Consider the following 144,179-nt stretch of genomic DNA (forward strand, 5'->3'; position numbering starts at 1 on the left):
ATGGCACTTGACTACTAAGGACACTAATTGGTACTTATAACCCGAGACAGGAGGGACCCCCAGAGCTTTTGGGCTGGATCGGTGGAGGATTGCAGAGGTGAGTACCATATTTCTTTTAATAACATTTGCTCCTGTTTTAATTTTTTTTATTTTAAAACGGAAAAAAAACGCTTTAAAGCCTAGATAAAATCCCGCATAGTGTGAAAACATTTATTTTCCATGCACCAGTTCTATAGTTCTTTTTTACACTCTAGTCACATGCAAAGCTGCATTCCCAATGATATTTATCGCTACACAGACCGCATCAGCCTTCTATGACTGAGTAGCGAAAACACAAACAGCATGCAGCGCATAGACACTGAACCAGCAGGACCAGGAGAAGATGTGAAATCCTGCAGATGTAAGAGAATTTTGAATGCAGCTTTGGATGTGATTGCAGTTTAAGCTATGATATAGCTCAGGGTGCATGCAACATAAGTATATAAAAGGATATGCACCGTTGCTCAGTATAGTATGTAGATGTAGCCTGTATGACGGGCAGCCATGGGTTCTTCTGGCCTGTGCCACCCTGAATCAGTCTTGATCTTTGCAGATATTGTGGAGATAGTCACCTCCCCCTAATCTCCATGTGCCCTTTCACTAATCTCACATGATGCAGAGGGGGTGTCACGTATGATCTCTGCCCACAAGAGCTGATCACCCAGGAAAGGCAATTTCCCCTGTTGCAGGTAGTGATTCCTTCCATGGCAGCTAATGACAGGTGACATCTAGCTTCTTACATTACTCTGCATCTGCAACCTTACAAGCTCAGATGATACCTGTAGGAAAAGATGTCGTTTTAGATTGTGACAGCCTGCAATCTGATGCTCTGCTGGGCACTGCCACTCTGCCACTGTGCAATGCTCTGCAGAGTTCCCATACAATCCGATGTATTTTTACAGTGGAGTTTGTTGATCGTGCATGTCACCTGTCACCTCCTCCCATAACCTGTCCCTCACTGCCACTGCTGGAACTTGTGGTTCGCCGATACCAGGGGTGCCACAGGTTGCCTAATCCCGCCTTACAGCGGGACAATGGATGCACAGGTGATGTTCTGCCTGAGGTGCTGGTAGGGTGTCTATTGCCATTCTCTGCAGGATGGATGGGGAGTGACAGTCACTGGGCAAGGGGAGGGGACAGAGTCAAAGCCTGGAGCGAGGACACTGGGAACCCACACTGATAAAACTGGGGGAAGGTGAAGGGAGTCGTGATCCTCGCTCTCCTAGGTTAAAAAAATAGGATTAATGGCAGCGAACTACAGGGATCAGTGAAGACACAGCGCAGAGGGCACTGTCCAGCAGGTAATGCATATACAGACGCCACAGTGCAATGCTCTGCAGAGCCATGTAGCATTTATGGGGTAGTGGCAGTTTTATTCAGTATTGGGGCAGTTGTAGTGGTGGAGGGGGAAGGGGTTAAATAGTGGCCCATGCCCTCCCCAAACTGGCACCAGACTATATCTGTTTAAAATCTGCATGGAATGGTGAACGTTCTCACCAATACTCCCCAGCAAACCCCGATTATTCTGGCCATAGGGGGTCTCTGAGCAGGGGGCATCACACCACAGGCTTTTCTCTGCCGCAGAGTGTACAGTGCAGTGTTCTGCAGAACCTTTCGTGTGCGCATTGATCGGCGCAATGTTCTGCAGACCTTTCGTGTGCCCCATTGATCAATACCTATATACCTACCTGCTGTTTTGTAATAGGTGGAGTTTCATTTGATGTATGGAGCAATGTTCTGCAGAGGTAGTGAGTTTGAGCACTGCGGACCCCTCATTTCCTAATATGCCAGGCTGACAATGAATTGCATTGAATGTAACATGCATTAGTCTGCAGAGGAAATGCCACAAAACTGGCTGCCATGCCAGATCTCTGCTTGTTGTCACTGAACTGGAACGTTAGGCTGAGGATGAGTTTCAGGTGTATCCAGTCTAGACAGGGCAGCACAGATCTCCCTCCTGTCCTGATACTTGGTTACAGGTACAATGTATCAGCCTCCAGGCCGGGCTGTGCGACTCAGAGGATTATCTAGGCTGGATACAATTGCAACAAACCCTCAGCTGTGAGAACAGGTTGAGTGTTCCAGTTCACTGGCAGCAAGCAGTTATCTTGGAAATGGGGAAGAAGTGAAATACAAAGTCTATTCGTTTCAGAAAGTTTTATTCTATGATGTTGGATTTGCGCAGGATTGTCACCGAGCGCCGCGCTGACACGTTCCTTGACCTTCTGTTGTTCTCCTTGTTCCACAGCCATGACTGACAGCGGTTGACGGCAGGTGACACCGGGTGACACAGCTGTGATCCTGTCTGCGGTGACTCTGAGCAGTACACTGATAAGAGGGATCAGGTCCCACGGGAGCTTGCAATCTAACACCGGCACTGAGGATGTAAAATATTGATCACTAGCAGTCTGCGGCATGTCGTGCAATTCGGGGGAGTGCAGGGGGCTCCCCCTCTACAGCCGCTACACAGCCCCCCCTGCTCCGGACCCCATGCATTACTCATCTGTGGCCCTCAGCTCAGACCCCCCATTAAACAATGGCTCTAGGACCCCCTGCTCTGCTCAAGACCCCACGTTTCAGGTGAGCAACCAGACTGGGGGTGCCAAGGAAATCCATGCAGAATACTCCCGCAAGTGTTTCTACCGACACTACCTGACCCGCACCAGCATGCAGGGCGATATCTATAACTTCCTGGAAAGACCCAGCGGTTGGCGCTGCTTCATCTATCATTTCAGTGTGTGAGTACATTTACCTTCCTATACATTTGGCGCTGCATGGACTGGGCACTCACCTTGGCGGCACTGGAGTGTCTCCGAGAGGAGTCCCTTACCCCCAATTTATTGACCATCCATTATTTATACACTGACAATACACAGTACAGATGAATTGCAGTATTTCGCTTATTAGATGTAGCAGTGCCGAGTTTCTCTGAAGTAGCAGCACTGAGCACTGACAAACATAGCTAGCCTAGTTAAGTAGCAAAGCTGAATTTATCAGTAGGAGAGCATAGTCTTTCACAGATACTAGTCAGATGTAGCAGAGCTGAATTTATCATTTGGTTATCATTGGGCACAACGCTTCTGGATTCTTGTAGGTTATCTTTATACTCAACGAGGTATCATCATGCAAGATCACAGAGACTTAAATGACCAACTCAGCTCTGCTACATCTTAGAATGATCCTTTACCCCACAGAGCTCACAGTTAAATCTCAGTCAAGCACACACACACAAGCACGTGTTCACTAGTGCAAGCATCCCCAGGTGAATAGTGAATAAGTGAGTAAGCACAGGAGAGACTACCACCACCTCCATGCGGATGTGGCCCCTCTATACCAAGACAAGGTGGTATCTACCTCTTCAGCTTCAAAATTTCAGGAACACCTAACACACGTTCTTCTTCATTTCCCGACGCAGTTTTGAAACAGGTCGGAAAATGATATTGTCCCCAAACCCCACCTGACTAATAACCTTAAAAAAATAAAACTGATGGGGTAAGGGGGGGGGGGGGCATGGTGTTTGCTGGAATTCTTCTGCACCTTTAATACCTGTGGACCCTCTTCCCCCCACTGATAACATCCTTTAGATTCATCTCTAGTTCTTTTAGAAGTATCATTGCTCTTTTGCTAGATTTTCCAGTTCTCTGGATATGGGCTGCAGTGTAAAGCATGGAGGTTTTCATATTGGTTCTTATAGTTATGGCTAGAGCCATGTGTCTCTAAGGCCTCCTGCACACAATTGTTTTTTTCCCGTTTATGGGCAGTTTTTTGCGTTCCGTATAGGGAACCTATTCCGTTTCCATATTTCCGTTTTTCCGTTCCGTTGAAAGATGGAACATGTCCTATTATTGCCCGCAAATCACGTTCCGTGGCTCCATTCAAGTCAATGGGTCGCAAAAAAAAACGGAACACATACGGAATGTACTCCGTATGTCTTCCATATCCGTTCCATTTTTGCGGAACCATCTATTGAAAATGTTATGCCCAGCCCAATTTTTTCTATGTAATTACTGTATACTGTATATGCCATATGGAAAAATGGAACGGAAAAACGGAACAGAAACGGAAACACTACTGAAACAAAAAATGGAACAAAGGATCCGTGAAAAACGGACCGCAAAACACTGAAAAAGCCATACGGTCGTGTGCAGGAGGCCTAAGGTTGTTAATTATGCTTTCTTTATGTATGAAAAAAAACATGGCTGCTTATAAGAAGAGGGCTTCATGGCACATTGTGGACACCTGACTGCTGCAGTGCCTCAGTGGGGGAAATGATGTATGACAGCCAAAAAGGTAATGCCACTGGAACGCTTGCAACTGCCCAAAGTAGGCCATGAACTCCCCTCAGGGCACATGATGGGCAGGGTCATCTACGACTGGCCGAATATAATATTATGTAACTGGCTATTATATATAGTATAGACTAGAGGAGATATAGTGAGTATATATATCCTTTTACATGAGCCAATGATTTTACAGCAAACAAATGAGAAAATGCTCATAGGGTCTTTAATGTAAAGTGTATGGGGATGAACAATCGTAGTAACTATCATTCATCCCCCAGACAGTTTAAATTGGTTAGTGTAAGGGCTCTTTAAACAAGCATCGATCGTTCTGTTGTACTGTCAGTCCATGCTTATTATGTCTCTGTATCTGGCACAATGTAGCCAGAATTAAGACCTCTGTTCTTTACACTGCAGGCTGTACCCAGAGCACTGGAAAACAATGCAAGCTAGAAATATTTCCCGGCAGAGACCAAATAGGGCATAAGGACAGTATTTTTTATTTTTTATTTTTTGATATGACAATCCCTTTAACATCTATGGATTATTATTATTATTATTATTATTTTAACCTCTTCCTCACCCACGTCGTGCATTTTCAATGTGACAATATGGTTGGTATTACTAGGGTACCAGTAAGAACAGCGTCAGGAATGTGGCTGTAGTACACAGCCCTGCTTCCACCATGACTGCTGGAATCGGAGAAAACCCAGAACGCTGCGATCATCCATCTTGTAGTGGTGATTGGTGGTAGATCATGGAAGCAGCCCAGGACCTGATAAGATTCCCCAGGGCTGTGTCTTGTACAAGCCTTCTTGTAAGTCAAGGTAGGCATCTGTCAGTTGAGCCTGCAGTTTCTTGAGAACCGTCTGACAGTCTAAGAGGCCTCATGCAGACAACCATATGTATTTTGCGGCCTGCAAAACGCGAATTTGCAAAATATGGATGGTGTCTGTGTTGCATCAATTTTTTTGCATACCCATTGACTTCAGTGGGTCCATGGTCAGCATTATAGGATCATCTGTGTGCTTTCCGCATCCATATGTCCGTTCCACAAAAGGTAGAACATGTCTTGATTTTGGTGGTCCACGGACCCATTGAAGTCAACGGGAGAACAGATACAACACAGACATCACACAGACATCAACTGTGTTTTGCGGACTGCAAAAAATACATATGGTTGTGTGCATGAGGCCTAATGTGTACGCAGAGCTCCTCCGACAGATGAAGTCAGAAAAGAGAAGTATCGGGCAGTTTGACTTTTAATGCCCAATCCTTTTTCTCTGCCTGAATGTAAGCGGTGTCTGGCTGTGGTTTTCTCTCCAGTGAAAATACATACATGCTCAGCAAAAACGAGTGCCTAAGTCAGGGATCAGCAACCTTTTGCACGCCAGCTGTTCTGAAACTACAAATCCCAGAATCCTCCTTTCACTTCTATGGGAGTTACAAGAACAGTGTGCAAGCTGGGAGTTGTAGTTTCACAGCAGCTGGAGTGCAGAATGTTGACGACCCCTGGTCTATGTGTATGGAGGGTTGGGAAAAATAGCTGTCGGTGGAACAAGGTTTATGGGCATCTTAATTCCTAATAGGCTCCTATATAGGAATGAAAATGTAAAAACAGTTAAAGTTTTATTAATATGAAGAAAAGTGGGGGAAAAATGACCGGGTACAGAGGGTGCAATTGCATCAGGGGGCCAATGGTGGGGTGGGGGAGGTGCAACTCTCAGACAGGAGAAATTCATTATAATCTCATGAAGCTCCATATACAGTAGGTGATTGCCCTGGCAATATGGTGGCATCTGGGTCCACTGAGCACTTAAGCTTGCAGACCCCAATATAATCTCAGTCCCTGGGTCCCAACTCCTGTGTGCTCTGTGTAGCACTATGTGGTAGAGGGGCCCTTGGCACCCGATAAGAATGGTTCCCCTGCCCCCTTATAGCTCCACCAGGCGCAGTCTGTTCTTCTAAGTAGTGATGTGTTCCATCCAGGATTCTGTGATAGTTTCTTGCCAAATTTTGGGATCTGCCTCTCTTTCGAGGACAGAGGGCTCGTACAGTAATCCCTGCGTGTGGATAAGCTGTGTCAGCTGTGCAGATGTCGCAGTGAGTGGCCGGGATAATCTGTGGCTTCATTTTCATGATGTGCGATGTGAGGGTGAGGATATTACCAGCTTCTGCGAGGCCTCCACATGGCATCTGTCTCACTGACCACTGCACCCGCTGATCTCTGTATGCTCTGTGGGCTTATCAGCTGCCTCTGCTCTTAAAGGGGATCTCCAGTTTGGATGGGAGAATTCTTGTTTACATCCATAGGCTGAAAAACAGTGCAGACCTAATATTTCTCACAAGCGGGAGGCTTTATTACAACTGTATCCAGTCTAGGCAAACCCATCAGCCACTCAGATATCTCTGATAGTTTGTTACAGTGTATCAGTGCAGGCAATATGGAGTCCAGACTGTCTACCTCATAAATTGTTGAGGATGGATATAACTGTTCAAATTAATATTAAATAAGTAACTAAGTATTTTAGAACAGTGCCCTTTGCAAAATTTAAAGGGCATCTGTCAGCAGATTTGTAGCTTGGCTGACCTGTCCTGTCAATCAAAATGCAGAGGATGCGGCAGTTGCAGTGAGAGCTGAGCCTCTAGGTGTAATGGCAACGCCCCCGTTGCTCCTAGAGGCTAATTTCCATATATTAAAACATCATTTTTTTTCTCAGCAATGCCGTCACATATGAACATGGGACCAACACGGATGTCTTCAGCTGCCAAGCGCACATGTAACAGGTCAGCAAGTTTCATAGGTACAAGTCTGCTGACAGATGCACTTTCATGTGCACCACTGGGCATTAAAAGCTGAGGGAAATGAATATTCACAATTCTGTTAGCAGGTCAGTAAGTCTGAGCTGTCATTTTATGATATGCTTGTATAGAGCAGATCTGGTTTTCTGAGGTAGGCTAGGGCTTCATGGTAGTCAGGGCCGCCATACGTTGCACAACCGTGGATGGCACTTTCATTGCAGCATAGTGAAAATGAACGGAAGCGCGTTGCGACTCGCTGAATTTTTTGCAACTGTATTGTCACAGTTACAGCAACATGACTCCATTCACTTTAACTATGCTTCAATGTAGCATAGTGAAAGTGCAATCTTCCATCACGCATCCGGTGTCGTGGCCAAAAACGCTATTTAGAGCTACTTAAATGAATTATATAATTCCAGCTGCCTGCAGCCGCCACTAGGGGGAGCTAATTACAAATGTATATACAGCTAGCATTGAACTCAGTGAGAATAGAAATCTCTATGCAATGATCTCTAACTAGTGACAGCTATGACAGTTGCTATGCAAGTCTTATGACAGGGAGGGCAAGCATTTCACTGCTGAGCCCTCTTCGACCATGGGCCACACAGAGGCAGACTTGACCACCACACAAACCAAGCAATGCTTAGGACCCCAGAGATCAGGAGGCCCCCTTCCGGCCACAACTAAAGGAGTGGACATAGCGTCTGTGCAGAAGGTTGAGTACAGGGAGAAGAGGGGCCCTTGGCAGAGGTAGAGCTGTAGCAGAAGTGCCCAAACTGCACTGCTAAGCTGAGAGTGGGGCTTAGCGAGCTGACTGAAGTAGAACTTAAAGGAAATTATTTTAAATGGCCGCCAGCAATCTGTCCTACAATATAAGCAGAACTAGTTGCCACCACTTGCAGAGCTGCCTAGGAGGGCGAGGGGGCATGCCCTCACTCCATGCTATGCTCTGCCACTTACATATGCTACGTATTGATGAGTTTGCCTGTCAGGCTGCTCAGCCATGATGGCATATCATAGACAGGACCACGTCATTCCCATCTATTGTGGAGCTGTGTAGTCGGGCTTCGCCCCCCACACTTAGGCATCTCTGCAAGTGGTTGCAACCAGTCCCGCTCACATTCTAGAAGAGGTTGCTGGGGACCATTTTAATTTATTCCCGGAGAACCCCTTTAAAGGCATAATATTGATGACCTATCCATCGGCAGGGGGCTGATTCCTGGAACCCCTGCCGATCTGATATTGATGACCTATCGCCGATGTCGTCTTATTTGTAGCAGCGTTGAAGTATCATTCCAATGAATGTATTGTAATTACATTGTACCGGCCCTACAAGGGACACAGTGTAAGTACTACGACCCCTTCAAACACCTGATCGCCTGGATTTCTGATATTGATTATCTATCCTAAGGATAGATCATCAACATTATGCCATCATACAACCCCTTTAATACCTTACCTTAAAAAATGTAAATATGTTGGGGGTCATTTACTGTGCCCAATTATGCCAGAAACTAGCTTTGAAACAAAATGATGCTCAAGTGGAGTTTCTACACCGCCTTCCCCACTTTCTGAAAAAGGAGCGGGCCAGGGGTATTGTGTGGGTGGGGTCATCAACCCCAACACATTTACTATCATTTGCAGCAATTTTCTGGCGTAAATGATTGTTGAAATCTACTCCAGTTATGAGTTGGAGTAGATTTCGATCTAGGTGCATGGATTGCTGGAGGATACGCTTAATTTATGAGGACTTTCTAAATTAGGAGCACCCTCCAGCGACGCAGGGATATCGAAGACCAGTGTTGAAATGACGGCCTTTGATAAATGACCTCCATTGAAGGGGATTTATCATACCCTGCACTTCCAAAAAGTTGCAAAATGTGAATCTTTTTGGGGTTCCTTGCAACAACAAAAAAAGTTGTGACTTTTTAGCATTTTTACACCAATCACTCCTGTTCGGGAAAGTAGCATGCTTAGCTATGTTAATTCGTTTCACGCCAGAATTATCACCATGAACAAAAATTCAAGTAGAAAAACTGGCGGAACATATCTACTGTAGACAAAAGTATTAGGTTTAAAGATGTGCCAGATTTAACAAACAACATGCAATGCAGACTCCAGCAAAACTGACTTCAAATATTAATTCACAGATAATGGGTCGCACTACTGTATGGAAAAACCCGGATGGGTGCTCACAGCCCGCAGATTCACCCAATCTAACAAGCAAAAAATTATACAAAAGAAAAGGGCTGGGCACTCACTATATCTAGTAGCCGTGGTGCTTTATTAATTAGAATCAATTATTATAATATTAAAAACACATATTCTAACACACATTCATACACATCAATAATAGTATCTAAAATATAAATATAATCACTGTAACACAATGGTAAAAGGACCTATTTGATATATATAAAAGTCAGATATGATCAGTAATTCGCATATGACCAATAATCCGCATATATGGAGGACGAAAACAGTCCAAAACTATCCGAATGTTCAGTCCAATATCAGAAGTGTGCCATATACAAAAAGGACGGATGAAATAGTTGATCCGATATCCTGAGATCTTTTACAGAGACGAATAGTCCTGAATTCAAATATTCGCACAGTTCAAAGTAACAGCGTTAATTTCCAAATGGATAATGTGTCAGTTGTATTATAGTCTACTCACATAATAAATGTACTTAGGCGGCTCAGATCAGCAATCCGCGGCGTCCCGCGTAATAGTCAGGGTATGATCTTCGCTTGTACGTGTGAGCCACAACTTCACAATGGAATAGTCTTTGATAACTCCTAGTAGGTTTCACAGAGAGTTTTCAACAAGCTGTTTTTCAATTGAACAATCAAAGTTCCTCACTTACTGGCGCCAGTAGTATCTTTGTAGTCCACAGCTCTGCAGATATGCGTTCCACCTTCAATTTATTTTCTCCAAGAAGGGGCGAAGCTGCAAAGGTTGGTGGTCCTTAGGTCCAGTCGGGGGGTCCAGTACCAGACGCGTTTCGGGGCTCTTAGTGGCCCCTTCCTCAGTGGTTGACCTCCCCTCCCTAATGTCTCTCCTTTTATAGAGGACTTCAGTAATTAATCCATCTTGGAAATGAGCCAAGAATTCCTCAAATTCTGAAATGGATTGGGTTCTCCTCAAAATCTGTGGTGGATCTCAATATTGGGATCTCTTCGAATGAATCAATATTAGATACACCAAAATATCCTCCATACTCCTTTCCATAGTTTTCATTAGATATGTATAGATCTGGATTGTATATATCAAAGATACACCAAATATAAAGTAACCGCTTATGCGGTATTGATGCGTCTTTGTTGCATTTTTTGTTGCATTTATATTCAAAACGATCCAGATTTCATAACTGTGTAGATCCCTCATATACATATCTATAAAAATATATAAATATCAAATAGGTCACCATCGTGTCAGGCTATGTTATATAGCCTTATTACAATAAGCTGGAGATTTTGAAAATATTACCCTCATCATACATTCCCCCCATTAACCCCTTAGTGACCACCCATACGCCTTTTTACGGTTTTCCAGAGGTGTGACCCCCACAGTAGCGTAACTACATATGACTGGACCCCACAGCAAATTTTTGAATGGGCCCCCCTCTCAGCAACTTTTTGGCCACCCCCTCCACTCGTGCAACCCTCAATCCAATATAGTCAAGATCGCTCTTTCCGAGGAGGCCTGGCAGCCGCTCTGTCTGTTTCCTACAAGTCACTGTATGTAATGTCATTGTATACCGTAATACTGTTGAGGGGCCCAGACAATGAAATCTTTTAGTCCTCCTCCTGGATGGGTCCCTTCTGAGTTCAGGCCCCAAAACATATGCTTCCACTGCTTCCCTATAGCCACGCCCCTGGACCCGCACCTATTTCCAGGATGGGCCCTCAAAGTGAAGGAGAGTGGACCATGCATGCGCGGTCCCCAAAGAACGCCAGAATTATTTTCAGAAGTCCCATTACAGTGAATGGAGAGCGCCCATGTAAGTGTGGCCAACTCTCTATTCACCGCTATGGGTCTGCCGGAAATAGCCAAGCCAGCGTTCGCCGATTTTTGACCTTTGTGGCATATCCTAGCAATATTCCACAAATGATAAATGATGAGGTGATAAAAAAACCTTTAAGAGTTGATGTTCTCAAAAGTGTGATTGATGTTAGTAAAGCTACTGAGAGCCCCAGTGATACGCTGTAATCTGTGAGGCACTGGCAGCAAGTGCTCAATATCTCTGCAGCGCCCCCACAGGAGAAATTAAGAATGTCCGTGTATTGCAGGAGAGGGACACCCCTCCCATCTGCACACACCTCCTTCCCTAAAAGGTTGACCTCCGGCTTAATTGAATGGTTGATTGGGGTCTGATATCTCATCATAGGCTCAAGGTGCAATCCTCCCATTCTTTACACTGCAGCTTTGTTCATTGAGATTGGCTGCTGTTTATAAGCACAAGACCAGCAGTAACCAGGACAGATGTCATTGGGGCATCTACAGTTCCTACACACAAAGAGAAAGTTAGACTCTTTATAGCCGCTCTCCACTATGGCCAGTAGAGGTGGGTCACAGTCTTCCCAAAATGGCTAGTGCATTACATGATCACATCAGGAAATGACAGACTGGCATAAACTGGACTTGGCACCTGTAGAAGGACACATGTCAGAACCTCATAGATTATGATGGGAGGATGGTGCAGTGATTAAGAGCTTATATTATTTGGCTCCATTTTTTTGTAGATCATGTGACATTGCCAAGACATCATTAATCATTCAATTGTCATTTATTTCATTGGCATTTATTTATAATGGGTTGTATTTATGGCCCATAACTGTGTATTGGAAGTTCCAATTTGGAACGTTCTACAGTTTTCTAACATTCTTTGTATTTTAGTTCTTCACCACTTAGAAACACAGCTGATTAGGTTGTCAGTTGAAAAGGTTTAATGTTCTATAGCTAGAGTGTAATACAATTGTGGTCATGTTGGGCCATGTTCAGGTCATGATGGGGGTTGTAGTGTTCTAAGTGTAGAGTATATGAGAACTTTATTATGGTCATCTCCAGGTTTAGGTCATGATGGGGATTGAAGTGTTCTAAGTGTAGAGTATAGGTGAACTGTATTATGGTCATGTACAGGTTCAGGCCATGTTGGGAGTTGTAGTGTTCTATGTGTAGAGTATATAAGAATTGTATTATGGTCTTGTCCATGTTCAGGTCATGATGAGGATTGCAGTGTTCTATGTGTTGAGTATATGAGAATTGTATCATGGTCATGTCCAAGTTTGGGTCATGTTGGGAGTTGTAGTGTATTGAGTATTTGAGAACAGTATTATGGTCAGGGCCAGTGCTCAGGTCATGTGGGGGGGGGGGGGGGGGGGGTTGTAGAATTGTAAGTGCAGAATATATGAATTGTATGATGGTCATGTACTGGTTCAGGTCATCTTGGAGGTTGTAGTGTTCTAGGTATTGAATATACAAGAACAGTATTATCGCCAGATCCGGTGTTCAGTATTATAGTCAGAATCAGTGTTCAGGTCATGTTGGGGGTTGTAGTGTTCTAGGTGTAGTGTATATGAGAATTGTATTATGTCATGTCCAAGTTCAGGTCATCTTGGAGGTTGTAGTGTTCTAGGTATTGAGTATATGAGAATGGTGTTATACTCAGTTCCAATATTCAGGTTATGTTGGGGGCAGTAGTGTTTTATGTGTAGAGTATATGAGAATTTTATTATGGTCATGTCCAGGGGCAGACACAGACAGCTGAGGGCCCCTGTGTAAGGTATGTACCTGGGCCCCCCCACCAAAACCACGCATACAAATATAAACATATACGTGCAAATAAAAAACATCTTGTTAATATGGGTCAATATGTTTACAATATGTATATATATATTTTTCATACTAGGTCACGCCTCTAACTCTGCCCAAAGCATACCCACCCAGTCCCCTTAATGCCCCCACATAGTAATTATTCCCCCTTTGTACTTGCACATAGTTGTAATCCCCACACTGTGCCCCCTTCACAGTAGCTATGCCCAGATGTGCCCCTTCACAGTAGTTATGCCCAGAGATGCCCACTTCACAGCAGTTATTCCAAGATATGTGCCGCTTTCACAGCACTTATGCCAAGATATGTGCCCCCTTCACAGCACTTATGCCCAGATAAGCGCCCCTTTACAGCAGTTAAGACCCAGATCTGTGCCCATTTCACAGTGGCTATGTCCAGAGATACCCCCTTCACAGCAGTTATGCCCAGATATGTGCCCCCTTCACAGTATCTATGCCCAGATATGTCCCCCCTGCACAGTAGTTATGCCCAGATATGTGCCTCCTTCACAGTAGCTATGCCCAGATATGTGCCCCCTTTACAGTAGTTATGCCCAGATATCTTCCCCCCCCATAGTAGCTATGCCAGATATGTGCCCCTTCACAGTAGCTATGCCCAGATATGTGCCCCCTTCACAGTAGTTATGCCCAAATATGTGCCCCCTTCACAGTAGATATGCCAGATATGTGCCCCCTCACAATTGTTATGTCCAGATATGTGATCCCTTCACAGTAGTTATGCCCACATATGTGCCTCTAACAGTAGTTATGTCCAGATATGTGCCCCCTTCACAATAGTTATGTCCAGATATGTGCCCCCTTCACAGTAGTTATGCCCAGAGATGCACACTTCACCGCAGTTATGCCAAGATATGTGCCCCCTTCACAGTAGCTATGCCCAGATATGTGCCCCCTGCACATTAGTTATGCCCAGATATGTGCCCCTTCACAGTAGCTATGCCCAGAAATGTGCCCCCTTCACAGTAGTTATGCCCAGATATGTGCCCCCTCACAGTAGCTATGCCAGATATATGCCTCCTTCACAGTACCTATGCCCAGATATGTGCCCCTTCACAATAGTTATGCACAAATATGTGCCCCTTCACAGTAGCTATGCCCAGATAAGTGCCCCTTCACAGTAGTTATGCCCAGTTATGTGCCCCCTCACAGTAGCTATGCCAGATATGTGCCCTCTTCACAGTAGCTATGCCCAGATATGTGCCCCCTTCACAGTAGTTATGCCCAAATATGTGCTTCCTTCACAGTAGCTATGCCAGATATGTGCCCCCTTCACAATAGTTATGTCCAGATATGTGCCCCCTTCAGAGTAGTTATGCCCAGATATGTGCCCACTTCACAGTAGTTATGTACATATATGTGTCCCCTTCACAGTAGTTATGTACAGATATGTGCCCCTCACAGTAGTTATGTCCAGATATGTGCCCCAATCACAGTAGTTATGTCCAGATATGTGCCCCCTTCACAGTATCTATGCCCAGATATGTGCCCACTTCACAGTAGTTATGTCCAGATATGTGCCCCCTCACAGTAGTTATGCCCAGATATGTGCCCCCTTCACAGTAGCTATGCCTAGATATTATCCCCCTTCACAATAGTTATGTCCAGATATGTGCCCCCTTCACATTAATTATGCCCAGATATGTGCCCACTTCACAGTAGTTATGTCCAGATATGTGCCCCCTTCACAGTAGTTATTGTGAGGTTTTGCTCTGGTAGACAGGCTAGCGGACGCTGTATAGAGGCAATCACAAAGTCTTTAACTTAAAGGGCTTCTGTCACCCCACTAAACTCATTTTTTTTTTTTGTGTGTACTTATAATCCCTATCCTGCCATATTGCCATACATTATGTTATTAATCATTTTCGTTCAGTAGATTTAGCAAAAAACGTACTTTTATGATATGCTAATTACCTTTCTACCAGCAAGTAGGGTGTCTACTTGCTGGTAGCAGCCGCAGAAAACCGCCCCCTCCTTCTGTTGATTGACAGGGCCAGCCGCGATCTCCTCCTCCGGCCAGCCCTGTCAGCATTTCAAAAATCGCGCGCCTGTGTTGATTCGGCGCAGGTGCTCTGAGATAAGGAGGCTCGCCTCCTCAGCACTCCCTCAGTGCGCTTGCGCCGATGACGTCACTGAAAGAGAAGACGTCATCGGCGCAGGCGCACTGAGGGAGTGCTGAGGAGGCGAGCCTCCTTATCTCAGAGCGCCTGCGCCGAATCAACACAGGCGCGCGATTTTTGAAATGCTGACAGGGCTGGCCGGAGGAGGAGATCGCGGCTGGCCCTGTCAATCAACAAGAGGAGGGGGCGGTTTTCTGCAGCTGCTACCAGCAAGTAGACGCCCTACTTGCTGGTAGAAAGGTAATTAGCATATCATAAAAGTAAGTTTTTTGCTAAATCTACTGAACGAAAATTATTAATAACATAATGTATGGCAATATGGCAGAATAGGGATTATAAGTACACAAAAAAAAAAAATGAGTTTAGTGGGGTGACAGAAGCCCTTTAACCACCTCAGCCCCCAGTGCTTAAACACCCTGAAAGACCAGGCCACTTTTTACACTTCTGACCTACACTACTTTCACCGTTTATTGCTCGGTCATGCAACTTACCACCCAAATGAATTTTACCTCCTTTTCTTCTCACTAATAGAGCTTTCATTTGGTGGTATTTCATTGCTGCTGACATTTTTACTTTTTTTGTTATTAATCGAAATTTAACGATTTTTTTGCAAAAAAATGACATTTTTCACTTTCAGTTGTAAAATTTTGCAAAAAAAACGACATCCATATAGAAATTTTGCTCTAAATTTATAGTTCTACATGTCTTTGATAAAAAAAAAATGTTTGGGTAAAAAAAAAATGGTTTGGGTAAAAGTTATAGCGTTTACAAACTATGGTACAAAAATGTGAATTTCCGCTTTTTGAAGCAGCTCTGACTTTCTGAGCACCTGTCATGTTTCCTGAGGTTCTACAATGCCCAGACAGTACAAACACCCCACAAATGACCCCATTTCTGAAAGTACACACCCTAAGGTATTCGCTGATGGGCATAGTGAGTTCATAGAACTTTTTATTTTTTGTCACAAGTTAGCGGAAAATGATGATTTTTTTTTTTTTTTTTTTCTTACAAAGTCTCATATTCCACTAACTTGTGACAAAAAATAAAAAGTTCTATGAACTCACTATGCCCATCAGCGAATACCTTGGGGTCTCTTCTTTCCAAAATGGGGTCACTTGTGGGGTAGTTATACTGCCCTGGCATTCTAGGGGCCCAAATGTGTGGTAAGGAGTTTGAAATCAAATTCTGTAAAAAATGACCTGTGAAATCCGAAAGGTGCTCTTTGGAATATGGGCCCCTTTGCCCACCTAGGCTGCAAAAAAGTGTCACACATCTGGTATCTCCGTACTCAGGAGAAGGTGGGGAATGTGTTTTGGGGTGTCATTTTATATATACCCATGCTGGGTGAGAGAAATATCTTGGCAAAAGACAACTTTTCCCATTTTTTTATACAAAGTTGTCATTTGACCAAGATATTTATCTCACCCAGCATGGGTATATGTAAAAAGACACCCCAAAACACATTCCTCAACTTCTCCTGAGTACGGGGATACCAGATGTGTGACACTTTTTTGCAGCCTAGGTGGGCAAAGGGGCCCATATTCCAAAGAGCACCTTTCGGATTTCACTCCTCATTTTTTCCTGAATTTGATTTCAAACTCCTTACCACACATTTGGGCCCCTAGAATACCAGGGCAGTATAACTACCCCACAAGTGACCCCATTTTGGAAAGAAGACACCCCAAGGTATTCCGTGAGGGGCATGGCGAGTTCCTAGAATTTTTTATTTTTTGTCACAAGTTAGTGGAAAATGATGATTTTTTTTTTTTTTTTTTTTTTTCATACAAAGTCTCATATTCCACAAACTTGTGACAAAAAATAAAAACTTCCATGAACTCACTATGCCCATCAGCGAATACCTTGGGGTCTCTTCTTTCCAAAATGGGGTCACTTGTGGGGTAGTTATACTGCCCTGGCATTCTAGGGGCCCAAATGTGTGGTAAGTAGGTAAATGACCTGTGAAATCCGAAAGGTGCTCTTTGGAATGTGGGCCCCTTTGCCCACCTAGGCTGCAAAAAAGTGTCACACATCTGGTATCTCTGTATTCAGGAGAAGTTGAGGAATGTGTTTTGGGGTGTCTTTTTACATATACCCATGCTGGGTGAGATAAATATCTTGGTCAAATGCCAACTTTGTATAAAAAAATGGGAAAAGTTGTCTTTTGCCAAGATATTTCTCTCACCCAGCATGGGTATATGTAAAATGACACCCCAAAACACATTCCCCAACTTCTCCCGATTACGGAGATACCAGATGTGTGACACTTTTTTGCAGCCGAGGTGGGCTGCAAAAAATGGATCCGATCCATCTATCAGTGGATCCGTAAAAATCATGCGGACGTCTGAATGGAGCTTTACAGGGGGTTGATCAATGACAGGGGGGTAATCAATGACAGGGGGGTGATCAGGGAGTCTATATGGGGTGATCAGGGGTGATCAGGGGTGATTAGGGGTGATCAGGGGCTAATAAGGGGTTAATAAGTGACGGGGGGGGGGGGGGTGTAGTGTAGTGTAGTGGTGCTTGGTGCTACTTTACTGAGCTACCTGTGTCCTCTGGTGGTCGATCCAAACAAAGGGGACCACCAGAGGACCAGGTAGCAGGTATATTAGACGCTGTTATCAAAACAGCGTCTAATATACCTGTTAGGGGTTAAAAAAAACACATCTCCAGCCTGCCAGCGAACGATCGCCGCTGGCAGGCTGGAGATCAACTCTCTTACCTTCCGTTCCTGTGAGCGCGCGCGCCTGTGTGCGCGCGTTCACAGGAAGTCTCGCGTCTCGCGAGATGACGCGTATATGCGTGACTGTGCGCAGCGCTGCCACCTCCGGAACGCGATCCTGCGTTAGGCGGTCCGGAGGTGGTTAAACAGTTCGGTGTTTATTCATACATAAGGAAAAACAAAAATGACCGTTCACAGTCTTAGTGTTTGTTCACAGCATGCAATGTCCATAGAACAAAATCTTCACCTGGTTAGCAGTTTTCCACCCGCAGTCCACAGCAAGATCCGGCCTGGAGCGTGGGGAGAAGCCACCCGCCCAGCACTTTGGCTACTCACAGTAAGAGCCGGCCCGGATTGGCTTTACAGCCATACTAACAGCTAGCTGCCGCTAACACTTAAAACTACCGGATCTTACCTCACCAAGGCTAGGAATCTTGGTGACACATACCTTCCATCAATGATGGCCCCTTGCGCCTTCCTACATTATATATAGATATGTGCCCCCTTCACAGTAGTTATGCCCAGATATAGTCCCCCCCTTCACAGTAGCAGTGTGATGTCTGACACTACATTGTGCTGCTGCTGTGGAACCAGGGCCATATTTAGATTTTATGCTGCCCTAGGCACTTCCTCCCCCCATTGAAGTCCATATTTTTTAGATAGCTGACGGTAAAATGTTCCCTAAGCCTTCAGCTATCCCTCAGGGCTCCCTCATACGCTTGCACAATTAAAGGGCTGACCTGTTCCACGTGCGCTTGGCATCTGTATTGGTCCCATGTTCATATCTGCCCGCATTGATGAGAAAAATGATGTTTCATTATATTCAAACGGGGGCGCTATGATTACTCCTAGGCTCTGCTCTCTCTGTAACTGACGCGCCCTCTTCACTTTAACATGGCCAGTTGTGATGACATTTTCAATGCCAGGCCCTGTCAAAGTAGACAGAGAGCAGCAGTTGCAAAGAAACCGGAGCCTCGAGGTGTAATGTCATCGCAGGTCCTTCAGCTATGGAGTATAGGCAGAACGGACAGCAGATTCACAGTATGTCCTAATCAGGCCCCCCCTCCACCCCAAGGTGACCAGGTTACCCTGGCAGAGGAAGGGAGGGAAAAAAAGAATAAAAAAAAAACAAAAAAAAACAAAAAAAAACAAAAAAAAACACCTCAGCTGGCACTAGGAAGGGCCCCCTCCCTCTCTGGGCCCCTGTGCAGCGATCTGTCCGCCCCTGGTCATGTCCATGTTCAGGTCACGATGGGGATTTTAGTGTTCTAGTCGTAAAGTATATGAGAATTGTTTTATGTTCATGTCCAAGTTCAGGTCAGATCTTGAAGGTTATAGTGTTCTAGGTATTCAATATATGAGAACAGTATTATAGTCAGGTCCAGTGTTGAAGTCATGTTGGGGGTTGTAGTGTTCTAGGTGTAGAGTATATGAGAATTGTATTATGTCATGTCCAAGTTCAGGTCATCTTGGAGGTTGTGGTGTTCTCTGTGTAGAGTATATGAGAATGGTATTATGGTCGGGTCCAGAGTTCAGTTTATGTTGGGGGTTGTAGTGCTCTAGGTGTAGAGTATATGAGAATTGTATTATAATCATGTCCATTGGTCAGGTCATGTTGGGGGTTATAGTTATCTATGTATAGAGCATCATATTGTTTTATGGTCAGGTTTTAATATATCGATGAATGATGCAAATATAGAATCTTTAGAAGGAAGTGCCCCATGTGTGGACGAGCACACATTTCCCATCTGCCCAGGGCCCTCCTGTGTTCTCCGTGTATGTCAGAGCTGTGTATTCCTTATCTGTCAGGGCTGTGTTTCATGTGTCTGTAGCATGTCAGACGTCTGTCAGATGTGCGTGTCATGGGCTGCATGTCATATGCCTCACCCTGACACACAGCGCTGCTCGGATTAGCTGTGTCCTGATCTCTTCATCTTTTATTTAGAGGTTACAGTTGTTCTAATCTAACATTACACACAGAGAGGTCCCGAATCCTGTACTTAACACAGTGTCACCATGCAAATCCGCTTAACTTGAGTAATCTGTACCCCGGATTCCTGCATGGGTACCACCAACTCCCCTACACCCCTGTCATGAAAATTCTACATGTATCCAACCTACAATCCTCAGCCCATCTAGCACCTAATCATTTCTAACCTTCATAACGGTAACCAAAAATGGGCTATATGCCTCTCAGATGTACATACGTGTGCCCCAATAAACTGCACCCAAAGTGTCCAACTCCTTAAACCTGCCCGTCTAGTACCATATGGGCCGCCATTTGTTCATAGTGCACTTTGTGACACAAAATGTATTTTTATAGACAAAATTCATTTTGTAGAATTCTATGTCACAAAATAACTCTCTGTGCAACAAATTGAATTCTGTAGTTCTATGTCTCAAAATAACATTCTGTGTGACAAAATGACATTTTGTGCGACGACTTGTATTCTGCGTGAAAAAATGCATTTTGTATGGACAAAATTCAATTTGTAGAATTCTGTCACAAATTCCATTAAATTGGCGACACAGAATGTCATGTTGTGACAATGTCATTTTGTTGCACAGAATGTCATGTTGTGACATAGAATTCTACTAAATGAATTTTGTCTATACAAAATGCATTCTGTGTCACAAAATGCACTGTGAACAAATGGTGCCCCATTTTACCATATCCTATACACCTGCATACTTGGAAACCTATGCCTCTTTGGTATCTGTTTTATAACCCTCCTTCATGTACCTTCAACCAATATAGCGGACTCCTAATAAGCCAACACACTCCATAGGCACAAACATACAATATACTCGCACAGCTAAATATACATCCTACAAGTCAGTATTGGAGCCAAGGAATCCCATAAAATCAGGAAAAAAAGTTTATTTTGAATTAAGATTGTCTTCTGGTGAATAGAGACTTCTGCAGCTTGTGGTATAATGGCTTTATTCTGTACCCAGAGGACATTGGTATATATTACATTGTACTGTACCCTTTGTTCTTCTTATTTGAATAACAATACTGTAGAAATTAAAAGATCCCAATATGAGACAGTCATTAGAGGACCCAGTAGAGGTCTCACCCACTTTGATGTGTCTTGATGCCTCCACATGCATTTCACCCTGCTTTGTCCTGTGACCTTCACCCATCTAACATGTATTTGTGCCACTGTAATGTGGTTTATACCCATCCAACCTATTTGTCTCTGTGTGGATAGCATACTCCAATAGCCCTCTTATTTATCTACCAGTGCCACTACAATACTACAAGGTTCTATCTAATCTACTTGTGCTCCGGTAACTTACCTGTTCCCTTCTAAATGACTGCTATCTACCTGTGGCCCTCTAACCTCCTATACCCGTATAACCTATCTACCTGTGCCCTTCTAACCTCCTATACCCGTATAACCTATCTACCTGTGCCCTTCTAAACTCCTATACCCGTATAACCTATCTACCTGTGCCCCTCTAAGATCCTATACCCATATAACCTATCTACCTGTGCCCCTCTAAGATCCTATACCCATATAACCTATCTACCTATGCCCCTCTAAGATCCTATATCCGTATAACCGATCTAGCTGTGCCCATGTTAATGTACTCCTATAGCCATAGAACTACCAGTGCCCGTCTAATGTAATCCTATACCCAACCTGTGTTTTTCTTATTCCTATACCTATATAAACTATGTAGCTGTGCCCTGCCAACGTACTCCTATAGTCATATAACCTACTTGTGGCCTTCTAACCTCTGTGCCCTCCAACATAATCCTATACCCATCTAACCTGTGCCCTTCTAATGTAATCCTGTACCCATCCTACAAACCTGTGCCCCCCTAGTGTACTCATATACCTGTATAACTTTCCTGTGGCTCTCTAATGCACTCCTATACCCATTTTACCAACCTTTGCTCCCCAGCATACTCCTATACCCATCAAAACTACCTGTGTCCCTCTAATGTACTCCTATACCCATCTTACCAACTTGTGCCCCCAGCTTACTCCTACACCCATATAATCTACCTGTGACCGTCTAATGTACTCCTATACCCATGTTACCAACCTGTGCCCCTCTAGTGTACTCCTAGACCCATATAACCTACCGGTGACCCTCTAATATACTCTTTTACCAATCTTAGCAACCTGTGCCCCCTAGTGTACTCCTACACCTGTATAATCGATCTGTGGCCAACAAATTTACTCCTATAACCATTTTACCAACCTGTGCACCCCTAGTGTACTCTTATACCCATATAACCTACCTATACCCCCTAATGTACTCCTATACCCATATAAACTACATGTGGCCCTCTAAAGTACTCCTTTACCCATCTAACTAACCTGTACCCCTTAAAAGGGTTGTGTCACTTCCGCAAGTGACATTTATGATGTAGAGAAAGTTAATACAAGGCATTTACTAATGTATTGTGATTATCTATATTGCCTCCTTTGCTGGCTGGATTCAGTTTTCCATTATATTATACACTGCTCTTTTCCATGGTTATGACCACCCTGCAATCCATCGGCGGTGGTCGTGCTTGCACACTATAGGAAAAAGTGGCGGCCTCTCTGGTCGCCGGGACTGCAGGAGCACACATAGGCTAGTGCTTTATCCTATAGTGTGTAAGTTTGAGGGCAATTACCCCTGCGTCTATGACTATGGGTTCCAAATTCAAATAGTGTAATGTGCACAGAGAAGGCTGATACACGCAATGGTTGTAATCAGTAATCTACTTTTTTTAACATTAGCAGATAATCTTATACAATAATTATTGGTAGACGCCCAACTGCCGAGCGTCACATAAACCACAAAAAGACAGAAAAAATGAAACCTTTATCAGAAAGAGGATCTTAAACTTAGAACAGCAGAAACTAGCATTTATACAAATAGAACAGGAGGGGGGGGGAGGTTGTCAGCTTTTCTCTACCCCCAAATACTATCCTGAAGAAAAATGAGTGCCCCCCCCCCCATAGTAATAGTACTACTCAAAGTCCCACCAATAGAATGCCCTCATTAGTAATACTGCCCCCTACAGTGCCCCCAACAGTGATAGTGCTCCCCAAGAGTGTCTCCATTAGTAGAAGAGCCCTCCAGTATTAATAATCTCCTTACAGAGCCCCCAGTAGAAATAAGGCCCCACTATTGTTCCCCCAGAGGTAATAAAGCTCTCTACAGACCCTTCAGTAGTAATAATTCCCCCATAATGCTCTTAATAGAAATAATGCGGATCTATAAGTCCCTCCTATAGAGAACGCTTAATGTCCCCTGGATTTATAATGCCCACACAGTGCCCCCAGTATTTACAGGGCCATCTTTAATATTGATTGCACCCTGGGCAAGAATTTAATTGGGCCCCCTGGATCCTGCGTTCCCACACCCTAGCATGCAATCTCGCCCTCCACCACAACACACACAAAAAAAAAAATCCACACACCTTGTATACAATGCACAGGAATGTGCAGTGTGTGAGTATATCATAGCCAACCCACTTCTTTCCCATAGAGAAGCATTGGGAGGCTATTGCGCATGCGCGGCTTCATAGAGATGCTTTAAATCAATGCATTTCTATGAGGAGTGTTTAGCGTGAATGCCAGTGTTGCACGTTGTGCAACACTGGACTAGGAAGTACCTCTAGTGGCCGTCTGATGAGTGGCCAGTAGAGGTGTTCCTTGGCAGTAATGTAAATCCGGCCTTTTTTTCTGAAAAGGCAGTGTTTACATTAAAAAGCTTGCAGAGACATGCTATAGACACCAGAACTACTACGTTTAGCTGTTGTGGTTCTGGTGACTATAGTGTCCCTTAATATAGAAAAAAAAAAGAATCAGCACAAAAGTATCAAATAAAATTATAGCCAAATGTAATGCTATACAGTATTCTGGGCACATGAGAGAATGAGATACACCTCACAGAGGAAATCATTACACATGATAGACTTAGATACTCCACTCAGAAGAAAGTGTCACACATCAAAGACTTAGATACACCTCACAGAAGAAATTATTACACATGATAGACTTAGATACTCCACTCAGAAAACTGGGCAGCTGGGCAGAAAGTATATAACACATGATAGGCTTAGATACGGCGGCCCAGAGACAGTATCACATATGAAGCTGCCCCTTTTGCCCCGCGTTAAAGACGGCCCTGAGTATTTATATTGCCCCCTACTGTTATAATAGTCGCCTTGAAGTGCCCCCAGTATTTTTAATGCCCCCCACAGTTCCCCCTGTAGTTATATTCCTCCATTTACTGTCCTCAGAAATTATAATTCCTCAGCCCCTCCACCATACAGTCCCATGTAAATAACATTATTTCCCTCCTCCGCCATAGAGTCCCATGTAAATACCATCTCTCCAGCCCCCTCCAATATACAGTCCCATGTAAATAACATCCCTCTCTATCTACAGACCCCTCCAAAATACAGTCCCACGTAAATAACATCACCCCCTCCCCAGCCACCTTCAACATACAGTTCTATGTAAATAACATCACTCCTCAATATTCAGTCCCATGTAAATAACATCACTCCACCCAACTGTCCCACGTAAATAACTTCAGCCCTAACATGCAGTCCCAGTTAAATAACTACAACTCCCAACATTGCTCTGCCTCTCACACTGAGTAATCTACCCCTTCACTTACCTCTCCTCATGTAGCAGACCTCTCCACAGCTTCTTCTCAGGACTTAAAGGGGTTCTACACTTTGTTTAAACTGATGATCTATTCTCTGGATAGATCATTATCTGATCGGCGGGGGTCCGACACCAGGGACCCCTGCCGATCAGCTGTTTAAGAAAGCAGGGGCACTCCAGCGCCGCGGCCTTCTCACTGTTTACCGCAGGCCCAGTGACGTCACAACTAGTATCACTGGCCTGGGCTCGGCTAAGCTCTGTTCACTTGAATGGAGCTCAGCCCGGCCCAGGCCAGTTGATACAAGTCGTGGCGTCACTCGGCCAGCGGTAAACAGTGAGAAGGCCGCGGCACTGCTGGAGCACCGCTGCTTTCTCAAACAGCTGATTGGCAGGGGTCCCGGGTGTCGGACCCCCCCGATCAAATGCTGATGATCTATCCAGAGGATACAGTTATATCTAAGGCTACTTTCACACTTGCATTGTTCTTTTCCGGCATAGAGTTCCGTCACAGGGGCTCTATACCGGAAAAGAACTGATCAGTTTTATCCCCATGCATTCTGAATGGAGAGTAATCTGTTAAGTTTGCATCAGGATGTCTTCAGTTCAGTCGTTTTGACTGATCAGGCAAAAGAGAAAACCGCAGCATGCTACGGTTTTCTCTCCGGCGACAAAAACTGAAGACTTGCCTGAACGCCGGATCCGGCATTTTTTCCCATAGGAATGAATTAGCACTGGATCCGGCATTCAGGATACCGGAATGCCGGATCCGTCGTTCCGGCATGCGCATGCGCAGATCGGTAAAAATGTGAAAAAATGTACAAGACGGATCCGTCGGTCCGCATGACAAGCGGAGAGATGGATCCGTCCTTGCAATGCATTTGTGAGACGGATCCGCACCCGGATCCGTCTCACAAATGCTTTCAGTCAGCGGCAGATCGGCGGATCCGGCGGGCAGTTCCGACGACGGAACTGCCTGCCGGATCACACTGCCGCAAGTGTGAAAGTAGCCTAACAGGCAGGCATTACATTTGGGGCCTGGGACAAAACATCAGGGGCACAGGCCCCGAATGTTTTAACCTAGCAATGCCCCTGGCTGATGGATTGCAAGGTGGTCGTAACCATGGAAACGATAATGTAATGGAAAAATGAATCCAGCCAGCAAAGGAGACAATATGGATAATAACAATGCATTAGTAAGTGCCTTGTATTAACTTTCTCTACATGATAAATGCTATTTGCTGAAGTGAGGCAACACACATAATTTAACTATGCACCTCTGACATACTTCCATGCACATCTAACCTACCTGTACCTCTCTAACCTATCTGTGCCTCTATAACCTACCTGTACCTCTGTAACCTACCTGTGCCTCTGTAACCTACCTGTGCCTCTGTAACCTACCTGTGCCTCTGTAACCTACCTGTGCCTCTCCTACATACTTTTGTTCCCATATACTGTAATCTAACATTCTCTTCCCCTTTAGGGTACTTTCACACTTGCGTTGTTTGATTCCGGCAGGCAGTTCCTGAACCCCCGTGAACAGCCATATGTCGTGCTTATGTCCAGATCCTGTGTACATATTGGGACGCCTTTCCAGTCTCTAATCCGGGAATACCTGCTTATTTATTAAGAAGATGTCTCCTAATCCCCAGACCCACATGATGGCTGCTCTGTATGCAGCACCCATGGGGGCTCATTATATTGTTCACAATGACAAGAAATGACAGGGACAAGATTCCTCCCAAACAAATGATGTTTCTTCTGCTTTGTGACATGGCACCACAAGTCCCATATAATAAATAAAGACACAAGACAACCATCTGGAATAAATATTGGCCGCAACGTTTATTCAGGGTCACCAGTAAATACAGTCAGGTCCATAAATATTGGGACATCGACACAATTCTAACATTTTTGGCTCTATACACCACCACAATGGATTTGAAATGAAACAAACAAGATGTGCTTTACCTGCAGACTGTCAGCTTTAATTTGAGGGTATTTACATCCAAATCAGGTGAACGGTGTAGGAATTACAACAGTTTGCATATCTGCCTCCCACTTGTTAAGGAACCAAAAGTAATGGGACAGAATAATAATCATAAATCAGACTTTCACTTTTTAATACTTGGTTGCAAATCCTTTGCAGTCAATTACAGCCTGAAGTCTGGAAGGCATAGACATCACCAGACGCTGGGTTTCATCCCTGGTGATGCTCTGCCAGGCCTCTACTGCAACTGTCTTCAGTTCCTGCTTGTTCTTGGGGCATTTTCCCTTCAGTTTTGTCTTCAGCAAGTGAAATGCATGCTCAATCGGATTCAGGTCATTCTTGGCAATTGCATAACATTCCACTTCTTTCTCTTAAAAAACTCTTTGGTTGCTTTTGCAGTATGCTTTGGGTCATTGTCCATCTGCACTGTGAAGCGCCGTCCAATGAGTTCTGAAGCATTTGGCTGAATATGAGCAGATAATATTGCCCGAAACACTTCAGAATTCATCCTGCTGCTTTTGTCAGCAGTCACATCATCAATAAACACAATAGAACCAGTTCCATTGGCAGCCATACATGCCCACGCCATGACACTACCACCACCATGCTTCACTGATGAGGTGGTATGGTTAGGGTCATGAGCAGTTCCTTTCCTTCTCCAGACTCTTCTCTTCCCATCACTCTGGTACAAGTTGATCTTGGTCTCATCTGTCCATAGGATGTTGTTCCAGAACTGTGAAGGCTTTTTTAGATGTTGTTTGGCAAACTCTAATCTGGCCTTCCCGTTTTTGAGGCTCACCAATGGTTTACATCTTGTGGTGAACCCTCTGTATTCACTCTGGTGAAGTCTTCTCTTGATTGTTGACTTTGACACACATACACCTACCTCCTGGAGAGTGTTCTTGATCTGGCCAACTGTTGTGAAGGGTGTTTTCTTCACCAGGGAAAGAATTCTTTGGTCATCCACCACAGTTGTTTTCCATGGTCTTCCGGGTCTTTTGGTGTTGCTGAGCTCACCGGTGTGTTCCTTCTTTTTAAGAATGTTCCAAACAGTTGTTTTGGCCACGCCTAATGTTTTTGGTATCTCTCTGATGGGTTTGTTGTGTTTTTTCAGCCTAATGATGGCTTGCTTCACTGATAGTGACAGCTCTTTGGATCTCATCTTGAGAGTTCACAGCAACAGATTCCAAATGCAAATAGCACACTTGAAATTATATTTGGGATAATGAGGGAATAACACACATCTGGCCATGGAACAGCTGAGAAGCCAATTGTCCCTTTACTTTTGGTTCCTTAACAAGTGGGAGGCACATAAGCAAACTGTTGTAATTCCTACACCGTTCACCTGATTTGGATGTAAATACCCTCAAATTAAAGTTGACAGTCTGCAGGTAAAGCACATCTTGTTTGTTTCATTTCAAATCCATTGTGGTGGTGTATAGAGCCAGAAATGTTAGAATTGTGTCGATGTCCCAATATTTATGGACCTGGCTGTAAATATAAAATATATTAATTTAATAAATATTCGACCATATTAAAACCAACAATATAAAATCAACAATAACCAATTCCACAAGGGTGACACTACCCCACAAATAAACATCACGACAACAGAAAAGATTAAAATTAGTTTGTGTGGGCGACGTCTGGTATTATAGCTCTTCTTCCTCAGACTGGCAGCCGATACCCCCGATCACTGGACATATAAAGGAACCATTTCCCCGGCGCAGGCCCAATCCTCCAATAGAAGTGCATAATTCTTCCTGCTGTTGCAATAAACACCAATCAGTTGCCCCCAGCCACAGCATGGCAACGGGAGGAAGATCTCAGAACCAGCTCATACTGGCATAGGGTGGGTTCACATCACATTTTTCCTGCCTGTTTAACTTATACAAAAAACATACTGTATATGTTAAACAGATGCCTCAAACTCATGCCATATAGTATACAAGAATGTAAACGTTTTTTTTATCATTGTAAAGAAAAAAAGGGGGGGGGGGCGGAGAAACCATACACATGCATACAATTTAACCCCTCAGGGACTCTGTTTCCATGTGTCTCCCAAGCAAAGGCCCTTTCATTCGCCATCTCGGGGGCTAATCTTTACGTCTATGGCCAATCTTAATGGTATACCCATAGCAATCAATCAGATTACAGCTCTTATTTTTCCAGTGCAGGTTAGAAAATAAAAGATGAGAACTGATTGGTTGCCATGGGTAGGTGCTGCACTGTGCCTGTGCGGTTCTCGGAGACAGTATCACACATGACAGGATTAGATACATCATGCAATGTTCAGCAGACAGTATCACACTTGATAGGCTAGGTTCATATCATATTTGTGGTGTACATTTAGCATGTATGTGAGGAAAACGTGTCTATAGGTTACGTTACGCCTGACGGATGCTAAGTAATGTCCTTTTGGCATTGGTTTGGCCTGTATATGTAGGTATACTGCAAAAAGAGGTTGAATAATGTTGGTAGGCTGCACTATTTCATACAATGGTATCCAGTAAAATACTTGTAAGATAATAGTATATTTTTACCATGGGACCTTATGGGTCATGGATGCCATTGTATGGTATCTGTCATAGATATCTATTCAATGTATACATCCCAACGTATACACTAAAAGGAGGGCCTAATGTGAATAGAGCCTTAAGTACATCTGCTCGGCAGATATTATCACACATGAGAGGCTTAGAAGTATTCACAGAAGATAGTATCACACATGATAGGGGTATTTCCATCTCATACTAGTATCCTAGATAAAAGAAAGACAGGAGGCAGCGCCTCATGTGTGGTGTTGTATAGTAAAATAATAAAAAAAATAGTAAGAGCTCTTACCAGAAGATGTTGTGAGAAGTCACAACACCTATACGAAGCTTGTGCTGATTTTTCCGATCAGCGTGCGGGGTGCCTGCGCTGCTGCCTAGGTTCCAGCCCCGTGCCTTGGAAGCATTCGTCGGGGAGAGATATCGATGCAGAAGAAGAAAGAAACTGAACCTTTAGGATGGCGCTGTCAGCAGGAGTCGGAAAACAGGTAAGTATTGGTAACACAATACTTTTTATTTACAGTCGACGCGTTTCAGAGGCGGAGAGCCCCCTTCATCAGGACAATATACAACATGAAGCAGCATTCACATATAGCGGTTACTTAAACTCAAAAATGGCGCGTGAGACCCAGGAAAGGTGGAGCAGAGGGAGGGAAAGGGGCGGGGGATGGGTGTGTATCACAGACAATGAAAAAACTTCATCAGGTGCTTACGGACCTATTTAGTAATAGAACTGGTTTCTTTTAGAAGATATTTATTGTAGAGTGTGCTGTGAAATATGGCAGTGCTAATGTAGTAGGATTGACCGCATTTTAGGTTGTTTGCGGGTGTGTAGATCTCATACTAGTGTTTTTGACAGGGACCGGGCAGCGGGTGGTTTAAAGTATGGTGGTTACATTAATTTATTTTATTCTATAATCTCAGTTAAAGAATCGTTTGTTTCAGAATAAAAAAATAAAAAAATGTATATATATATAGAGTATAAAGTAATGTGCGCTATCAGTATCAGAAGGTGTATTCGTTTCCTACTCACATATCTGGGAGATACACCAGAGTATAAAATCTAGTTGGAGTATAGTGGTTTTATTTAGTTGGGTGATTTTTCATATGAGTAAGCTGCATTCACACGTCCGTGTGTGTGGATCCGCAAAAAACGGACATCGGCGATGTGCATTCCGCATTTTGCGGTCCGCACATCGCCAGCACTTAATAGAAAATGCCTATTCTTGTCCGCAAATGCGGACAAGAATAGGACATGTTCTATATTTTTCGGGAACGGAAATGCGGACCCGGAAGTGCGGATCCGCAATTCCAGGTCCCATAGAAATGAATGGGTCCGCAATTCCGTTCCGCAAAAAGCGGAACGAAAATGCGGACGTGTGAATGGAGCCTAAATGTTGGAAAACTGATTTGTTTAAAAAAAGGGGGAGAAGAAAAAGCAAAGGAGATTATCCTCTCCAAGTCCAGAAGGTAGTATCAATATAATGTAGTAATGTGTTTTTATTATGAAACTGTATCGATTATTATCATAGACACAGTTTCATAAATGTAACTAACAAAGTTATTTGGGCAGTAATGTAGAACTGCAAGTGTGTGCTATATAAGAATAGTATTGGCAGTTAAAGACTGAAGAAAAATAGATGGGCCGGATTTTCAAAGAACAATCAGGGAAGGAAATAAATATGATATCATAAAATATTCTGGTGTGTAAGTCCATTACGTGAATATAAAAATTATTCTTGGTGGAATCCCATTTGGTGAAATATCACTAGATATTAGTTATTAGTGAAAAAATGTTTAATAAATTATTATTTTTTTTTTAAAAAGGGTTTAAAAAATAAATAAAAAAGGACGGGGAAAGGAAGAGAAATAGATTACCCTAGAAGATGGTCTCATTTATTTCATTTAACCCTTGTGGCGCAAGGGTATCTAATTGGTACATCCAGTAGACTTCTCGTGTTACTAATACTTACCTGTTTCCGACTCCTGCTGACAGCGCCATCCTAAGGCCCCTTTCACACGGGCGAGTATTCCGCGCGGATGCGATATGCGAGGTGAACGCATTGCACCCGCACTGAATACCGACCCATTCATTTCTATGGGGCTGTTCACATGAGCGGTGATTTTCACGCATCACTTGTGCGTTGCGTGAAAATCGCAGCATGCTCCTCTTTGTGCGTTTTTCACGTAACGCAGGCCCCATAGAAATGAATGGGGTTGCGTGAAAATCGCAAGCATCCGCAAGCAAGTGCGGATGCGGTGCGATTTTCACGCACGGTTGCTAGGAGACGATCGGGATGGAGACCCGATCATTATTATTTTCCCTTATAACATGGTTATAAGGGAAAATAATAGCATTCTGAATACAGAATGCTTAGTACAATAGGGCTGGAGGGGCTAAAAAAATAATAATAATAATTTAACTCACTAAATAGCGCTGGAGGGGTTAAAAAAAATAAAAAAATAATTTAACTCACCTTAGTCCACTTGATCGCGTAGCCCGGCATCTCCTTCTGTCTTCATCTGATCTCTGTGCAGCAACAGGACCTTTGGTGACGTCATTCCGGTCATCACATGATCCATCACCATGGTAAAAGATCATGTGATGGATCATGTGATGACCGGAATGACATCACCACAGGTCCTGTTGCTGCACAGAGATCAGATGAAGACAGAAGGAGATGCCGGGCTACGCGATCAAGTGGACTAAGATGAGTTAAATTATTTTTTTATTTTTTTTAACCCCTCCAGCGCTATTTTACTATGCAACCATGTTATAAGGGAAAATAATACAAACTACAGAACACCGATCCCAAGCCTGAACTTCTGTGAAGAAGTTTGGGTTTGGGTACCAAACACGCGCAATTTTTCTCACGCGAGTGCAAAACGCATCACAATGTTTTGCACTCGTGCAGGAAAAATCGCGGGTGTTCCCGTAACGCACCCGCACATTTTCCCGCAACGCCCGTCTGAAAGAGGCCTAAAGGTTCAGTTTCTTTCTTCTTCTGCATCCATACTAGTATCCTAGCAATATGCCCCCAATGTCTGATAGGTGCAGGTCCCAACTCTGGGACCCGCACCTATCTTTAGATCAGAGCCCACAAAGTGCAGGAGGGCACACCACACATGTGCAGCCGACCTCCATTCATTTGTATGGGAGTCCCGAAAACAGCTGAGTGCTGGCTCAGCTATTTCCTTCAGCCCCATGGAAGTGAATGGAGTGGTGGCCACTCTTGCGCTGTGTGCTTCCCATTCACTTCTGTGGGGTTGACAGAAATAGCCACTTGGCTATTTTTAGCGCTCCCATAGGAATGAATGGGGTGCGCATGTGCATTGCACCCTCTGGCCCTTTGCAGGCTCCGTTCTTCGTACAGGTGCGGATCCCAGATGGGAATACAAGATGGGAATACCCCTTTAAGGGCTCATGCACACGACCGTCGGTATTTTGCGGTCCGCAAAAAATATGGATGCCGTTCGTGGGCATTCCATATTTTGCAGAATGGAACTGCTGCCTCCTAATAGAATAGTCCTTGCCTCGTCCGTGATGTTAACAATAATAAGACTATTTTTTTGCGGAACGGAAATACGGAAACGGAATGCACATGGAATAGCTTCCATTTTTTTTACAAACCCATTGAAATTAATGGTTCTGCATACGGTGTGCAAAAAAACCCCGGAATGGACAGGGAAAGAAAATATGTTCGTGTGCACTAGCCCTAATGCTCAGCAGACATCACACACTTTATAAACCTCCTACAGACCAATTACGCTCTGTACTACTCTTTGGAGAGAGCTACACTAAGTACAATTGTGTAATACATAATGCAGGGTGGGCAACTAAAAAGAGACCCCTGTTCCCCTCATGTGGTTTGTACAGGATAATGCTTATTGGGCCTCATTCATCAAAACTCATTTACTAAAATGGTCTTTGTTGCCCATAGCAACCAATCAGAGCTTAGCTTTCATTTTTACTGGAGCAGAATACATGATGTGGTGTGGAGGCTGCGTTACACAGGATCCGTGACTGATGCCAAAAAAAAAAAAAACAGCCACGTGTTCCGACACCCATCATTGCTGTAGACATCTAGGAGAGGATTATGCGAAGCTGTAGGAGATCGAGGGAAAAAATGATCCCAGCAGACGCACATCAGCAGAACGACATGTACTGAAATTGCCTCACCTAAAGCCACACCGAGTGTCAAATGAGGGGGATGGACAGAAGCACGTGGCGGATTGTAAGCGGCTACCGTATGTGATCATAGACGTAAATTCGGAGCCGCTGCAGAACATCAGGTCGGATGAAGCATTGCTCCATGTAACCGGGTGTGTTAATCCACAGTACTATCCACACAGAAAATCACACGAGCTGCAACAACAGCCCCTCATGATCCAAAAATCTCTTTTCGGTGGCCAAATATGAGGACGCTGATTGTGGGTCCAATATTTTGGATTAAAATGAGAACACAGGTATTTATACAGTCATCTTCCAGCTGATCACAACTTGCCATACACTGCACACATCCCTGACCCGAGTACATGGGGCACTCATGGAAGAACGTACCGTGAGAAAAGGGTTGTGGCCTCCACCGTCACCAGACCTAATGGTGTGCAACTTTTACCTGAAGGGTTTATAAATCTAATCCCTAGAACTGATACAGCACATTGAAATTCATATCTGGCCTATGGAACGTGTGGCGATACAGAGGCTGTTCCTGGATATGACAAAACTGGCAAAATTTCACAAAGCTGCTGGTGGAAACCATCTCCAGCATCTTCTGTAACAGGTAAGTATGTCAATATTCCATGATCCTGGGCAAACCTCACAAGGGAAAGAGGGTTTTTGTGACCCATCCTGTACATCAGAGATTGTATACTGTACATCTGTCTGTTATCATGAATGATGCCTCAGTACAGCTCAGTATGACCATCACCCCCACTTGCTTGTTTTCTACAGGTTCCTCCTTGTCCTCATCTGTCTAATATTCAGCGTCCTGTCTACCATAGAATATTACTCTGAATTTGCCACTGGAACTCTTTTCTGGATGGTGAGTAGCAGAAGGCACTACAAAACCCAGGATGTTCACAACTAACACTCTATGGGGTTCACTTGGCTTCTTCCTATTCTTATGCCCTCCCCATTAACATGAATGCAGGTAAGCACCAATATTTCCAATACCTAGCCCCTGTGTAAGTCTGTCTTCATTATAATTCTGGCATTCTATTCATGAACTGGGAAACTCAGTCTAAGCAGAGCGATAGGCCCCACACTATAGAACAGTATTTTGTAATGCTACAGTGTGAACACCTTGGAGTCTTCCAACCATTTCTGTCTTGCAGGAAATCGTCCTGGTGGTGTTCTTCGGTGCCGAGTATCTTGTACGGCTATGGTCAGCAGGCTGCCGCAGTAAATATGTTGGCTTCAGGGGCCGGATACGATTTGCTCGGAAGCCCATCTCTATAATTGGTGAGAGACATTTTAGGATGTAAAGGTGGACGTAGAATAGAACTCTATTCTGACTATAGGGTTACCTAGTTATACAAGTTACCTGCTAGGCAGTTGTTGACAGATCCTGCTGATGGATTCCCTCAGATCAGCCGCTGTATAATAGACAATAGGCACTGTATACGAGTGACAGATACACAGAGGTCTTATTTCTTCTAGATAAACAGAAGTTTAGCTCTAGAGGGTGCAGAGGCAGCAGTCATACTAGGCCCCGGTATCTCAGGAGGTGCAAAGGCCCTATTGCCAAATAAAATATTTTGCTATTATAAATGGTACATGATTAAGGGATCTGTTACAAATGATGCTTCTGATATCAACCAAGTGCTACAAAAAGTGCACAAGGATGTGGTCTATCTTCAAAATGAGACGCGTCCACCTATTCACCAACCAGAATGCCCTTCAAGAGTCAGAAACCAGTTGCCTCTCCTTGCTGAAGCTTAGGGAGACCCAACTGTGCTGGGTTGTAGAGGGTAAGGAACCTGATGATCCTGGCAGGGGGGAGAATGCTCAAACAATGTAAGTAAAGAGCATACAAAATGCCATATATCAGTGGGATCCATCACCAGTTTTTTCAGTCATTCCAGGGTCACCACTTGTGACTTGACTTCCAGATTTGATCTGGTGGCCACTGATCATTTACAAGGGGATTTTCCAGCTTCAGCAAACAAATGTTATTCTTTGTATATTGAAAAGTTCTACTTTATCAGTTCCTAATAGTTTTCAAAATCACTACTGTCAGCCAATAGGAGCTTTCACATTTTCATCTGCTGTGGTGATGTGTTGGGCACACAGGGCTGGACTCTGTTATACAGAAAGCATATTGGAAAACTAGACATTAACATTTGAACATCAGAATACCCCTTTACGCCCCCACTTTTCACTAAGGGGGTCATTTATGAAGAGATATAAGCCAATTTTTGGCAAATATCTGTCGCAGATTTGGTCACAAAGGGGATTTGCGGCCAAATCTGTGACTTCCTCCCGCCAGTACATCAGTTCTGGAAAGAGGGGCAGTGGGTGGAGAAGGGGGCAGACCGGCCAGCTCATCCCAATTATCATTTTGTACATCTGTTTTAGGCATAGAAAATTATCTAAATCTACACCAGCAAAGGAGCTGGTGTAGATTTAGGCCGGCGGTGGATTCACCTAAGTTATGTAGAGGCCGGTGCATCAAGCACGATCACAGGATTATTAAGATCGGTATCTAAAACGCTGGTCTTAATAAATGACCCCACATGCCTTTATGAGCAATCACTGTGTGTAGATACATTCTCAACCACTGGTAATCATTTTAACCAAAGTGCAGAGAAATCTATATGTGCCATATGTTGGAGGGGCTCATGTCCCTGCGACCTTCCAAAGGGTCAGATCAGACAGCAGATTTAAGTTCCTTTGGGCCAACATAACCTGTTATGTTTCCGCTTCTTACCATTGAACTAAAGGGCATTATTGTGCACAATGGTTTAGATAGAACGCCTTACATATCCTTTGTACTAAAGAAAGCTTCTCCGTTCAGTGCTTATAGACTCACAGCACAGGTCACGTAATTCCTCATGTAACTTTTCTTCTCCTCTTTCCAGATCTCATTGTGGTCATAGCGTCTATTATCGTACTCAGTGTAGGCTCCAATGGACAAGTCTTCGCCACATCTGCCATTAGGTTGGTGAGTCTGTTGAGCTCCAGGATTCCACAGGCATGGAAATCAGGCTTGTTAGAGATCCCCAAATTAAACCAAAGAGAGGAAAAACCCACAATTTCCAAGTAGCCATTTTTCTTATGATCTTTAACCGGGATGTCCACAGTGAACACTGCTATGTACTGTATACCGATATAATCTAATATATAAAGCTGAGTGTATGTCTGTGTGTATGTACGTCCGCACCGTCACATTTACAATCACGAAATTTGGCACACAGGTACATCAGGTGTCCGGGAAGGTTTTAGACCAAGTCTCAGCTCTCTAGGACATACTGTTCCTGAGATATTCCCAAAAAATACATTAGCCAATAGAAGCTTGGTCACATGACCCTTATCAGCCAATAGAAGCTCCCAGGTCCTCCAGTCTCCACATACACAGTTTTACTCCAGGTTTCCATAACAACCCAGCCATTTTTCTTCACTGCTGTAGGAGAGCTTTAAAGGAAATCTGTCACAAGGATAATTGCTATTGAAGTAAAGCCATGGCCTGATAGCACTTAGTACCTTATTTCAAGATGTGCCTTTGTTCCAGCAATAGATGTTCTTATCCTCTGAAAATCCAGTTTATTTGGTATGCAATTAAGCCAGTAAGGTGCCCAGAGGGGCGTCACTCTTGCAGGAATGAGCCCAGACACGCCCCCTGCCACAATGTGTCCACCCTCAAGACTTAAAACCCTGCCCCCTGGTTCCCGCTAAGTCACGCCCCTGATCTGGTTAGGCCAGCCCCCTCCCACTCCTGAGCCGACGGGGATTGAAAAGATAAAGGTAAAAATCAACTTCTGTCAGCTGCAAGGGTGGGAGGGAGGATGACTTTCTCCCTGCAGCTTACACTCAGACAGCACAGTGCTGCTGTCTTAGAGTGAGCTGCTCAAAAGGACATGCCCCTGATGCAGTTAGGCCACACCCCCTACCACTCCTCAGCCGACTGAGATGGAAAAAATGAAGTTAAAAACCAACTTCTAGGTCCCGCTAAGCCACGCCCCGATCTGGTTAGGCCACGCCCCTCCACTCCTCAGCCGACAGGGATTGAAAAAATGAACACACCCCCGATCCAGTAAAGGCCACTGTTAAGGGGCTGGCCCCTGTGGAGGTCACTGTCAAGGTGGTATGTTGTGAAAGTCACTGTTAAAGGGGAAGGCTGCTGTAAAGGTCAAAGTTAAGGGTGTGGACTGCTGTAGAGGTCCAATTTTAAGGGAAGAGGCACTGTGGAGGGGGGGCAGTGTTAAGGGGTGGGGGGCTGTGGAGGTCACTGTTTTGGGGGCGGGGTGCTGTAGATGTCACTGTTATAGTGGATAGTATTGATATCTTTTAACGACACACACAAACATTAAATGAAATAGATTAAATATACCCAAGTGAAGCCGGGTCCTTCAGCTAGTATACACATAAAATTAAGTCACTGTGTACATGCATTACATTACTAATCCTGTATTGATCCTGAGCTACATCCTGTATTTATTCTATTAAAATTAAAAATTTAAAAACATAAACAAAAACATAAATCACACCAAAACATAACACAAATTCAAACCAAATATACAGAACATAATGCCCCTTAGCATGGTACAGACAACACCGGTCCAACCCAACTCTCACTCCCCCAAAAAACACCAACTATATACCGTATTTACAATTTTTATGTACTAACATTCCTGATTCGGTTCCATTTTACCTACATACACAACAAAATACAGAAATCTTACAAAAATCCCACACACCAACATCCCAATACAACACACATATAATTTTTTTTTTGGACCCTGAGCTGGTCCCCTATCCCATGCCCCCAGTACATGATTACAGACGTCCATGAACCAGCCTAGGATTTTCTTATATACCCCAAAAGTCCCCAATGTCCCATAGAACCCTCCACCATTTACCCACCACCCAACCTTACACTAAATCCAACAAAACCCAAATTATAAAATATATTCATCACTATACAAATACACAATATACTGTATATATATATATATATACACTGCTCAAAAAAATAAAGGGAACACTTAAACAACACAATGTAACTCCAAGTCAATCACACTTCTGTGAAATCAAACTGTCCACTTAGGAAGCAACACTGAGTGACAATCAATTTCACATGCTGTTGTGCAAATGGGATAGACAGCAGGTGGAAATTATAGGCAATTAGCAAGACACCCCCAATAAAGGAGTGGTTCTGCAGGTGGTGACCACAGACCACTTCTCAGTTCCTATGCTTCCTGGCTGATGTTTTGGTCACTTTTGAATGCTGGCGGTGCTTTCACTCTAGTGGTAGCATGAGACGGAGTCTACAACCCACACAAGTGGCTCAGGTAGGTTTGCTGTGTCTGTCAGCGTAGTGTCCAGAGCATGGAGGCGCTACCAGGAGACAGGCCAGTACATCAGGAGATGTGGAGGAGGCCGTAGGAGGGCAACAACCCAGCAGCAGGACCCCTACCTCCGCCTTTGTGCAAGGAGGAACAGGAGGAGCACTGCCAGAGCCCTGCAAAATGACCTCCAGCAGGCCACAAATGTGCATGTGTCTGCTCAAACGGTCAGGAACAGACTCCATGAGGGTGATATGAGGGCCCGACGTCCACAGGTGGGGGTTGTGCTTACAGCCCAACACCATGCAGGACGTTTGGCATTTGACAGAGAACACCAAGATTGGCAAATTCGCCACTGGTGCCCTGTGCTCTTCACAGATGAAAGCAGGTTCACACTGAGCACATGTGGCAGACGTGACAGAGTCTGGAGACGCCGTGGAGAACGTTCTGCTGCCTGCAACATCCTCCAGCATGACCGGTTTGGCATTGGGTCAGTAATGGTGTGGGGTGGCATTTCTTTGGAGGGCCGTACAGCCCTCCATGTGCTCGCCAGAGGTAGCCTGACTGCCATTAGGTACCGAGATGAGATCCTCAGACCCCTTGTGAGACCATATGCTGGTGCGGTTGGCCCTGGGTTCCTCCTAATGCAAGACAATGCTAGACCTCATGTGGCTGGAGTGTGTCAGCAGTTCCTGCAAGACGAACGCATTGATGCTATGGACTGGCCCGCCCGTTTCCCAGACCTGAATCCAATTGAGCACATCTGGGACATCATGTCTAGCTCTATCCACCAACGTCACGTTGCACCACAGACTGTCCAGGAGTTAGCAGATGCTTTAGTCCAGGTCTGGGAGGAGATCCCTCAGGAGGCCGTCCGCCACCTCATCAGGAGCATGCACAGGCGTTGTAGGGAGGTCATACAGGCACGTGGAGGCCACACACACTACGGAGCCTCATTTTGACTTGTTTTAAGGACATTACATCAAAGTTGGATCAGCCTGTAGTGTGTTTTTCCACTTTAATTTTGACTGTGACTCCAAATCCAGACCTCCATGGGTTAAAAAATTGGATTTCCATTTTTTTATTTTTGTGTGATTTTGTTGTCAGCACATTCAACTATGTAAAGAACAAAGTATTTCAGAAGAATATTTAATTAATTCAGATCTAGGATGTGTAATTTTTGTGTTCCCTTTATTTTTTTGAGCAGTGTACATATATATATATATATATATATATATATATATACACACACACTGAACAAATATATAAAAGCAACACTTTCGGTTTTGCTCCCATTTTGCATGAGCTGAACTCAAAGATCTGAAACATTTTCTACATACACAAAAGACCCATTACTCTCAAATATTGTTCACAAATCTGTCTAAATCTGTGTGTTAGTGAGCAGTTCTCCTTTGCCGAGATAATCCATTCCACCTCACAGGTGTGGCATATCAAGGTGCTGATTGGACAACATGAATATTGCACAGGTGTGCCTTAGACTGCCACAATAAAAGGCCACTCTGATATGTGCACAGTTTTGCCTTACAGGGGGGGGGGGGGTATCAGAAAACCAGTCAGTATCTGGTGTGGCCACCATTTGCCTCACGCAGTGCAACACATCTCCGTCGCATAGAGTTGATCAGGTTGTTGATTGTGGCCTGTGGAAGTTGCAGAATATTGGCAGGAACTGGAACACACTGTCGTATACGCCATCCAGAGCATCCCAAATGCGCTCAATAGGTGACATGTCCGGTGAGTATGCTGGCCATACAAGAACTGGGATGTTTTCAGCTTCCAGGAATTGTGTACAGATCCTTGCAATATGGGCTGTGCATTATCATGCAGCAACATGAGATGATGGTCGTGGATGAATGGCACAACAACGGGCCTCAGGATCTCGTTGCGGTATCTCTGTGCATTCAAAATACCATCAATAAAATGCACCAGTTTTCGTTGTCTATAACATACGCCTGCCCATACCATAACCCCAAGACCACCATGGGCCACTCGATCCACAACGTTGACGTCAGCAAACCGCTCACCCACACAACGACGCACACGCTGTCTGCCATCTGCCCTGAACAGTGAAAATCGGGAATCATCCGTGAACAGAACGCCTCTCCAATGTGCCAGACGCCATCGAATTTGAGCATTTGCCCACTCAAGTTGGTTATGACGACGAACTGCAGGCAGGTCCAGACCCCAATGAGGACGACGAGCATGCAGATGAGCTTCCCTGAGACGGTTTCTGACAGTTTGTGCAGAAATTCTTTGGTTATGCAAACTGATTGTTGCTGCAGCTGTCAGGGTGGCTGGTCTCAGACCATCATGGAGGTGAACATGCTGGATGTGGAGGTCCTGGGCTGGTGTGGTTACACGTGGTCTGCGGTTGTAAGGCCGGTTGGATGTACTGCCAAATTCTCTGAAACGCTTTTGGAGACGGCTTATGGTAGAGAAATGAACATTCATTGCACGGGCAACAGGTCTGGTAGACATTCCTGCAGTCAGCATGCCAATTGCACGCTCCCTCAAACGTTGCGACATCTGTGGCATTGTGCTGTGTGATCAAACTGCACATTTCAGAGTGGTCTTTTATTGTAGGCAGTCAAAGGCACATCTGTGCAATATTCATGCTGTCTAATCATGACCTTGATATGCCACACCTGTGAGGTGGGATGGATTATCTCGGCAAAGGAGAAGTGCTCTCTAACACAGATTTAGACAGATTTGTGAACAATATTTGAGAGTAATGGGTCTTTTGTGTATGTAGAAAATGTTTCAGATCTTTAAGTTCAGCTTATGCAAAATGGGAGGAAAACCGAAAGTGTTGTGTTTATATTTTTGTTCAGTGTATATACACATTACATACCAATATATACATATATACTAAAATACATGCAGACCTATAGTGAGGATTTTCAGCCACACACAACCACTAAAGCCCAGGTTCGGCACCTGTAGGCCCTATGGCCTCATACAGCCACCAAAACAAAACAAAAATCTACAGTGTCAGCATTAGCCCGCCGCCGGGAAGGGAGACAACAGGCTAGGGTACTCCAAAGGAAAAACCTCTCCACAGGAGAGAGGCTCTACCTGGCCCCATCCTCTCATACTCAAGAGAACGTACCTTCACCAGGTTTCTGAGAATGTTCCTAACTACCTCATCCACGGAGACGATTTTGCACTGCATTGAGACCAAGCATTGTGCATGCCACGTGTAGTACCTAACCACTGAGCTGACAAGTAATAAAGTGTAGCAGTCTCTACCACCTGGGTGTCTGAATGCTACATAGGCCCATTCCGCATAGGAGAGAGTGAACAGCCTAGACCAGTCGATGGAGGTCCCCACCCTGGTGTAAATCTCTGTGTTAAAGGGACAATGAAGCAGGAAGTGGTCCATGCTTTCCAGCATGCCACTGCACTCCTCCCATGGACACCCCCTTGTCCTCAGAGCTCCTACACTTCAGATTGTCCAAAACTTCAAAGGAATCCTGATGGGATTCAAAATTTGTAACCAGACCCCCAGATCCTGACTTTGGCAGTCCCCGAGAGACACATATTTCTGGAAATGGGTCAACAGAACCCTTTGGTCAAGGAGTTCCCTTGACTCAGTCCTGATTTCCCACATCCCCAGACCCCACTGATGTATTACCATCAGAACCAGGGCAGCATAAACCGGGAGATGCCCATGTGGTGTGTGGCGATCCATCAGTTACCTCCCAGTCTTCCATTCCTGGAAAAAAGGCCGAAACCATCCCTGACAGGAGACTACCCACTGAGGAGCCCTCTCTTTCCAGAGGTTTGGTAGGTTGATCTTAATAAAGGTGTTCACCAGGAACACCACAGGGTTGACCATACCCAACCCTCCTAGTCTCCTTGTACGGCAAGTAACCTCCCCCTTGACAAGGTTCAGTCTATTTCTCCATAACATCTGGAAGAACCGACTGTAGACCCAAGTGCAGAAAAGTTCTGGCAAGATGCACACACTGCTCAGATATAACAGCAAAGGGATCAGGTTTTGATAATGTTCACCCTTTCCCTGAGGGTCAAAGACCAACCCTTCCACTGATCCACCTTCTGAACGATAGTCTTAAGCCTGCTGCCACAATTTTGATGGGGGTAATCCCCCTGGCCAAATTCAATGCACTCCTGGAGCTCTGGAAGAGTGTCTGGGAGATCAGTACCAGGATGTCCTCCTCCCAGCCAGAGACTCTCACACTTATCCCGTTTCATCATGGACCCAGATGAGTAGTGTTCTACCTCCAACAGCACCCACACTGCCTCCCCTCTCGAAGACACAAAGATGGTTACGTCATCAGCATATGCCACTACCCTCAGTGTGGCCTCCAGAGCCGTCTGGTCCATCCCAATGGCCCACGATCAACCCTTCTAAGGAAGGGATTAATCGTGAACACATAAAATAGCAGGCTCAAAGGACAACCCTGCGAACCCCAGATCCCACTTCGAAAGGGCAGCCAATCCAACCATTCATAAGCGGGAAACTCTCTCCCCCTGCATACAAGGTCTTAAGCCAATCAACAAACTCACCCGGCAGGCCATATCTCAGAAGGACAGACTTACAGAAGTACTCATTGTCAACACAATCAAACGCTTTTGCCTGATCCAAAGACAGCATGTACCCTTTCCAATAACCTGCCCTGCCCTGCTCCATGGCCTCCTGGACATTGAGCACAGCACTAAAAGTACTGCGACCTGGAACAGAGCAGTGCTGGGCCCCAGAAAAGAGCTGGGGTGCAAACTTCACCAACCGATTAAATAGCACCTTCACCAGAATCCTTCTGTTCACACCGAGGAGCGCTATGGGACATCAATTCTCATTGTGGAACAGATTTTTACCCTTTGACAGAATGATCAGGGTCAACCTCCTCATTCACTTTGGTACAGCGCCCGACGAGAGACACACATTGAATACCTCAGTCAAGAGAGGAACCAAGGTTTCCTTTAAGGGCTTATAAAACTCAGATGTTAAGCCATCTGGATCTGGTGATTTTTTCACCAGATTGACTTCCTCTTTCTGGATCATTTCAGTCAAAACGTCAAGAGAGGGGTCTACTCTTGGTTCAGAAATAGTTTCCGCCAGGAAAGCCAACATCTAATCACGATCAAGATCTATCCTTGCCATGAGATGTGAGTAAAAGGATCTGACAACCTCCCGGATCCTTGATTTGGACCTTCTCAGGGACCCCATACTATCAATCAGACCTGACACAATCTTACTACTTACTGACATCCTGCAGTTTCTGTAAGGGTCGGGTGAGCGGTATTTCCTGTAATCACTCACAATCCAAAGAGCAAAGACTTCACTCTGGAGCTAACCAAAGAGCAAAGACTTCACTGTCCTCGCAGCTACCCCCAGTCAAGACAAGACGTTCAACTTTACTCCTCAGGCCCTGATACAGGTGGTGCCTGCTCAGGCTCCTGAGGCTCGAGAGCTGGCAGAAGAATCTCCCCACCCTGTCCTTGAACATCTCCAACTCCTCAGACTTAGGCCTCATGCACACGACCGTGCCGTTTTTTGCGGTCCGCAAACCGCGGATCCACAAAAAAAAGAAGCCACCCGTGTGCCTTGCGCAATTTTCGGAACGGAACAGGCGGCCCATTGTAGAAATGCCTATTCTTGTGCGCAAAACGGACAAGAATAGGACATGTTCTATTTTTTTTGCGGGGCCACGGAACGGAGCAACGGATGCGGACAGCACATGGAGTGCTGTCCGCATCTTTTGCAGCCCCATTGAAGGGAATGGGTCCGCATCCAAGCCACAAAAACGGCGGCTCGGATGCGGACCCGAAAAACGGTCGTGTGCATGAGGCCTTACTGCTGCAGAGATCCAGCAATGGTACCCAGAGAGAGAAGAACTGAGCCTCCAGTAGCCTCTTCCCATTTGGGGGGGGTCTCTGTAACATTGAGAAAAAATTTAATTAAATGGTGGTCGGAGACAGGGGCATAGCTAGAACTGACTGGGCTGCACAGCATATATATTTATTATTATTTACTTATTTTATGCACTTATATAGCGCTACTATATTCCACAGAGCTTTACAGACATTAGCATCCAACTGTCCCCAATGGGGCTCACAATCTAAGGTCCCTTTCAGTTTCAGTATGAGTGTGGGAGGAAACCGGAGTACCCGGAGGAAACCCACACAAACACGGGGAGAACATACAAACTCCATGCAGATGTTGCCCTTGGTCGGATTCAAACCTAGGACCCCAGTGCTGCTAGGCACCAGTGCTAACCACTGTGTACACACACACACACACACACACACACACGAGTTTCGCTCTGGTAGATAGGGTAAGCGGACGCAGTACAGAGGCAAAAGACAAGTTCTTAACGCAAAATTTCAGTATTTATTCACACTTGAGGCAAATGCACAAAACAATGCGTTACTTTGCAGTCTTGGTGTTTACGTCACACACAATGGAAAGTACATCTTGGTGTTACTTCACACAAATTGGAAAGTTCATATAAGACAAGTCACCTTAATGTCAGTTCTGCCTCCAGCAGTCCATGGCAGGCTTTAGAGGGCCTGTTTCCTCGGCCCATGGGTCTCAGCCGTCCAACCTGGCACCAAGCCTCAGATTCCAACACAAATCCTGCACCTGAGCTCAGCTGCCTATTTAAGGACAGCCAGGTGCTGACAAAAACCCGGGTCGGCAATTAAAATCCAGTCCGGTATTTGACCCCACCTGGCTGTTCCCCTCACTGTGTCACATACCCCCCCCCCTTTGTTCAACCCTGAGAGGGTGAACACTCGCCAGACAGTGTACTCGGGACAGGGCATCCGCGTTTCCCTGCAACTGGCCTGCCTTTTGTTCCACTGTAAATTAAAGTTCTGTAGGGAAAGGTGACCCGGGCATTTCTGTCTTTGACCTGGCTCATCCACTTGAGAGGGGAGTGGTCGGTTACCAGACGGAATTTTCTCCCCAACAAATAACGGAGAGACTCGAGTGCCCACTTGATAGCCAGGCACTCTCTCTCCTCTATACTGTACCTGGTCTCGGCTGGGGTGAGCTTACGGCTGAGGAAGACAACGGGATGCTCCTCCCCTTTGACTTCCTGAGACAGTACAGCACCGAGGCCTACTTCGGAGGCATCCGTCTGTACTATAAATTCCTTTTTGAAGTTGGGCGTCACTAAAACCAGGAACCCGCACAGGGCTGACTTCAAAGCGGAGAAAGCCTCTTCCGCCTGATCATCCCAGCGAACCCTCACTGACTTGCGTCCCTTCAAGAGCCCTGTCAAAGGGGCGGCCACCGTAGCAAAGTGGGGGACAAACCCCATGTAATAGCCCACCATTCCCAAGAACGACTTTTACTTGCCTAGTAGTGACAGGTCGGGGCCAATTTTGTATCGCCTCTATTTTTTTCAATTGGGGTTTGATGACTCCGCGCCCAATGACATACCCCAGGTATTTAGTCTCCTCTAACCCTATCGGACATTTTTTGGGTTAGCGGTTAGTCCAGCCTTCCGAAGGGAATCCACTACGACCTGCACTTTGGGTAAGTAACTTTTTCAGTCGGTACTGTGGATGACAATATCATCCAGGTAAGCCGAATCTTCACTGTGGCAACCGCTTCCCTTGCATTAGACCGAGTTGCTGGAACATCTTCCCCTAGAAAACTCGGCCACGGGTTGTCGTCAGTACCGGTCTCCCTATCTTTCCAAGGTTTGAGTAAATTCACATGGTAAACCTGCTCCGGCTTTCACAGCCCTGGCTGGTGTACCTTGCAGTTTACCTCTCCAACTTTTTCGATTACTTCGTAAGGTCCCTTCCACCTAGCCAGGAACTTACTGTCCATGGTTGGTACCAGAACCAAAATCCAATCTCCAGGGTTAAAGATACCGACCCGAGCCTGCCGATTATAGACCCGACTTTGAGCTCGCTGAGCTGCCTCCATATGCTCTCTTACAAGAGGCAACACTGTTTCCATACGTTCCTGCATCTGGGTGACATATTCAATAATACTTTTATATGGGTTGGGTTGTTGCTCCCAGCCCTCTTTGGCTATGTCCAACAGACCACGAGGATGCCTGCCATATAGCAGTTTGAAGGGCAAGAACCCAGTAGAGGCCTGGGGCACCTCTCGTAAGGATGGGAAGGAGGTCCCAGTCCTTCCCATCCTTAGACACCACTCTTTTTAACATGTTTTTTAATGTTAGGTTAAACCTTTCAACCAGGCCGTCAGTTTGCGGATGATAAACGGACGTCTGTAGTGATGTGCAGCAACTTACAGAGTTCCCTCATGGCCTTGGACATAAAGAGGTCCCCTGGTCAGTTAGATCCTCTTTAGGTAGCCCCACTCGGAAAAACATCTCTATTAACTCTTTAGCTATAAGTTTGGCTCATGTATGTCGCAGTGGCACCGCCTCCGGATACCGAGTGGCGTAATCTACGATGACCAAGATGTGTTGGTGTCTTCTAGTGGACTTTGGTACTAGATCTATGAGGTCTATAGCGATTTGCTCAAACGGTACCTTGATGATCGGGAGAGGTACTAAGGGACTGCAGAAAAGGTGCTGGGGGCTAGTTGTTTGGCAAGTCGGGCATGACTTTCAAAATTCGACCACCTCTCTAAACACACTGGGCCAGTAAAACCGTTATAATATCCGGTCCTGTGTTTTCTGCATTCCCAGATGACCCCCGAGAACATGTTGGTGGGCTAACTCTAACACAAGTTTGCAATAAACCTGGGGCACCACCAACTGTTCAATATGTTCACCCCGCAGCTGGTTTACCCAACACAGCATATTCTGATGAACCACAAAACGGGGAAACATCGACTTGGCCCCAGGTTGTTGTGGTTTACCATCAATTATTACCACGTTCTCCCAGGCTCGGGATAGGGTTGGGTCCCGGTGTTGTGCTGTACCGAAATTTTACACCTGACTCACAGGTATCAGTAACTCTCACAACCAGCCATAGAGCCGGGAAGCCCGGAAAGTCTCTCCCTATTATGAGTTCGTAGTGTAGATTTGTGGCGACTGCCACCTCGTGGGTCCACCTGCCGGCTACTGTGGTTAAAGACACTAGCGCGGTGGGGTAGTCTTTTAAGTCTCCATGGAGGCACATCACCCCGACTTTTCGGCCAGTATACTCAGTGGACCGCACAAGGGTAGTGTGGTCCACTAGGGTCACCAGGCTCCCTGAGTCCAGCAGCACCTCCGCTTGAGTGTCTCCGACTTCCACCTGGCACAAGTGGTGTAGAGATTGCGGGGTACCTGTTGCACACAGTTTCCTGGCATATAGCGACTGACAGTAACCACAATTAGTGTCCATGGGCTCAACCCGATGAGGACAGTCAGCCCTTACATGGCCAGGCTCCTGTTACTGCCAGCAGACTAACGGAGCCAGGCCCATAGTGGGTACATCCCGGTTGGGTTTCATCGGCTCAAATCTCCAAGCCTGGGGTGGAGATTTCCGGGGTTTGACTGCCCCCCTCCCAAAAGAACGCCCCTTTAGATTCTTAGTAGCCTCATAGCGGTCCACCAGGTCCACCATCTCCAGGGCATTGCCAGCAGACACCTGGCTGATCCAGTGCTGGAGAGGGGGTGGCAAAGCCCTCCAGAACATATCAGCTAATAGTTGATCCAGCATAGCCGTGGTACTCAGCACATCAGGCTGTAGCCACTTTTGAAAGAGGTGAAATAAGTCATAATACAGGGGTCTCGTGGGCTCCCACTGATGTACCTGCTGGGCCCGGACCAACACATTCACCCCCAGTCTTGCCAGAATTTCACCCTTTACTTTCTGGTAGTTGGCCGCTTGATCGTCCGGCAAGTCGAAATACACCCGCTGAGAATCGGATGCCAGGAACAGAGCGACGACCTCAGCCCACTGGTCTCCGGGTAGTTTCTACCTTGTGGCCACCTTCTCGTAGATCGCCAGGTAGGTTTTGACGTCATCTAAGGATGTCATCTTGGGGATCGCCGCACGGACCGCTTTCCGGACATCATGGACGCTTTGGGATGTTCCTGCCATCTGTATAGCCATCACGTGTTCTAACAGCAGCTGGTTTGTTTCTTGCTGCTGCCTGTTAGCCTCCTGTTGTTGCAGGTTGGTTTCTCGCTGCTGCTGGTTAGCCTCCACAAGAGACTTCATTATGGCCTCCATTTTGTCGAGGGTCACGGGTTGAAATTTAGTGTGTTTAATGCAAGCCCGCATCCTCCATCAATTGTGGGGTTTTGTTCTAGTAGATAGGGTAAGCGGACGCAATACAGAGGCAAAAGACAAGTTCTTAACGCAAAACTTCAGTGTTGATTCACACTTGATGTCAGTTTTGCCTCCAGCAGTCCACGGCAGGCTTTAGGGGACCTGTTTCCTCGGCCCATGGGTCTCAGCCCTCCAACCTGGCACCAAGCCTAAGATCCCAACACAGAGATCCAGCTGCTGAGCCCAGCTGCCTGTTTGAGGACAGCCGGGTGCTGCCAAAAGCCCGGACCGGCAATTAAAATCCAGTCCGGTATTTGACCCCACCTGGCTACAAATCAGCCCAGCAGCACACGCTGGAAAGAAAATACCTGTTTTCCCAGACCATTCCTCTCACTGTGTCACCCTCATTGTGTCACAAATATATATATACAGGGCCGTCTTTAACAAGGGGCAAAAGGGGCAGCTGCCCCGGCCAAGTTGCTCCTGGGGGGCCCAAGGCAGCTGCCTCTTGAGCCCTGCTAGCCACTGTCCCGGGTGTCAGGCTGTCAGCTACACAGGGGGTGCTGCCATGCCATCCCTGCCGGCACTCCAGGCAGCGTACTGTGAGAGCTGTGATTCTCTAGGACCTTAGATGACATCATCACCATGTGACCAGCAACCTAGCAATATTACTGGTCGTCACATAGCTATGAGGTCATCAAGGTCCTTTCTACCAGGAGTGTTGCTGTAGAAGTTTGCCTTAACTGTGGAGCTTTTTTTGTGAAGATTAAATCAGAAAAAGGTGACAGGGGCTGTTATGCTAATATACTGTAAACTACTGTATAGTGGGGTGCTGTATAGTGTGGGGGCCTGTATACTGTGGGGGCTGTATACTGTATATTGTGGGTGCTGTATATTGTGGAGTGCTATACTGCTGTACTGTATAGTGGGGGGGGGCTGTATACTGTATACTGTGGGTGCTGTATATTGTGGAGTGCTATACTGCTGTACTGTATACTGTGGGGGGCTGTATACTGTATACTGTGGGTGCTGTATATTGTGGAGTGCTAAACTGCTGTACTGTATACTGTGGGGGGCTGTATACTGTATACTGTGGGTGCTGTATATTGTGGAGTGCTATACTGCTGTACTGAATACTGTGGGGGGCTGTATACTGTGGGGGGCTGTATACTGTGGGTGCTGTATATTGTGGAGTGCTATACTGCTGTACTGTATAGTGTGGGGGGCTGTATAGTGTGGGTTGCTATATCGTGTATAGTTTGGGGTGCTGTATACAGTGAGGTGCTATACTGATCTACTGTATACTGTGAGGTGTTGTATACTGTGGGCTGCTATACTGCTCTACTGTATACTGTGGGGTACTGTATAGTGTGGGTGTCACGGATGATATAGCAGATAGCTGGAAGTTATGGATAAACATCCGACTGGCTTAATCCCAAACTAAGGAGCATAAAGGTGACCCCTGTAAAACCCTAAGAGCTCACCCTGACTGCTAAGCACATACAAAAGGTCTCAGAGGTAGACGATTGCATGCCCTCGTACCTAGACTGTGTGACACCTGAAAACCCTATAATAGTGAGGGTACACGACCACCGGCTCCCTGCACTTAATACGGAGGGAGTCAGGGTCACCTAGAATCAAGCCAGCAAAGAAACACAATACAGGAAAGGACTTATCTGAACAAGCAGTAACAGAAGTCTCCAGCAGTGATCACTTCAATCCAGGAAGTAGTATAAACCGCAAAGTGAGGCAGTATGGGAGGGAATATAAAGGGAGGAATAGGTGACAGTTGGGAGAAGGAAAAGAGATGACAAAGTGAAACCAAAACAAAGAACATCATACAAGAGGTACAGAAGAACGTCTGCCAGACCTTCTCAGAGAGCTGGCGGTGACAGTACCCCTCCCTCTACGAGTGGACTCCGGACACTCAGAGCCCACCTTCTCAGGATGGGGCCTATGGAAAGCCCTGATGAGACGAGTGGCCTTAATGTCCGCCACTAGGACCCACATCATCTCTTTAGGACCATAACCCTCCCAATGAACGAGGTACTGGAGAGAACCGCGGATAATGCGAGAATCCACAATCCTAGAGACCTGAAATTCAAGATTACCATCAACAACAATCGGAGGAGGAGGCAAAGAGGAGGGTAGAGTGGGTTGGACATAAGGTTTTAATAGGGACTTGTGAAAAACATTATGGATTTTCCAAGTCTGAGGAAGATCAAGACGGAAGGCAACGGGATTGATGACGGACAAGATCTTGTAAGGCCCAATAAACTTAGGACCCAACTTCCAGGAGGGAACCTTCAGTTTGATATTCTTTGTAGACAACCACACCAGATCACCCACATTCAGGTCCGGACCAGGCACACGTCTCTTATCCGCCACACGCTAATATCTCTCACTCATCCTCTTCAGATTACCCTGAATCTTTTGCCAAATAAATGACTAAGACGAGGAAAATCTCTCCTCATCAGGTAAACCAGAAGACCCCTCTCCAGAGAATGTCCCAAACTGTGGATGAAACCCATATGCACCAAAAAATTGTGACTTATCAGAGGACTCCTGGCGACGGTTATTTAAAGCAAACTCAGCAAGGGACAAAAAAGAACACCAATCCTCCTGATTCTCTGCCACAAAACAGCGCAGATATGTCTCCAGATTCTGATTGACGTGTTCGGTCTGACCATTCGACTGCGGGTGAAAAGCAGAAGAGAAAGACAACCGAACCCCCAAGCGAGAACAGAAGGCCTTCCAGAATCTGGAAACAAATTGCGTGCCCCTATCAGAAACGATGTCTGAAGGAATGCCATGCAATTTAACAATGTGATTAACAAATGCTTGCGCCAGCGTCTTAGCATTGGGTAACCCAGGAAAGGGAATGAAATGCGCCATTTTGCTAAAACGGTCCACTACTACTAGAATCACAGTCTTCCTCGAGGAACGAGGCAGGTCCGTAATGAAGTCCATGGACAGATGCGTCCAAGGACGGGAAGGAATGGGTAACGGGAGGAGAGAACCCGATGGCCGTGAATGAGGGACCTTGGCACGAGCGCAGGTCTCGCAGGCTGCCACAAAACCCTCAACCGTCTTATGAAGAGCCGGCCACCAGAATCTCCGAGCAATGAGATCCACTGTGGCTCTACTCCCTGGGTGCCCAGCAAGGACAGTATCGTGGTGCTCCTTAAAAACCTTGTGTCGTAAAGCGAGAGGCACAAACAACCTCCCAGGAGAACAAAGATCAGGAGCCTCTGCCTGGGCTGCCTGAACCTCTGCCTCCAAATCAGGATAAAGAGCAGAGACGACCACCCCTTCAGCCAAAATGGGGGTCTTCAAAGTTCCCCCCTCCCGGAAAACAACGTGACAGGGCATCAGCCTTCCCATTTTTAACCCCAGGGCGGAACGTGACAACAAAATTAAACCTAGAAAAGAATAAAGACCATCTGGCCTGTCTCGGGTTCAGACGCTTGGCTGATCCAAGTAGGCCAGATTCTTATGGTCGGTAAACACGGTAATAAGGTGTCTGGCTCCCTCTAGCCAATGGCGCCATTCCTCAAAAGCTAATTTGATGGCCAACAACTCCCTATCTCCCACATCGTAATTTCTCTCTGCGGAGGAGAGTTTCCTTGAGAAAAAGGCACACTGTCGCCATTTGGCAGGAGAGGGACCCTGAGATAAGACCGCACCCACACCCACCTCAGAAGCGTCCACCTCAACAACAAAAGGTAGAGAGACATCAGGCTGTACCAAAATGGGAGCGGAAGCAAAATTCTCCTTGATACTAGAAAAGGCCTTAAGCGCATCTACCGACCAGGAGAAAAAATCTACCCCTTTTTTAGTCATATCAGTGAGTGGCTTAACAACAGAGGAATAATTCAAAATGAACTTTCTGTAATAATTGGCAAAACCCAAAAACCACATCAGCGCCTTCTGATTCTCAGGGAGCTCCCAATCAAGCACAGCGTGAACCTTCTCAGGGTCCATGCGAAAACCAGAAGCGGAGAGAAGAAAACCAAGAAATTGAATCTCCGGAACCGCAAACAAAAACCGCTCCCTGCACTTAATACGGAGGGAGTCAGGGTCACCTAGAAACAAGCCAGCAAAGAAACACAATACAAGAAAGGACTTATCTGAACAAGCAGTAACAGAAGTCTCCAGCAGTGATGTCACGAGGGTATCGAGAACCACGCCTGACTCCGTTATACCCGGGGTCAGGAAGTCGCAGCGGTTGGCTGCACGCTCTATTTAAGATAGGGCTGTTTTCCTTATGGTAGCTTTCTGGGTTTGCTTTGCAAACCCTTTTGGCTCACTCAGGGATCCGTAGCTCCTTCTCCTCAGCTGTTCCTTGTCCAGCACTCCCAAACCTCCTTATATTCCTCTCTCACACTTCTCTGGTGGCCAGAGATAGAACTTCCTGCCTGGACATCTATTCTGACCTTCTGGAGCTGTGTTGCTGCATTCTCTGGTAGTTGGTCCAGAACGCTACCCTCCGGATCCCTGTTAGACCTTTGTGGTCTATTGTGATCGCCCACCTGGGTGTATGTGTTTGTCTGTTTTGTCTGTCCTCTCCCTGGTGTTTCCCTCTTAGTGATAGTGGTGCGGACTAGCGATCCCACCGGCCTGTTCACTATCTAGGGCTCATTTTAGGGAAAGGACAGACAAAACAGACAAACACATACACCCAGGTGGGCGATCACAATAGCCCACAAAGGTCCAACAGGGATCCGGAGGGTAGCGTTCTGGACCAACTACCAGAGAACGCAGCAACACAGCTCCAGGAGGTCAGAATAGATGTCCAGGCAGGAAGTTCTATCTCTGGCAACCAGAGAAGTGTGAGAGAGGAATATAAGGAGGTTTGGGAGTGCTGGACAAGGAACAGCTGAGGAGAAGGAGCTACGGATCCCTGAGTGAGCCAAAAGGGTTTGCAAAGCAAACCCAGAAAGCTACCATAAGGAAAACAGCCCTATCTTAAATAGAGCGTGCAGCCAACCGCTGCGACTTCCTGACCCCGGGTATAGCGGAGTCAGGCGTGGTTCTCGATACCCTCGTGACAAGTGATCACTTCAATCCAGGAAGTAGTATAAACCGCAAAGTGAGGCAGTATGGGAGGGAATATAAAGGGAGGCAATTAGTGTGAATAGGTGACAGCTGGGAGAAGGAAAAGAGATGACAAAGTGAAACCAAAACAAAGAACATCATGCAAGAGGTACAGAAGAACGTCTGCCAGATCTTCTCAGAGAGCTGGCGGTGACAGTGGGGTGCTATACTGCATACTGTGTGGTGCTGTATATTATAGGGTGCTATACTGCATACTGTGGGTTGCTGTATACTATAGGGTGCTATACTGCATACTGTGGGGTGCTGGGGTGCACTGTAACACTAGGGTGAACTGAGACCTGGTCTCCTTCCTGCAGAGCGGTGCCCACTTCCAGCCTGAGCCCAGCTGCCCAGAGCACTGATACTGAGCCGCTGGAGTCTTCAGAACTGGAAGTATTTACAGTCATTCACTGTACTCTACCAGATGTGTGGATTTTGTGTGTGTGTGTGTGTGTGTGTTGTGGTGGAGGGCGTGATTGCCTGCTAAGGTGTGGGAAGGCGGGATCCAGGGGGCCCAAGTAAATTTTTGCCCAGGGTCCAATCAATATTAAAGACGGCCCTGTATATATACACACAGATATATACACATGCTTGAGAAAGAACGCATTGAGCGGTTGAAACGTTGCAGAGGGGAATAAAGATCCACCATTTCTTCACTTTACTTGGAGTGCTGCCTCATCCTTTGCATATTATACACACAGATATATATAAACACACACATACACAAAAAGATATACACAGATACACGCCCACAACGCACAAACCATGCCTCCAAACCACATAAAGCCACGCCCTGCCTCAGTGAAGCCATGCCTCCACCGCCAGCTGGAAAAACAGAGGAAGGAGAGGGTAGTACTTTCAGACCGGAAGGTGAGCTGGGGGCAGCCCGGGGCGCTTATCTCCCCCTCAGTCAGCCACAGGGAGCCATGTCTGCGGCTCTAGCGACTGACTGGGGGTGAGAGAAGCCTCTGAGCGTGAGCTACTGCAAGAGTGGACATCCCTGTGTCCGTCCAGGGACTGCGCTGGACGGAGGACAAGTAGCCAGAAAATCGGACTGTCCGGCCTAAAACCAGAAGTCTGGCCACCCTAATATATATATATATATATATATATATATACACACACACACAGATAAACACGTATACGCACAGATAAACACAGACACACACTTATTTACTTACAGGCTGCAGGCTCTCTGTTCTCTTCTGAGGCTAAAGGACCTTTGGTATGCAGTAATGGTAGGCTAAAGGACCTTCGATCATGACATCATCAATCACCAATACTGCACTCCAAAGGTCCTTTATACTGGTATGTACACCTTTTCTAGTACATTTCAGACCAGGCAGGGCCCCCTTCAGATACAGTCACACTGGGGGCCCGGCCTAGCCTGAATTGTACTATATGGACACTGCTCCTGGGCCCCTTCTCCACTCGGACCCCGAAGCAGCTGCTTCCCCTGTAGTCGCCATTGGTCGGAGAACTCCACCTCCACAGCAGACATTGCTAAAGAGACGGCTTCCTCCTTTAAAAAAAACCTATGTATTCTAGACCTACAACTACTATGATAGGTGAACCCCGCGTAGCCTGGGGTGTGCTGGATGTGGATATCCACCAGGCAAGCCTCACTAGCTATACTATTGAGACCGACGCTATCATAAGTCAACTTGTCCCTGGAACCTCCCCTATCCTGGGGCCTTGTGACAGTAATATACTCCGGAGCTGCACTCACTATTCTGCTGCTGGAGTATATTACTGTGTACATACATTACTTATCCTGTACTGATCCTGAGTTACATCCTGTATTGTACTCCAGTGCTGCACTCACTATTCTGCTGCTGGAGTATATTACTGTGTACATACATTACTTATACTATATTGATCCTAAATTACATCCTGTATTATACTTCAGAGCTGCACTCACTATTCTGCTGGTGAAGTCACTTATCCTGTACTGATCCTGAGTTACATCCTGTATTTTACACTAGAGCTGTACTCCTTATTCTGCTGGTGGAGTCACTGTATACATACATTATTTAGGGTGCATTCAAACGACTGTATGTATTTGGCAGTCAGCAAAACGAGGATCCGCAAAAAAATACAGATGGCGTCCGTGTGACATCTGTTTTTTGTGTATCTATTGAACAATGCCTATCCTTGTCCGCCAAGCAGACACAAATAGGACATTTTCAAAAAAAAATTGTGGGGCTACGCAACTGACTTTACGGATGCAGACATTTGCGGTCTGCATCCTATATGCAAAAAATGCGGATCGGATACAGACCAAAAATATGGTTGTGTGAATGGGGCCTTATCTTGTACTGATCCTAAATTAAATCCTGTATTAGACTCCAGAGCTGCACTCACTATTCTTCTGGTGGAGTCACTGTGTACATACTGTGGTAAGGTGTACAGGGCTGGAAGGCGTGTATGTTCCACCCAGATACCTCAGCTGGGTGAGATAAATAAAATCCAGAAAGCTGCAGGGGTTTCAGCAAAGAGTAGTTTGCTGAGACAGTTTTGTCTACATTTTGTTCTGGGCTGGATTCTATTTGGACTGGTGGATAGGTTTGGTAGTGGGATCTGCCAGTCCACACCCTTCCAGTACGGGTATTGTCTTTTACCTGAGGTAATCGCAGGTGAGGCCTGCTGTAATCAAGGAGGGATAAAACCAACCCTCTGTGTGTCAGTCTGAGGAGAGAGCACTTGGAAACAGAGGCCTAGAGCAGCTTGATACTGAAACAAAAGAAAGGCAGGCTGCAAGTAAACAAGTCCATCGCTCAGAGAAAAAGCTAAAGGATGTGCTAATGCAACTGGAAGATGAAAGGCGAAATGCTAAACAGTATAAAGACCAGGCAGAGAAAAATAATGTTCATATGAGACAGTTGAAGGGCCAGATAGAAGAGGCCAAGAAATCCAAGTCAGCACCTGTTGAGAATGGGTCTGAAGATGGTGGCGCTGCGGTGCCGGCCAAGGCAGAGAAGATGGAAGAAGCTTCTGCTGAACAAGTTGAAAGGGCTGATATGGATGAAGAAGCCAAGAGCCACATGACAGTGAGTAGCCAGGACCTGGTCATGAAAAACATCCGCTCCATCGTCGATGCTTTTCCGGAAGCCAGCAGCCTTCTGAGGAAGAAATACGGGGAGATGGATGACCAGTATGCAGATGCTGTTTCCTACTATGGGATGGCTCTCTTGGAGCTTGCCCGAATGGAGAACAATGTCCTGGGGGACCCTCTGGAGGGAATGCCAGAGGAGGAAGATGAGTCTGATAAGGACCCCAATATCCCCAGTGCCTCCAACCTTGATGAGAAAGAAAAGGGGAAATTAAGAGTGCAGGTATATGATGCCATGTCCGAGAAAGATGAGAAGGCTAACAAAGTGAATGGAGACTCCAAAGAGACAAAGGCTCAAAAAGCTAAGGCCGATGAGTTGGAGTGGGAGAAATCCTCAGATGCTGAAGAACCCAAAGAAGAGGCTGAAGGAGAGTCTGTCGAAGTGGAAAAAGCCACTGAAGAAGCAGAGGACTCTTAAAACTGCCGCTAAATCTGAAAATAAAAACACTGCTGAAGAGAAGGAAGAGCGTGGAAATGGAACTTCTGATTGTTCCAGAACTAGCAAACCTGGAAGTAGAAATGCTATAAAAACTGTCAAGAAAGAAGTGAACCAGATTCATTTAAAAGAAGCCAGCGGGGGCAAGCATGCTCTGCTAAAGAAGCTCCACAAAGCAAAGGAGAAAGTGGCTGGACACGACCATGGCTGGAAGCAACTATGCGAACAGTTCAGTGAAGAGCTGCAGCAGTCCACGAAAGGGCATGAGCATGTTCGGGAGCCAAAGTATCCAAAAGTAGAGCCTGGTGATCATGATCATATAAACATATTATGAAAATAATTCCAGAAGCCAAGATCAAAACTTTGAGAGTAAGGAAAATAGAGAGATATTATCTGTTGATAAAATAGAGAGACAAAGAGTGCGAGAGCGCATCATCATCGCTCGTGAAAGAGTAGAAAGAGAGTATCTGGCCATTAGATGGGCACCAGAGTCCCTTAGGCATTATCTACTGGGTAGAAAGTCAGTGTGACAAACCGAGCTCTGCTGGCCTGGGTGTGGCAGAATAAAGGAAAAAGTGTGGCACCAGACACATCTTCCGGAGGACACAGTGAGATGTGGAAAAATGCTCGGACCTCCGGTCTGAAGAAGAGGGGAGGATATGTGGTAATGTGTACAGTGCAGGGAGGTGTGTATATCCCACCCAGATACCTCAGCTGGGTGAAATAAATAAAATCCAGAAAGCTGCAATGGTTTCAGCAAAGCGTAGTTTGCTGAGACAGTTTTGTCTACATTTTGTTCTGGGCAGGATTCTATTTGGACTGGTGAATAGGTTTGGTTCTGCCAGTCCACACCCTTCCAACACGGGTATTGTCTTTTACCTGAGGTAATTGCAGATGAGGCCTACTGTAATCAAGGGTTAAAACCAACCTTCTGTGTGTCAGTCTGAGGAGAGAGGACTTGGAAACAGAGGCCTAGAGGGGCTCTGGGTAGTCTCAGACAGGAGGGCTGAGGGGCCACGAGGCTGTGTGTAGCCGGATCTCTTACCTGTCTGGACTTGTGTTCGGTGAGCGGATCTGCTAAGGGTTGGAGCTTGAGACCCTGTGTATAAGCTGTGCTTAGAGGTGAGTCAGGGAAAAGAACTTTGTATTAGTTAGAGCCCAGACGGGCAGGAGTTTATTTCATTCTGTTATGTTTGTGCTAGTGCCAAAACAAATGATCATTTGGACTTTAAATCCGCTGTCTGATGAGAAGTCTGTGATTGCGACCCCCTGAGAGAGAGAGAGATCCCTTACAATACATTACTTATCCTGTGCTGATCCTGAGTTACATCCTGTATTATATGCCAGAGCTGCACTCACTATTCTGCTGGAGAAGTCACAGTGTACATACATTACATTACTTGTACTGATTCTGAGTTACATCCTGTATTATATGACAGAGCTGCACTCACTATTCTGCTGGAGAAGTCACTGTGTACATACATTACATTACTTATCCTGTACTGATCCAAAGTCACACCCTGTATCAGGGCGGCTGCCCATGGTGCAAATTATGCACGTTTCTGCTGCATGGATTTAGTGTGGAAAAACCACAGCATATTACAGTACCAGCAAAGTTTATGAGATTAGACAAATATCATGTACACTTTCACTTAGATTTTATTCTTAGGTGCGGAAATTGAACTGCTGTGCAGATTTTGAAATCTGCAGCATGTCAATTGTTGTTGCATTTTTCTTGTGCGTATTTTACACTTTGGAATGGAATGGAGAGGCCTCAGAAAAATATGCATCAGATCCGAACTAAAAACCACATTAAAACACAAAAAAACACCCAAAACACAATAAATAGTGTGGATTTATGTGCTATTTTTGTGCAGTTTGGGACAGATTTAATATGGATTTTATGCACATAAATCTGCACCATGTGCAGCCACCCTTTTACTCCAGAGCTGCACTCACTATTCTGCTTGAGAAGTCACAGTGTACAAACATTACATTACTTGTACTGATTCTGAGTTACATCCTGTATTATATGCCAGAGCTGCACTCACTATTCTGCTGGAGAAGTCACAGTGTACATACATTACATTACTTGTACTGATTCTGAGTTACATCCTGTATTATATGACAGAGCTGCACTCACTATTCTGCTGGAGAAGTCACTGTGTACATACATTACATTACTTATCCTGTACTGATCCTGAGTTACATCCTGTATTATATGCCAGAGCTGCACTCACTATTCTGCTGGAGAAGTCACTGTGTACATACATTACATTACTTATCCTGTACTGATCCTGAGTTACATCCTGTATTATATGCCAGAGCTGCACTCACTATTCTGCTTGTGGAGTCACTGTGTACATATATTACTTATCCTGTACTGATGCTTAGTTACATCCTGTATTATACTCCAGAGCTGCACTCACTATTCTGCTGGTGGAGTCACTGTGTACATACATTACTTATCCTGTACTGATCCTGAGTTACATCCTGTATTATACTCCTGAGCTGCACTCACTATTCTGCTGCTGGAATCACAGTGTACATACATTACTTATCCTGTACTGATCCTGAGTTACATCCTGTGTTATACTCCAGAGCTGTAATCACTATTCTGCTTGTGGAGTCACCGTCTACATACATTACATTACTTATACTGATCCTGAGTTACATCCTGTATTATACTCCAGAGCTGCACTCACTATTCTGCTGGTGGAGTCACTGTGTACATATATTACTTATCCTGTACTAATGCTTAGTTACATCCTGTATTATACTCCAGAGCTGCACTCACTATTCTGCTGGTGGAGTCACTGTGTACATACATTACTTATCCTGTACTGATCCTGAGTTACATCCTGTATTATACTCCAGAGCTGCACTCACTATTCTGCTGCTGGAGTCACTGTGTACATAGATTACTTATCCTGTACTGATCCTTAGTTACATCCTGTATTATACTCCAGAGCTGCATTCACTATTCTGCTGGAGACGTCATTGTGTACATACATTACATTACTTGTACTGTATAGATCCTGGGTTAGATCCTGTATTATACTGTGATGTATTTACAGAGTGACTCCATCAGCAGCATAGTGAGTACATTTCTAGGGTATAATGCAGACGGTAACTCAGTAGAAGAAATAATTATGATTCTGTATTTCTCCTTCCATTAGGTCCTCTCATTCTCTGCCTCTTTGTTCTGTAGGGGGATCCGATTCCTGCAGATTCTCCGCATGCTACATGTAGATCGTCAGGGAGGAACATGGAGACTTTTAGGATCTGTAGTGTTCATTCATCGTCAGGTGAGGGTGCAACTTCTGGTTATCTTCCTCTGTGAAGTGCAGAAGAGGCATATCATTCTGGATCATGGAGATCAAGTGTTGTCACCCACAGCCAGAGGCAACCATCCAAACCCCTTCAGGCACCACCTAGCATGCACAGTCAGGTTTATCGATGCAGTACATAGTGGTAGGTTTGAAAAGTGTTAAATGGGAAAGGAGGCGCAGAGCTCTACACTGTGGTGGCCTGATATTTTATTTCTGTTTTCATCAACTTATATATTATTCAGAAGGTTTTTATCACAATGTCACATCACATTACTCTCTTTAGTCATTTGGCATCTGTAAACATCTGGACTGTATTAGTCCTCATTACATCAGGGCTACAGATAATATATGATTATTAAAGGACAGCCCTGACACAACCCCCTCATATACTGTATTATGTGGAGTTGGTTTATTATCTAATATGTCTTTATTTCCATACAGTGTGGGGCTAGTGGAAAATTTGTTTCCATGTCATATTTTTGTGGACGCATCTTCCCCTAGGAGCTGATCACCACTCTGTATATTGGATTCTTGGGGCTGATCTTCTCCTCCTACTTTGTCTACCTGGCTGAGAAAGATGCTGTAGATGAAGAGGGAAGGACTGGCTTTTCCAGCTATGCTGATGCCCTCTGGTGGGGAGTGGTGAGTATGCAACATTGGCTTATATTTTGCAGATTTATTTTATTTATTATTTTATGCACTTATATAGCGCTACTATATTCTGCAATGCTTTACAGACATTAGTATCAAGCTGTCCCCAATGGGGCTCACAATCTAAGGTCCCTATCAATATGTCTTTGAACTTTGGGAGGAAACCCACTCAAACATGGGGAGAGCATACAAACTCCATGCAGATGTTTCAATGTTTATTTTGATTTCTGTGACACTTTTTATTTTTTTAAATAATAAAGGAAATGAAGTAGAAAAAAGAAGATCCATAGCCATACAATACCATAGTCACACCCAAAGCTGCACTCAAAATTTCTTGCTAGCAGTCTTCTCTGCTGCCTTCAGTAGGTTTGTGGGTTGGGAATTATCTGCAGTGGTAGATGGTTGGGGGTGCAGTTAAAATGTATCGCCCCTTTTACATATGTTTTATGCTTCTGGCTGTGCTGATTGTTATGCTGCTGTATGACTCGGCTCAGTTTCCTGTTGTGCAGGTTACAGTGACGACTATAGGATACGGGGATAAAGTCCCACAGACCTGGATCGGGAAAACCATCGCTTCTTGCTTCTCTGTCTTTGCCATATCGTTCTTTGCTCTTCCAGCTGTAAGTAACAGTGCTATAAAACAACTATTCCGTTTTTCCGTGGTCAGATCTGCTTTTGGGAAGGTTTGCTGACGTGCCTTTTAGGATATGTGAGTGCTTTGTGACCTCCATTATACAGTGTGGCCCACAAAAAAGTAGCCCTCCTCCAGCGACAGTAGGACAAGATGAATGGGCAAGTGGATGTTTTTAAAATTTTTATTATTACCTACAAGTCGAAAAAGATGTCTTGCTTTTTCCAGCAAGATGGGGCAACATGCCGCACCTCATGAACTGTTCACGGAGGAGCGAACCGTGAGCAAGGGCTTATGGCCACCACATTCCCCAGACTTGCCCACATGCGATTTTTATCTGTGGGGAAATTTAAACCAGAAAATGTCCGCTAACAAATCACATTCCCTGGAGGAACTCAAGAAGAACATCACAAACACCATCCGCAGCATCACAAGCAGTATCAGCCAACATAACCCGACCTGGCCAAAGATGCAGAGACCTGAACGGGGACCATTTTCAGCATCTTTTGTGACTTGTGGTTAATTAAAGAAAAAACAATCCACTTGCTCATTCATCTTGTCTTACTGTCGTGGGAGGCGGGTTACTTCTTTGTGGGCCACCCTGTACCATATAGTTGTCGCCCAGCTTTCCCAGAACCAAAGAAATAGCTGAATAGAACTTGAGAGAAGAAGACGACTGAAGGATATAGGCTACTGATCCATGGCCACATTTTATTGCTCAGTAATCGGGGGTTTAAGGTCACTCAGTGTAACGGTTTTGGAGGATTTGTGACAACTGCAGCAATTATTATTCATTTTTTTCTCTCATTCGGAAAAGAGGTCGCAAATGACCCAGGGAAATGGAGTTATTTTTCCACTCTGATCTCCTAGGGAATTCTTGGCTCTGGATTTGCTCTTAAGGTTCAACAGAAGCAAAGGCAAAAACATTTCAACAGACAGATCCCAGCGGCGGCATCGCTGATCCAGGTATGGTATCTGTGGTGGAGAGGGGACCGGGCCCTGAATATTATCTCACATATCTGACTCTCTCCTCTGCAGACTCTCTGGAGGTGTTATGCTGCTGAGAAGTCCTACAGCTCAACAGCCACGTGGAAAATTTACCTAACTCCTCCAGATCAGGGAAACAAGACAGCACCAGCACCACTCAGTCCGGTTACAAGGAGACAGGTCTGGGCACTCCTGCCAGCTTCAATACTTGTGAAACCAAGTTAAATGATAACATTTGTTCTGTTTCCACTAGGAGAGGCTCACTGGATATAGAGTTATTATAATGTTTAATGGGAGCTGTATTAATTTGTAGGCAGTGAGCCCCCTCTAGTGGTGGGTGCTGGTAGGCAGAGTTGTCACATGATTTGGAGCTTTTTTATATTCTCTTTTTTAAAAATTCTGCATTGCCCCTGACTTCTGTCTTCGAATAGCATCTCACCCATTTGGCAACTGGTGCAGTGGAATTATTCTCCAATAGGAAGAGATATTGGATATTTCACATAAGTTATAATGTTCTCCTATATAGTCTAGGCTTATAGCTAAATTCATCCTGAGCTTCCGGCTTGATGAATAAAATGTCAGCTGTACACTAGAAACTAATTCACTTGCAAAGTAGAAGGAAAAGGGGGCAGGTGGGATGTGTCCTGCATACCATGGACAGTAATATATGGTTGTGTATGAGGATGACTCTTATGAGCACTGTAATGGGCACCAGTGGTAGTTGTCACCCGGCACCTGTTATAATTTAGAGAATCACACCACTGGCATCTAACATGCGGCTCTACAGCTATTTGCAAATCTTCATTGGATGATGGGGCTTGTAGTTTTGTTACGCCATCCTAGGGAAGTATAACATAAGAACATTATATAATATCTTGTGGTTGAACTATTCGGTGACTGAAGTTCCTTGCTCTTCCCCCAGAACAGAAGAAGTAAGAAGAAGACCAAGTCTGTACACGAGGCCCTTGTCACCCCCACAAGTCCAACATTGGCTCCACTATGCCTCTCCCCAATTCCACGAGGGCCCCGAGTCTCCCCCCCAGAGAATGCACTGTCTGTGCCTCACATCACCTACCATCACGCAGAGGGCGAGAAGAGAGACACAAACTTCCAGGGACCAGCAGGTAGGGGCACTCATATAGGTGCTGCATATAGCCTGGTATCAAATGAATGGGCAACCTTGTGATACACGATTGCACTCAGTTCCAGAGCAGGAGCTACTCCTTCTAGTAGGTCTCTGTTCTTTTTAATAGAATGGGGTCTTGGGATGATGTCTATATGACCTGATAAGGGCATACTCTATGGACAGCTGTTGTCCCTTTAAATTTTGGCAGCTGAGTGCATACATTGGGGTCAATAGTGTAGCTATAAGGGGGTCACAGCAGTCACAAATGTTTATGCAACATTATGAATGTGGTAAGGAGAATCAAAAACAAATCATTTTGCAGTTTTTGGTGCACTGTTTTGCTGCCGTTTTTTGGGCAAAAATCACTCGTTCCAGATGTTGTATTAAATTCAATGGGAAATATTACACTCAGGACACACAGGCATTTTTTTGTAGTGGTGTTTTTATTTCACCTTTGAAGTGTGTTTTTTGTTTTAATAGCATTTTTAAAATCATAGCATGCCCTTAGTCTTCTGTTTTCTCCTCTTATTGTCCTCTGTTTTACTCCTATAGACCTCCAGCTTCAAAAAAATACACTTGCAATGTGTGTTTGCTTTAATTAATGCTTTTTCCCACACAGCTCTACAGAAGAAGTGAATTTAATCTAAAGGGGGAAAAAAGCTAGGCATGCAAAAGCAACATAGTACCCTGTACACACAGTGGATTTTACCTTACCACTGTGTATTCCGCACTGCTAATTGAAACTAAACCACAAATGGTTATCGACTCCAAAACAGGACATGTGTGGTGCACAGGGGCGGACTGGGAACTTAAAGTGGCCCTGGAAGAAATACTAAAAGTGGCCCCATTTTGTAGTCGGGTCCAAATTGATGAAAGGCAGGACCAGCAATACCATATTGTGGCACATTATACCACCCCAAGAGAGCCAAATACCACAGTTCATCACTAAATACTGCCAGCAGAAACAAAATACATCCCCAAAAACTTCCACTGGCCGGCCGTGAGGAGGGCCCAGACAGCCCCCTGGGCATCGGCCCACCGGGAAATTTCCCTGTAAGGTCTATGTCCAATCTGCCCAGGGTGGTGTAGTTGCAGCTTTAAACTACCAGACACACAAATGGCAGCATGGTCCCCTATTGAAAACAAAATACCATCATCAAAAGATGCCATGTAAACTAGGCCTTAAATTACGCTAAGTGCTAAAACACACTATATAGTTAAAAATTCCTCAAAAAGACCACAAAAATGCTGATCAAGTCATATTGTTTTTTTTTTTTTTACATTTTTTAATTCTTGGTTAACTCCTACACAACCCTTGCTGTACATGTACAGTGCAGCAGGAAATGCCTAATTGCACAGTGACCGGGCTAACATGGCAGTTGTCCTTAACAGACAGCCATGTTAGCTTAGGGCGGTGATGGCTAACCTCCGGCACTCCAGCTGTGGTGAAACTATAACTCCAAGCATGCTCCATTAATTTCTAGGGAGTTCTGAAAACAGCCAAGCAAGTGTGCATCTTGGGCAGGGGCGTAGCTATAGGGGGTGCAGAGGTAGCAGTCGCTACCGGGCCCAGGAGCCTGAGGGGGCCCAAAGACCCTTGTGCCACATAAGAAGATACCAGTATTATAGAAAGACACCAGTTTTATAGAAAGTGCAGCTGGTCAAGTTAAAGCTCTGGCTGGAGGGAAGGGGTTAGGTCAAGAATTTGGCATGGGTCTACTGTTTCAATTTTTTGTCGCAGGCAGCATGAAGGCTATGTGCTTCCCTAGCTACAAAACACTGAGGGAAGGGGGGCCCAAGCTGAACCCTTGGACCAGGGCCCATGAGCCTTTAGCTACGCCCCTGATCTTGGGAGTCGTAGTTTTACCACAGCTGGAGTGCCGGAGGTTAGCCATTATAGGCTTAGGGCATAGGGAGGTTGTACCTCCTCCATGGAGCCCCCATTGCAGCGATTCATCCGTCAGTGCTGTCCAGCCAATTGCATCTCCCTCATTGTAAAAGCCAGTAAGGGGGGATGCAGGTGGGCTCCGATGGAGGTGATTTGTGCTGAAATAGACAGCACCAATCACCCCCCAAGGTTAGACAGGGGACCTGTTTGGCATGCCCTGTAAGCACTGCGATTGGCTGGTATGCTACACCAGCCAATCAAAGTGCAAGATGGGCATAAAAATACTGAGATCCTCTCAGCCTGCCGCCATTTCAGATGGTGATGGCATGCTGAGAGGTTCTGTGCCCCTCTATTTGTTTGTTGGCCTGCCTGGACTTGTGGTATAACTGTTCTTCATTGCGATCTACTGTAAATCTAAAAAAAAAACTGGCGCATTGTTTAGTGATATAATTGTACATTTGTAGCAGTTCCAGATCCCTGATCGCTAAGTCTCAATCCCTATCCCTCCTGTCCACTGTAGGTGGACGCCAAGTCATCTGTATATGCTTTTTTGTCACTATTTGTTTCCAGCCCTGCACCAGTTTTTCTGTGTACAGGCTGTGGCTGCCAAACACTGATCAGTGCATACATCATTTTTTTGGCATGGTCCTTTTTGTGTAATCGCGATCTGCTGCCGGCAAACAATGATTCAGTATGAGGAAAATCGATAGCATTAGCAATTGCTCCGCCCTATACTGTGGAGGAGATCGCTGCATGTAATAGCAGTGGTCTCCTCCACTGACGAGCAGGCGATTGCCAGGAAAGAACGTTTTCCTCCCAACAGTTGACTGCATGATCTACTCTATTAGACGGGCATTTTTAGGCTACTAGAGTTTTTACTGAATCCGGCAGGGTTCAGCAAAAACGCTTCCGTTACTGATAATACAACCATCTGCATCCGTTATGACCGGATCCGGTTGTATTATCTTTAATATTTCCAAGACGGATCCGTCATGAACTCCATTGAAAGTCAATGGAGGACGGATCCATTTTCTATTGTGGCAGAGAAAACGGATCCGTCCCCATTGACTTGCATTGGGGGTCATGCTGGATCCGTCTTGCTACGCATCCCAGGACAAAATGTTGCAGTTTGCTCTCCGGTATGGAAACGCAACTAAACGGAACTGAATGCATTTTGGAGCATTCTGTTCAGTTCAGTTTTGTCCCTATTGACAATAAGTGGTAGTCAATTAAGAGTGCCGTATTTGTGTGAGGGGAGGCGGGGCGTTCACTATTTAAACCTGGCCCTCCTCCCCCCACTTGTCGGTTCGAACGATTTCGAATCGGCTTGTGGGTTGGTGCCAGAGAAGGGCGTGCGTCACTGGAGGATCGAGGGATCGGCTGCGTCGGGCTCGTCGCTACGGTGATTAGGTAGGCAGGGTGACTTGCACACCCGTCTCGCTATGTATAACATGTGGGGCTGCCGAGCGTGCCGCCGGTCCCCAGCTGCGCTGGAGACTGCCCGCACTCCTGATCGCTTCCGGCACCCCGAGACAGGCACCCCGATCCGCTCCAGGCCCTGCGCTAAGCACCCCCGCTCCCACATGCAGCGTCCCCCAGGCGGGCACCCCTCACCTGTGGCTCAGCAGCGACGGGTCCCGACGTCCGCTCGCATACCCTGAGCATCGGTCACGCCGGCCGTCGGCTCCACGACGCAGCGTTATATATCACTCACTCCCTTATCAGAACATAAACATTCGTTCCACCGTAGAGGAAAACGCCGTCCGCTCACACAGGGATCTATTCATTAGCTGCAATCAGTAAGCGGAGGTCCAGCTGCAGGATCAGGGGACGGAACCCGAAACCTATAGGCGATTAATACGCCGCGGCTTTCCCTGTACAAATAGTCGATAGCGGTGGGCACGGGATGCAATGTTCCACATGGTGGAGCGCAAATCCCTCACAGCCGATCCTGATGCACGTTCTCCTGGTAATTACAATTAGCGAGGCAGTGAAGGTGGACATGCTTATGTGACTTTCAGTCAAGGCTAGGAATCCGCTGCAGAATAAACTCGTCTTCTTTACTGCGCCAAACTCAGGCAAGATGAGATAAGCAGATACTCAGACATGTGCACTGTATAACAAGTTAGGATTTCAATGGTTAATTCTAACCTAGAAGGGAATCACTGGCTTGCTGCGCTCCAGCAGGTCCTGACTGATAGAGGGCGACACCTACAGGCCCATACTGGTACTGCAGTCCTGGGGCAGGGCTCCTCTGCTCAGGCACAGTGGCTAGGTACTAAGGCAGGAGTATAAAAAAAAAAAAAAAAAAAAAAAAAAAAAAAAAGTTTTAAATAAATTTGGAATATGTTCAAGGATCAAATATAAAGAGGGCTTCAAGGAGGGGGGCTGGCCACGTCACTTTGCGCACGCAGCCGGGCCGCCCGTAAGCCCATACGGTCAGTCAGGGGGTTGGTTCGGGCGCAGTCACAATAATCCGGTGGTTAGCTAGGGAGCGGTGGCATGAGTGAAGGGTCGCCCAGCCGGCGTGCGCTCACTCACACGTCTGTCCTTGGTTATTCAGGTCCACAGGTGGTGGGCTAACTTACGATACTGTGGGGTTCGTGGCTGTCATGGCCGCCAGGTGAGTCAGGGGTGGTGCATGCGGGGGCCAACCCCCTCTTTTCTCCTGCATAGGCTTGGGGGACGGGGGATGGTGGACTATTATGTCCAGGCCTCTGGCGCATCTCTTACAGGGTGGCGCCTACAGTCGTGGCCTTTGGTGGGGGTAAAAAAAAAAAAAAAAAAAAAAAAAAATTTATATATATATATATATATAATGGTATAGATAGGAATGTTGCTTTGCCAGGTCTGTCACGACTACAGACTCCTTATAAAGCCCTGCCACGACTGCAGGCATCAGTCTGTCACGACTACAGACCCGCTCTAAAGCCCTGCCACGACTGCAGGCAACAGTCTGTCACGACTACAGACCCGTTATAAAGCCCTGCCACGACTGCAGGCATCAGTCTGTCACGACTACAGACTCGTTATAAAGTCCTGCCACGACTGCAGGCATCAGTCTGTCACGACTACAGACCCGTTATAAAGCCCTGCCACGACTGCAGGCATCAGTCTGTCACGACTACAGACTCGTTATAAAGTCCTGCCACGACTGCAGGCATCAGTCTGTCACGACTACAGACCCGCTCTAAAGCCCTGCCACGACTGCAGGCACAAATCTGTTACGACTACAGACTCATTATTAAGACCAGCCACGACTGCAGGCATTAGTCTCATGTCAACAGACTCATGAGGTAATACTACCACATCTACAGGCGATGGTCCGTTACCGCTACTCTCGATGTAGGGTCCCCTCACGACTACAGGGGGTAGTCGGTCACATCCACAGACTCGGTCGCACTCCCGTTAACTACAGGCACTGGGTGGGCATCTACGGGTAGTTGCGTCACGACTACGCACGTGGGTCAGCCACGGCCTGGGAGGTCAGCCTTCACGGTCACAGGTAGGTCCAGTTAGGCTTCAGTCTCCCAGCGGGTTCCAGTCACAATAACCAGCCCCTAGGTGAGGGGGGGCACTCCCGCACCGGCACACAATGCCAGGGAGCTGTGCGGCTCCTCACGCGGCACACTCTTCAAACCAGCGGGGGCCGGGGCCCACGGTAAAGGAAGGGCTCCCTCTGATCCGGTGCACATTGCCAGGGAGTGGCGCTGCTCCCCACGTGGTACGAGTGTCCAGCCGGCGGTGGGTCGGCCCTAGCTGAGGAGGGGGGCTCCCCCGCACTGGTGCATTCTGCCAGGGAGCAGCGTGAGCTCCCCACGCGGCTGGGGGGTAAGGCTCCTCATCTTCAATAAAGTCTGGCACGGGCCGCCGTGCTGTTAGGTAGGCAGGGATCAGGGGAAGGAGTACTAGGCTCGGTCAGGGGGAGCAGATCATAGGCGGTGGCTGGCTTCCTGCTGCCGGCCGTACATAAGGTTCCAAGGGGGTTATTTAGGCACAAGATGTTAGTTAGTCCGTGCAGGTGATCTGCGTTATACCATGCTCTTCATGCTCATACTCAGAGCTGTGCCCATACGGGAGCTGCTTAAGTGGTTGATAGTCAAAAAATAAATAAATAAATAAAAAATAAAAAAAATAAATTTTTGAGTCTCTCACGCATGGCTTCTCCGTGTTAGTTTTACACATACGGATGCGCCATTAGAGTCTCTCATGCATGGCTTCTCCGTTTTAGGTTTACACATACGGATCTGCCATTAGAATCTCTCACGCATGGCTTCTCCGTTTTAGGTTACACATATGACTCCGCCATTAGAGTCTCTCACGCATGGCTTCTCCGTGTGAGTTTTACACATACGACTCCGCCATTAGTCTCTCACGCCTGGCTTCTCCGTTTTAGGTTGGCACATATGACTCCGCCATTAGAGTCTCTCACGCATGGCTTCTCCGTTTTAGGTTTACACATATGACTCCGCCATTAGAGTCTCTCACGCCTGGCTTCTCCGTTTTAGGTTTACACATATGACTCTGCCATTAGAGTCTCTCACGCATGGCTTCTCCGTTTTAGGTTACACATATGACTCCGCCATTAGAGTCTCGCACGCATGGCTTCTCCGTTTTAGTTTTACACATATGACTCCGCCATTAGAGTCCCTCACGCAGAGCTTCTCCGTTTTAGTTTTACACATATGACTCCGCCATTAGAGTCTCTCACGCATGGCTTCTCCGTTTTAGGTTACACATATGACTCCGCCATTAGTCTCTCACGCATGGCTTCTCCGTTTAGGTTCACACATATGTCTCCGCCATTAGAGTCTCACGCATGGCTTCCCCGTTTTAGGTTACACATATGACTCCGCCATTAGAGTCTCTCACGCATGGCTTCTCCGTTTTAGGTTTACACATATGACTCCGCCATTAGAGTCTCTCACGCCTGGCTTCTCCGTTTTAGGTTGGCACATATGACTCCGCCATTAGAATCTCTCACGCATGGCTACTCCGTTTTAGGTTTACACATATGACTCCGCCATTAGAGTCTCTCACGCATGGCTTCTCCGTTTTAGGTTACACATATGACTCCACCATTAGAGTCTCGCACGCATGGCTTCTCCGTTTTAGGTTACACATATGACTCCGCCATTAGAGTCCCTCACGCAGAGCTTCTCCGTTTTAGTTTTACACATATGACTCCGCCATTAGTCTCTCACGCATGGCTCCATTAGTCTCTCGCGCATGGCTTCTCCGCTTTAGGTTTACACACAGGACTCCGCCATTAGAGTCTCTCACGCATGGAGGTAAAAAATAAATAAAATAATAATAATAATTCCTCACCAGGCCCAGCTGCGCTGGGACTAGTCTCCCATCTCACCATAGCTAAGAGACTGATGGCCAATTCCTTGGCCAGTAACACTCTGAGGGCTTACAAGACAGCTTGGCGCCTGTTTCAGAGATATGAGAACACCTACCCGGCTGCTGGCCGGGGACCTATCACTCACCTATTGGGCTTTGTCGGGGTTTTTGCCACTCTCAATTAAACCTGTCCTATAGCATTGTTAACTATACATGGCAGGTATTCAGCACCATTGGTACAGGCTACATCCGGACCTACCGTCACTCTTCTCCGCCCACCCGATCAAAGGGTGGCGTTGAAGGGTTTGCGCAAGATGTCTGTTGTGAAACGACATGGGCGTCAGCCATTTACCGGTAGCTTGTTCAGGCCGTGACAGGCAAACTGCAGGGGCAAACCGTTCGGGCCGCAGGTTAGCGCTCTGGTAGAAACAGCCTTGTACCTGGCTTTCCATGGATTCCTCAGGTCAGGCGAGCTCATGGGCACCAATACGCTGGCTGGGTGCTTGCGGAAAGGTCAGCTCATCCGGCGCGGGTCCATCTATGTCCTCACTTTGGCCTCGTCCAAGACGTCACGGCCGGGGCAATCAGTGGCGGTCAGATACTTTCCCACGGACAGCAGATGGGGTCCGGGCAGGCCTTGAAGGCTTGGCTGCGTAGTATTTAGTCCAAGCGGCATGTTCTCCCGTACTCGAACTAGGCAATGCCCGGCTAACCACCGCGGCCTTTCTTACGTACATTCAGGTTAGTTGACAGGTTCAGGGGTCGGTCCTCGCTGGATCACAGGACATTCCTTCCGCATGGGCACGGCAGCAGCGGCGTCCATGCATAAGGTGCCAGTACATGTCATCAAACATTTGGCTCGTCGCAGTTCCACGTGTTCCATGCGTAATATCCCGGATCCTTATACAAAATATCATTGGCTTTCGAGTTTTGGTCTGTAGTTTCTGTTATCTAGTTTTCAAACTCCTATGCATGGTTCTTTTGGCCCCTTTAGGCTACCCTTCGATAAGCAGTTCCGGCATAACTCTGCTGCTTCTAGGTTGGGGGGGTGGAGTATAGGCTTAGGTAGGGTACCCTCTCAGCATGAGCCGATCCGAGCACAAGTGGTAGGCAATTAAGAGTGCCGTATTTGTGTGAGGGGAGGCGGGGCGTTCACTATTTAAACCTGGCCCTCCTCCCCCCACTTGTCGGTTCGAACGATTTCAACCCACCCAGGAGCCCTCCCTTCTTTCAGGTCTCATCATTGGGGTAGCCCCCTTTAGGCTACCCTTCGATAAGCAGTTCCGGCATAACTCTGCTGCTTCTAGGTTGGGGGGGTGGAGTATAGGCTTAGGTAGGGTACCCTCTCAGCATGAGCCGATCCGAGCACAAATGGGGACAAAACGGAAACGTTTTTTCCCGGTATTGAGCTCCTATGACAGATCTCAATACCGGAAAACTAAAACTCTGTTTTAAGCAGCTCCAGAAAAACAACAATACAAAAATAAAATCCTTGGCCATCTGGCCCCTAACTAAACAAAGGTATTTGCTAGCTGAGCCTACAGCACAGCGTCCCAAACAAAACATACAGCAGTGTGTCCCAGGAGGATACCTGGAGTGGCTAAAGGCAGACGATTGTCAGGAGGAGGAGACCATTTCTATTACATGCAGCGAGCAATCGCTATACCATTGCTCATCCCCAGTCTGTATGGTGGTTTTCTGGCGGCAGATCATTATTAGACACCACGATCTGCCACCTGAAAACAATAATTTTTTAACATTTGCTTGTTTGCTTGTTCATTGGGCAATCGGCAGCAGTATTAGGCTGCATTCACACGTCCGTGGAACACAGACCGTGAGATACAGGACTGGCATCTTACTTAGTGCAGGAGCGCACGGCGTCATTGGTTGCTATGACGCCGTGCGCTTCCTGCTGCCACCGCTGTACAGTAATACACTCGTATGATCTATACCAGTGTATTACTGTACAGCGGCGGCAGCAGGAAGCGCACGGCGTCATAGCAAGCAATGACGCCGTGCGCTCCTGCACTAAGTAGGATGCCAGTCCGGTATCTCACGGTCCGTGTTCCACGGACGTGTGAATGCCGCCTTAGACTGCCATATGATCACTAAAAAGTGTTCATACGAACACTCGTTAGTGATCATCTGCCAAACAATTGTCAGGTCTAACACAGCTTTCCTACTTCTTGGCTGTTCTTACTATGATAAAGGGCTCATGCACACGACCGTGTGCCGGCCGGGCCCATGCTGTGGACTGCAAATTGCGGTCCACAATGCACGGGCATCAACCGTGGGGCCGCTTGAATGGGGTCCGCGATCCGCACCGCAAAAAAGTAGTGCATGCACTACTTTTTTGCGGTGCGGAGGCAAGGGGAGAAAAACCACGGAAGTGCTACCGTGGGCTTCGATCCGTACCTCACTTCCCCACCGCATATCCTGGATTGCGGACCCATTCAAGTGAATGGGTCCGCATCCGTGATGCAGGGTGCATGCGGCCTGTGCCTGCTTATTGCGGACCCGCTGAATGCAGGCCGCAATACTGCCATGGCCAGGCAACGGCCGGGTACATGAGCCCTAAGGCTGAGTTCACACTTCAGTTATTTGGTCAGTTATTTCCATCAGTTATTGTGAGCCAAAACCAGGTGCGCGTAAAAAACACAGAGCAGGTCCAGATCTTTCCATTATACTTTTTCTCTGAGTAGGCTTTGCAACGGGCTCCTCCACCCAGGGCCCTTAATAGATGTATGACGTGCGTCCCAGGTGTAGGAATTGCTGAGTGGTATAGTGCGGCCTAAAATGTCTCTTTATATGAGTCACAGTGCTCCTACCTGATATGGCTGGACCCCAGGCTTTGGCTCAGAAGCAATAAATAGGGGGAATAATTGAGGGATTGAAGAAATAATCGAGTCCAGACCTTATATAAAGTTGAACAGCAGCTGTACTTGAATAAATGTTCATTCAAGTCAAACTTCAAGCTTTATCTTGGTCCCAGCAGGCTTTAGCATGAAACTGGCAGGCAAACTCGTCTCTGCTACATCTGTTTCTCTCTGGCTCTGCTGTACTGACAGGATTGCTGTATGACTCAGCTTTTTCTGTATGCTGCACTATTTTCTTTGTAGTCTGGTCTGTCTCTAGTTTAGGCCAGGGAACTTTCCTCCTGGCTCCTGAAGCTTTAAGCTTTTGCCTCCATGACCAGCAGAGCTGAGGGTGCTCTGGCTGGCTTGGGTTGGGCACGTCCAGCAGAGACATGCCCAGTACACCCTCCCTTTCACAGGGGGTAAGCTAGACTGACTAGAAACTGGGACCCACCCTTCCTGCAGGGAGTGGGACGAGCCCACTCCTCCACAGAGGGGGGTTAGAATGGAATGGAAAACTCCATTCTACCTAACTGTAGCTCTGCCATGTTTGCTGCCACCTGCTGGTGAACCAGGCACATTACATTTGAACATAGCTTCAAACATTAGAAATGCACAGTGTATAGGACCTAGAATAAAATGCATAAAATGACGCTTTGTTAGCCCATTAGAGATAGTAGCAGGGTGCAGAAGTGGTAATGCCACTCTGGGGCGTTACAGCTTCACTACTGGTTTTGGCTAACTGATGGAAATAAGTGATCAAATAACTGAAGTGTGAACTCAGCCTAAGGCCCCTTTCACACGAGTGAGTAATCCGCGCGGGTGCAATGCGTGATGCGAACGCATTGCGCCCGCACTGAATCCGGACCCATTCATTTCAATGGGTCTGTGTACATGAGCGTTGTTTTTCACGCAGCTCTGGCACCATAGAAGTGAATGGGGCTGCGTGAAAATTGCATCGCATCTGCAAGCAAGTGCGGATGTGATGCGTTTTTCACATATGGTTGCTAGGAGATGTTTGTAAACCTTCAGTTTTTTATCACGTGTGTGGAAAAAACGCATCAATGCACATTGCATCGCGTGATAAAAACTGAACAACCGAACGCAATCGCAGACAAAACTAACTGAACTTGCTAGCGAAATTGCGCATTTTTAACTGAACGCATCTGGAAGGCATCCGGACCTAATCCGTCACGCTCGTCTGCAAGGGGCCTAAGATAGATCAGTTTTGCCCTAATGCATTATGAATGGAAAAGGATCCACTCAGAATGCATCAGTTTGGCTCAGTTTGCCTCCGTTCCGTCTCCATTCCGCTTTAGAGGCTGACACCAAAACGCTGCCTGCAGCGTTTTAGTGTCTGTCTGACAAAACTGAGGCAAACGGATCCATCCTGACACACAATGTAAGTCAATGGGGACGGATCAATTTTCTATGACACAATCTGGCACAATAGAAAACGGATCCGTCCTCTATTGACTTTCAATGGTGTTCAAGACGGATCCGTCTTAGCTATGTTAGAGATAATACAAACGGATCCGTTCTGAACGGATGCAGACCGTGGTATTATCTGAACGGATCCGTCCATGATGGATCCGCACAAAACGCGAGTGTGAAAGTAGCCATAGCAGAGAAAAATAAGAAAAAATATATTTTTCAACAGACCTCAGATCAGACCCCAAATCAGTCCGCAATGTTAATCATACCTGTACTCAGACCCCCAATGTCGGTTAGACCCCAGCTCAGACCCCAAATCATACATCAGATCAGACCCCCAATTAAACCCAATATTAAGAACCTCAATCAGACTCCCAATGTTAACCAGACCTCAGATCAGACCGCCAATGTCAATTAGACCCCAGCTCAGTCCCCCAATCAGACCTCAGATCATACTCTTTCAGAGGAGCGTGTGCGGTCCGGAAACCATGCTCCGTTTCTGAACGTGATCCTCTGTTCTAGACACTGCTCATCTTACAGGAGCACACGGCATTATACTGATTTATAATGCTATGTGCCTCTGCATTACCTTATTGCTACAGAATCATAGCGACAGCTTTATGTTAGTATCATCCTGTAAAAGTAAAGTATTAGGCTGGGTTCACACGGGCGTGACGGATTTGTTCAGGATGCGTCCCGGGTGCATTGCGGCAAACCCGCGCGCAGTAGGTACGCAATTGCAGTCAGTTTTGACTGCGATTGCGTTCCGTTGTTCAGTTTTTATCGCGCGGGTACAATGTGTTTTGCACGCTCGTGATAAAAAAAAATATGTGCTACCCAGACCCGAACTTCTTCACTGTGACGTCACTGCGCTCATCACATGGTCCGTCACATGATCCATCACCATGGAGATGGATCATGTGACGGACCATGTGATGAGCGCAGTGACGTCACCACAGGTCCTTTACCTCACAGATGAAGACAGAAGACATGCCGGCTGCGCGAACAAGTGGATTAAGGTGAGTTAAATAATTTATTTTATTTTTTTAACCCCTCCAGCCCCATTTTACTTAGCATTCTGTATTCAGAATGCTATTATTTTCCCTTATAACCATGTTATAAGGGAAAATAATAATGATCGGGTCTCCATCCCGATTGTCTCCTAGCAACCGTGCTTGAAAATCACACCGCATCTGCACTTGCTTGCGAATGCTTGCGATTTTCACGCAGCCCCATTCACTTCTATGGGGCCTGCGTTGCGTGTAAAACGCACAATATAGAGCATGCTGCAATTTTCACGCAACGCACAAGTGATGCGTGAAAATCACCGCTCATGTGCACAGCCCCATAGAAATGATCGGGTTCGGATTCAGTGCGGGTGCAATGCGTTCACCTCATGCATTGCACCCGCGCGGAAATCTTGCCCGTGTGAACTCAGCCTAAGGCCTCATGCACACGGCCGTTGCCTGGCTGTGGCGGTATAGCGGCCCGCAAACAGCAGGTCCGCAATATGCGGGCACCGGCCATGTGCTCCCCGCATCACGGATGCAGACCCATTCAGTTGAATGGGTCCGCAACCCGGAGCTGCGGTGCTAAATGGAGGCACGGAACCCCATGGAAGTACTAAAGAGTGCTTCCGTGGTGTTTCTGTCCGTGCCTCCGCACCGCAAAAAAATAGAACATGGACACATAATGGACACATGGACATTGCCCGTGCATTGGGGACCACAAATTGCGGTTCCCAATGCACGGAACGGCCGCACAAAGGCCATGTGCATGAGGCCTAATGCTGTGTGCTCCTGCTAAACGAGCAGTGTCCAGAACGGAGGATCACCTCACTCCAGAGATTCAGCGCTTTTCCTGCCGTGCTGTGCAGTGACCCAACGTCACACAGCGTGAGATCACATAGTGCATCTATGTCCTCATGCTGTGTGCAGGTCACAGCACAGTGTGCGCCATCGGCAGAAGAAGACAAGCGAGCAGTGAGTGCTGCCAGCACAAGGAGCGTTGTATTCACCGCTCCTCAGTCAAACTGTACTAATTAGTGCTATATATATCAGTACATTTTAGGCAGTGTTTCAAACAGTGTTAGGGTGCTGGCACACAGTCCACAATGCACAACACCAGGGTTTAAAGGGTTTCTGTCACCACAATTTTCGCTATTAAACAGGCTGGCATTTTACATGTGCAAATGTCACCTGAATTTAACTCTGCTATTATTTTTTTTCAGTGTGCCCCCGTTTTTATGCAATTATAACTTTTATTATGCAAATTAGACTCTAGGAGCAGGGGGGCCTTGCACCTGCTCCTAGTGGCTCCATTCACCCACTTGATTCCACGCAGGGGCGTAGCTTAAGGCTCATGGGCCCTGGTGCAAGAGTTTAGCTTGGGCCCCCCTTCCCTCAGTGCTTTGTGGCAAGGGACAGGGAAACACATAGCCTTCGTGCCACCTGAGGCAAAAATTTAAACGGCACCCACCCTCAATCCAAATTCTTGACCTAACCCGTTCCCTTCAGCCAGAGGTGTAACTTGACCAGCATGTACTTTCAATAATACCAGTGTCCTCTTATATGGCACAAGGGTCTTTGGGCCCCCTCAGGCTCCTGGCCCCGGTAGCGACTGCTACCTCTGCACCCCCTATAGCTACGCCCCTGATTCCACGCCCTTCTATTCTTGATTGACAGGGCCAGGCTGCCGACCCTGTCTGCCGGGGAAATCTTGCGCCTTTCAGTATTCGGCGCAGGCACAGTGAGGGAAGGATGCTTGCCGGCTGCCGGCTTCCTCACTGCGCCTGCGCCGAATACAGAACGGGAGGGCGCAGGCGTGAGATTTCCCCGGCAGACAGGGCCGGCAGCAGGAGACCAACGCTGGCCTGGCCCTGTTAATCAAGACTTGAAGGGCGTGGAATGAGGTGGGCGAATGGAGCCTCTAGGAGCAGGTGCTCCTAGAGGCTAATTTGCATATAATAGAAGTTATAATTGCACAAAAACGGAGCACAGTGGAAAAAAAAGAATAGCAGAGTTAAATTCAGGTGACATTTGCACATGTATAATGTCAGCCTGTTTAATAACGAAAATTGTGGTGACAGAAACCCTTTAACGAGGCTGCTAAACTGGCAAAATTGAAAACTGGATCCTGAATGCATGTCAGAACCGCACTGTGTGCCAGCACCCTTAGTTTTGTATGCAAATAGGCAACACAATTGACAACGCAGTCCAGTGCACATCTTGCATGATGTATGGAGTCCTGGAACAGCCGTTCGTTCGATGGTGTATATCTTTGTTCAAGATGTGAGCAAATTACCCGTTTGGAATCGCAAATCGAGTCTCTAAATGGGCAAGTTGCAACACTGAGAGGCATTGACAATTTGCAAAAGAGTTTGCTTCTCACCGAGCAAGTACTCTTTGGGGTAGATGAGGGGGAGGGTGACAGAGAGGAGGCTGAGGAAAGTGAGGTAGCTAGATGGGTAACAGTTAGAAAGCGGGGTCGAGGGAAGAGTGCCAGGGAGGCTAGCCCTGATCTGTCACACCCCAACAAGTTTGCACGTTTGGCAGATGAGGGGGATGTCAGTCCAGGGACGGCACTGCCGCAGCCGGACGCTTCCTCTGCCAGTCAGGGGAATGTCAGCTCCAGTAAGCAGGGGACCAGGAGAGCAGGGCAGGCCAGACAGGTGCTGGTAGTGGGAGACTCCATTATTAGGGGAACAGATAGGGAAATCTGTCACAAAGACCGTGATCGCCGAACAGTGTGCTGTCTTCCTGGCGCTAGAGTTCGAAGCATCGCGGATCGGGTTGACAGATTACTGGGAGGGGCTGGAGAAGATCCAGCGGTCATGGTCCATATCGGAACCAATGACAAAGTTAGGGGTAGGTGGAGAGTCCTTAAAAATTATTTTAGGGATTTAGGTCAAAAGCTTAGGGCAAGGACCTCAAAGGTAGTATTTTCTGAAATACTGCCTGTACCACGAGCCACACAAGAAAGGCAGCGGGAGATTAGGGAGATTAACAAGTGGCTCAAGAACTGGTGTAGGAAGGAGGGGTTTGGGTTCCTGGAGAACTGGGCCGACTTCTCTATCGGCTACAGGCTCTATCGTAGGGACGGGCTGCACCTCAATGGGGAAGGGTCAGCTGTGTTGGGGAAGAAAATGGCTAGAAGGTTGGAGGAATGTTTAAACTGGGGACTGGGGGGGAGGGAAATTACACTATAGGAGGGGAAGATAGTGCAGATAGAGACCGGGGGCAAGGTAGTGGGACTGAGGGAGGAATGGAAGGAGGGACTAGAACACTTCAGAAGGAAAGGTGTAGGGTAAAAAATATACATAAACCTCTCAAATGTATGTATACTAATGCCAGAAGTCTGACTAATAAAACTGGTGAACTGGAATTAGTGATGTGTGAGGAGGACTATGACATAGTGGGAATAACTGAGACATGGCTGGATGATAGCTATGACTGGGCAGTTAATGTACAAGGTTACAGTCTGTTTAGAAAGGATCGTCAAAACCGGAGAGGGGGAGGGGTTTGCCTTTATGTAAAGTCCTGTCTAAAGCCCACACTCCGTGAAGATATAAGTGAGGGACATGAACATGTGGAGTCACTGTGGGTAGAGATACATTGAGGCAAAAACAATAATAAATTACTAATAGGAGTTTACTATAAACCACCTAATATACCAGAGTCCACAGAAAATCTACTACTAAACGAGATAGACGAGGCGGTAAATCATAATGAGGTGTTATTATGGGGGACTTCAACTACCCAGATATAGACTGGGAAACTGAATCTTGTATATCTCATAAGGGAAACAGGTTCTTGGCAATAACCAAAGACAATTACCTCTCCCAAATGGTTCAGGACCCGACTAGAGGGATGGCCATACTGGACTTAGTATTAACCAATAGACCTGACAGAACAACAGACATGCAGGTTGGGGGACACCTGGGAAATAGTGACCATAAAGTAATAACCTTCCAATTATCATATACCAGACTTCAAAAAAGCTAAATTTAGCCAACTAAGAGAGGCCATAGGCCAAACTAACTGGGACAAAGTCCTCAAAAATAAAAATACAGCCACAAAATGGGATATCTTTAAAAACATCCTAAAATCTCATTGTGAGAGGTACATACCATATGGGAATAAAAGGTTAAGGAACAAAAAGAAACCAATGTGGATAAATAGAACTGTAAAGAAAGCAATAAATGACAAAAAGAAAGCATATAAATCACTAAAACAGTAGGGTAGCACGGAAGCACTGAAAAACTATAAGGAAAAAAATAGAACATGTAAAAAACAAATAAAAGCGGCCAAACTAGAGACCGAGAGATTAATTGCCAAAGAGAGTAAAACTAACTCTAAAATGTTCTTCAATTATATAAATGTTAAAAAGTATAAATCTGAAGGTGTCGGCCCTTTAAAGAGTAATGAGGGGGGAGTCGCAGAGATCAACGAGGAGAAAGCAAAGCTGTTAAATATTTTTTTCTCCAATGTATTCACTTAGGAAAATAAACTGTCAGATGAAATGTTGAATGTAAAAATAAATTCCCCATTAAAAGTGTCCTGTCTGACCCAGGAAGAAGTACAACAGCGACTTAAAAAGATTAAAATAGACAAATCGCCAGGACCGGATGGCATACACCCCCGTATCCTAAGGGAATTAAGTAATGTCATAGCCAGACCCTTATTTCTGATATTTGCGGACTCTATACTGACAGGGAATGTCCCATAGGATTGGCGTATGGCAAATGTGGTGCCAATATTCAAAAAGGGTCCAAAAACAGAGCCTGGAAACTATAGGCCAGTAAGTTTAACATCTGTTGTGGGTAAACTGTTTGAAGGTTTTCTGAGAGATGCTATCTTAGAGCATCTCAACGGAAATAAGCAAATAACGCCATATCAGCATGGCTTCATGAGGGATCGGTCATGTCAAACTAATTTATTCAGTTTCTATGAGGAGGTAAGTTCTAGACTTGACAGCGGAGAATCAATGGATGTCATATATTTGGACTTCTCCAAAGCATTTGACACTGTACCACATAAAAGGTTAGTATATAAAATGAGAATGCTCGGACTGGGAGAAAACGTCTGTATGTGGGTAAGTAACTGGCTCAATGATAGAAAACAGAGGGTGGTTATTAACGGTACACACTCAGATTGGGTCACTATCACTAGTGGGGTACCTCAGGGGTCAGTATTGGGCCCTATTGTCTTCAATATATTTATTAATGATTTTGTAGAAGGCTTGCACAGTAAAATATAAATTTTCGCAGATAACACTAAACTGTGTAAAGTAATTTACACTGAAGAGGACAGTATACTACTACAGAGGGATCTGGATAGATTGGAGGCTTGGGCAGATAAGTGGCAGATGAGGTTTAACACTGACAAATGTAAAGTTATGCACATGGGAAGGAATAATGCAAGTCACCCGTACATACTAAATGATAAAACACTCGGTAACACTGACATGGAAAAGGATCTAGGAATTTTAATAAACAGCAAACTAATCTGCAAAAAACAGTGTCAGGCAGCTGCTGCCAAGGCCAATAAGATAATGGGTTGCATCAGAAGGGGCATAGATGCCCGTGATAAGAACATAGTCCTACCACTTTACAAATCGCTAGTCAGACCACACATGGAGTACTGTGTACAGTTGTGGGCTCCTGTAAACAAGGCAGACATAGCAGAGCTGGAGAGGGTCCAGAGGAGGGCAACTAAAGTAATAACTGGAATGGGGCAACTACAGTACCCTGAAAGATTATCAAAATTAGGGTTATTCACTTTAGAAAAAAGACGACTGAGGGGAGATCTAATTACTATGTATAAATATATCAGGGGTCAGTACAGAGATCTATCCCATCATCTATTTATCCCCAGGACTGTGACTGTGACGAGGGGACATCCTCTGCATCTGGAGGAAAGAAGGTTTGTACACAAACATAGAAGAGGATTCTTTACGGTAAGAGCAGTGAGACTATGGAACTCTCTGCCTGAGGAGGTGGTGATGGTGAGTACAATAAAGGAATTCAAGAGGGGCCTGGATGTATTTCTGGAGTGTAATAATATTACAGGCTATAGCTACTAGAGAGGGGTCGTTGATCCAGGGAGTTAGTCTGATTGCCTGATTGGAGTCGGGAAGGAATTTTTTATTCCCCTAAAGTGGGGAAAATTGGCTTCTACCTCACAGGTTTTTTTTTTTTGCCTTCCTCTGGATCAACTTGTAGGATGACAGGCTGAACTGGATGGACAAATGTCTTTTTTCGGCCTTATGTACTATGTTACTACTATGTTACTATGTTACTATCTGCTTGCGTGCATCCTGCTACCACTGAGCGATGATCAGTACAATATATTTTAGGCTACTATCACACCTGCGTTTTTGCTGGATCCGTCATCAGCAAAACCACTTCAGTTCTGATAATGATAGGGGCTTGGCCTGAATAGGCTTTGCACCTCATGGTGCCATTGAAACATAGGTTGCTATGGACTGGGTTTTCTGCCTTTTCTCCCCTTGTCTGTTCCCTTGTGTTTCTGTTTATTTCCCTCAGGTGAAGTAAGCCAGCTGGATACCGGGCAGCTTCTGGATTGGTCAGTGTGGCTGAAGGGTCAGTGTTTACTATTGGTTAAATCAGTTGCTGTCCGGTTGCTGGGCCTTGTTCTATTTTTATCTAGGTCCTGGATTGGTTTGTGGAGCGGTTCGGCGGGAATTCTACCTATTTAAGAAGGTGTCGTACCTGTGAAGATCAGTCGCCGTGTCAAGAACAGTGAAGAGGCTTGTCCACGTCGGTTGAAGAGGTCCAGCGGCAGCGGCAGCGGAGTTCGGGGTCGGCGGTGAAGAAGGAGCTTCGGTGGGTCGGCATCTGGAAGGAAAGCGGCAGTGAAGCGGCGCCTGAAGCGGAGCAGTGTGCGGGGTTGTCTGCCTTAGCAGCGGCGCCTGAAGCAAAGAAGTCCGGCTTGTGAAGGGGAACCATCGGCTGACAATGGACCCTAGCAGTACTGAAGCTCTCCTCGGCCACATTCGCAATAGAGCTCTTACCTGTGGCGGCGACGAGTGGCTGCGCAGGTTGTTGGCCGGGGAGGTGCTGATGTCTCAGGGTGCCGGCGTTCAGCGGAGCGAAAGAATCGGGTCTGCGCATGCGCCGGAAGAGGCGGAGCCAAGTTTTCGTCACGAAGAAGCGGCCGGAAGATCGTCATCACCAGTTGCCAACCAGGAAGTGGATGCTTCTGCTGGAGAGCTGCCGGTGGCCACCGCAACAAGGAGCTCAAGCAGGAAGAAGAGACCCAGGAGGACCTATTCGCCGCAGAGGACAAGCAACCAGGGCAGGCACCAGCAGTCTCCTCCCAGGCCGGCGGTCTCGCAGCCTGGTTTAGAGGGGATAGCTGTGTTGCCGCCTGAAGACCCGATCCAGCCTCCCAGGGGTGAGATATCAGACAGGCAGTCATCGCTGTCTGTTAACCCTAACATGTCTTTTTTACAGGATTTGGCTGCAATGTTTTCAGATCTAGCTAAGGGTAATAGAGTTAGAGCAATGCAGCCAGTGGAGTCGCCATCGGTGGCTTGGACGGATCCCCCTTTGCCAGCGGCTAGTTTTGCTTCTGGCGGAGGGGGTCCGGTTTTTGAAAATGCAATAGGGGTTAACGAAGCTTGCTTAAAAGAAGCACTGTCGTGTGAGGCTTCTCCTCTGGGGTTTCATTTGTCAAATGTTGTAAAAGAAAAAATTTGGCGTCGGGAGTATGTAGATATTTTATCTTTACTGCCGTCAGCCAAAGAGGTTTTTAAAGCAGAGAAAAAGACAGATGAAAAATCAGATGAGGATAGGCGAAGAGGTATTGTTAAATCCTTTAACAATTGGTTACAGGCTTTTTCAATTTACGCTTCTATTTTAGTTTCTGGCTTATGTTTTGCTTTTAATGAGTCGGCGTGCAAATGGTTAAGTTCATGCAGGTATAGACATGAATGTTCCATTTGTGCGGGCCCACATCCAATGTTTAGATGTTTTAAAAGGCCCTTTGGATCTCAGCAGGTTAGCAATAGCCGGGAGTATTCAAAAGGCGCGGACTCCAGTGAGGTTGCAAAACATGCTGCCATGGCTAGAAATGTACCCAAACAGGGAGAAGGCCGAGTTGCTAATTAAAGGTTTTTCAGTTGGTTTTTTCGTTCCTAGTTTTAAAGGGCCAGGTTGTTTGTTAAGTGAGAATTTGAATTCAGTTTCTGCAAATATAGGTATTGTTAGAGAGAAAATTGAGAAAGAAGTGTTAGCAGGCAGAGTGGCAGGCCCTTTTGTTGATCCCCCTTTTGAAGATTTTCGTGTTTCCCCTCTAGGTTTAGTGCCTAAGAAAGCCAGTAATGAGTTTAGAGTCATTCATCATTTATCTTTTCCTGAAAAATTTTCATTGAATGATGAAATTGATGATAATTTGTGTTCAGTCTCCTACAGTTCTTTTGATGATGCTATAAAATTATTAAATTCATTTGGTAAGAATTGTTTAGTAGCAAAGGCTGACATTAAATCTGCTTTTCGCTTATTACCAGTATGCCCTGAGGGTTTTAATTCTTTAGGTTTTAAATTTGATGAGAGATTTTACTATGATATGTGTTTGCCCATGGGTTTTTCTTTGTCATGTTCTTATTTTGAATCATTTTCTTCATTTATTCATTGGGTGTGCATGTATAATGTTAAAGTTGGCGGTTTGTTACATTATTTAGACGATTTTTTGTTTATTGGTCCGGCAGGTTCTGAAGTTTGTTCTGGTTTGTTAAGTCGTTTTTATGATGTTTGTAGGTGTTTTGGTGTTCCATTAGCAGAAGAGAAGACTGTTTTACCCTGCTGTTATATTGAGTTTTTAGGCATAGCTATTGACACTGTTAGAATGGAGTTTAGGTTACCAGGGGAGAAAATTGATAGGTTATTGTTATTAATTAAGAAAATGTTGTTTTCAAAAAAGACGACGTTAAAGGATTTGCAAAGTTTATTGGGATTGTTTGCTTTTGCGTCTAGAGTAATCCCTGTTGGTAGGATTTTTTCTAGGAGATTGTATATGGCTACGAGTGGCCTGAAGTCTCCAGGAGCTCATGTTCGTTTGAATAAAGAACTTAAAGATGACCTTAGAGTTTGGGAGGAATTTTTGGTTAATTTTAATGGAGCTAGTATCTGGCAGGGTGATTTCGTGGAGGCAGCGGATTTGAGGCTGTTTACTGACGCATCAGGTTCTTGCGGTTATGGGGCTTTTCTAGATGGTCAGTGGTCAGCGGGGTCGTGGCCTGAGTCATGGAGATCTGCTGGGCTTACAAAAAATTTAGTTTTGTTAGAGTTATTTCCAGTGGTTGTGTCCTTAATAATTTGGGGTTGTGAGTTGGCTAACAAGAGGGTTTTATTACATACTGATAATAAGGGTGTGTTGTTTGCGGTAAATTGTCTTTCTTCTAATAATAAATTAGTAGTTAAGTTGTTACAAGTTTTGGTTAGATGTTGCCTTGCCAGAAATATCTGGTTGAAGGCTAAGTATTTACCAAGTAAAGAAAATGTTATAGCAGATTCTCTCTCTCGTGCACAGTGGAAGGAATTTCAAGCCCTGGTTCCAGACGCGAGGAAAGAAGGCATCCCTTGTCCGGCCTACTTGTGGGAAATAATTTGGCATTGATGAGTGAACTTATTCGGAATTCGTTGGCACCCAATACATGGAGTGGGTATGATTTAGCCTGGAATAAATGGTTGGTTTTTTGTAATGATAGGAATTTAGGGGTTTTTGAAGGGGATATAGGTTCAGTGTTAGATTTTAGCTGTAGTTTAGTTAGGCTGGGTTTGGGTTTTTCTGCTATTCAGAAGACTTTGGCTGGTATATCGTTTTTCTTTAAGTTAGCAGGTCTTGCTCCAATTAATAGTTCATTTATTGTGAAGCAGCTGTTGAAGGGTATTCGGAAAGATAAGTTTGTAGCTGATACACGTAGGCCAGTTACTTTTGAGTTGTTAGGGAGGTTAGTGTCTGTTTTAAATCAAGTGGCGTCTTCGTTTTTTGAGTTTCGGTTGTTTAAGGTGGCGTTTGTGTTAGCATTTTTTGGTGCTTTTAGGTTGAGTGAGTTAGTTGCAGCAAATACTAGGTCTGTATCTCAGTTATGTTTGTCGGATGTTAGGTTAAGTGTTGATTCGGTTTTAATCTCAGTTGTTAAGTCAAAAACAGACCAGTTAGGGAAGGGTTTTGTTATTTCTTTGAATAAGTTGGGAAATGCTGAAGTTTGTCCCGTCCAGGCAGTTAAAGAATTTCTAATGGTTCGCCCAGTTGGCAGTTGTTCTTTTTTGGTGCATGAGAATGGTTCTTCTTTATCTAAATTTCAGTTCAATGCAGTCTTTAAGAAATGTTTATGTTTGTTGGGTTTAGGTTCAGAGCGTTATTCTTCCCATTCCTTTCGTATTGGGGCAGCTACAGAAGCTTCTAGGTTGGGTTTAGATAAAGCTCTGATAAAAAGAATTGGTAGGTGGGAGTCTGACTGTTATAGATCATATGTTAGACCTAATTTAGTGTGATGATTATAATTCTTTTTCAGATTCTGAGGAGATTAGAGTTTGGATTATGGGACATTCGTTCATTTTCTGGGCCGAAAGGAGATCTTCGGTTCGTAATTATTCCCAACATGTATTTTTTAATATTCCATCTGTGTGTTTATATTGGTTTGGTTTTAGAGGTATGAAATGGAGGCAGGTAGTCCCGATCCTAAAAGGGGAATTACAGTCTCACCTTCCTCCTCAGGTAATTATTTTTCATGTAGGTGGGAATGATTTAGGTAGAAATAAAACATTAGATTTATTAGCGGAAATAAAAAAAGATTTAGTGTATATTAGTCAGCTTATCCCGGGGGTGGTATTGATATTTTCAGAGATTATCCCTCGTTTTGTATGGAATAATCCTCAGCTCAGATTTTTAGAAAAGATTCGTAAGAGGATAAATAGAGGTTTAGAGAAATTTATGCCAGTTGTAAATGGCTGGTCTCATCGTCATTTGGAGCTGGATGGGTCAATTCGGGGGTTATATCGAGAGGATTTGGTTCACCTCTCGGATATTGGTTTAGATATTTTTATCAATGGATTACAGGTAATGATTGAAAGGGCTGCGGTTTTATTGGTGGGGGGGGCAAGTGCGGATGATTCCTCACTTGCCTGTTGGGGTTAGTCGCGCAGAATTCTGGGTGGATTTAAATTAATTCAGTAAATGGACTTTAATTTTATTAATATGGTTTTATACTGGTTTAAAATGGTTGAGTTATGTAACCCCCAATAATTTAATAAAGACCGCGGCCTTTTCATCCATTTGAAGTTCCTGTGTTTTTATTATTTATTATTACAGCCTTATGTTGGTAAGGGTATATGACTTTAAGGTTATTGTTGAATATGGCACCATGATAGGGGCTTGGCCTGAATAGGCTTTGCACCTCATGGTGCCATTGAAACATAGGTTGCTATGGACTGGGTTTTCTGCCTTTTCTCCCCTTGTCTGTTCCCTTGTGTTTCTGTTTATTTCCCTCAGGTGAAGTAAGCCAGCTGGATACCGGGCAGCTTCTGGATTGGTCAGTGTGGCTGAAGGGTCAGTGTTTACTATTGGTTAAATCAGTTGCTGTCCGGTTGCTGGGCCTTGTTCTATTTTTATCTAGGTCCTGGATTGGTTTGTGGAGCGGTTCGGCGGGAATTCTACCTATTTAAGAAGGTGTCGTACCTGTGAAGATCAGTCGCCGTGTCAAGAACAGTGAAGAGGCTTGTCCCGCCCGCCCTCCCTTGATTATTGTCGCGGTCTTTGTTTCTTTAAAGGGGGGGTTAGTCGCTCAGAATTCTGGGTGGATTTAAATTAATTCAGTAAATGGACTTTAATTTTATTAATATGGTTTTATACTGGTTTAAAATGGTTGAGTTATGTAACCCCCAATAATTTAATAAAGACCGCGGCCTTTTCATCCATTTGAAGTTCCTGTGTTTTTATTATTTATTATTACAGCCTTATGTTGGTAAGGGTATATGACTTTAAGGTTATTGTTGAATATGGCACCATGGATCTCAATAGCGGAAAGGGAAAGCGCAGATGTGAAAGTAGCCTTTATATCTGTGCTCAGTTTTCAGCGGGTTTTTTTCCGTTTTTTTACTAAATATTTATCTTATTTTTCTTTCTCCTAAATTTTATTTTACATTTATTACAAGCCCCTTCGGGTACAAAAGCACTACATACACACCCCTGTAGAGTGGGACTTGCACCCACTGCAGGATCAGGGTTACCACCTCTATGTGGATAACTACTACACCAGTGTAACCAAATTCCAGAGCTACTGTATCTTGTGTCACTATGCAAAAATCAGAGAGGCCTCCCTAGATCCCTGCTCTGGCAACCACTCAGAAGGGACAACAGCAGGACTCTTCTTAATGAGAACATGTTGGTAGTTAGGTACAAGGACAAGAGGGATGTCCTTGTACTGACCAGCATTCACGGGAACAGCAACTCCCCTATACCAGGTACCACTACCGCTGCCCCCAAGCCAGACCCATCCCGGATTACAATATGAAAATGGGAGAGGTTCTAAAGCCATACAGTGCCAAAGGTGCGGTACAAAAAGCTGGCTGTACACCTTTGTACAGATGGCACTATATAACTCTGCAAGCTAGACGGGAACATTCCTTCAGTTTGCAAAGATAGTGATCAAGGCCCTAAGGAAGTTATGTTGCCCGAATTGTAGCAGGGTAACATTTCCCTGGTAAAGTCCCCCAGACAGCAAGGAAGTGAAGGACCCAAAAGAGATGCATAGTGTGTTCCAAAATGGGGATACAAAAGGACACTATCACTGAGAAATCTGCCTTGAAAAACCTGGTCTCTGCAAAAATGATTGCTTCAAAGTATACTACTCATCCATGTTTTATTACTTTTATCCCTTATGTACCCTGTAATTTCACCACCGTATTACACTCCGCACAGCTTGCATATTCACAGACAAGTGTTTCTAAATTGTGTGAAATGTTGGTTGGGTCAATGTATTTACTACACCCCTTTGGGAGTAATTTCCAAAATGGGGTAGATTTTTGGGAGTTTCCCTGTAGTGGTATCTTAGGGTCTCTTCAAATGTAAAATAGCACCTAAAAATCATTCCAACAAAATCTGCCGTTCAAAAACCATATGGGGTGTGGCTGTAGTCAGGAGAAAATGAGTAACAAATTGATTTTCTTGTGAAAATGACAAATTAAAGCAACATTTTATTGGAAAAGTGTTTCAAAATGTTATGTCTGTTGTGTCAAATTTCTCAATACACCCCTTGAAAAATTACTTGGGAGGTGTAGTTTCCAAAATGTTGTCACTTTTTTGGGGGTCAGCGCTGTAGTGGTACCTTAGGGTCTCTTCTAATGTGACACATTGCCTAAAAAACATTCCCTCAAAATTTGCCCTCCAAAAACGTGGCGCTCCTTCCCTTTAAACCCTACTGTGTGCCCACACGGCAGTTTATGACTGTAACAGATCTCCTGTCACCCCGTCTGGGTACCTCCGTTGATGGATGCTCCTAGAGCTTCCCAAGGGCTCCAAGCACAGGAACAGCTCTTACAAGAGCTAGGGGTTATAGCCAGGGAGTATACAGCGTATAGCAATCCCCACACACATCAGACGACGCTCTATGTTGAAGGTAAAACAGGAACTCTTTAATGGGTTATGCTGAAACTATGGACCAGATATGGTTATATATGGTATATATATGGTGTATAACACAGCACAGTTTATTTATGTCTATTTACAGCCCCTATTATATATTGTTGCATATTCCACTTTACGATTCTATTCAACCCCTACACCCCCAGATTGTGCTAAAAATCGATCACCAGATCCTCCCCTTTCTTCCCCTATGTGGGGCGGTATCCCCCTTATCGGCAATAGGTTTTCTTTACCAAATAACATTGTATACACATGCGTTCCGCAGTTGAACGCATACCCCCACCGGAACCGGAAGTGACATCACTTCCTCATCCCGCCCAGACACTTGTGCTTTCAATTGATACACAATATGGATGGGTATAAATAGCCCAAACCTATAGCTGTACACTCTATATGTTTTTACTTATATATTGCTCCTGAGGAAGGGGGTATCTTCACAGCCCCCGAAACGCTTTGAGCCTTGATTTAATAAAAGGAATTTTCCAGAAACCCCTCGCGTGGTGAATGCGGTTTGTTCCTACTACTCTACAAGCGATCGTGGCCGGGGGAGTTTAGCCTTTGGGTGTTTTATGCTTATCCCTCAGACTATCTCCCCCTGGGAAGTGAGTTACTTTTATCTGTAATTCAATTCTATTGATTTTATCTCTTTTCTCTATTCTATTTTATCTCCATTCGTTTTATATCGAATTTGTTTTATCCATTGTTTTGAAACCTATAATTTCTACCATGATTGAGGTTTTCTAACCTCCTCCACCACTATACCTCTATTAAACGCACGGCCGCCGTTTTATCTACGGGCCGAGTGTGTATATATATATATATATATATATATATATATACATACTCTAACCAACCACTCTTTTACAGCTATAGATCCCTTTTTACCATCCTACCCTCTTCTATTATATAATAGGTGATTGGCGCCGACTGTGTGGCTGGTTCATTTTCTTGTTTTCTATTCCACGCGTTTTGTCATTACGATATACAGCTATCCTTGCTGTGTATTCAGCCACTCGTGGCGGCCTACCACTTTTTCACCGCCCAACCCACCTTAGATTTCTCTCCCCTCACCGGTGGCGCCCGGTTGTTGTCTACAAGACCACCTTTGGAGTTTTCTTCCAAGGGTAATCTAAGACTAACACTCTTTTTTGGGGGATTTATTTCCCCTCCTCCTACTTTCTAGTTTATATATTAGCCAATCACATGCATTTACAGTATTGAAACCTTCCCAGCAATTGTACACAAAACCCCCTTCCCTCTGTCTGTAACGCAATCAACAAAATACAATGGGCATTGTCTTTGACGCAATCAACAAAATACAATTACCAAAACACAATAGACTCTGCCTGTGATACAATTACCAAACATAATGGGCTAACTTAATCACTCACAGTCAGAAAACTGAATTTTTTCCCAAAACACAGAAAACACCTCAAAACCCCACGTATCCCCATAATTTACTCCATGAATAGCTCTGATCTGGGTGAACAACATATCCAAAGATCACCCAGATCGAAGCAGGGGTTCCCGAATTCCATGGAAGTCACATTTGGCTGACCGCAGCATGGCTTTCCTGCCCAAAACAGTTCCACAGATTTAGGCCCCTTTCACACGGGCGAGTATTCCGCGCGGATGCGATGCGTGAGGTGAACGCATTGCACCCGCACTGAATATCGACCCATTCATTTCTATGGGGCTGTTCACATGAGCGGTGATTTTCACGCATCACTTGTGCGTTGCGTGAAAATCGCAGCATGCTCTATATTCTGCGTTTTTCACGCAACGCAGGCCCCATAGAAGTGAATGGGGCTGCGTGAAAATCGCAAGCATCCGCAAGCAAGTGCGGATGCGGTGCGATTTTCACGCACGGTTGCTAGGAGACGATCGGGATGGAGACCCGATCATTATTATTTTCCCTTATAACATGGTTATAAGGGAAAATAATAGCATTCTGAATACAGAATGCATAGTAAAACAGCGCTGGAGGGGTTAAAAAAATAATAATAATAATTTAACTCACCTTAGTCCCCTTGATCGCGGCCCGGCATGTCTTCTGTCTCTTTTGCTGAACAGGGCCTATGGTGAGCATTAATTACAGGTAAAGGACCTTTGGTGACGTCACTCCGGTCATCACATGATCCATCACATGATCTTTTACCATGGTGATGGATCATGTGATGACCGGCGTGACGTCACCAAAGGTCCTTTACCTGTAATTAATGCTCACCACAGGTCCTGTTCAGCAAAGGAGACAGAAGGAGATGCGGGGCCGCGATCAAGTGGACTAAGGTGAGTTAAATTATTTTTTTTAACCCCTCCAGCGCTAGTTTACTATGCATTCTGTATTCAGAATGCTATTATTTTCCCTTATAACTATGTTATAAGGGGAAATAATACAATCTACAGAACACCGATCCCAAGCCCGGGTTTGGGTACCAAACATGCGCGATTTTTCTCACGTGAGTGCAAAACGCATTGCAATGTTTTGCACTCGCGCAGAAAAATCGCACCCGCACATTTTTCCGCAACGCCCGTGTGAACCAAGCCCTAGGCTGTGCAGCCGGTCTGTCTTCTCCTTCAAAGTTAGTATATGGGCCATAATCCTGAGGCAAGAGGCTGGCAAACAGGCCCCTCCAAAACCCAGTGGCGAGGTTATTTTCGCCACAATGACCACATATGGAGTGTTTCTATAAATCGCGGAATCAGAGTAAGGCCTCATGCACACGGCCACCTCATGCACCACGCATCACGGATGAGGACCCATTCACTTGAATGGGTCCGCAATTCCGAAGATGTGGAACGGAGTCACGGAACGGAACACCGGAAGCACTTCGGAGTGCTTCCGTGGTGTTTCTTTCCGTTGTTCCGCACCGCAAATAAATATGACATGTCATATTTTTTTGGTGCGGACAGACCACAGACCCATTCAAGTTGAATGGGTCCGGCCCGCTGCACAGATGGTTCCCGTGCATTGGGGACCGCAATTGCAGTCCCAAATGCACGGAACGGCCTAACAACAGCCGTGTGCATAAGGCCTAATAAATATTAAGGTGTTTGTTTTTTTTTTGCTGTTGACCCTTGCTGTATTACAGATGGATTCAAATGGAAGATCTGCAAAAAAAAAAAAAAAATTTTATTTCACCTTCATTTTGCTTGTATTCCACTAAAGGGTTAACAAAGTTTCTAAAATCTATTTGAATCATTTTTGAACTGTGACACATTTGTTAGGACGTAATCCCATATAACACACAGATAGCCGGGGATATATTCCCCTCACATATGGATGTCTCTCCGTCACATGTTTCTAGTCATATCTATGCTGTCACCTTTTCTTTCTCTCTCTCTTGTCTGGCACTCTGTCACAGGTCGCTCTAGATCTTGGTCTACCCTCTCTATCTGCACATCTGGTATCTCCACAATACAAGGTATTGTACATGTAATGCTATGATTTAGTGTAAAAAAGAAATTATTTTGAATAGTTTTCTTCTCTGTTCACATCCAAAGCTGAATTTAGAAGTCTACATGTTTCCTGATACTAGAGAGCAGGGCATTGTAGTTTAGATGGTGTTTACTCATTGCTGAGCTGTTAAGGCTAAACATGAGGTTCATTTGGTCAACAGCTTTCCCTCCGGCGCATGCCCAATAGAAAGCTATGGGTGCCGGGCGCATGCGCAGAAGCTGAAAGTGAGTCCGATGCCCGTAGATTTCTATTGGGCATGCGCGTGATCTCGGAACGTCGGGGACAGCAGAAGCTGCCCAGCGAAGTGAATATTGATGAGCTGGGCGGTGCTTCAAAACGGCGGTTGGGGGCGGCTGGCTGGGCAGAAATGAAGCTGAAACGCCGCCCCTTGGGCAGAAAGAAAAGTCGATTACTTCAGGTTATAAAACATGAGTTTGCTGTATTTATAAGGTGGACAGGGGTTATACTTATATGTTTTTAATACACATTAGAAGACCTGTGCATGCATATATATATATATATAGATAATTATGCTTATTGGGCCTGTCAGTGTCCCTTTAAGGCCTCTTGCACACGAATGGTTTTTTTTTTTCCCGTTTACGTTCCGTTTTTTGGGTTCCGTATGTATACGGAACCATTCATTTCAGTGGATCCGCAAAAAAAATGGAAGGTACTCTGTATGCATTCCGTTTCCATATTTCCGTTCCTTTCAAAGATAGAACATGTCCTATTATTGTCTGCATAACGGACAAGCATAGCACTGTTCTATCAGGGGCCAGCTGTTCTGTTCCGCAAAAAACGGAATGCATACAGACTTCATCTGTATTTTTTGCAGATCCGTTTTTTGCAGACCGCAAAATCCTGAAAAAGCCATAGGGTCGTGTGCAAGAGGGGAAGTATAATGCAGCTTTTCTCCTCTAAGTCTAAGGCCTCTTTCACACGAGCGTTGCGGGAAAATGTGCGGGTGCGTTGCAGGAACATGCGTGATTTTTCTGCGCGAGTGCAAAACATTGTAATGCGTTTTGCACTCGCGTGAGAAAAATCGGCATGTTTGGTACCCAAACCCGAACTTCTTCACAGAAGTTCGGGTTTGGGTTAGGTGCTGGGTAGATTGTATTATTTTCCCTTATAACATGGTTATAAGGGAAAATAATAGCATTCATAATACAGAATGCATAGTACAATAGGGCTGGAGGGGTTAAAAAAATAATAATAATAATTTAACTCACCTTAATCCACTTGCTCGCGCAGCCCGGCTTCTCTTCTGTCTTCTTCTTTGCTGTGTCCAGGAAAAGGACCTGTGGTGACGTCACTTCGGTCATCACATGATCCATCACCATGGTAAAAGATCATGTGACGGACCATGTGATGACCGGAGTGACGTCACCACAGGTCCTTTTCCTGCACACAGCAAAAAAGAAGACAGAAGAGAAGCCGTGCTGCGCGAGCAAGTGGATTAAGGTGAGTTTAGTTATTTTTATTTTTTTTAACCCCTCCAGCGCTATTGTACTAAGCATTCTGTATTAAGAATGCTATTATTTTCCCTTATAACCATGTTATAAGGGAAAATAATAATGATCGGGTCTCCATCCCGATCGTCTCCGAGCAACAGTGTGTGAAAATCGCACCGCATCCGCACTTGCTTGCGGATGCTTGCGATTTTCACGCAGCCCCATTCACTTCTATGGGGCCTGCGTTGCGTGATAAACGCACAATATAGAGCATGCTACGATTTTCACGCAACGCATAAGTGATGCGTGAAAATCACTGCTAATGTGCACAGCCCCATAGAAATTAATGGGTCAGGATTCAGTGCGGGTGCAATGCGTTCACCTCACGCATTGCACCCGCGCGGAATACTCGCCCGTGTGAAAGGGGCCTAAGGCCTCTTACACACGACCGTATGGCTTTTTCAGTATTTTGCGGTCTGCAAAACACGGATCCGCAAAAAATACAAATGACATCCGTGTGAATTCCGTTTTTTGCGGAACGGAACAGATGGCCCCTGATAGAACAGTACTATCCTTGTCCGTTATGCGGACAATAATAGGACATGTTCTATTTTTGAACGGAAATGCAGAAACGGAAGGCATACGGAGTACCTTCCGTTTTGTTTTTTTGCGGATCCATTAAAATTAATGGTTTCGTATACGGAACGCAAAAAAAGGGAACATAAACGGAAAAAAATAAACGTTCGTGTGCAAGAGGCCTAAAAAAACATGGTAGTTGAAATCCAGCAGCCGATTTCTCTTTCCCTTGAGGCCTCCATAAATGATGCCTGAACTTTCGCACGAGTGTATTTGCAATCCGTATATGATGCGTATTTTGTGTAGCGGAATCTGCTGCTAATGTAAATGAATAGGGCAAATAACTGACTGAGCAACAACCAAAACACCGGCTCATAAGACAGAATACCGTAAGAATGTGCAGCCAGCAACTTGACACTTCATTAGCTCTCTCTTCTGTTCTTGAAGAAAAAGTATTTAACAATAAGCAATAAGGCCTCATCCACTCAGAGTTTTGTGTGCAGTTTTTGGTAGGATCTCAGACAAAAAAAAACGCAACAAGCCCTTTTTTGGTGTGGTTTCCGTGCAAACATGCTGGGCACCAATGGGTGGAATTAGGCCCATTCAATGATGCTAAAGCTGTGGGCAGATCTGCCCCATTCGAAAAACGCAAAACTTGGCATAAACTTGAGGGCGTTCTGCCACAGATTCCGTGGCGGATTTTCCCTAACGGATAAATAACAGATGGTACCTGTGAAAGGAATTATCCAGTGAAGCAAATAACATGTTAAATTTTAAACTCCTGCCCATGTACATGGAGGGTACTTATCATGAGAGTAATATTTCGAGGTCAGTTTTGCTTGAGTCTGCGTTGGTGTACTTTGCACCAAATTTATCAAAAGGCGCTCATTTGTTAAATTTCACACATCATTAAACCTAACACTTTGGGGCACATTTACTAAGATGTCGTCGGCTGTTTTCATGAGTAAAAACCCTGTTTCCGACTGCCCTATTTTTTAAGTTTCATTTACCAGCTGTTTTTGCGCCTGCTTTGAGTTTTAAGACAAATTCAAAAGTTATCTAACTTTTGCACCTAATTTCTGTCCTATTTATGTAGGTGTGCCTTATTTTGTCGTAAAAACAGTAAGGCCTCTTTCATATGGGGGTCGCGTGTGAGGGCCAGACAAGATGCGGGTGCGTTGTGGGAAAATGCTGAATTTTTCCGCGCGAGTGCACAGCGTTTTAATGCGTTTTGCACCCGCGTGAGAAAAATCGGCATGTTTGGTACCCAGACTTCTTCACAGAAGTTCGGGCTTGGGATCGGTGTTCCGTAGCGCGAGTGCACAGCGTTTTAATGCGTTTTGCACCCGCGTGAGAAAAATCGGCATGTTTGGTACCCAGACTTCTTCACAGAAGTTCGGGCTTGGGATCGGTGTTCCGTAGATTTTATTATTTTCCCTTATAACATGGTTATAAGGGAAATTAATAGCATTCTTAATACAGAATGCTTAGTAAAATGTCCATTGAGGGGTTAAAAATAATAAACAAATTTAACTCACCCCATCCACTTGATTGCGTAGCGGATCTCCTCTTCTTTCTACTTTCTTCAGGACCTGGCTAAAGGACCTTTGAGGACGTCACTGCGCTCATCACATGGTCCATCACCATGTGATGGACCATGTGATGAGCGCAGTGACGTCACCACAGGTCCTTTTCATCAAAAAAGAAAGAAGACATGCCAGGCTGAGCGTTCAAGTGGATTAAGGTGAGTTTATTAATTGTTTTTTTATTTTCTAACCCATCCATCACTAGTTTACTATGCATTCTGTATTAAGAATGCTATTATTTTCCCTTATAACCATGTTATAAGGGAAAATAATAAAGATCCGGTCCCCATCCCGATCGTCTCCTAGTAACCATGTGTGAAAATCGCACCGCATCCGCACTTGCAATTTTCACGCAGGCCCATTCACTTCTATGGGGCCTGCGTTGCGTGAAAAACGCACAATATAGAGCATGCTGCGATTTTCACGCAACCAGTGATGCGTGAAAATCACCGCTCATGTACACAGCCCCATTGAAGTGAATGAGCCCGGATTCAGTGCGGGTGCAATGCGTTCTCATCACGCATTGCACCCGCACGGAATTCTCGCCCGTGTGAAAGGGGCCAAACTTCTACGACATCGCAGGGCTGGCGTACTTTTCTGTCTCTGTTTTCAGTGGTGAGTTGCGCCACAATTTGCCTACTTTCATGGAGATGTGCGCAAAAATTCAGCTTGCATACTATTTAGACCAGTTATAGTGAATTTAAATCTGTCTTACAAGAGAACGACCACTAGATGTCAGACTTAAACAAAAAAAGATTTAGGCCTCTTGCACACGAACGTTGTGCATCCGTTCCGTGCATTGGGGACCGCAATTTGCGGTCCCCAATGCACGGGCAACGTCCGTGCGGCGGCCGGGACGGATCGAGACCCATTCATCCTGAATGGAGGCAAGGACAGAAACTCTGTAGTGCTTCCGTGGGGTTCCGATCCGTGCTTCCGTTCTGCATCTCCGTGATGCGGAGTGTCCACGCGCCAGTGCCCGTGTATTGCGGACCTGCTGTATGCGGGCCGCAATATGGCCACGGGCACTCAACGTTCGTGTGCAAGAGGCCTTAGGATAATAAATGAGGTGCAAATTGCAAGGGGCTATAGAGTGATAGGGGGGATTTATTAAAACTGGTGTAAAGTAGAACTGGCTTAGTTGCTCATAGCAACCAATCAGATTCAACCTTTCATTTTTCAAAGGAGCTTTGAAAAATGAAAGGTGGAATCTGATTGGTTACTATGAGCAACTAAGCCAGTTTTCCTTTACACTAGGTTTGATAAATCTCCCCATGGAGTCTTGCAGGCTGAGAGCCAACAGAAAGCAGAATAAATTGTGAATCTTGCTTTGGCTTTCATTGGAGTAACTGAAGATAAGCAAAGCCTAACCTTCTGGATTTATATCTCATGTAACCCTTCATTTCTCTGCAGGGAGGGGTCGGCCGGACGAATCTCTGCCAGATATCTCCAGGACTAACAGCTACACTGATGACATGGATGCAGCGAGCGAGGAGAGCCCTCTGCCGGCAGTGACAGATATATCACAGTAAGGTTCAGACAGCTGGCACTTGAGGGGGTGAGAAGGGTAGTCTACCAGTATCTGTAAAGGGGCACTAAGCAGAAGCTGCATGTATATAGCATATGCATCTATATCAGTAATGTTTCCATCTTTGTCATACAGCCATTTTTTGGTTCATGGGAAGACACCAATGTGGCAGTCATTATGGCACCCAGCTTTCTTTTATTCCTGAATGGCAAAATTGTGCCGCATTAAACCCCTTTTATTCTGTATAACAGAGGAGTGGGGGCTGTCATGGCATACTTACTGGTTGTCAGGTTGTCATGCAGCTTTCCCAAACATTATTTTACAATATTTTTAACAATATATGCAATAATTAGTCCTCCGTTCCTTGTATCTAAATCCTGGTAAATGTTCAGACGCCTCCTCAGGTTCTACAACGTCGGGGGAGGGAGAGGAGGGGGATGCAGCTGCACATTCTCTTGCTTTGGCCCAGATTTACTAATCCTGAAGATGGTGTAAACTTAGGCTGGGTTCATATCACCATTTCATTTTCCATTCTTCTGATCTGTCATCAAAGGAACAGAAACAAAAAACAGATCCTGTAAAAAAAATGGATCCTAGAAAAAACAGATCCTGTAAAAAAAATGGATCCTAGAAAAAACAGATCCTGTAACAAAATGGATCCTAGAAAAAACAGATCCTGTAAAAAAAACAGATCCTAGAAAAAACAGATCCTAGAAAAAAACGAATCCCTAGCCATTTTTATCTGAGATCATTTTTTTTAGACAGAAAAAAGACCTGCGTGCAGGATTTTTTTTTCCATAAAAAAAACTGATCTCAGATGGAAATGGCTAAAATGGATGCAAATGTGCGTAACGGATGCTTAAAATACAGGATCCGTTTTTTAGTTTTTTTTTGTTTTCTGTTCTTCTGATGGATCAGAAGAACAGAAAATGAGACAGTGATATGAACCCAGTCTTAGGGCCCATGCACATTAGCGTGTGTGCCCCAGGCCCCTATTGTAGACCGCAATTACCTGAATGGCTCCGCAATCTTCAAGATACGGAGGCACGCATCGGAAGGCCACGGAAGCACTACAAAACGCTTCTGTGGGATTTCAGTCCGTGCCTCTGCACTGCAAAAAACTAGAACATGTCCTATTTTTTTTTGCGATGCGGACCATCTCTTGCAAATCGCAGACCTATTCAAGTCAATGGATCCACATCCGCAAACAGCATGCACACTGACGGTGCCCGTGCATTGCAGACCGCTATTGGCACAGGGCACACACGCATGAGCCCTAAGACTGTCTAGTCCTGCACCAGATTTATCACAGGGGCTCACTGTCAAAAAAAAAAGTGTAGAAACCCTAGTTGGACCAAATTGTGCCAAAATTGCACCAATTTGCGCCACTTTATAGATAGATTTTAGGCACATACACATTAGTAAATCTGGGCCAGTGTGTGTATGAGACTATGTGCCGCAAGAGGGGAGCAGATACAGCAGAGGGGAAACATCTAATATAAAACTACAGATTCCTAAGGGAAGAATATTTTATTTTTAACCTATCCCTTACATTAGTAAAGGGCTAGCTTCTTTTGCACAAACAGCAACACTCCCGCCTATGTGGCTGTGTCTGGTACTGCAGCTCAGCCCCATTCAAGGGAATGCTGCTGAAGCAAATGGAGCTGAGCCGCAATATCAGATGTAGCCACATGGACATGGAAGGGTGCTGTTTCTGGAATTCTAAAAAAGCAGACCCCTTTTCAATATCACATGCTGATGACCTCCTGCTTAATGACCCTTTAAAGGGGTTATCCGATTTTTATTTATTTCATGTTCCCCCCTTGATTAGAGTAACAACTTATTCATTGGTACTTATCAGCGCATGCGTGAGTAGGAATCTCTCACCACAGAACTAGAATTAGGATCACATGCACCATGAACGACATATGATCATGGCTGTGCCATGGAGCATATCATTGGACTCGGAGCGCAGCGCTGGCTGGTAAGCAACTTTTAATAAGTACCAATGAAAAAGTTGTTACTCTAATCAATGCAGGGGGGGGCATGAAATAAAAAAAAAAATTGGTTAACCCCTTTAAGCCCTTTTACTAAGTACATACTTGTGCCCAGTCTGACGCCCGCCCCATGTAATCACTATTCTTTTCTCCCTGGCAGCACTATGAGCAGGTGAGGGAGAGTGCAGGAAAAACTGCGTAAGAGGGGGCTCGGTTCAAAAAGGTTTTGAGTGGTTTGTGTATGATGTCAAGTTCTGCAACTTTCTAATACACTTTGGGGGTCATTTACAAAGACCAGTGTTATACGCCGGTCTTTGTGGAGAAAAAGCCTAATTTATGAGTTAGGCTCGCAGCAGGCAAAAACGACTCCAGCCCTTGAATGGTGTTGTTCTCACTCCACTTTATGTGTCGGGCCCAACGTCCCAGTCGGCCTCCGTTACTCCCTCGCCACAAGTAGCGAGAACAATGCGAAAAGCACATTAAAAAAGGCATTAAATGGGGTCTTCCAGCGTTTTTTTTTTTTTTTTTTTACGCCGTTGTAATTGACCCCTTTGGTATTTCAATTCCTGCTTGTTGTCAGTGAATGGGAACATTCTTGTTTACTACAAACGGGGAGATTTATTTTGTACACCCGTCCTAATATGTGCTGCACCGGCATGAAATGTGCCACATTTATTAAGCGGCACGTGCATGTTAATAATCATGGTGCATTTCCAGCCCCCCATGCAGCAGAACTGATATCTGTGCCAGTCAGGAGCTGATGTAGATTTCAAGCAAAACTGTACTGACTATCCACCAAAGTGTACTAGAAAGCAGCGTAGTCTAAAGTTTATTCAGATTACGTAAAATCAGCCGCATGCAATCCACTTTTATACAGGAGCTCCTGCAGATTTGCAGTGTGTGTGCCCTGGATGTGCATGCAGAGTTTGTGTACCCTCACTTGTACTGTCTGTGTGAGTGGCAGTACCTTGCAGTGCTGCAGCTTTTTAGCTTTTGAAAGACCTGCACCCCATGGGTCCCCTGAATAAGGTAATTTAAATTCAATTCGGGATACTGCCCCTAGGGGGTGCTCACTGCAACTGATTTCATTCAAGTGTCCCCTAGAAGCGACGGCAAGATTTTTTATTTTCTTGCATTTCTATGGATGTGTGTGTATGTGCTACTGCAATATTTACATGAGTTTCGCCATGCTGCATAACTCTCTCTGTGCTGCAGTATATACTCCAGTGTATCCGTGCTGCAGTATATACTCCAGTGTATCCGTGCTGCAGTATATACTCCAGTGTATCCGTGCTGCAGTATATACTCCAGTGTATCCGTGCTGCATTATATACTCCAGTGTATCCGTGCTGCAGTATATACTCCAGTGTATCCGTGCTGCAGTATATACTTCAGTGTATCCGTGCTGCAGTATATACTCCAGTGTATCCGTGCTGCAGTATATCCTCCAGTGTATCCGTGCTGCAGTATATACTCCAGTGTATCTGTGCTGCAGTACATACTCCAGTGTATCCGTGCTGCAGTATATACTCCAGTGTATCTGTGCTGCAGTACATACTCCAGTGTATCCGTGCTGCAGTACATACTCCAGTGTATCCGTGCTGCAGTACATACTCCAGTGTATCCGTGCTGCAGTACATACTCCAGTGTATCCGTGCTGCAGTATATCCTTCAGTGTATCCGTGCTGCAGTATATACTCCAGTGTATCCGTGCTGCAGTATATCCTTCAGTGTATCCGTGCTGCAGTATATCCTTCAGTGTATCCGTGCTGCAGTATATCCTTCAGTGTATCCGTGCTGCAGTATATCCTTCAGTGTATCAGTGCAGCAGTACTTACTTCAGTGTATCCAGGCTGCAGTACATACTTCTGTGTATCCATGCTGCAGTATATCCTTCAGTGTATCCGTGAGGCCGTACATACTTCAGTGTGCCTGTGCAGCAGTACATACTTCAGTGTATCAGTGCGGCAGTAGTATATACTTCAGTGTATCAGTGCTGCAGTAGTATATACTTCAGTGTATCAGTGCTGCAGTAGTATATACTTCAGTGTATCATTGCGGCAGTAGTACATACTTCAGTGTATCAGTGCTGCAGTGGTATATACTTCAGTGTATCAGTGCTGCAGTAGTACATACTTCAGTGTATCAGTGCTCCAGTAGTATATACTTCAGTGTATCAGTGCTGCAGTAGTATATACTTCAGTGTATCAGTGCTGCAGTAGTATATACTTCAGTGTATCAGTGCTGCAGTAGTATATACTTCAGTGTATCAGTGCTGCAGTAGTATATACTTCAGTGTATCAGGGCTGCAGTAGTATATACTTCAGTGTATCAGTGCTGCAGTAGTATATACTTCAGTGTATCCAGGCTGCAGTATATACTTCAGTGTATCAGTGCTGCAGTAGTACATACTTCAGTGTATCAGTGCTGCAGTAGTATATACTTCAGTGTATCAGTGCTGCAGTAGTATATACTTCAGTGTATCAGTGCTGCAGTAGTATATACTTCAGTATATCCGTGCTGCAGTAGTATATACTTCAGTGTATCCGGGCTGCAGTATATACTTCAGTGTATCAGTGCTGCAGTAGTACATACTTCAGTGTATCAGTGCTGCAGTAGTATATACTTCAGTGTATCCGTGCTGCAGTAGTATATACTTCAGTGTATCCGTGCTGCAGTACATACTTCAGTGTATCAGTGCTGCAGTAGTATATACTTCAGTGTATCAGTGCTGCAGTAGTATATACTTCAGTGTATCAGTGCTGCAGTAGTATATACTTCAGTGTATCCGTGCTGCAGTAGTATATACTTCAGTGTATCAGTGCTGCAGTACATACTTCAGTGTATCAGTGCTGCAGTAGTATATACTTCAGTGTATCAGTGCTGCAGTAGTATATACTTCAGTGTATCAGTGCTGCAGTAGTATATACTTCAGTGTATCCGTGCTGCAGTAGTATATACTTCAGTGTATCAGTGCTGCAGTAGTATATACTTCAGTGTATCAGTGCAGCAGTACTTACTTCAGTGTATCCAGGCTGCAGTACATACTTCTGTGTATCCATGCTGCAGTATATCCTTCAGTGTATCCGTGAGGCCGTACATACTTCAGTGTGCCTGTGCAGCAGTACATACTTCAGTGTATCAGTGCTGCAGTACATACTTCAGTGTATCAGTGCTGCAGTACATACTTCAGTGTATCAGTGCTGCAGTACATACTCCAGTGTATCCGTGCTGCAGTACATACTCCAGTGTATCCGTGCTGCAGTACATACTCCAGTGTATCCGTGCTGCAGTATATCCTTCAGTGTATCCGTGCTGCAGTATATACTCCAGTGTATCCGTGCTGCAGTATATCCTTCAGTGTATCCGTGCTGCAGTATATCCTTCAGTGTATCCGTGCTGCAGTATATCCTTCAGTGTATCCGTGCTGCAGTATATCCTTCAGTGTATCAGTGCAGCAGTACTTACTTCAGTGTATCCAGGCTGCAGTACATACTTCTGTGTATCCATGCTGCAGTATATCCTTCAGTGTATCCGTGAGGCCGTACATACTTCAGTGTGCCTGTGCAGCAGTACATACTTCAGTGTATCAGTGCGGCAGTAGTATATACTTCAGTGTATCAGTGCTGCAGTAGTATATACTTCAGTGTATCAGTGCTGCAGTAGTATATACTTCAGTGTATCATTGCGGCAGTAGTACATACTTCAGTGTATCAGTGCTGCAGTGGTATATACTTCAGTGTATCAGTGCTGCAGTAGTACATACTTCAGTGTATCAGTGCTCCAGTAGTATATACTTCAGTGTATCAGTGCTGCAGTAGTATATACTTCAGTGTATCAGTGCTGCAGTAGTATATACTTCAGTGTATCAGTGCTGCAGTAGTATATACTTCAGTGTATCAGTGCTGCAGTAGTATATACTTCAGTGTATCAGGGCTGCAGTAGTATATACTTCAGTGTATCAGTGCTGCAGTAGTATATACTTCAGTGTATCCAGGCTGCAGTATATACTTCAGTGTATCAGTGCTGCAGTAGTACATACTTCAGTGTATCAGTGCTGCAGTAGTATATACTTCAGTGTATCAGTGCTGCAGTAGTATATACTTCAGTGTATCAGTGCTGCAGTAGTATATACTTCAGTATATCCGTGCTGCAGTAGTATATACTTCAGTGTATCCGGGCTGCAGTATATACTTCAGTGTATCAGTGCTGCAGTAGTACATACTTCAGTGTATCAGTGCTGCAGTAGTATATACTTCAGTGTATCCGTGCTGCAGTAGTATATACTTCAGTGTATCCGTGCTGCAGTACATACTTCAGTGTATCAGTGCTGCAGTAGTATATACTTCAGTGTATCAGTGCTGCAGTAGTATATACTTCAGTGTATCAGTGCTGCAGTAGTATATACTTCAGTGTATCCGTGCTGCAGTAGTATATACTTCAGTGTATCAGTGCTGCAGTACATACTTCAGTGTATCAGTGCTGCAGTAGTATATACTTCAGTGTATCAGTGCTGCAGTAGTATATACTTCAGTGTATCAGTGCTGCAGTAGTATATACTTCAGTGTATCCGTGCTGCAGTAGTATATACTTCAGTGTATCAGTGCTGCAGTAGTATATACTTCAGTGTATCAGCGCAGCAGTACTTACTTCAGTGTATCCAGGCTGCAGTACATACTTCTGTGTATCCGTGAGGCCGTACATACTTCAGTGTGCCTGTGCAGCAGTACATACTTCAGTGTATCAGTGCTGCAGTACATACTTCAGTGTATCAGTGCTGCAGTAGTATATACTTCAGTGTATCAGTGCTGCAGTAGTATATACTTCAGTGTATCAGTGCTGCAGTAGTATATACTTCAGTGTATCCGTGCTGCAGTAGTATATACTTCAGTGTATCAGTGCTGCAGTAGTATATACTTCAGTGTATCCGTGCTGCAGTAGTATATACTTCAGTGTGCCTGTGCAGCAGTACTTTTCTGTTTGACCTTTCTGCATGTATTGTTTCTATAATTATCTTGAGAAATATCAGTAATGCAGCAAAAATGGCAGCAAAAGCCTGGTCACCCACTGTTCTGGTAAGGATACCAGTACCGCCACCATCCACCTCCAGTAGTACTAACCCTCCATCACCACCACCACCACTGTTACTACCACCTCCAGTACTACTACCCCCATTATGATGGCACTGACAGTTTAACCATTGGCTGTTATCCTGTTCCAGACTGACAGACGCACACAGGACAGCAGTGAAGGTCACCCGTCGCATGCAGTATTTTGTTGCCCGCAGGAAATTCCAGGTACCAGACAGAGCTTCTTGATAGATCGTTATGTGTCAGGATTAGGGTATGGCCACACTGTCAGATTTCCCGATACAGCTTTGGAAGCCAGGACTAGGAGTGAATTCAAAGAAGAGGAGAAATTGTATCTGTCCGTTATACTTTCTCTACTTTTATGATCCTCTGCTGATTTTGGTTTCCAAAACTGCATGCAGAAACCTGACCGTGTGGCTGTACCCTAATGAGTACCAGAGTATTACATAGGTACCAACTTTACAAATAATCTGCATTACTTACAGTTTACTGACCATTTGTTTTACTCCAGTCAAAATTCTGTAAGCTCCTGAGCTCACATCTTCCAACACCCTCTGCTGTTTCACTGTCTGTGCAGACTATTCTGGGCACTGTCACCCTTGCACCGCAGTGCAACGTGGATTGGCTTATGGTGGCTCTGCTATAATAATCTGTCAGAACAGTGTTTTGTCAAATCTTTTGTAACTAACTAAACTTTAAAAGCGCTTTGGCTGTGACTGGAGTAGAAGTCATAATGTATCGGAAAATCAGTACAAGATAAGTAAAGTAAAGCATACACAGTGTTACTGAACTCTTCTGTACATTACACCTAGAGGTAACTAGTTGAGCGAACCTGCCTTTTGGCAGGTTCGAGTTTGCTTTCGGGCTTTAAGTGAATTACGTAATGGATTCCGTTCTCAGAGAGTCCATCACATAATTCAATGCGGGCATGATGCATAATACAAGCATAAGGCCAGCCCTAGGGTTCCGTTCTGCTGGCCATACCTTTCTATTATGACAGATCGCCTCTATAGGCTTTCCGTTTGGCATGCTGGCATTGACTTACGTGATGGATTCCGTGAGAACGGAATCCATTACGTAATTTACTTAAACCCCGAACCTGAACACCTTTTTGTCAGGTTCGCCCCACTCTAGAGGTAATGTAAAACGGCTCTCAAAGGCAGAGCTACGACTTGATACCTCATTACTATTTTATGCTTGTATTATGATTTGGTGTTTCAATTACTATAGCAACAGGTTTGATATACTGTATATTATTCATCCCTCCTCAGTCCCTGATATATTTCTCTATGGTTCTTTTCCTCCCCACACTCCCAGCAAGCCCGCAAACCATATGATGTCCGAGATGTGATTGAACAGTATTCCCAGGGACATCTGAACATGATGGTACGGATCAAGGAGCTACAGAGGAGGTAGTGATACAAATCCTGACTATGCTTTTGGGGTGGATGTTTAATTAGCGGAATATGACATGTTCTGCATCATTTTTATATATTTTGGGGGAGATAGCAACCAGTGATGGCCAGTTCGCCAGCGAACACATGCGAGCTGCCATCTTAACTGACAAGTCCGGCGATGCACAGGTAAGTCCTTACGTGTGCCTGTGCGCGAGCCGGTCTGAAACAAATGCGGTCACCGGGAGCAGGCAGTTTTGAGAACAGCCGCGGGGGGGCCTTCATCTGGCTGTTCTCGGAACTGCCTGCTCCCGGTGACCGCATTTGTTTCAGACCGGCTCGCGCACAGGCACAGGTAAGGACTTACCTGTGCATCGCCAGACTTGTGAGTTAAGATGGCGGCTCGCATGTGTTCGCTGGTGAACACGGCGAACTGGCCATTACTGAGAGCAACCAATCAGATTCCACCATTCATTTTCCAAAGGTGGAATCTGGGCAGCCAAGCCAGTTCTGCTTTACACCAGGTTGATAAATCTCCCCCTTTGTCTTTTAATTTGTCACCATTGTCAAGGTCTCTGCTTGCTATCAGTGAATGAAAGGATAATTCATTACATACAGAGTCTGAAAGCCTGTACCAAGCTAATCTCACACTTAAGGGTTTGTTATAATAGTATCCAGTCTAGACAATCATCATTGAGCCAAACAAAGCAGCAGCACAAATCTCAGAATTTGTTACAATGTATCAGTTGAGGGAAACGGCAGAGGATTACATAGACTGGATAGAACTGTAACAAACCCTCAACTATGAGAAGTACTAGTTTAGGACGGGTTTTCAGCTTCTGCATGTGAAAACAGAGCTGTGCTATTTAGCAAGCAGAGATCCTAACTATTGTCAGAAATAAAAACACAAAAGGCAACACATGCTCACCACTTGTTTGCTGACTTGCCACACAGTCGATGATCGGAGATTAGCTCTAATCCTCTGTTGTACACATCCCGGAGGGGATGGAGCAAAATAAGACAAATGCATAACCTTTCACCTTCTTTATATTTCCCTTTGTGTCGACCCAGACTTTCATTATGGCAAACCTCATGCAATCTTTCACAGATGGTATCATTCGGGCATCACTTCTGTTGGCAAATTGTTACACATGAAGGAGAAAAGCCTGCACATACTGGAGGAAGTGGCGCAGGAGTGACCCTGGATTCCACTGCCTCCCTTCACGTACCTTCAATCCACGTATTTTCTTTCCGCTTCCGTTTCGTTTTGTTTGCGGACCGTATGCGGAACCATTCACTTCAATGGGTCCTCAAAAACAACGGAAGGTACTCCGTGTGCATTCCGTTTCCATATTTCCGTTCCGCAAAAAAGTAGTGCATGTTCTATTATTGTCTGCAAATTGCGGTCCGAGGCCCCATTCAAATTAATGGGTCCGCAAAAAATACAGAACGCACACAGAACACATCCGTATTTTGCGGATCCATACTGTAGAAATGCTAAGTCCAGCCCATATTGCTCATGTGTTGGGTGATTAATAAGTTACTGTTTCCGTTTTCGATACGCCAAAAAAGAATTGCATACAGAAACCATATGGATATGTTTTGAGGAATAACGAAACGGTAGAGGACTTAAATCGGAGAAAAAAAAACCTCAGATACGGAACAACGGATCTGTGAAAAACGGACCGCAGAACAACAACGGTCGTGTGCATGAGCCCTAAGAGCTACATATCAAATGTGCTACCAAAACTGGGAGAGAGGGATTGGAATACATACATTTGTGCAGGGTTTTCTGCACAGTCACTATAGGCGCCATATCCAAACACTGCAAATTTTTACATAGAACAATAGAATACTCTAGCTACTCATAGGGCAGACCTCACTCCGTTAGGGCCCATCGGTATTTGCAGATCGGATGCAGACCCATTCACTACAATAGAGCCGCAAAAGGTGTCCTATTTTTGTCCGTCTTATGGACAAGGATAGGACTGTTCAGTAGATGGCAGGAAATTCCAGCCCGCGTGGTGCCTCAGTCACGAATTTGTATCACTGTATGTGGAACTGCCCATTGATTCTGGCATTTTGGGATAGAGTACGCACTTTCACGGCCTCTAATTTAGCGAACGTTGCTCCTAAGGATCCAATTTGGGCCATATTTGGCTACCTGGATCCAGAGACCTATAATTGTGCCCCGGGAGCTCAGAAAATGCTACACTTTCATAGCTGCAGTGGGTACTAAAGAGATCTTATATGTTTTCTTACAAAAGCAGGCTCCACTTTTTTTTTATATATATAAATTGGCATTTTTATTTAAAATGGATTTGGTGGAAGCTTCCCAACATAATGCCCCATGCGCACGACTGAAGGTGTTTTGCAGTCAGAAAATCGCAGTTCCGCTAAATATGGATACCGGCTGAGTGCACCCTGCCATTTATTTATTTTTACTCCTGTAGAAGTGTCATATCCTTGTCTACAAAATGGACATGAATAGGACATCTTTTTTTGCCACCGAATGGACTTGCAGATACACGGTGTGCTGCCCGCATCTTTAGCAATCCACAATAAATACCGTTGTGTGCATGGGGCCCAAGGAAACTATGATGGAGGCTTCCTTCACTGTTTGGGGAAGCTTTTCTTCTGTACTTCCTCAACATATCAGGACAGCATTACCCGACTGTTTTCAACTGACAAACTGGTATCAAGAACAGTTGATTCAAGGTTCCCTGCCCTTGTAGACTGACATTTTCGTGGATAGGGGATCAATGGGGCAACCTGGACAAGATGGACTTCCCCAGATGAAGAAAGGGAGTGTGCACCATGACATGGGTCAATACCCAGACTGGTTACTTTTATTATATTGGTTATTAGTTAGGCAGTTTTCGTTTGTTCCCTTACAACAGTAATTGAGTACTTCCTGTTGTCCCTTTCTTCTTCTTCTTCATTTTACCCTTTTTTTCTTTTCTCTCTCTTTTCCTCTTCTCTCTATCCCTCTATTTTTCTTTCTTTTGACCATAAAGAGTGCAGCATGAGGTTTACTACTGTATATTTGTATAAGACAGACTAATGCGAGATATGTCAAATTATGTCTTCATATATTGCACTGTTGTATTTGAACAGCAATAAAGACAATTTTTTTTTTTTTTTTTTTTAAAGAAAACATTCTATATTCACCACTTCCCGTTCTGCCACTCCAGTCTGAGTTTACATGGCTGCAGCAGGGATGTAGCTGTATACCTCGCGTGAACTCTGCAAACAGTCACTGGCCTAAGTGGTCTTGTGCCATACACAGCTGAGGCCAGTGATTGGCTGCAGTGGTCATGTGGGGTATACGGCTATATCACCGCTGCAGCCATATAATAACAAAGACTAAAGTTGAGGACCAGAGTGGTGGCACTTGAGCAACCCCATTAACATAACCCTAAGAATACATTCACACAAACGTATTTTGTTTCCGTGTTCGTTCCGTTTTTTTGCGGATAGTATGCACACCCATTCATTTCCGCAAAAAATGTGGCCAGGATACCGTGCTCTGTACGCATCCGTATGTCCATTCTGTAGCCCCGCAAAAAAGATAGAACATGTCCTATTCTTGTCCATTTTGCGGACATGGATAAGCATTGTTACAATGGATCCGCAAAAAAAAAAACCAGATGCCATACAGACGTCATTGTTTTTTTTTGAGGACCGCAAAACACATATGGTTGTGTGAATGTAGCCTTAAAAGTTTTTCCAGGATTTTTATACTGATGACCTATCCAGAGAATAGGTACTCAGTGTTATGATTGGCAGGGGTCCGACACTCAGTACCCCCGCTGATCAGATGTATAAAAAGACACCAGCCCTCCTGTGAGTGCTGCTGCCTTATCGCAGCTTACCAAGCACAGTGCCGTACATTGTATTGCAATTGTGCTTGGTATTGCGCTCAGCCCCATTCACTTGAATGGGGCTGAGCTGCTCCTAGGCCGCGTGACTGATGAATGAGGCTGTAGAGCTAACAGGAGCGCCGGTGCCTTCTCAAACAGCTGATCAGTGGGGGTCCCTCATGTGGGACCCCCCACTGATCAGATACTGATGACCTATACTGACGATAGGTCATCAGTATTAAAAACTCAGTAAACCCCTTTAATATAAGACTTGCTTTGGAGATAAGCGGAGCCAGACGTTGACAGAAGATTCAGAGATGATGTGATATGTCCAGCTTGGCACACAGTGGCCACACTAGTTCCATTTATCACTTGTCCTTCCCATTTCAGATTGGACCATTCCCTCGGCAAGCCGGGCCTCTTCCTCCCAGGTACCATCCCATGTATCAGTCTGTGAGCTGCTGTGTATGTCATATGTACCGGTAGAACCACTGGTGTAACTATAGAGGGTGCAGAGGTTGTAGCTGCGCCTAGACCCAAGGGCCCTTCTACTGTATAAGTGGTATGCTTACTTCAGTTCCGTTCAGTTCTGTGCTAACATCATACTATTGTACAGTACATAAACAGTCAGTGGTGTAGCTAGAAATGACTGGGCCCCACAGCAACTGTTTGAATGGGGCTCCATCCCACAGTAATTTTTTAGCGACCCCTTCCTTTCATGCCGCCCCCATTCCTGTGGCTAGTACAGATCGCTCTCTCAGACCAGGGCCGGCAGCTGTTCCATCCGTTTTATACACTGTCTATACTGTCACTGTATATCATTTCATTGTGTAATACTGTTGAGGGGGCCCTGACCAAATCCTTTAGTCCTCCTCCTCCTGGATGGGCCCCAAAGCTGAAGCTTGCCCTGCTTCCCCTATAGCTATGCCCCTGTAAACAGTGATATAGTATCTACATGCAGTGTGCACATACTACTATACAGTACATGAAACTAGGATCCAGTACTTACATAATATATCCATACAGTACTTTTATAAAACTGTGATACAGTATCTGCATAAGGTCTCATGCACACAAGCGTAGTTATGGTCTGCATCCGAGCCTCAGTTTTTGCGGCTCGGATGCGGACCCATTAACTTCAATGGGGCCGCAGAAGATGCGGACAGCACTCCGTGTGCTGTCCGCATCCGTTGGTCCGTTCCGAGGCCCTGCAAACAAAAATATAGCATGTCCTATTCTTGTCCGTTTTGCAGACAAGAATAGGCATGTCTACAATGGGCCGCCAGTTCCGTTTACGCAAATTGCAGAAGGCACACGGACGGCTTCCGTTTTTTAGCGGACGCCAAAAAACGGCACGGTCATGTGCATGTAGCCTAATACTGTCCCACAGTATACATACAATACTGCCACACCTAGTTCAAATAACATTGCTCTAGAGTGCTCAAATAATAACAGTGTACAGTTCGTGTATTACTAGATCATGATGGGGGCAGGTCGGTTGGCCATGTTACCCATCCTGTAATCCACCCCTTGATTACATAGGCTGCGAACAATAATTGTAATCTTCTCCACAGAGAAGGGCGTTGATAAGGGGTTCTACACGGTCGGATCGAGGCTCATGCGTCTGGAGGAGAAGGTATTGCTGATTTTTCCTATTTCTTTTAAACCAACCTGCCTGAGGTCAAAGACTTGTTTAATCTACTACAGGAAGGCACTGGTCTTTCTTAAAGGGGAAGCTCACTTTTATTTCTCTTCTTACATGTCTCAGTGTTATAAGGCGCTCAACATGCTGTACCCCATCTGTCTTCATAAAGACTCTTAATAAAAAATGTGTTTACGTTTATTTTTGTTCTGTGCCCTTCCTCACTTTTGTTGTTTGTGACCCCCCCCCCCCTTCACCATCCCCCCTCAATTGGCAGAGTAAAAATTTTCCCAGGGCTGAATAATACAAATCAGGATCCAGCCTGGCACATGGAGGGTAGACCTGGGGTCATCGCCTGTTCTCCCCTCCCACCGTTTGCCTCTTATTCCTGTGAGCACAGAGACCCACTTGGGTGTTTAATTGTGGGGTCTCACTGGCTACTGAGCTGGAACAAGGTCTGCTCACTTGGCAGTGCCACACAGGTCTGGCATTGCTGGGCAGCTGGATGGGCTGAGTGTGAGTATTGTCTGGGCATCTTGGAATCAGCCAGACACCCAGCAGAACTTAGCCCCCATTTATTCTGCATAATGAGTTCATCTAATTATTCTTCTGTCAATCAGCAGTCTGTCCCCAGATCACCCCCTGGCAAGTGTCAGTGTAATGGCTCGTCTAGGTGAACACAATTCGAGTGAGCAAACTATGCTGGTGTAGAATCCATCCACATAGTCACCCACTGTACATGTACAGAACCAGGCCAGACCTACTGTATGATAGGCTTAGATACACCAGGATATTATCACACATAGGCTTAGACACTCCAGCTCATCAGACGGTATCACACATGATAGTCTTAGATACATCAGATCAGCAGGCAGCATCACATATGATAAGGTTAAATACATTACCTATACACACTGTCCCTGGAGATCATTTCATAATGGCAGTATACCGTTGCCCATTTTAATATTTTGTCCCAAGGTCTGCGGGACATCATCTCCCCTCTTCTCCTTACTGTATGTATTATAGGGTTAGCCTGGTGACTTCTATGCTTTGATTAGTCTTCTGTTTTGTTCCCCTGCCTCTCTAGGTAACTCAGATGGACCACAAGCTAGATGAAATCCTACGTGTCTTCCGAGCTCAGTTGGTGCCAGAAGAGGACCAGATGTTGCCTCCTGAGCATGCATCCCCCGCTCCCCACCGGCTGCACCCCTCTCACAGTTCCCCAACTCCCAGTCGGCGATTCTGAGAACCATGGTTCATCTCTTCCAAGGGTCAAGAGAATGAATCGTCCGCCACCCCTTGTCAAAGTGGCAGATGTCACTGAGCTGCATAAGAGGCTTCCTAGGACTGACTCAACAGTCTACAAGAGACATTCTTCTACCAAGAGTCAACCAGAGCTCCTCAAGGCGCACCAAGTTAGAGATGCCACAAAATCCCATAAGTGGTGCCACATATCCACAAGCCCAACAGACCTCCATTAGAGATGCCACGTGAAAGATGCCAGGACCCAAAGGTCAGGAAGGACCAACTCTGTGGTCAAGACATGAACTAGAGCTACATACATTACCATAAGGGAAGCCTCCATCACCAGAGAGAGAACCTCTAAGCTTCAGGCATCTCTCATAGCTCTACCAGACATTGCCAGCACCTTGCAGGCACTCTGCCTTCTTCTGGACTGGGTCATCTGTATCTTATGTCATGAACTTCTGTCTTAGCAACTTGCTTGCACCTCAGCTATGCAGAACAAGTCATAACAAATGGACTATGGCTTAGAGGTGTTGCACTCAGCCCCTCCCCCACAATATTTTGTCTGAGCACATATCATTGTGTAATTTAATGGTCATTACATACATGCAGCTTTGGGCGAGACCTTGACCCTCCCAACTTGTGGGAGTTAAATTAACCTGTTTGCCTTATATCGCCCTTAGGTGACCCACTCTCCTATGTAACAATACATCCCCCCCCACTGGATGCGAGTCTCATCATCATCCATGCATCTGAAGAGGTCGGCTTGACTCATTTCCCGTCATACCAATTAAAACATGTAAATGTATGCAAATGAGTCTGAAAGGGAATAATTAAAGACTAAGTAGTGGACAGATTTAAGATTGTGCTTATTATACATTGAGGGGGGGGGGGGGTGCATCTGAAGTGGTCCATTCTACTTGCAGTCAAATGTCACAACCACATTGAGCTACATGCCTGCGTGCTGCTTGTGTTAGTGGACAGACCACAATGGTTGTACAGTGCCTCCCATCAGGCACACATGACTGATGGGAGTAGTCATCACATATCCAGGACCTGATGACACGAGGCCATTTTAGGTTCTGTATTGTTGAAAGGGTTTATGCACCATAAAGGCAACCCCTAAAGCTGCTATTTTAGGGCCCAGTAGGCAGTGAGTCAACCTGTACAGGATGGAAAGGACAAGCGCTGGACCCTACAGTTTTAGGAAGCAAGCACTTTCCCTCGCCCTTATATGCACTGGCTGTGTAATTGCTTACTTATAGGTCCACGTTTGCCCATTTTGTGCTGTGGGCATTTCTACAGAACGTACTGTGGATATGCTCCTTGGCAGGATCTGAAGGACCATAAAAGAACACTGATGGAAAACCTCATTCTCTTTTAAAACAATCTGAAAGCAAATTCATTACCTCGTGGAGAACTACAAACCCCAGCATTACCAATACACAGGGGTCCATTTATGCTTATTTCTGGCAGTCAGTAGTCCAGCGCACATGATTTAGGGGGTGTCCAGTCCTTTTGTGCCCTTTAGTCTCCATTGCTCTTTGGGCCAGTGCTTTGAATCCTTTGGCTCTCCAGTGACATTATTTTACTGACAGCAGGCCCAGGGTGAAGCCAATACATATAGCATTCTCTCTTATGGCTTGGACTGGAATCTCCTCCTAAACATGAGCCCCTTGAAAGGAATGAGTTAGGCCTCATGCACACAGCCGTTGTTTTGGTCCGCATCGGAGCCGCTGTTTTGTTGGCTCGAATGCGGACCCATTCATTTCAATGGGGCCGCAGAAGATGCGGACAGCACTCCGTGTTCTGTCCGCATCCGTTGCTCCGTTCCGTGGCCCTGCTAAAAAAATATAACATGTCCTATTCTTGTCCGCGCTTTGCAGACAAGAATAGGCATTTATATTGAAGGCTGTCCGCGCATGGACGCCATCCGTGTTTTACGGATCCGCAATTTGCGGACCGCAAAACACACCACGGTCGTGTGCATGAGGCCTTAACAGGATATTCCTATAAAATCTTTCCATGACCATAAACATGTAAGCATGACTTGGTCAGGATGAATTTACAGCCTTTAAATGTAAGTCTGTGACAATGTATCAGTGCAGGTAAAACAGTATCAGCCTGAGGTCCAGACTATTAGCTCACAGAGAATGGTCGAAAAAGGGTCCCTCCACTCTGAGAAATTGGCCCAGATTTGATCTGGGCCGATTTCCAGGCTCTGGATGTAAATTCACTAGCAGCAAGCAGAGATTTGGGAAATGAAGAGGAATTGGAACACAAAGGGGGAGATTCATTAAAGCTGGTGTAAAGTAGAACTGGCTTAGTTGCCCATAGCAATCAATCAGATTCCACCTGTCATATTCCAAAGGAGCTCTGAAAAATTAAAGGTGGAATCCAATTGGCTGCCCTGGACAACTAAAACAGTTTTCCTTTAAACCGGTGTTGATAAATCTCCCCCAAAGTATATTAGAAAGTTGAAAAAACCCTGCAACAAAGCTTCATTTACTTAAACTGCGACTTAAATTGGTCACAAATGTTGCACATATTGGCGCCATTTACCAGGCTGCTGTCACTTTTGTTGCACTGATATTGCGCACCAAACGGCACACAATTCAGTGGATACTGTTACAAAATAAATTTTGTGCAATAAAAGAGAAGTTCAGCTTCTAAAAAGAACATTCTGTATCAGGACATAAAGGAGATTTAGAATTTCCTGATAAAAGGGATGCTTCTTGGCACGGCTGGCGTGGGGAGGGGGTTGGGGGGTAGAGCGGTAAAGTATATTGTATCATGTTTCTGTTTGAATGAAGTTGCCTCGTGTCTGCACAGGGGGAAGGGGTTATCCACAAAAACAGGTGTTCATTGCCGCAAGATGGAAGTAGATTTTGTCTGCCCTAAAGAACAGAGAGGTCCTTGTTGGGAGTAAGGTAAAGATTTAACCATTTATATTCAGTCTATTTGAGAATATCCTTAAAATCTTTACACTCAGTATACAGGACAAGAGAAGTGGTACTGTGCAGTGTCCATATATACAGAATAAGGGCAGATACTGAGAATTACACCCAGTATACAGGACAGGAGAAGTGGTACTGTGCAGTGTCCATATATACAGAATAAGATCAGATACTGAGAATTACACCCAGTATACAGGACAGGAGAAGTGGTACTGTGCAATGTCCATATATACAGAATAAGAGCAGATACTGAGAATTACACCCAGTATACAGGACAAGAGAAGTGGTACTGTGCAGTGTCCATATATACAGAATAAGAGCAGATACTGAGAATTACACCCAGTATACAGGACAGGAGAAGTGGTACTGTGCAGTGTCCATATATACAGAATAAGAGCAGATACTGAGAATTACACCCAGTATACAGGACAGGAGAAGTGGTACTGTGCAGTGTCCATATATACAGGATAAGAGCAGATACTGAGAATTACACCCAGTATACAGGACAAGAGAAGTAGTACTGTGCAGTGTCCATATATACAGAATAAGAGCATATACTGAGAATTACACCTAGTATACAGGACAGGAGAAGTGGTACTGTGCAGGGTCCATATATACAGAATAAGAGCAGATACTGAGAATTACACCCAGTATACAGGACAAGAGAAGTGGTACTGTGCAGTGTCCATATATGCAGAATAAGAGCAGATAATGAGAATTACATCCAGTAGACAGGACAAGAGAAGTGATACTGTGCAGTGTCCATATATACAGAATAAGAGCAGATACTGAGAATTACACCCAGTATAATGGACAAGAGAAGTGGTACTGTGCAGTGGCCATATATTCAGCATAAGAGCAGATACTGAGAATTACACCCAGTATACAGGACAAGAGAAGTGGTACTGTGCAGTGTCCATATATACAGAATAAGAGCAGATCCTGAGAATTACACCCAGTATACAGGACAAGAGAAGTGGTACTGTGCAGTGTCTATATATACAGAATAAGAGCAGATACTGAGAATTACACCCAGTATACAGGACAAGAGAAGTGATACTGTGCAGTGTCCATATATACAGAATAAAAGCAGGTACTGAGAATTACACCCAGTATACAGGACAGGAGAAGTGGTACTGTGCAGTGTCCACATATACAGAATAAGAGCAGATACTGAGAGTTACATCCAGTATACAGGATAGGAGAAGTCGTACTGTGCAGTGTCCATATATACAGAATAAGAGCAGGTACCGAGAATTACACCCAGTATACAGGACAGGAGAAGTGGTACTGTGCAGTGTCCACATATACAGAATAAGAGAAGATACTGAGAATTACACCAAGTATAAAGGACAAGAGAATTGGTACTGTGCAGTGTCCATATATACAGAATAAGAGCAGATACTGAGAATTACACCCAGTATACAGGACAAGAGAATTGGTACTGTGCAGTGTCCATATATACAGAATAAGAGCAGATACTGAGAATTACACCCAGTATACAGGACAGGAGAAGTGGTACTGTGCAGTGTTCATATATACAGAATAAGAGCAGATACTGAGAATTACACCCAGTATACAGGACACGAGAAGTGGTACTGTGCAGTGTCCATATATACAGAATAAGAGCAGATACTGAGAATTACATCCAGTATACAGGACAGTAGAAGTGGTACTGTGCAGTGTCCATATATACAGAATAAGAGAGGATACTGAGAATTACACCCAGTATACAGGACAAGAGAAGTGGTACTGTATAGTCTCTATATATAAAGAATAAGAGCAGATACTGAGAATTACACCCAGTATACAGGACAAGAGAAGTGGTACTGTGCAGAGTCCATATATACAGAATAAGAGCAGATACTGAAAATTACACCCAGTATACAGGACAGGAGAAGTGGTACTGTGCAGTGTCCATATATACAGAATAAGATCAGATACTGAGAATTACACCCAGTATACAGGACAGGAGAAGTGGTACTGTGCAGTGTCCATATATACAGAATAAGAGCAGATACTGAGGAACTCTTTTTTAATTTCATACAAAAATACAAAAACGTTGCCATAAAATTTTCCAAACAAGGTATTAAGTATATACACTTACCCTACTGGCCCAGCTACATGCATACTGTCTCATTCATACCTACTAAAAAAAATGGAGAAAATGAAACCTAGCCTAACGTAGACATCCGATCCGGCTGAGCCCCGACTATATACAAATTTATACAAATTGCTCAGAACAGAAAATAAATTACAACTTCTTACAATAAAAAATAATAAACATAAAATAATCATAATAGAAATATAAAATAACTATAATAAAAAAAAAATTATATATATATTTTTAAATTTAACATTTTTTTACTTTTTTATATATATATTTTTTATTTTTTTTTATATTACACACATATATGAGAAAACACAAACCTATACTAACCCTACCAATCTATCTATCCCATCACCTTCACCCAGGGCCAACCTCCGCCTCTTGTCCCTCCATGAGGCCAGCCCTTCCTCCACCACCCACACCCAGCCCCTCGCCTCAAGTCCTCCTATGTCCGCATAGTCCAGGGCTGGATGCAGGCCTCCCCACACAAAAATATGAACCCCCCCACCCCATCCCACCCAACCTAACTACACCCCACTTACCCTATCATACAATATATACATCTTATAACAACCATATCAATCTATACAAACCAATATTAAAATCCAAATAAAAGTAGAGGGATGGCACTCAAAGCAATTGCGGTGTATGGAAAAAATATATTTGAGGTGTATGGGAAAGAATACTATTTATTATGGAATAGCTGATAGTAAAAATACTGATAGTAAAATTATCAGGTATAATAAAATGTCTGTATATATCACACAAGCGAAAATAATATTCAATATAAAAAGTACATAGTAGTCAAATCATTGTAGAGATAAAAAGGATAAAAGATGAGGATGATTGGATGATAAATAATAAATAATAATAGATAATAAATGTCAATACAATGCAATCCTGCTGGAAAAAGACAATTCAGTGCAATCCTGCTGAAAAAAAAGACAGTCCTATAGGTCTGTTGGGAAATTTTTTTTTTTTTTTTTTAAAAAGTCTGATCTTATGTTGTAAAGACCAATGGCATCCTGATATAATATAATGTCATTTATGTGAAATCCTGTTGGAAAAGAAAAGTACTCCTGGTATAGGATGAGAGGCAGTCTTGTGGACCTGTTAGAAAAAAGGGAGGTCCGGTTTCATATCATATATTTTGATAGAGAGATAGGGTAACCTGTTATAAACTGAAAGATAAATAACTTTCTGTAGAGGTTTTGTTTATGAATCCTAGAGTTTATGGGGTGGAGACAAACGAATCCGATTATGTTGTTGTTCACAGATCCAGTATTGGCATGCTGTGGAATGAAGACTGCTTTGTAAGCAGGTACATTACCCTCCTTGCGGCTGTTGATGAGCTGGTCAGCGGTTCCTGTCTGGGCGGCGGTATCCACGTGTGCCGTTCCCGCTCGCTGTCTGCTCCGGCCGTTGGTTGCTGCTGGGTGTCGTCACTTCCGGTGACGTCACCTGCGATCTCCCGCACAGTGCTGTTTACAGCTTGCCACGTGGAGGCTAGTGGCGGGAAATGCGAACGTTGCAGCTTCTTTAGGGGGAAAAAACAGATGGATAGCTCCGGAGCTGGTCTATCGTTGTATAATCCTTCTGGTTGTTGCTAGCTAGATGAGATAGGCTTACTCAACGCCCCATACGCGTTTCAGAGCGTCTTGCTCCTTCATCAGTTTCCCACTGATGAAGGAGCAAGACGCTCTGAAACGCGTATGGGGCGTTGAGTAAGCCTATCTCATCTAGCTAGCAACAACCAGAAGGATTATACAACGATAGACCAGCTCCGGAGCTATCCATCAGTTTTTTCCCCCTAAAGAAGCTGCAACGTTCGCATTTCCCGCCACTAGCCTCCACGTGGCAAGCTGTAAACAGCACTGTGCGGGAGATCGCAGGTGACGTCACCGGAAGTGACGACACCCAGCAGCAACCAACGGCCGGAGCAGACAGCGAGCGGGAACGGCACACGTGGATACCGCCGCCCAGACAGGAACCGCTGACCAGCTCATCAACAGCCGCAAGGAGGGTAATGTACCTGCTTACAAAGCAGTCTTCATTCCACAGCATGCCAATACTGGATCTGTGAACAACAACATAATCGGATTCGTTTGTCTCCACCCCATAAACTCTAGGATTCATAAACAAAACCTCTACAGAAAGTTATTTATCTTTCAGTTTATAACAGGTTACCCTATCTCTCTATCAAAATATATGATATGAAACCGGACCTCCCTTTTTTCTAACAGGTCCACAAGACTGCCTCTCATCCTATACCAGGAGTACTTTTCTTTTCCAACAGGATTTCACATAAATGACATTATATTATATCAGGATGCCATTGGTCTTTACAACATAAGATCAGACTTTTTTTTTTTTTTTTTTTTTTTTTTTTTCCAACAGACCTATAGGACTGTCTTTTTTTCAGCAGGATTGCACTGAATTGTCTTTTTCCAGCAGGATTGCATTGTATTGACATTTATTATCTATTATTATTTATTATTTATTATTTATCATCCAATCATCCTCATCTTTTATCCTTTTTATCTCTACAATGATTTGACTACTATGTACTTTTTATATTGAATATTATTTTCGCTTGTGTGATATATACAGACATTTTATTATACCTGATAATTTTACTATCAGTATTTTTACTATCAGCTATTCCATAATAAATAGTATTCTTTCCCATACACCTCAAATATATTTTTTCCATACACCGCAATTGCTTTGAGTGCCATCCCTCTACTTTTATTTGTATTCCCCCACTACAAGCGTTGGGTACGCTCTGTTCGGATTGAGCACCATACTCCATCTTCTTGTCAATAGAGAGCCGCCTCACTTTTATACAATATTAAAATCCACCCGAAGGCCCAAGTTCATTCATTTGCAAACCTTTCTTCAAAAACTCATCTTAATTACAAAACAAAAACCTAATGTGAAAGCCTCAGGCCAACACCAGGAAAAAGTGCTACTGAGGCTAAGGCACATCAAAGGTGAACCCTCTCCAGAGGTAAGAGACCCCATCCGTACCCACCTTCTCGCACTCAAGAGAGCGAACCTTCGCCAGGTCACCTAGAATGTTCCTACACACCTCTTCCACAGGGAGGACTTTCTGCTGGGTTGAAACTAAACACTGTGCGTTCCATGTGAAGTACCTGATCGCTATGCTAACTATAAAAGCTGTGCATGGGTCCCTTCTTCCCAAACTTTGGAATGCTCCATAAGCCCATTCCGCATAGGAGAGGTTGGCTAGCCTAGGCCAGCCAATGGATGCACCCACCCATTTGTATACCTCTGTATTAAAGGGACACTGAAGCAGGAAGTGCTCCATACTTTCCAGTATATCGCCACACTCCTCCCGGGGACAACGCCTTTCATCAGAGTTCCTGTACTTCAAGTTGTCCCTTACATACAGCTTCCCGTGAAAGCAGCGCCAAGCCAAGTCCCAAAACTTCAAGGGGATCCTTGCAAAATTTAACAACTGTAACCGCTTGTTTAGATCCCGGCTTGGGCAATCCTTAAGGGCCAGGGGCTTCTGGAAGTGGGTCAACAAGACCCTCTCGTCAAGGGATCTCCTTGACTGGGTCTTGATTTCCCTCACTCCCAAACCACACCGGCGGATCACCTTCAGAATCGGAATGACATAAGCCGGAAGATATCCGTGAGGTGTACGCAAATCCTTCACTTGCCCTCCTGTCTCCCACTCCTGGAAGAAAGGCCGAAACCAACCCCTGCAAGAGACTACCCACGGAGGAGCCCTCTCTTTCCAGAGGTTTGCCAGGTTGATCTTAACAAAGGTGTTCACAAGGAACACCACGGGGTTGACCATACCCAACCTCCCTAATCTCCTCGTACGGTATGTCACCTCTCTCTTGACTAGGTTCAGCCTATTCCCCCATAACAGTTGGAAGAACAGACTGTAAACCCGAGTCCAGAGAGGTTCTGGCAAGACACATACACTGGCCAAATAGATAAGCAAAGGGAGAAGGTAAGTCTTGATCAGGTTCACCCTTTCCCTGAGGGTCAAAGACCAACCCTTCCACTGGTCAACCTTCTGAGCGGCGATCGTGAGCCTGCTGTCCCAATTTTGGGTGGGATAATCCCCATGGCCGAATTGAACGCCTAGGACTTTGGCTGACGACTGGGGCTCTGGGAGGGCGTCCGGGAGACCGAAAGATGGATCACCCCCTCCCAGCCAGAGACTCTCAGACTTATCCCGGTTAATCACGGACCCGGAGACTTTCGAGTAGCATTCTACCTCCGACATCACGTATTCCGCCTCCCCTCCCGAGGACACGAAAACAGTGACGTCATCGGTATACGCCACCACCCTCAGAGTGGCTTCTGGCTCCTCCAGACTCATGCTGACTCCCGCTAACGGTCCTCGATCAATCCTCCTAATAAAAGGATCAATCGCAAACACGTACAAGAGCGGGATCAATGGACAACCCTGGTGGACTCCAGACCCAACCTCAAAAGGGCTGCCAGACCAACCGTTCACCAGCGGGAAACTCTCTGCCCCTGCATACAAGATCTTTAACTAATCGACAAACCCTCCCGGCAGGCCATATTTCAGAAGGACTGCCCAGAGGTACTCGTGGTTAACCCGATCAAAAGCCTTTGCCTGATCTAAGGCCAGCATGTACCCCTTCCAGTTACCCGCCCTACTCCGTTCCACTGCCTCTCGGACACCGAGCACAGCACTAAACGTGCTTCGGCCTGGAACCGAGCAATGTTGGGTCTCCGAAAGGAGCCGGGGCGCAAACTGCACCAACCGATTAAACAGTATCTTGGCCAGGATCTTTCTGTCCGTACTGAGAAGCGCTATGGGACGCCAATTCTCAATACGGCTCAGATCTTTACCCTTTGATATAAGGATCAGAGCTGACCTCCTCATTGACTTTGGCAGAGCACCCGAGGAAAGGCACTCATTGAATACCTTAGTCAAGAGGGGAACCAAGGAGTCCTTAAAGGTCTTATAAAACTCGGATGTTAAGCCTGGCGACTTCTTTAGAGAAAATCAAAGGCTGCAAACCTAGCCGCATCCGATTTAATACTGGCGACATTAATGGTCGCCAGCGTCAGCGGAGTGAGTGCCGCCATAAAGAGTGATTAAGTTAGACGGCCTTCTTCCTTCCCTTCCCCTTCTTCTTCTTCTTACCCCTCTTGGGGCTACCCCCTAAGGTGGCACGATTTCTTTTGAGAGAGACAGTGGTGTCCATCTCATTAGTCACCACCGCCTCCCCCTTCGCACCACCCGTGTCATTCCCATTCCCAGTGTCTGGACCCGCCCCACCTCCCGAGGACCTTGCATCCTCACCGGAGGGAGGCGCGGGCCCTTCCAGACAGTGGCGTCGCCAGGGGGGGGCCAGAGGGGGCCACGGCCCCCCCTACATCATGCTGTGCCCCCCCAACTAAAATGACCCCCCCCCCAGTGAGCCGCTGCTGCCGGGCACAGGGAGATGAGCGCTTCCATTGCGCTCATCTCCATTGTAAACTGCCTGTGCCAGCGGAGCGGAGGTGCAGGGGAGGGAGAGGCGTGTCCCTTCCCCTTCCTCTGATAGGCTGCAGGCAGGCCCGAAGTGGAGGAGAGGCCCCGCCCCCTAATTGCTCCTGTTTATCTTTCTAAAGCTAAAGGACCTTTGATGATGTCATCACAGGTCCTGTAAGGGAACTGCACAGTGTAAAGTGTAGTTCCCAGGTTAGAACAGTGCATCTGCCAGGACCTGTGATGACATCATCTTCAACATCACAGGTCCTGCAGAATCTAGCAAAGGAACTGCACCAAAAATGGTGTAGTTCCTAGGTTTCAAAGGTATATCTGCCAGGACCTGTGATGACATCATCACAGGTCCTTCAACTCCTAACAGCAAGTATTAGAAGTTCACAAGCAGCTCTGCATTGATCCATACAGACTGGAATGGAGAGGTAAGAGGAGGTCCTCCACTTCTCATCATTTACATGCCCTGTTTTTACTCATTGCTCACTCATGTATAATACTTCAGACAGGTACAGTGACCACTACCTCATGTACCTCACCCACAGTGACCATAATGTATAACTGACCACATATTTCTATAAACACTGCATCTACAGTATTATACCTTCTATGTGTCACATCAATACACTGCTCTGTGTGTAATATATGTATATAGATACACACACATACATGCACACACTGCATATATTACACAGTATTATACATGCAATATGTACAGATATATAGTATATACCGCAGTGCACTGATATGTGAGGTACAAGGTATAATAGATGCAGTGTGTACAGATATATAGTATATACCGCAGTGCACTGATATGTGAGGTACAAGATATAATAGATGCTGTGTGTACAGATATCAGTACACTTCTGTATATACTATATATGTGAGGTACGAGGTATAATAGATGCAGTGTGTACAGATATATAGTGTATACAGCGGTGTACTGATATCTGAGGTACGAGGTGTCAATACACTGCTGTATTTACTATATACCTGTACACACTGCATCTATTATACCTCGTACCTCACATATTACACTACTGTATATACTGTATACCTGTATACACTGCATATATTATACCCCGTACCTCACATATCAGTACACTGCTGTATATACTATATACCTGTACACACTGCATCTATTATACCCTGTACCTCACATATCAGAACACTAGGGAATATACTATATACCTGTACACACTGCATCTATTATACCGCGTACCTCACATAACTGTACACTGCTGTATATAATATACATCTGCATCTATTATACCTCTTTTGTGTGCCAGGGCTGTTTTGTAATCCCAATCCGGCCCTGATGGCATAAATTATAAAACGCAGCAGCAAGAATAGTTCATGGAACAAAGGGAGGGGCTATAAAAGGGGAATGGGGGCCCAATTTAGATTCCTGCTATGGGGCCCAGTTATTTTTATGTACGCCCCTGGCTGCAGGCACTAGGCCGGCAGCCTATCAGAGGCCGGCGCAATGACGTCATCGTGCCGCCTGAGCCTTACATTACAGCGTGGGACACAGGAAGAGGCTGCATCGCATCGCTGACTCTTAGGTAAGTATAAGTGTTTTTTTTTTTTGTTTTTTTACAATAGTTTTACTGGCACATTGGGGGGGCTTATTACAATACTGGCACATGATGATGGGGGGACTTAATACTGGCACATGATGATGGGGGGGACTTAATACTGGCACATGATGATGGGGGGGACTTAATACTGGCACATGATGATGGGGGGGACTTAATACTGGCACATGATGATGGGGGGGACTTAATACTGGCACATGATGATGGGGGGGACTTAATACTGACACATGATGATGGGGGGACTTAATACTGGCACATGATGATGGGGGGACTTAATACTGGAACATGGGGGGGCTTAATACTGGCACGTGATGGGGGGGCTTACTACTGGCACGTGATGGGGGGCTTATTACTGGCACGTGATGGGGGGCTTATTACTGGCACGTGATGGGGGCTCTTGTTACTGGCACGTGATGGGGGCTTATTACTGGCACATTGGGGGGCTCTTGTTACTGGCACGTTATTGAGGGCACTTATTACTGGCACATTATTGGTGGGCACTATAGGGGCATCTACTGAGGCCACAAAGAAGGGGTGTTTTATATGGGGGGCTCTGTACAGTAGCATTTTATACTGGAACACATTATGGTGGGTACTATGGAGAAGGGGAGAGAGGAGTACTATGGAGTCATCTACGGGGGGCACTAAGAAGGGGTATTTTATACTTGCAAATTATGGGGGACACTGAGGGCATCTACTGGGGCACGATATATGGGACATTTCATACTGGTACATTATGGGGGGCACTAGCAGGAAGGGGGGAGAGGAGCACTATGGAGGCATTTACTGGTGCACTATATAGGGGTATTTTATACTGGCACATTATGGGGGACATTAGCTCAACTGGGGGCATAAGGGGGTATGTTTTTCACATTATAAGGATAATTATTTCTACTGGGGGGGCATTATGGTGGGTTTTATTACTCCCCCATGGTATGACCCCCTAGTAGCAGCACCAGCCTCTCCCTGCTCTGCTATCCCTCTGCCCCTTCTCCAAATCCTTATTATGAAATCTTTCTCATTAGGATAAAACACAACATCAGCTCCGCCGAGCCCCCGGCCAAAGTGTGGAAGTGGCGTCCGAGATCCCCAAGGGCCAAGCCAAGTAACTGTAAGTGTTCATGTGAAATATGTTTATTTTATATATGTACACTCCTGTGAGAGGCGGGGAGGGAGATCTGTGGATGACACTGTTATAGGGAGGGAGATCTGTGGATGACACTGTTATGGAGGGGGAAATGGGGATGACACTGTCATGGGGTGGATCTGTGGGTGACACATATAGCATAAGATGCTATATACGGTATGTGGCATCCACAGATCCCCCCCATAGCAGTGTCATCCACAGATCCCCCTCTCTATAAAAGTGTCATCCACAGACAGCTGGACTTTTCTTCCCTGTTGCAGTTTTAGGTATTGGGTAAAGTATTGCAGCATTTCTAAGCGTACTTGTGTAAATGTATCGTTGTTATAGCTGCCCCCCCCTACTTTTGTCCTGGCCCCCAGTGTGCACCCCCAAAATTTGAAAGCTAGAGACGCCACTGCTTCCAGAGGCTCCTTCTCTTGCCCCTCCGGCCCCCCACCTTCAACCTCCTCCCCGGAAGAAGAGGGGGCGGAGATCTCATCCAAGGTGAGGTACCGGTTGGAAAGATCCAGGGGAAGAGAGTCAGGATTAGAGAGGTCAAGGGGGGAGCTGGCTTTGCCTTCCACAGGCACTCTAGTCGGGCTAGATCTTTTTTTGGTCAGACGTTTCCTTCTTATTCTTTTAGACTCTGTCTCACTCCCCTCTGTTGCACTCTCGTAGCAAGAGGACAGAGACGGTTCCTCATTCACCTCGATATCTCCCAGGGTCTCAGCTCTAGGAGAGGCATTCTCTTGGGAGGGCACAGGCATCACCCCAGGACGGGGTTCCACCTGCCCCCTCTCAATCTGACGCCTCTCCCTCCGTCTCTGCTGGGACAGGCCGTCTTTTCTCTTAATCGACCCCACTGCCCTGTCGCCTTCGCCAGCACTCGCCTCGGCGGTGGGGGCCTCCCGGCTCGCCTCCGCGCGTGCACGAGCCACGTTGGCGACAGAGCGAGGGCAACGACTGAACGGGTGCCCTAGCTCACCACACAGGTTGCATCTAATCTGCCCACAAGATGCAGCTAGATGGCCTTCACCCCCGCACAACGTGCACCTCTGCACTTGGCAGCTGGCGCTGAAGTGCGAAGGGCTGCCGCACTTGTAACACAGCTTAGGCTGCCCCCTGTAGAACACCATGATCCTATCCCAACCAAGGAAAGCAGATGATGGTATGTGGGAAACCGACCCCCCTGAATGTTTCAACTTAATCTGAAACGTCCAGGCACCCGACCAGATGCCAAACTCATCCAAGTTCTTGCTAGTAAGACCCTGGACGTCCCCGTACTTGCTCAACCAGGTCAAGATGTCAACACAAGAAAGTGACTCGTTATGGGTCAGAACGGTCACTTTCTTGACCTCATTCTGGCGGGTTATCGCTTGCACAAAAAACCCCTGCCAGTCCGGCTGGTCTTTTGCCAGTTCATACCCAGACCAGAAAAGTTCAAGACCCTCTGGCTGGGCAAAACTGACATCAAACTCCCGGGTGCCATACGGATGTATCAGGGCAAAGATGTCACATGCCCTGATGCCCATCCGAAAGAGAAGCTCTGCCACCCTCTTCCTGGTAGGGCACGCTTCATTGCCTCTCCATTTCAGACAGACAACATTCTGTCTGGTTGACCCGGGGCCGGTTGTGGGTGAGGACCAGGTGGTCTCGCCCCCGCCTTGCTCTCGGAAGGCACGCAGGCCATGCCTATCTATCCAGAAGGATAGATCCACCTGCTGCCCCCCTACTATAATGGAATTCTCCCCTTTCCTAAGAGCCTCTAGAAGTTGCCGCTGCAAGTTACCGTCACCAGACATTGGTAATGGGGAAGACAATGTGGACCGCCCCTCCCCCCCTGCGCCGGCGACCACACCATCATAACTTCTGCCAGGCGTAACCGACGCAGGAGGGGCAGCCAGACCGGGCCCACCCCCACCCCCTTCCCAGACCTATCTACAGCAGGTGCCACTCCAGACCCCTCTAAAGGGGCCACATGAGGCGCACCGGCCACTCGTACAGTGGCCGGCCGACCTCCAACATTCACCCCCTCATCAGGGCCCGGGGCAACACCACTAACAAAAACTGTATTTACACTACTAGAAGTGACCACTTCTTCAGTGGCCACTACCACACTCTCCCCTCCCCCCACACACACTGCTGGGCCAGAAGGGACAGAGGTCATATTATTCGTTTTGTCCAGCATCTCCTTGCTGGACACATTTTTAACAGTCTTTCCTGATTTTTCGGGCCGGCGGGCTGTAGAACCACTGGTCCCAGCCACGTCGGCCTTATTTACTTGATGAACAGTGCAGGAGGGAGGGGCGGTGCGCACCACACTCACATCAGGACCGCCCCCTCCCTCTCTGCCTACAGACACACTGCTTTGAGCTCCTTTCTGAATATCCGAAGCCCCACCCCCTCCACCCCTGACCACTCCCACTGCGCCTCCACTCCCCGCCGCCACAACAATACCAGCGGAAGGGACTGAAGCGGAGCAGACCAGGGCAGATGAGACTGGAACCCCGGCAAGGACTTGGGCATACAAACTGGGAGGGGCGGAGGAAGCCAGCTCGCACCCTCCCCCTGCAACTCTGGATCGGGACACCGCTGTACCCGCGGCCCCACCCCCTCCACACACAGCCACCTCCACCACCCCCGCCCCCCGTCCCCTGCCGCCATGCCAAAACCGGCAGGGGGGACTGCAGTGCGCACGGGAGCGGCGAAGCAGACCGGGGCAGAGGAGGCAGACCCCAGGACAGGGATCCCGGCAACGACCTCTGCAAGGGGGGCAGTGGCAGCCACACCGTCCCGCCGCACCTCCACCTGGCACTTGTCCAGTGCCCCAGCAGAGGCGGGCGGAGCCATCCGACCACCAACCATGTCCCCCTCGCCTCCCGCCCCGGGAGCCTTCCTGTCTGGCCCCACCTGCTTCTCCTCACCGCCCCTGTTACCGCAAACAGGGACGGCGTCCTGGCCATCTTTGCCACGTCTGTCTCCCCACTCCTACGTACCGGTCCCACAGCAGAGACCGGGCCAGGGAAGATGGTGGGGTTCGTGCCCTGAGCTGGCTTTGCAGCTGGCCCAGGGCACGCAGGGTGGGTCACATAGACATACCTCACCTCTGGCTTTAATGTCTTTGTCTTTCTTCTCTTTCCTATCGGCTCATCTTCAAGTAATTCATTACCAAAGCAAATGTCCTCACGAATTTTGGGGGACTCCAGGTGGCGTATTTCGGCCATAAGCTGCCCCCCAACTCCACTGTTCTCATAGTACTCTCCTTCCTCATCAGAACTAGTGGGGGGCAGGCATACCTGCACTGCGGTGATACCAGTTTCCGCAGGTTGCCCCCCCATGTCCGACTCTTCCTCCTCACTAGAGGAGTCATCTTCCTGCTGTTTTTGGCTTCCAGCCATTTCATTGAACCTTTCATCGTTCTTGAGTTTTTCTTTAAAGGGACCACTGCTTTCCAGAATGGCCGCCATTCTTTCTCGCAGCTCTTTAATAATTTCTTTTAAGCCTTTTATTTTTTTTTATATTTCTGGCCTGTTTTTTCTTGCCGCTTTATCAACTTTCCCCCTCTCAAGCTTTAAGTTCTCCCTAAGCTTCTTGAGGGTCCTATTCGCTTCCTCATACTCCCGGAGGTAGGCCGTGATCCGGGAGCTGTAAACGGCGATTAGTTCCTGGGGCTTCATGCTGCCCCAGTCAGCCTCAACCAGAACTGGCCCACCCCCAGGAGCACTCTGCGTACCTCTTGGAGGGCTACTGTCCGCCCTCCTGGAACTGCCGGCGATGGACACGGCTTCACCTCCGGGGGCTGCAGGGGCCGATGCACCACAACTCCTGCTGGATCTTCTGACCCCCGAGGTGGAAGATGGAACTGAGGCAGGTAGCTCACCTCCCCTACCTCCCGCCGGCCTACCCCGGGAAGTAGGATCCTGGGTCCTCAGTCGCTTCATTGCCAAGGACCCCACCAGCTCCCTGGGGAGAGGCAGGGCCTGGGCTGGGAAAGGTGGAAAAAATCCCTGGAAGTCTGCTTGCAATCAGCAGGAGCTCCTCCACACACAACCACACCCGTCGACTGGCTCCTGCACACTGAGGAACTCTTTTTAATTTTATACAAAAATACAAAAACGTTGCCATAAAATTTTCCAAACAAGGTATAAAGTATATACACTTACCCTACTGGCCCAGCTACATGCATACTATCTCATTCATACCTACTAAAAAAAGGAGAAAATGAAACCTAGCCTAACGTAAACATCCGATCCGGCTGAGCCCCGACTATATACAGATTTATACAAATTGCTCAGAACAGAAAATAAATTACAACTTCTTACAATAAAAAATAATAAACATAAAATAATCATAATAGAAATATCAAATAACTATAATATTTTTTTTTTATTTTTTTTTACACATATATATGAGAAAACATTTTTGTAACCTATACTAACCCTACCAATCTATCTATCCCATCACCTTCACCCAGGGCCAACCTCCGCCTCTTGTCCCTCCATGAGGCCAGCCCTTCCACCACCACCCACACCCAGCCCCTCGCCTCATGTCCTCCTATGTCCGCATAGTCCAGGGCTGGATGCAGGCCTCCCCACACAAAAATATGAACCCCCCCCCACCCCATCCCACCCAACCTAACTACACCCCACTTACCCTATCATACAATATATACATCTTATAACAACCATATCAATCTATACAAACCAATATTAAAATCCACCCGAAGGCCCAAGTTCAGTCATTTGCAAACCTTTCTTCAAAAACTCATCTTAAATACAAAACAAAAAACTAATGTGAAAGCCTCAGCCCAACAGCAGGAAAAGTGCCACTGAGGCTAAGGCACATCAAGGGTGAAGCCTCTCCAGAGGTAAGAGACCCCATCCGTACCCACCTTCTCGCACTCAAGAGAGCGAACCTTCGCCAGGTCACCTAGAATGTTCCTACACACCTCTTCCACAGGGAGGACTTTCTGCTGGGTTGAAACTAAACACTGTGCGTTCCATGTGAAGTACCTGATCACTATGCTAACTATAAAAGCTGTGCATGGGTCCCTTCTTCCCAAACCTTTGAATGCTCCATAAGCCCATTCCGCATAGGAGAGGTTGGCTAGCCTAGGCCAGCCAATGGATGCACCCACCCGTTTGTATACCTCTGTATTAAAGGGACACTGAAGCAGGAAGTGCTCCATACTTTCCAGTATGTCGCCACACTCCTCCCGGAGACAACCCCTTTTATCAGAGTTCCTGTACTTCAAGTTGTCCCTTACATACAGCTTCCGGTGAAAGCAGCGCCAAGCCAAGTCCCAAAACTTCAAGGGGATCCTTGCCAAATTTAACAACTGTAACCCCTTGTCTAGATCCCGGCTTGGGCAATCCTTAAGGGCCAGGGGCTTCCAGAAATGGTTCAACAAGACCCTGTCGTCAAGGGATCTCCTTGACTGGGTCTTGATTTCCCTCACTCCCAAACCCCACTGGCGGATCACCTTCAGAATCGGGGTGACATAAGCCGGAAGATATCCGTGAGGTGTACGCAAATCCTTCACTTGCCCTCCTGTCTCCCACTCCTGGAAGAAAGGCCGAAACCAACTCCTGCAAGAGACTACCCACGGAGGAGCCCTCTCTTTCCAGAGGTTTGCCAGGTTGATCTTAACAAAGGTGTTCACAAGGAACACCACTGGGTTGACCATACCCAACCCCCCTAATCTCCTCGTACGGTATGTCACCTCTCTCTTGACTAGGTTCAGCCTATTCCCCCATAACAGTTGAAAGAACAGACTGTAAACCCGAGTCCAGAGAGGTTCTGGCAAGACACATACACTGGCCAAATAGATAAGCAAAGGGAGAAGGTAAGTCTTGATCAGGTTCACCCTTTCCCTGAGGGTCAAGGGCCAACCCTTCCACTGGTCAACCTTCTGAGCGGCGATCGTGAGCCTGCTGTCCCAATTTTGGGTGGGATAATCCCCATGGCCGAAATGAACGCCTAGGACTTTGGCTGACGACTGGGGCTCTGGGAGGGTGTCCGGGAGACCGAAAGATGGATCACCCCCTCCCAGCCAGAGACTCTCACACTTATCCCGGTTAATCACGGACCCGGAGACTTCCGAGTAGCGTTCTACCTCCGACATCACGTATTCCGCCTCCCCTCCCGAGGACACGAAAACAGTGACGTCATCGGCATACGCCACCACCCTCAGAGTGGCTTCTGGCTCCTCCAGACTCATCCTGACTCCCGCTAACGGTCCCCGATCAATCCTCCTAATAAAAGGATCAATCGCAAACACGTATAAGAGCGGGCTCAATGGACAACCCTGGCGGACTCCAGACCCGACCTCAAAAGGGCTGCCAGACCAACCGTTCACCAGCGGGAAACTCTCTGCCCCTGCATACAAGATCTTTAACCAATCGACAAACCCTCCCGGCAGGCCATATTTCAGAAGGACTGCCCAGAGGTACTCGTGGTTAACCCGATCAAAAGCCTTTGCCTGATCTAAAGCCAGCATGTACCCCTTCCAGTTACCCGCCCTACTCTGCTCCACTGCCTCTCGGACACCGAGCACAGCACTAAACGTGCTTCGGCCTGGAACTGAGCAATGTTGGGTCTCCGAAAGGAGCCGGGGCGCAAACTGCACCAACCGTTTAAACAGTATCTTGGCCAGGATCTTTCTGTCCGTATTGAGAAGCGCTATGGGACGCCAATTCTCAATACGGCTCGGATCTTTACCCTTTGATATAAGGATCAGAGCTGACCTCCTCATTGACTTCGGCAGAGCACCCGAGGAAAGGCACTCATTGAATACATTAGTCTAGAGGGGAACCAAGGAGTCCTTAAAGGTCTTATAAAACTCGGATGTTAAGCCATCCGGGCCTGGCGACTTCTTTAGGGCAAGCCCTTCGATCGCCAGGCTGACTTCCTCTTCTCTGATTTCTTCTATCAAAACGCCAAGAGAGAGGTCTACTCTTGACTCAGGGATGGTTTTCAGCCAGGAAAGCCGAAATCCTGTCCCGATTCAGATCCTTCTTCCTCAAGAGGCACGAGTAGAAGGACTTGACGATTTCCAAGATCCCTGATCTGGACCTATCCAGAGATCCCGTACCATCGACCAGTCCCGTCACCAACTTACTTTTCACTGACATCTTACAGTTTCTGTAAGGGTCGGGCGAGCGGTACTTCCCGAAATCCCTCTCAAAAACCAAAGATGTGTGCCTATCGTACTGGCACCTCTTAAGCAAAGATTTCACCCTGGAGATATCCTCTCGGCTACCTCCAGTCGAGACCAGTTGTTCGAGTTTCCTCCTCAGACCCTGATACAAGCGGTACTTGTTCAGGGACCTGAGGCTCGAGAGCTGGCGGAAGAATTTTGACACCCGATCTTTGAATATCTCCCACCACTCCGACTTAGTGTCACAAAGATCCAGCAACTCTACCTGACTCTGAAGGAAGTCCTTAAAGGATTGTCTCACCTCTGCTTCCTCCAGGAGGGCCGAATTTAGCTTCCAATAGCCTCTTCCCATTTGGGGGGATTCTGCAACATTCAAAGAGAACATAATCATACAGTGATCGGAGAATTCCACCTCTACCACCTCTAAAGGTGAAAAAGTAGTCTCCTCCTTTAAATAAAACCTGTCTATTCTAGACCTAATCTGACTACCTCTATAATAAGTGAAACCACCGTGGCCTGGGGTGTGCCTAATGTGGACATCCACCAGGCGAGCCTCGCTAGCTATGCTATTCAGGGATACACTATCATAAGCCAGCCGGTTTCTGGCGCCTCCCCGGTCTTGGGACCTTGTGACTGTATTAAAGTCCCCGCCAAAGACCACCTGCCGACTCGTAAAAAGGAAAGGTTTGATCCTTATAAAGAGACGCTTCCGATCCCACCTGGTTTGGGGACCATAGATGTTTATCAGGCGAAGCTCTTGACCCTTCATGAGGACATCTAAAATCAAACACCTCCCCATTTCTAACTCAATCACTCGTCGGCTTTCTACTGGTGCGGTAAAAAGAACCGCCACTCCGCTATACGGCTCAGCCGCAAGAGACCAATATGATGGACCGCACCTCCACTCCTTTTTTGCTTTATACACAGCCGCCAAATCTGGCAGCCTGGTCTCTTGCAAAAATAAAATGTCAGCTTCAACCCGGCTGAGAAAATCAAAGGCTGCAAACCTAGCCGCATCCGATTTAATACTGGCGACATTAATGGTCGCCAGCGTCAACGGAGTGAGTGCCGCCATATAGAGTGATTAAGTTAGACGGCCTTCTTCCTTCCCTTCCCCTTCTTGTTCTTCTTCTTACCCCTCTTGGGGCTACTCCCTAAGGTGGCACGATCTCTTTTGAGAGAGACAGTGGTGTCCATCTCATTAGTCACCACCGCCTCCCCCTTCGCACCACCCTTGTCATTCCCATTCCCAGTGTCTGGACCCGCCCCACCTCCCGAGGACCTTGCATCCTCACCGGAGGGAGGCGCGGGCCCTTCCAGAGGCTCCTTCTCTTGCCCCTCCGGCTCCCCACCTTCAACCTCCTCCCCGGAAGAAGAGGAGGCGGAGATCTCATCCAAGGTGAGGTACCGGTTGGAAAGATCCAGGGGAAGAGAGTCAGGATTAGAGAGGTCCAGGGGAAGGCTAGCTTTGCCTTCCACAGGCACTCTAGTCGGGCTAGATCTTTTTTTGGTCAGACGTTTCCTTCTTATTCTTTTAGACTCTGTCTCACTCCCCTCTGTTGCACTCTCGTAGCAAGAGGACAGAGTCACCTCGGAACGGTCTAGTCTCCCGAGTTCCTCATTCCCCTCGATATCCCCCAGGGTCTCAGCTCTAGGAGAGGCATTCTCTTGGGAGGGCACAGGCATCACCCCAGGACGGGGTTCCACCTGCCCCCTCTCCATTTGACGCCTCTCCCTCCGTCTCTGCTGGGACGGGCCGTCTTTTCTCTTCATCGACCCCACTGCCCTGTCGCCTTCGCCAGCACTCGCCTCGGCGGTGGGGGCCTCCCGGCTCGCCTCCGCGCGTGCACGAGCCACGTTGGCGACAGAGCGAGGGCAACGACTGAACGGGTGCCCTAGCTCACCACACAGGTTGCATCTAATCTGCCCACAAGATGCAGCTAGATGGCCTTCACACCTGCACAACACGCACCTCTGCACTTGGCAGCTGGCGCTGAAGTGCGAAGGGCTGCCGCACTTGTAACACAGCTTAGGCTGCCCCCTGTAGAACACCATGATCCTATCCCGACCAAGGAAAGCAGATGATGGTATGTGGGAAACCGAGCCCCCTGAATGTTTCAACTTAATCTGAAACGTCCAGGCACCCGACCAGATGCCAAACTCATCCAGGTTCTTGCTAGTAAGACCCTGGACGTCCCCGTACCTGCTCAACCAGGTCAAGATGTCAACACAAGAAAGTGACTCGTTACGGGTGAGAACGGTCACCTTCTTGACCTCATTCTGGCGGGTTATCGCTTGCACAAAAAACCCCTGCCAGTCCGGCTGGTCTTTTGCCAGTTCATACCCAGACCAGAAAAGTTCAAGACCCTCTGGCCGGGCAAAACTGACATCAAACTCCCGGGTGCCATACGGATGTATCAGGGCAAAGATGTCACATGCCCTGATGCCCATCCAAAAGAGAAGCTCTGCCACCCTCTTCCTGGTAGGGCACGCTTCATTGCATCTCCATTTCAGACAGACAACATTCCACCTGGTTGACCCGGGGCCGGTTGTGGGTGAGGACCAGGTGGTCTCGCCCCCGCCTTGCTCTCGGAAGGCACGCAGGCCATGCCTGTCTATCCAGAAGGATAGATCCACCTGCTGCCCCCCTACTGTAATGGAATTCTCCCCTCTCCTAAGAGCCTCTAGAAGTTGCCGCTGCAAGTTACCGTCACCAGACATTGGCAATGGGGAGGACAATGGGGACCGCCCCTCTCCCCCTGCGCCGGCGACCACACCAGCATAACTTCTGCCAGGCGTAACCGACGCAGGAGGGGCAGCCGGACCGGGCCCACCCCCACCCCCCCAGACCTATCTACAGCAGGTGCCACTCCAGACCCCTCTGAAGGGGCTACATGAGGCGCACCGGCCACTTGTACAGTGGGCGGCCGACCTCCAACATTCACCCCTCCATCAGGGCCCAGGGCAACACCACTAACAAAAACTGTATTTACACTACTAGAAGTGAACACTTCTTCAGTGGCCACTACCGCACTCTCCCCTCCCCCCACACACACTGCTGGGCCAGAGGGGACCGAGGTCACATTATTCGTTTTGTCCAGCATTTCCTTGCTGGACACATTTTTACCAGTCTTTCCTGATTTTTCGGGCCGGCGGGCTGTAGAACCACTGGTCCCAGCCACGCCGGCCTTATCCACTTGACGGACAGTGCAGGAGGGAGGGGCGGTGCGCACCACACTCGCATCAGGACCGCCCTCTCCCTCTCTGCCTACAGACACACTGCTTTGAGTTCCTTTGTGGATATCCGAAGCCCCACCCCCTCCACCCCTGACCACTCCCACTGCGCCTCCACTCCCCGCCACCACGACAATACCAGCGGAAGGGACTGAAGCGGAGCAGACCGGGGCAGAGGAGACCGGAACCCCGGCAAGGATTTGGGCATACAAATTGGGAGGGGCGGAGGCAGCCACCTCGCACCCTCCCCCTGCAACTCCGGATCTGGACACCGCTGTACCCGCGGCCGCACCCCCCCCACCCACAGCCATCCCCACCACCCCCGGCCCCCCGTCCCCCACCGCCATGCCAAAACCGGCAGGGGGGGCTGCAGGGCGCACGGGAGCGGCGAAGCAGACCGGGGCAGAGGACGCAGACCCCAGGACAGGGATCCCGGCAACGACCTCTGCAAGGGGGGCAGTGGCAGCCACACCGCCCCGCCGCACCTCCACCCGGCACTTGTCCAGTGCCCCAGCAGAGGCGGGCGGAGCCATCCGACCACCAACCATGTCCCCCTCGCCGCCCGCCCCGGGAGCCTTCCTGTCTGGCCCCTCCAGCTTTTCCTCACCGCCCCTGTTACCGCAAACAGGGACGGCGTCCTGCGCCATCTTTGCCACATCTGTCTCCCCACTCCTACGCACCGATCCCACAGCAGAGACCGGGCCAGGGAGGATGGTGGGGTTCGTGCCCTGAGCTGGCTTTTCAGCTGGCCCAGGGCACGCAGGGTGGGTCACATAGACATACCTCACCTCTGGCTTTAATGTCTTTGCCTTTCTCTTCTTTCCCATCGGCTCATCTTCAGGCAATTCGTCACCAAAGCAAATGTCCTCACGAATTTTGGGGGACTCCAGGTGGCGTATTTCGGCCATAAGCTGCCCCCCAACTCCGCTGTTCTCACTGTACTCGCCTTCCTCGTCAGAACTAGTGGGGGGCAGGCATACCTGCTCTGCGGTGATACCTGCGGTGATACCTGTGGTGATGCCAGTTTCCGCATGTCCGACTCTTCCTCCTCACTAGAGGAGTCATCTTCTTGCTGCTTTTGGTTTCCAGCCATTTCATTTAACCTTTCATCGTTCATGAGTTTTTCCTTAAAGGGACCACTGTTATCCAGAATGGCCCCCATTCTTTCCTGCAGCTCTTTAATCACTTCTTTTAAGACTTTTATTTTTCTCGATATTTCTGGCCTGTTTTTTCTGGCTGCTTTGTCCACCTTCCCCCTCTCAAGCTTCAGGTTCTCCCTCACCTTCTTGAGGGTCCTATTCGCTTCCTCGTACTCCCGGAGGTAGGCCGTGATCCGGGAGCTGTAAACGGCGATTAGTTCCCGGGGCTTCATGTTGCCCCAGTCAGCCTCAACCGGAACCGCCCCGTCCCCAGGAGCACTCCGCGTACCTCTTGGAGGGCTACTGTCCGCCCTCCTGGAACTGCCGGCGATGGACACGGCTTCACCTCCGGGGGCTGCAGGGGCCGCTGCACCACGACTCCTGCTGGATCTTCTGACCCCCGAGGCGGAAGATGGAACTGAGGCCGGTAGCTCACCTCCCCTACCTCCCGCCGGCCTACCCCGGGAAGCAGGATCCTGGGTCTTCAGTCGCTTCATGGCCCAGGACCCTACCAGCTCCCTGGGGAGAGAGAGGCAGGGCCTGGGCTGGGAAAGGTGGAAAAATCCCTGGAAGTGGCTGGACAATCAGCAGGAGCTCCTCCAAACACGACCACACCCGTCCACTGGCTCCTGCACACTGAGGATTAGACCCAGTATACAGGACAGGAGAAGTGGTACTGAGCAGTGTCCATATATACAGACTAAGAGAAGATACTGAGAATTACATCCAGTATACAGGACAAGAGAAGTGGTACTGTGCAGTGTCCATATATACAGAATAAGAGCAGATACTGAGAATTACACCCAGTATACAGGACAAGAGAAGTGATACTGTGCAGAGTCCATATATACAGAATAAGAGCAGATACTGAGAATTACACCCAGTATACAGGACAGGAGAAGTGGTACTGTGCAGTGTCCATATATACAGAATAAGAGCACATACTGAGAATTAGACCCAGTATACAGGACAGGAGAAGTGGTACTGTGCAGTCTCTATATATAAAGAATAAGAGCAGATACTGGGGATTACACCAAGTATACAGGACAAGAGAAGTGGTACTGTGCAGAGTCCATATATACAGAATAAGAGCAGATACTGAGAATTACACCCAGTATACAGGACAGGAGAAGTGGTGGGAGGAGTTGCTGTTCCTTCCTGTTCCTGTTTCCTGTTGTGTGTGGGTGTAGGAGGTCCGGGAGGCTTACCAGCGCTTTGTTTGCCGGGGGAATTGCTACCCTTTCCCCAGGGGGTGGCGGTTTCTCGCGGTATGGATTCCCGGGCCTCCGGCTGCCAGCGTTTATCACCACGTGTCGGCAGCCGCGGCAGAGATGCGCGAGTGGAGAGGAGGGCCTCCAGGACTGGAGACCTGGGCTTAGATACCTCGGTGCTACTGGAGGTGGACGACGATGCGGATATGAAGACACCGCAGCAAGCGGCCGCAAGGTCGCAAGTAATGGAGGGCAGCCCCGCAAGTGCTGCGGCAGGAGGGGCCAGCTACTAGGAGCGGCCGCGATCCCTGCAGTGAGCCCAATGGAGTACCAGGTGAGGTCCGGAGGGGTCCCAGGAGAGCAGCCAGCCTGGGATCCTCTCTGGACAATTTGAGTCGGCACCCAAGAAAGCAGGATGCACAAGCAGCGGGTGAAAAAATGAAAAGTACAGTGGCTGGATAAGCTGCCGGACGGACCGTGGGACCGGATACAGGGAAGGCCGTGGAGAAGGTGACGAGGCCAGAGGCTGAGGTAGGTGATTCAGCATGTGGTGTGTCTGTGTCGGTGCCTCAGCCCGGCGACAAAGTTACTATAAAAAAAGCCTGGTGTCGGGGGTTCTTCCTGCCCAGCGGCTGAGAGACTGCTTAATTGGGGTATTTTGGGCCCTAAAGAGTCTTCTCAAACCTTTTCCTCTCGAGTAGCATATTTTCTGAACATGCATGAGGAGGTCAAGAGGGAATTAAAAAGACTTGATGTGGAATATAAAAATGTACAAATGCAAGAGAAAATGGCTCCTAAGACAAAGAAGGCAATCCTCTCCTCCAGACTGGTGAGGTTGGAGGAGATAATCGCGGTTTTTGAGGAGAAGAGGGCAGCCATTGAGGAAAATGGCGGCCCATTCTTGGAAAAATTCAGGAATGACTGCAGGTTTCAGGGTATGTCTGGACTGTCCGATACGCCTGGGCCCCAGTCTGTCAGGGCAGCAGGCTGGGAGCCAGGGGAAGGTGGTACCTGGAACACAGGATTCGGAGGCGTACTCTCTGCCTTGTGGCCAAGGGGACCCCTCAGACCTGATTGCGGCTGTCTCCGGGGATGAAAGCGGGTCTGGGGGAAGGCTAATGGTGGAAGTCAGGCAGCTGGAGTCCCCGGTGGGCAGACTGTATTTTGGGGATGAGGAGGCCCCTGAGGAGGAGTTGGTGAAAAACAGAAAGGAGAAAAATAAAACTGTAATGGAAGAAGTGCTTCGATTTGTGCCTTTTGAATCCGCTGCTGTGCCTAGCCCGGTTCCTGTAGTGGAATCGGGTCAAACAGTGCGGGAGATTAATTCTAAGATGGTGACGAGTGGTGCCACCCCCCCCCTTCCTGTAGTGGTAGGGTGGTCACAAGAAGCGCAGGGGGTAAAACTCCAAACAGTGTGGCGGACAAGGAAGTGAGGAGGGCCCGCCCCCAGTGATACTGCGGTCTCTTTAGGAAACCCAACCAGTCCAGGGGGGGTGAAAGGTGATGCAAAAACAAATATGGATGCAAATGTGGTTGTGAATGGGATTGTGGGTAATAATGTGCAGGTGGCTGTGGGGGTGAATGAGAACATAAACAAGGTTATAAATGAGGATAATAAAATTAATTATACCACCGCTATTGGTGTATGTGCAGTGGTATGTGATTACACCCATTGGGTGTAATCACATACCACTGCACATACACCAATAGCGGTGGTATAATTAATTTTATTATTTCAAGTGTTACATATATCGGATATGGCAGGATTTCTGAGCACAGGCTTTGACTCTGATAGCTGGTTGACCGAGGCCAAGGAAGTTTTTTCTGATAGGGCATTCTGTCAGAAAAAATATATTCCTTCTTATGGTGCTGCATTCAAGGAATTGGAAAAAGTGTACAGGGAACAGATAGTTTCCTGGTGGGAAGTTCAAAGTCTTGAACATTATTTAGAACATAATATTGTTCCACGCGGCCTACGCATCAATCTCACTCCTGCGATTCGCTGTAGAAACACCTCTCTGATGAGCAAATGGGAGTCTGAGGCCACTAGTAGCTCATTAAGGTTTATGAAACTATTAATTGAACAGGAACGACTGACTTTAGCAGGCCTTGAGATTAAGCTACGAGACCAGATAGCAATCACACAGTCTTTCGCACAGGAAACGGATTTTGGGACAAAGGAGAAACAACTTCAGACCTCCCTAGATAAATTTCAATACCACCTCAAGGAGCGTAAACACAAACAGTTTACTCGGGACCTAGCAGACTTCAAGGAAAATAAAGTATATGTACAGATAATTGAAAGAAGGAGATTAACTGAAAGAGATACGGATATCTCATCAACTGAGACGGACTTGTCAGGATCAGAGAAAGAACAATATATAGGTAGCCGGAAAAACCTAACTAAAGGTAGAGGGCGTGGTAAGAAAAACAACCGAGGGGGATATTATAATAAGGCCGGACAAAGTTTTTTAGATCAGGGCCCGACATACCCCTTACGAAATCGAGCACCACAACAGCATCAGGGAGCAGCAATAGTGCCGGCCCCAAAATAATTAATTTGTCACATTATCCCCTGTCGAGTACAGAAACTAAGGTCCTTGAGAAGGGTCTCTCCTTTGTCCCAACACCCAAATACAATCCATTCAAAACTGTGGTAGACCTGAATCTCTTTGCGCGCAAACTGCGCTGGTACAAGCACTTCTGCAACATCGAGAAAAAACAAAGTGCAGAAATGGGTATCCCTAGAGAAATGATATCTGATGGAAAAAAAAGCTAGAAAGCTTAACAGCAGCTAACGAACCCATCTTGGGTGAAGGACCCTTCACTCCTTTTAAAAATAAGAGTAGGAGGGCACCCCCAATAGGCGAAACAAATTGCGTGGACGTATTTCTTAAATTGGTCAGTAAAGATCTGGATACCACACACCTGTATGCAGCACCGCAAAATTGTACTCAGGATGAACTGAATGCATTGGACAACTTGTCCAAAAATAAAAGTATTGTTATTAAGCCTTCGGACAAAGGCGGGAATACAGTCATCCTAAATACAAAGCACTATGAAGAGATATGTGAGAACTTGCTAGCCCCACGAGATTGCTACGAAATCCTACAGAGCGATCCGACCTCCGTCTATAAAAAAGAGCTTAAAAAAATATTAGATAGGGCAAAACTTGCCAAGCTCATTAGTCAGGAAGAATTTGATTTCATGTACCCAGAACATCCTCAGATTGCCACCTTTTATAGCCTTCCAAAAGTACATAAGGGCTACGAGCCCTTGAAAGGGCGCCCGATTGTTTCGGGCATCGATAGCCTGAGCCAAAACTTAGGAATATACATAGACAAGATCCTGGCACCATTTGTCCTTTCCTTATCATCCCATGTGAAAGACACCGGGGACCTCCTTAGACAGTTAGAGGGTATCCAGTTAGATCAAGACTGCATACTTGCGAGTGTAAATGTCGAAGCACTATACTCATCTATCCCACATAAATGGGGTCTATATGCAGTGTCATACTTCCTGTCCTCAAGAGGGAGACACTTCCAGGCACATAGTGCGTTCGTTCTGGAATTGCTGGAATTTTCATTGAAGAGAAACTATTTCCTATTCAATGGGCGCTTTTTCCACCAGCTCAGGGGCACTGCGATGGGGAGCCCCTGCGCCCCATCGTATGCAAATCTGTTCCTGGGCTGGTGGGAAAATACTCTAGTATTCAAGGATGAGTCCACAATCAAGCTACCGTGCGTCCAAAAATGGGCGCGCTTTATCGACGATGTTTTCGTCATTTGGAAGGGAAGTACGGAGTCCTTTTCGGGTTGGGTTAAACAACTAAACCAAAACGAGATAGGTCTCCATTTCACATCCGAATGTGATCCATCTAAACTTCCCTTCCTTGACATCAGAGTGAACATAAACCACACAGGTCGTTTGGAGACATCCATATATCGCAAGCCCACCTCGACAAATTCCCTCCTGAGATGGGAAAGTAGCCATCCGTACCCACTCAGGAAGGGAATACCGAGAGGTCAATACTTGCGACTGAGGAGGAATTGCTCCAGGCGATCAGAGTTCATCAAACAAGCGA

The 144,179-nt window shown here is 46.1% G+C and overlaps 1 protein-coding gene across 1 annotated transcript; it reads left to right on the forward strand.

Annotated features, from left to right (window-relative positions):
- The first annotated feature begins 2,454 nt into the window (after nucleotides 1-2,454).
- On the forward strand, nucleotides 2,455-114,314 carry LOC120986936 (potassium voltage-gated channel subfamily KQT member 1-like). The gene is made up of 18 exons (XM_040415622.1): nucleotides 2,455-2,777; nucleotides 33,937-34,027; nucleotides 34,320-34,446; nucleotides 36,066-36,144; nucleotides 60,522-60,618; nucleotides 61,144-61,284; nucleotides 61,803-61,913; nucleotides 62,795-62,890; nucleotides 62,963-63,091; nucleotides 63,834-64,035; nucleotides 93,595-93,654; nucleotides 98,716-98,830; nucleotides 100,988-100,999; nucleotides 106,049-106,124; nucleotides 107,235-107,329; nucleotides 111,565-111,605; nucleotides 112,749-112,810; nucleotides 113,904-114,314. Exons 1-18 carry the CDS (start codon nucleotides 2,455-2,457, stop codon nucleotides 114,060-114,062), a joined length of 2,016 nt encoding a protein of 671 aa, XP_040271556.1. The 3' UTR covers nucleotides 114,063-114,314.
- The last annotated feature ends 29,865 nt before the right edge of the window (nucleotides 114,315-144,179 follow it).

Source organism: Bufo bufo, chromosome 1, assembly GCF_905171765.1.
Source record: "Bufo bufo chromosome 1, aBufBuf1.1, whole genome shotgun sequence".
Lineage (NCBI taxonomy): Eukaryota > Metazoa > Chordata > Amphibia > Anura > Bufonidae > Bufo > Bufo bufo.

What these genes read in the sequence shown, in the direction of transcription:
- LOC120986936 (XM_040415622.1), top strand. Translation starts at nt 2,455, where the DNA reads ATGTCGTGCAATTCGGGGGAGTGCAGGGGGCTCCCCCTCTACAGCCGC. An exon ending in CGTTCTTTGCTCTTCCAGCT is followed by an intron (nt 61,914 to 62,794) that starts GTAAGTAACAGT and finishes CTGATCTCCTAG; the next exon opens with GGAATTCTTGGCTCTGGATT. An exon ending in GTCCGGTTACAAGGAGACAG is followed by an intron (nt 63,092 to 63,833) that starts GTCTGGGCACTC and finishes CTCTTCCCCCAG; the next exon opens with AACAGAAGAAGTAAGAAGAA.